The following is a 144,179-nucleotide window of genomic DNA, read 5'->3' on the forward strand; positions in this document are numbered from 1 at the left end:
AGGAAAACACTCAAATGGTTCTCTCTGAAATGAAGGGAAACATTGGCCAGAGCTGAAGGGAATGCCTTCCAATGTTTTTGGACTTCAGACGGCTTGAATCTCATCCTTCATAAATGAGAAAGAAAGGCGGAAAGTGAGGAAGCAACAAGGGAAATGAATGAAAGTTGCTCTGATATGAATGATGTCACAAACAGGAGCAACTCTCTATCCCAAGAAGAGCTTCCTGGCCAGGCTGGCTCTTGGTTTGAGGAGACTCTTGGCCCTAGACCCACCCCCCAAATGGGCCTTTTCAGTGGTAGCTCCTCACAGAATCTCATCCCCAGGAAAGATCACCAGGCACCATTGTTACATACCTGCAGGTGTCAGGCAAACACTTTCTTTCTTAATCAGACCTTAGGATTTTAACTATTGATGGCCTTTTAATAGGTTGTTGTATTTTAGTGTTCTGTTGGAAGCCGCCTAGAGTGGCTGGGGAAACCCAGCCAGATGGGCAGGGTAAAAATATTATTATTATTATTATTATTATTATTATTATTATTATTATTAGGTGTGTGGGATGTTATAATGCAGGTTTTTGGCTTTGGAGAGGGGAGTTGCTGGTTTTAATGTATGTACAGTCAAACCTTGGTTCCCAAACGACTTAGTAGCTGAACAAATCAGCTCCTGAACACCACAAACCTTGAAGTAAGTGTTCTGGTTTGCGAACGTTTTTCAGAAGCTGAACATCCAATGCAGCTTCTGCTTGAGTGCAGGAAGCTCCTGCAGCCAATCAGAAGCTGAGCCTTGGTTTTTGAACAGTTTCAGGAGTCGAAAGGACCCCCAGAATGGATTCAGTTCGAGAACCAAAGTACCACTGTATGTGTTTGTGCTTTGCTTAAAATATGGTAAGTTGCTTTAAGTTGCCATGGCAAAACAGCGGCTACGAAATTAGAATGGTGGTGGTGGTGGTGGTGTCAGGGCTTGGCTACAATCATCCGTTTGAGGTACTTTTTATCACCTTTGGTGGACATGCCCGAAGATTAAGGCTTTCTGGGAAATGATATATAATGAAATGAAAAAGGTACTTAAATGTACTTTCCCTAAGAAACCAGAGGCCTTTCTCTTGGGCATTGTCGGCCAATTGGTGTTAAAGAAAGACAGAACTTTTTTTATGTATGCCACAACAGCAGCAAGAATACTCATCGCAAAGTATTGGAAGACACAAGATCTACCCACTCTGGAAGAATGGCAGACGAAGGTGATAGACTATATGGGACTGGCTGAAATGACCGGCAGAATCCGTGACCAGGGGAAAGAGACGGCGGATGAAGACTGGAAGAAATTTAAAATATATCTTAAGAAACATTGTAAAATTAATGAATGTTAAAATGTTGAAGTTTTTTGGGGGGAAAGGGGATTACAGCTGCAAAAGATTAAGTAAAGGGAAAGAATAAGGGAAAATTGGATAAAATTAAGGGAGAGGATTTGCTGAAACGAATTTAGAAATTGGGATGCAGAAAGGGGAGGTATGGGGAAGTCGGTGAAGTAAGGTTTAAGAAATAAGGATTTGAAATTATACATGTTTGTTTATGTGTTTGTTTGTTTTTATTGTGTTATGTTTATGTTATGAAAATTGTGAAAAACTAATAAAAAATTTATTTTTTTTAAAAAAATACAATCATCCGTTTGAGGTGAGTTATGACCCCAGAGTTCAGCAGCAGTCAGGACTCGGAGTGAGAAGCTAAAAAGCCAGCCCAGGTGAAGAGCAGTTGGGAGCTAGGAAACAACAGAGCCAGAACAACATGAGCCCTCAGAAGGAACTCCCATATTTGCAGGGCCAGAGCCTAGACCCTCAGAGACACCTTCACCTGAGGAACAATGCCTTCCCCAAAAACACAGCAGTCCAATGATGCAGAAGGGACACCAGGGAGGAGGCTATGGAAGGGCTCTTTTGAAAACTATAATTACAACTCTCCCCACTGCTGTGATTTCCAGCAACAGTTATTCAGAAGCATTTCTGCTTCCAGCCACAGAGGCAGAGCATAGCCATCATGGCTAACAGTCCTTGATGGTCTTCTCCATGACGTTGTCCAATCCTCTTTTAGAGCCATCCAGGTTGGTGGCTATCGCTGCCTCCTGCAGGAGCGAGTTCCACAGGTTAACGATGTGCTGTGTGAAAAAGGGCTTTCTTTTCTCTGTCTTGGAACTTCCTGCATTCAGCTTCATTGAACATCCATGATGTAACGATTACAACCGCAGTGGAGGCCAAGGGTGTTGAGCAGCCCAAAGTGTTGCATGCATGCCAAATGTGAATTTGAAGTAGGAATTGGGTGGGGCGCATGTAGCACATGATTGAGCATCTGTGTTGCATGCAGAAGGTCCCAGCTTCAATCCCCAGTATGTTCAAGCACAGCTGAGAAGAGATTCCTGGCTGAAACACTGGAGAGCTGCTACCTGTCAAGTAACGAGCTAGATCAAAGTTTCCCAAATTTGGATCTCCAGCTGCTTTTGGACTACAACTCTCATCATCCCTACCTTGCAGGACCCATGATCAGGGCTGATGGGAATTGTAGTCCAAACAATGCTGGAGACCCAAGTTTGGGAAACTCAGTGTTCTGATTGATAAAGCAGTCTCCTATTATCAGTGGGGGGGTTTTCCTAAAAAAATGTTTAGGGGTACTCTCATTTTGACTCAAGAGAATCACCATTTTATAGTTCAAATTGGGGAAAATAAATGGACAAAAGTACAAAAGTTCACAAAATGTTTAGGGGTATGCGTCCCCCTGGAAAAAAGCACTGCCAATTGTATTCCTCTGTCCTTAAGTTGCAGAGAGCCAAGGTATGTTTGCTCTTATGTAAGTCTTCCTTCATTATATGATCATAGCTCAGTGGCAAAGCATTTGCTCTGCATGCAGAAGGTCCAGGAGTTCAATCCCTGGCATCTCCAGATAGGGCTGTCTAAAATCCTGGAGAGCTTCTGCCAATCAACGTAAATACTGAGCTAGATGGAAGCAATGGCCTGATTCTGTAAAAGGAAGTCTCCTGTGATTGGGGAATCGCTGTAGCTCCATAACAGAGCATCTTCTTTGCTTGGAGAAGGTTCCAAATTCAATCCCCGGCATCTCTGAGAAGGGATGGGAACATCCCCTGCCTGAAATGCTGAAGAGCTGCTGCCAGTCAGTGTAGACAGTGTTGTTGTTGTTTAGTCGTTTAGTCGTGTCCGACTATTCGTGACCCCCTGGACCAGAGCACGCCAGGCACTCCTGTCTTCCACTGCCTCCCGCAGTTTGGTCAAACTCATGCTGGTAGCTTCGAGAACACTGTCCAACCATCTTGTCCTCTGTCGTCCCCTTCTCCTTGTGCCCTCCATCTTTCCCAACATCAGGGTCTTTTCCAGAGAGTCTTCTCTTCTCGTGAGGTGACCAAAGTATTGGAGTCTCAGCTTCAGGGTCTGTCCTTCCAGTGAGCACTCAGGGCTGATTTCCTTCAGAATGGACATGTTTGATCTTCTTGCAGTCCATGGGACTCTCAAGAGTCTCCTCCAGCACCAGAATTCAAAAGCATAAATTCTTCAGCGATCAGCCTTCTTTATGGTCCAGCTCTCACTTCCATACATCACTACTGGGAAAACCATAGCTTTAACTATACGGACCTTTGTTGGCAAGATGATGTCTCTGCTTTTTGAGATGCTGTCTAGGTTTGTCATTGCTTTAGTGTAGACAGTACTGATCTACAATACAAACTTGACTCAGTGTAATGCTTCTTCCTAATCTGTTTCCACTTGTTACAAGGACCTGCTAGAGCAAGAATCCACCTGTGAAAACCATTGATATTTTTTAAACAGCATTTGGGGACTGACAAATCCAGCTTTGGTCGGTTTCCTCTACCTGTCTCCCGCCATCCTCCCTGCCACCCACTATCTCTTCTCGCGGTAAATTTAAAAAACGTCTGGTGCTCTCTTGGCTTATATGCATATCTCTCCTATATCCTAATAGCAGCCTCAGTGATCTCCTTGGCAGACTCTTGCCATTATATGGCTCTTGCGGGGGCTCTTCCTTTTCAATTGCTTATGCTGTGTTCGCCTGGTTTTAGAGGCTCCCTTTGTCCTCCCTTTGCAGAGCCAGGGTGAGTCATTTATCTCATTTAAGGTTGCAGTCAATGATTCCCCCCCCCCCTTTTAATATAGAAAACTTCTGGTTAAGTTACTTTTTGAAACTGGAATGATTCCGGATGCCTCCTCTTCTCGGACAGAATATACTTCTTGCAACCGCAAGTGAATGCAGCTATTATTTTAATGTGGTTTAAAGTCCTGGCTCATGCAGAGAGGCAGGTAACGGTATCCCATTTCTTGGTTTCCCTGGGTAGAAGCAAACTCTGATATCCCCAGGTCTTTCTTTCTTTTAGATTCCCTTTGATTACAGGCAGAGATAAATCGGAAGGCCTTTGTGATTTATGGGATGCCCCCATCTCTCTCTCTCTCTCTCTCTCTCTCCTTTTCCTGTTGCATTTGACTTAAAGATACTGACTTGGAGCAGCCAGGAAGAATAGCTGCTCTATCGACTAAATCATATGGAACTCAGATGTAGAGGACTCACCAGCTTCTTTGCGCTTGCCTGTGATACATAAAATGTTTCTTGCCCAGACATGCATCACTTTACAGTCATACCTCAGGTTGCAGATGCTTCAGGTTGTGTTTTTTTGGGTTACGGACCGCCAAAACCCGAAAGTACCAGAATGGGTTACTTCGGGCTTTGGCGGTCGCGTATATGCAGAAGTGCTAAATTGTGCTTTGCGCATGCGCAGAAACGCCGAATCACAACCCGCGCATGCGCAGATGCACCGCTGCAGGTTGCGAATGTGCATCCTGCATGGATCACGTTCGCAACCCGAGGGCAGCTTCAAACAGAATATAAAAAAACACACAATGAAACATCAGACATTTATTTTTATTTTTTTATTTTATATATATATTTTTCCTTACAGGAGTTATTCTAAACTGGTCAAAAAAATTAATTCTCCATAATGGTCTTTCAAATATTGTTTGAATATATTCCAATCAAAACAACAACAACAACAACAAAAATAGTAAAATATAAAGGAACTAGGTTACTGAATAAATGGCCGTGTTAGAAGTCGAAGTCAATTAAGTAAAACTGAGGACCCAAGTAAGAAGGTGAAGGAAGTCAAATACAAATGGATTACAAATGGATCAAATAAACAAGCATGTATTTTTGTTTTTGTTTTTTTCTTTTATTAGGTTTTAAAAATATATGTTTAATTACAGGAAAATTAAGTTGTTACAATGTAATATGATGAATGTATGTCTAAATAAACCAGAAACCAATAAAAATGAACTGGAGCGGGGGGAGGGGGGACATCAGACATTAAAAACTTTCCAATACAGGGCTACCTGCCTACAGAAAGCTATGAGTTATAATTGGTCAGTCACCACCAAATCAGACCCCATGAGTGTATATGTGAAAAGATACATAGCTGCTGAATGAGGGAAGATTCAGGAGAGATGAAAGGAAGCCTTTCTTCACAAAGCACAGAGTTAAAGTATGGAACTCGCTCCCACAGGAGGCAGAGATGGCTATTGAAGGCTACTAGCCATCATGGCTATGCTCTGTAGCTGGAGGAAGAAGTGATTCTGAATACCAATTGCTGGAAAGGACAGGAAGTCAAATGAATGTGTCAGGGTCTCGTAGGAAGACTTATATTCTTTTGTCGAATTTGAGTTGGGCATGTTTAGCCTGGAGAAGAGGAGGTTAAGGGGTGATATGATAGCCATGTTCAAATATATAAAAGGATGTCACATAGAGGAGGGAGAAAGGTTGTTTTCTGCTGCTCCAGAGAAGCGGACACGGAGCAATGGATCCAAACTACAAGAAAGAAGATTCCACCTAAACATTAGGAAGAACTTCCTGACTGTAAGAGCTGTTCGACAGTGGAATTTGCTGCCAAGGACTGTGGTGGAGTCTCCTTCTTTGGAGGTCTTTAAGCAGAGGCTTGACAACCATATGTCAGGAGTGCTCTGATGGTGTTTCCTGCTTGGCAGGGGGTTGGACTCGATGGCCCTTGTGGTCTCTTCAAACTCTATGATTCTATGATTCTATGATTCTATGAGTTTTTTGGGGAAAATTGATTTATGTAGAATAAGGAAGATTTGTCTTTAATATATGGATGGATGCATGTATGGATAATAAAGCATAAATAAAAAATAGAAAATTGCTGGAAACCATGAGAGGGGAGAGGGCTCTTGTGCTTGAATCTTGCCTGCTGGCTTCACCCAGGCATTTGGCTGCCCAATGTGAGAGCAAGATGATGGATTAGATGGGCCACTGGCTTGATCCAGTGGGCTCTTCTAATGTTCTTATGCCCCAATGTGCATCACTTTAATATATATAGAGGGGGGGGGTACCTCGGGTTAAGAACTTAATTCGTTCCCGGGGTCCGTTCTTTTTTTTAAAAAAATAATATTTTATTAGGTTTTATCAATAAAAAAGTTTAGAAAAGACAAACAGCAAATGCAAAACAGATACAAAACACAAAAGCACAAAAATACAAAATACAAAAATACAAACATTAAGCACAAAAACCAGAAAAACGAAAAAACACATATAAAAGAAAAACAAAATTTCTCTCTTTCTTAATCTCTCCACTTTAATTAACTTATTTTCCTGACTTCCTCACTTCTCCCATTTTTGTATCCCTTTTAGATTTAGTTCAGCAAATTCATAATCTGTTAGTTTATCTATTATTAATCCCCTCATACTTTTTACCTTGTTGCTAGAGCCCCTTCAATTCATTTCAGTGTCATCAGCATTCAAAAATTTTACAATGTTTCTGCAAATAAATTTTAAATTTCCTCCAATCTTCTTCCACCGACTCTTCTCCCTGGTCTCGGATTCTGCCAGTCATTTCTGCCATCTCCATGTAGTCTCCGTTCTTAACCTGTAACTGTTCTTGACTTGAAGCACCATTTTAGTTAATGGGGCCTCCCGCTGCCACCGCACCGCTGGAGCACGATTTCTGTTCTCATCCTGAAGCAAAGTTCTTAACCTGACGCACTGTTCCTGGGTTAGCGGAGTCTGTAACCTGAAGTGTCTGTAACCCGAGGTACCACTGTATATATCTTTATTGATTTAAAATAAATACATATATGAAAAACAGACGTAAACAAACATACAAACAAACAAATAAATAACAGAAAAAGCAAACAAACCACCACACTATTATAAGAAGATTAATATAATTATAATCATATATACTCCTGGTATTGAACACAAGTAAAGGAAAATAAATCTCACGGGTATAGGACCTCCTATTGGAATGGGAGGTAAAGGAAGAACAAGTGAAGGCTGTAATGGTGAGATGGGCGCAAGATTTGGGTTATAATATTTACATGGAACAATGGGAAAAATTACGGCGGGAAGACATAAAATTCATGGCCTGCTACAATCTCAGGGAAAACACAATGAAGATGATGTATAGATGGCACCAAACTCCAGAAAAAATTGCTAAAATTTACTCTTGTTTACATAGGATTGTATTTGCCATTTTACTGCCCACGTATGAGCAGAAGTGAGTAGGCTATGACCCATAACATGGAAATTGGTCTGGAGTTTGTTCCAGCTGGGGTAGCTCAGTTGGTAGAGCATGCGTCTCTTAATCGCAGGGACGTGGGTTCTAGTCCCACGTTGGGCAAAAGATTCCTGCATTGCAGTGAGTTAGACTAGATGATCCTTGTGGTCCCTTCCAACTCTAAGATTCTAGAACTGAATTCTAGGGAAGTGGCTTCAGCTGGCCTGCAACTCTTCACTTTGTTCCGTCATAAACGGCAACCTGAAATCTCCTGGCACCATCTCGAGTCAATCCCATTGAAGTGAGCAGGGCTTTCCCTGATGGAGAGCTTTGCGGATGGCAAATCAAGAGCAATAATTTTTTATCATGGAACCATATCAAGTGATTTTTCTTGACAAACTGGTAACTCAAGAAGAACCCTGGGCTTTTCCCCCTCCAGAGTTGCTGCAGCAATATTTCCAAAGAACTCCTACTTAAGCAAGGCTTACTCCTCATAAATCATCTCCTTCCACCGACCACGTCTTGATCAATCTTTTCCAGGTGTTCCTACCAGAAACCCACTGAGGCCTTCCTTGTGGGCTGGGATTTTGATTAGTTTCTAATTATCTGATGTACTAAAAAAAAAATACTCTCTGTGATTTTAACATGGTAGTAGTCCAAGCAATCCTCAAAAATGACCCATACAACTGGAATTTGATTGGATTGCATTAATGATAGCTGGGGTGTTTTCAGAGGCACCCAGTGCATTGTGGTGCTTGTAGTTCTTATGATTTATCTTTCCCAAGGTGCATTGCAACTACAGATGGTGGAGAAATTAGATTCATTTCACATTTAAAGAAAAATTTACCCATTTTGCATTTCTGGAAACAATACATGAACCAAAATGCAGCCATTCTTCAACAATCTCACCTCTCTGAATTTTACCCTGCAGCTCACCAAGTTATGTTGTTCAAATACACATGCATAGAGTGATGTGTGCATATAAATTGAACATATTAATGAAAATAACAAAGTGTATTATATTAGGAGAAATTGCATCTAGGAATGTGCGTATCAGGAGAACTTTGCACTCAAATGTTGTTTTCAGAATTCACACAGGTAGGCTTGTCAACTTTGCAGGTTTTTACTTTTTGAAATATGGCAACCCTACACCCAGGCAGCTTGGTTGACTGCTGTGAAAATAGGATGCTATTGGCTTGATCCAGCAGAGATCTTGTGTTCTTATGGTGAATTTTCATTTTCATTTCTCCCCCTTGCTGCACCCTGCCTTCTCTCTCTTGAACCATAACAGCAATACAATAATCTCTAATTCCTTCTGTGGCTCATAGTTCAAATCCTGCTCACAAATCGATCCTACTATAGTATTTCTTTAAATAATTTGAAAAAGGCTTCCATTCTTCCACAAAACAATCATCATTGGGTCACCTTAGTTTAGCTGTTAACTTCGCCGATTCCACATTCTTTCTATCTATCTATCTATCGATCTATCTATCTTATTATTATTATTATTATTATTATTATTATTATTATTATTATTATTATTATACCAGCAGCAACCTGCATCCCTAATTGTAAGAGACGCCCCCGTAGTAAGTTACCAGCCATTGTCCGCATTCACCTTGAGCCAGGAAATAGTAGCAATTGCACAGAGAAGAGTCTGTTCTTCATGGCTTGGGCCCAAAGACGAAAAAAACACTCGTTTGGGGAGCTCAGATGCAAACCCACCGTGCTCTGTTATGTATGTATGCCATCGGCCAAGAAAAAGCTATAAAGCACACATTTTGTATAAGAAGAAGGGAGATTTATGGGGCTTTTGCAAATCTGAGTCATATCTTACCGAATCCCCTGGGCCGAGATATTCTAATCATTAACATACCCCATGCATGGACACACAGTGGCCACAGAATTGCTTCCTTCTGGCTCCGGCTCCTGCTAAAGACACGTTAAGGATTGCGCTACCCCTGCCTGACAGTTGGGTAAATGGATGGCCAATTCGTTCTGAGCTCGGAGGGGGGTTTCTTTAGCCATTTTTATTTATTTTGGGGGGTTTAAAAAAAAGAAAGAAAGAAATGGGGGCTTTTTATACACTTCTTTGATCAGCCAGAAATCTTGACAAATTATTTTCCATGGAATTTCTTGAGCCTTAATACTGTGAGGAAGAAAAATGGATTTATTCTCAAGCAGGAGCTTTTATAGGGTGGAAATTGTGGCCTTGAAAAGATCCTTCCCCTCCTCATCCTGCGTAGGCCCTTTGCTCACTTTTAAGAAACAGAATAGCCCATGGAAAGACCTTGCTGTTATATCACTGAAAATGAAGGGGACAGGGATATGATCGTTGTTGTTGTTGCTATTACTATTATTACTATCCTTTAGCCCTTCACCCTAAGGTCCCAGGGTGGGTTCCAACAATGAAAATACACTATTAAAAACAGTTTAGATCAACTCAGAATCTAATAATAATAATAATAATAATAATAATAATAATAATAATAATAATAATAATTTATTATTTGTACCCCACCCATCTCCATCTGCCCGGGTTTCCCCAGCCACTCTGGAGGGCTTCCACAGAGACCAAAAATACACTAAAATGTCACACATTAAAAACTTCCCTGAACAGGGCTGCCTTAAGATGTCTTCTGAATGTCAGGTAGTTGTTTATCGCTTTGACATCTGATGGGAGGGTGTTCCACAGGGCGGGCGCCACTACCGAGAAGGCCCTCTTCCTGGTTCCCTGTAGCTTTGCTTCTCGCCATGAGGGAACCGTCAGAAGGCCCTCGGCGCTGGATCTCAGCGTCCGGGCAGAACGATGGGGGTGGAGATGCTCCTTCAGGTATACATAAGCATAAGGTGGGTCCTAAAATATACACCTTAAGTGTATATTCAGCATTTCCTGGAAGTTGTACCATAAAAATGCCAGATGCATGTTTGTGGGGAGGAGTTACAGAATCATAAAACTGCAGTTGGAAGCATCCTGCAACAGCCATCTAGTTCAACCCTCTGCAATGCAGGAATCACAACTGACCAATTCCGGACATTTGGCTATCCAACCTCTGTTCAAAAACCTCCAATGAAGGAGAGTCCAGGTAGTCCCTTCCACTATCTCAAACAGCTCTTACCGATAGAAAGTTCTTCTCAATCTTTCATCAGAACTTCCTTCGTTGTCATTTGAATCCATTGGTTCGGGTCCTCTTCCCTGGAGCAGCAGAAAACAAGCTTGCTCTGTCGTCCATACAACAGCTCTTTAGATATGTGAAGATGGGTATCATGTCACTTCTCCACCTTCACTTCTCCATGCTAAATACAGTGGTACCTCGGGTTACAGATGCTTCAGGTTACAGACGCTTCCGGTTACAGACTCCACTAACCCAGAAATAGTACCTTGGGTTAAGAATTTTGCTTCAGGATGAGAACAGAAATCGTGCAGCAGCAGTTCGGCGGCAGCAGGAGGCTCCATTAGCTAAAGTGGTGCTTCAGGTTAAGAACAGTTTCAGGTTAAGAACGGACCTCCAGAACGAATTAAGTTCTTAACCCAAGGTACCACTGTATACCCAAACTCCAGAATTCCACAGCTTAAGGGCAGCCACAAAGAATGACCTCTCATGGGCCACCTCCCCGGGCTTCTGAGGGGGGGGGGTGGAACAGCCAAGAGGGTCCACCTCAGCTGATCTTAATGCCCAAGAGGGTATTTAGGGATTTAAACACTAACATGAGCACCTTGAACGGGGTTGAATAATACACTTGGTTTTCAAATATAAAGTATGTACTTCTACCTCCTGAAAAGCGAAGTGCTGCAAGTCCACTGCTGTGACCCACATATATATCCCCACCTCCAAAGCTGTGAGGTAAGACCCTTTTTCAAGTTGTGCATCTGCTTTAGTCCAGTGAGCTGAGGGAGTATGTTGTGTGTAAGTGTGTGATGTTGAGAGAGAACAGCTGGTGGTAAACTATCAGAAAACGAAAGTGTGGTGGAGTCTCCTACTTTGGAGGTCTTTAAGCAGAGGCTTGACAACCATATGTCAGGAGTGCTCTGATGGTGTTTCCTGCTTGGCAGGGGGTTGGACTCGATGGCCCTTGTGGTCTCTTCCAACTCTATGATTCTATGATTCTATGAAAGTCATAGTTTTCTCAAGGAAACATAGATCACATAGCTGGAGCATGGACAATCACCCAATTGAGCAGGTTAAAGCCTTTAAATACCTGGGCATAGTCTTCCAGTCATCGGGGTCATGGGATGTACACCAAAAATGTGTTAAAGAAAAAGCAGCCCAAAGTGCTAAGATGCTGTCCCATTTTTTCCATCCGAAGGGCGGCAAATACATCCCAGCAGCCCTAGAAGTTTTTCAAGCCAAATCTTTGGCACAGATACTTTACGGGGCCCAAATTTGGACGGGTAATCATTGTAGCATTCTTGAAACTGTCCAATCCAAATTTTTAAGGCAGATTTTTTTTCTGTATCACCCTGTATCTCAAATGCAGCATTATGACTGGAGGCAAGTCTTCCCTCTGTAGAAGCTCGGTGCTTGTGTGATGTTGCCACACGCACACCCAGTGCATAGCTAGACGAGGGAATCTGCTCCCACCAAGAGTTAGTGGTGGCCACCAACCTGGATGACATGGAATTAGACAAATTCATGGAGATAAGGACTGTTGGTGTCTACCAGCCACAATGGTTGTGTCCACTTTTGGAGACAGTATGCCTCTGAATACCTGAGAATCACAAATGAGAAGAGAGTGCTCTTGTGTTCAGATTCTAGTTGTGGGCTTCCCGTGGGTATCTGCTTCACCACTGTGAGAACAGGAGGCTGGACTAGATGGGCCTTTGAGCTGATCCAGCAGGGCTGGTCTTATGCGCTGAGGTTAACAAGCATGTTTCTGTTTCAGTTGAAATAAGTGAAAGATTCTCTCATCCCCTCTGACATTGACACTAACCAACATAGATGTAATTCTTAAAGAAATCAGATGTGGGAAGGCTTCAAAGGTCAAAGGGGAGGCAGGGTCATTCCCCTCCTGGAAACACAGTCAAACAGCTATCCACCACCTAGTGTTTGATAGGGCATCCAATTCTGCATCACGGTTCTCTAGCAATCTGGAGTCTCCTGCTTCCTCTCCCAGGCAGATGATGCTAATGTTTGAATCTAAAGACCAGCAGTTCCTGCTTTCTGCAACAACTCCATTCCTCTCCACAATCCCTTAATGTGTGTTCTTGGTGTTACAGGTAGTGGTGGCATCCAAGTAGACTTTGGAGTGGCCCTTATCTGGAAACCAAGCCTTATGAGGAACGGTTGAGGGAGTTGGGTATGTTTAGCCTGGCTAGGAGGAGAATGAGAGGAGACACAACAGCCGTCTCCAAATATCTAAAGGGCTGTCGCAGGGGAAATGGAGAAGGCTTGTTTTCTCCTGCTCTAGAGGAGCAAGCTACAAGAAAGATTTCAACTAAACATCAGGAAGAACCTTCTGGCAAGAAGAGCTGTTTCACAGTGGAATGGACTCCCTCCGGAGGTTGTGAATTTTCATTCATTGGAGGTTTTAAAGCAGAGGTTGGATGGCCATCTGTCATGGATGCTTTAGTTGAAATTCCTGCATTTGCAGGAGATTGAATTAGATGAGCCTCAGGGTCCATTCCAACCCTGAGGTTCTATTATTCTATGTAGCAGGGTTGGCTTGTCGCATAGTTTTTGCTTGGGAACTATTTTCTTTGCCTGTTGATTAATTGATTAGTAAGGTAAAGGTAAAGGACCCCGGACAGTTAAGTCCAGTTGTGAATGACTCTGGGGTTGTGACAATTTTTCCAGGTCATGTGGCCAGCATGACTAGCCGCTTCTGGCGCAACAGAACACAGAAACCAGAGCAGTCCATGGAAATGCCGTTTACCTTCCTGCTGGAGCAGTACCTATTTATCCACTTGCACTTTGGGGCGTGCTTTCAAACTGCTAGGTTGACAGGAGCTGGGACCGAGCAACAGGAGCTCACCCTGTCGAGGGGATTCGAACCGCCGACCTTCTGATCGGCAAGCCCAAGAGGCTCAGTGGTTTAGACCACAGCACCACCTGCATCCCTAATTGACTAGTAAAGGTAAAGGGACCCCTGACTTGCACTTTGACATGCTTTTGAACTGCTAGGTTGGCAGGAGCAGGGACTGAGCAACAGGAGCTCATCCCGTCGCGGGGATTCAAACCGCCAACCTTCTGATCGACAAGCCCTAGGCTCTGTGGTTTAGACGACAACGCCACCCGCGTCCCAGGTAGAACAACCCAAAACCCCTTTGTGCAGGGCTGGGAGGGCCTTATACCAGCTGCTATCTGTGGAATGATGCCAGCATGCAAGACGTCATGCTTGTGAGGAATGGCCAACAGTAGCCTTCAGTCTCTGGAGCAGTGTCCCATTTGCGCTAATGGACCAGCCTCAGCTGCTCACCTCTTGTTTATGGGCTAATAGCCGTAAATAAAATTAAGTGTAAGTGCTCACTTCTTGAATGGGAATGAAACTACTCCAGCCCTGAAACCACTGTAGTTATTTTCTATCCCATTAGCTCCAACATTTCTTTTTAAAAAGGAACCAGTGAGGAATGAGGGTGAAGGTAAAAGGTTGCCATACAACTTTCTTCCCATCAGGGTTTTCGAAGGACCCATTCCTCTACCAGAGACACAGGTATCCATCACAGACACAGGGGAAAACAGGTATTCAGATACCTTGTACTTCAGAGCACCTGGTATTTATTAGACATAAATTGTCACACAAAAATATGGAAAGATTAGATAGGTAAAGGTTCTTCCCACCCCTTTAGAAACAGACACACAAACGTATTTGTGACCTCAGTCTCCCATGCATGTGGACAGTCATTCATTTTCTTTCCCGTGCATACATATTTATTCCATTTTCATAATTAGGGTCATTTGTATTTTTTTTTTAAAGTACAGTTTGGAAAGGAAGAGAGGAAAAGGAATTCAAGCTTGCCAATGAAGTATCAACAAAATAAAATTTAAAAGTTTCTGACCAGCTGTGTGGCTGATTTTATTACTGTACCTGTTATGCCTTAGCAGAATACCTATTTATCAATAAATAGTACTAATAAAATAATTACATCCAAAGAACCCTGCGATTAGATTTTGTTTTACCTACACACAACTGCCCAACCTTTCTCAGCACTTTCTAAACACAGATTTTGTTTAACGTCCCATGTTAACATAAGCAGATATGTCAAAAAAAGGGGAAAAAAGAAAAATTATACAGGAAGACAAATAGAGTGATCATTTTTTACAAATTTGGTTTTTCGGTTGTTACTAAACGCACAGAATCCTCCCCCCCCCCCCACATCAAACTTAGTTTCAGGTATTTTTCTGGGTGGATTCAAAATACTGGATTTCATTAAAATGGTCCTAGGGAGGGCCAACATTACTTTAGAGGGACAACTTTAAAAAAGAAGTTGTAAAAGTCATTAATGGGTTAAAAATGGACATGCACTGAAGGAAAGAAACCAAACAGCGCACAACTGTGCATTGTGGTTTTCCTCATTGCTGACAAATTTTTGAGTGGCAATGCTTCTTTCTATTGCCCTCACTAGTTTTTACTCTCCATTGCCCTCAATGACATTCTGAAGTGTTCAGGTCATGTGAATTTACTTATCGGTGTTCAAGAATATAAGATGTGGTATCCAGTATGACTGGATGGGATCAACCTCATTTTTGCCTAATTTAAAAAGGAGGCGAAACCAGGAAGTAGAGGAAATTATGATACTGGACAATTCAAGGGAAAGGTGGGGCAAGACCAGACATGATCTGGTCCAAGAAGTGTATGTGGCAAGATGCTGAGGGACTGTTGAAAATGTCAGGATTAAGTGAATTCTATGCACAGCAAAGGACCCAAGAAAATAATGCTGTGAAGGGTTTTGATGGCAAAAAAAATCAACCCTTACAAATTTGATATATTCAATGTCCCCCAAATCCAAACTGCCAGATCTTTGACACCATCATTAGTACAGACTAATTTATATTGTCCCCCTGTAGTAACTGCATCCAAATCAAGCCATATTTAACCTGGAGGAACTTGCTTTGCTGATAAGGCTCCTGTTATTAAACTGCGTGTAATTTTCATTGTATTCAGAGCAAACCCATTGCAGCTAAGGGTCATAACTAACAGGTACATTAATCTCAATGAGTTTTATTTGAGTAGAATTTGGTTGGATACAACCCCATTGTTCCACCATAGACTTACATTTCAGCAGAGCTGGTGACAGAAGGACAACCTCACGTGATGTGTCATTCCAGACAGTGATTTGGTTCCATAGGAAACATTTTTTTAATGGACCTCTACATAACCACTTGCTCATGGGCATTAAGGAAATGGATAAGAAACAGGTGTCATATTTGCACAGCAGCCATGAACTTCTTATACCTCTTCCCAGAATACTTTGGGGGTTGTAGCAGAGGACCAGGATGGACAAGAAGTCAAGGACCCGCCAAGTCCCATCATCCCAAGTTGGAGTCCAAGTCCCATCATCGCTGATCACTTATCATCCTAGTTGGGGCTGATGGACTTGGACTCCAACAACATCTGGGGGGATTCCTAACCTGATTGTCATTTGAGAACATGGACCTCAGTTGTGCTAATTCCAAAAATAAAAATAGTTTGAGTTTCTTTCATGGTAAGCTGGTGCCCATAATCTAATGGAGGCTAGAGAACCTACCTGTAACTTCATCAAAACACCTAAAAATTCAATTGATGTGGTGGCCACATTTTTGTTGTTGTCCTGGGACAAAGAAGTGATGCTGACAAAAGTGCCCTTGAGCTGGATTTTCTGCTCCGCAGCATCTCAGTCTCAATCTTAATTAAATGATGGGGAACGTGCCACCCTCTGGATGTTGCTGGACTGCAACTGGCAATGCTGGCTGGGCCTGGAGGGATCTGGAGTCTGACAACATCTGGAGGGCCACAGCTTGACTACTCCTGCCCTAAATAGAAGGACCTCTGTCACCAGGGATGAGCAAGCTCAAAGTGCAAAGGCAATTAGTAAATCTGCTGGGGGAGGTGGAAGATGGAGAGGTCCTTTTTTCAAGACAAGACATAGATTAGAGGCATGAGAACATCATGATTTGCTGGATGATGTGCTTGCTATGCAAAAACACAGCACCATCAATCTCTCCCAATAGTGACAGGGTTGGGGGACGTGCGGTTGGACTCCATCTCCTATCAGCCTCAGCCACCATGATCAATGAACAGAGGTGACAGAAGCTGGAGTCTAGCAACATCTTGAGGGCCACAGGTTCCCCACCGCGTGCTAGAAAATGGTGTGAGTGCTGATCTTCTTTTGAATTCTACCAAAAAGGGCAGCCAATATACTATTCTTCTCCCTCACTGTATATAAGACCCAGCAGTACTTCCCCATGTCCTGTTTTCATGCTTTCTCACCGCCTCTATTCATGACTGCTAATGGTTTGATGTAGAGAAAACATTATTATGTTGAATCATGGATACGTTTTAGCAGACACTGCAGTAGAGATGGGAAAACCTCAGTTGTTGTTAGACTCCATCACCCCCAGCCATCATGGCCAATGTTCAGGGATGATGAGAGCTGGTCCGGCAACATCTGGAGGGCAATGGCCCACCATTCTTACTTTAGCAGGAGCAGAGCACCAGATGCGTGGCTGCCATTAGCATAACTTCTAATTTGGCTTGAAGAATCTGATGAAGTAGACTGTTTAGTCCAGGGATGGGGAAATGGTGGCTTTCCAGATGTTGTCAGACTGCACCTCCCATCAGCCCCACACAGGATGGCCAATGCTCAGGGATGAGGGAACTATAGTCCAATGACATCAGGAAGGAAACAGGTTTCCTGTCTGTCTTACTGCACAAAATCTTATGCTACAACAAACCTGTTTGTGATTTAAAACAGAATATCTGTGCCATACAAAATCAACTCTCTTATAACTAGGGGTGGGTGAACCTGTCAATATTGGTTTCTCTGCATTTCTCAGTTTTCTAACTTTAAGTTCAGTTCTCCACATTTCCAGATCTGTTTAGTGTGATTTTCTAATATACACATTTTTGTATGTGATTTTGTCTAATATACTCTTCTTCTTCCTCTTTGCAAAACTGTTTTCTGTAATGCCATGCATTGTTGTGCAATGTTTTCCTTAATATGTGCATTTTTATGCACACATGACCCTACCATATGCATTTCTGTGCACATGAATTGGCTGGAGAACTGCACTGCAAAATTAGTAAACATGAAGATTTTGAAGGATGAGGGCATTTCACTTCATATGCTATTTTCAAAAGTGTGAATGGAATGGAATTTCTCCCCCATCCCTAGTTATAACAGAGGTAGACAAAGAGAAGGCAAAACGATCAAGTTGAGTGCGGATGCTCATTTGCTGTGAGCTATCTTGGTCCATTTTTAGACGGCGGCACATTACAAAATGGACCAAGCATGAAAATGGAGCGAAATCAGGCCAGAAACTTTTCAAAGTTGAAGTGCCTGTCAGAGGTAGGTACCAAAGTGTTTTACCTGTGAATTACTTCCACCCCTTTAAAAAGAAACCTTCAACCTCGAATCCCCTCCCCACCCTTTTTAAGTCTCTGTGAAAAGGGACAGGTTCTTTTCGTGAGACTCCAAGGAATATATAGATAGATGTAGATAGATAGATATATATTATCATTTATTATATAACAATGTCAATATCAACACCAAAAAAAGAAAGAGAGAAAGAGAGAGAGAGAGAGAGAGAGAGAGAGAGGAGAGAAAAGAAAACACGACATATTCTGATCGTCTTGTATGAGCACTCTCCGCGTGTCAAGAAAGGTAGCAAAACTCCCGTGTTTCACCTGAAAACAAAACCAAACTATAATGTTGTGCAAGGGCACAAGTTGGTGTGGAAGCAATGCAAACTCAGTGTGGCTATGTCTGGGCATGGGGGGGGGCTGTATGGCGTGGGGCAGGGCGGAACAGCATGGATCAGTTTGTCATTGGTCGCAAGAAAGGAAAGCCAGGAGATACAATACCATGGTCTGCCCAGAGGATAGGACGCTGTCCATCTCTCGAGTGCTTAGATATTAACATTCAGTTAAAACGAGTCTTGAAAACAAACAAACAAACACCACTCTTAGTTTGCAGTGAAATCTCTCCAGCAATCCTCTCCCTTGATTGCCTTGTTAGCTGTTCTCGCTCCATTCTGGCACCATGCCCACCCCATGCACGGAATGGTACTGGTGGGGGGAGAGGGTTCGGGGTACCCCATGAGAATACAGGAACTCTGCTGGCTGTAGGCTGCTGGGAGGCGACTGTATGCTTGTCTGAGGTCCACATTGCCGGACAATTGGCTGGTGAGGGACGGAGGTCTGGTGCTGGAACATGGCATGCGTTTCCCCGATCTGCGATGAGGTATGGTTGGCGACTGTGGCAAGCCGGGGCATGAGGGGGCCAGAAGTGAAATGGGCAGAGAAGTGCTGGTAAGGCAGCCTGTCCATAGGCTGCATGGCAGTCACTGTGCAGCTGCTGTAGGACGGCACAGCAGACCACGTGTTACAGCTGATGTCTTCTAGGCTGGGCACCGGTTCCGTAGGGGGCGCAGAGCTGGCGTACATGCAGGCTTGGCGCTGAGCAGACTCAGTCCTGTATGCACTGGTATTGAGTCCCTGCTGCTGGGAGTAGGTGGAGCGATAGAAAGGGTCTTCTTCTGGAGGAGACGTCTCCATGTAGGGCTTTTTGTAAGGATGTTCTGTGGTGGAACATTCTTCATCTGATGAAGAGACACACACAAAAAATACACAATGAATGAGGAACACGGTGAGACATCTATGATGTCCTGCTGGATCAGACCAAAGGCCCATATCAGGAACTGAACCTATGCTGGATCCTTATCTCTTCCCCACCCCGACCAATGTTCAAAAATAACCAGGCACCAGGTGCATTTTGCACCTGGCTTTCGGCCACTTGCAACCAAGTGAAGATACCTGGGCATCAGGTATCTCAACCATCTGAAGGCGCATGCCTGGGCATCATTGGATCTGGGCTGTTTTCACACACTAATGCCCCACCGTGTAGAATTCCATCAGTTCTATTTTTTCTGCACAATCAAAATGAATTTCTGGAAGCAAAACGCTTTTTCTGTGGAGCCTGAGGAGAAGCAGTCACCATTTAGAAAAAGAGGTCGGAATAGGCTAATAAGTATGTGGACTGTCCCTGGGTCAAGTGACTTTTCTTCTTTAAGTTCTGAAAATTCTTAACCTAGCTCAAGGTTGTCATCTGAACTAACCAGATGTTTAAATGAGAATCAAACACAATCAGTCCATCCTTTGGAAAATAAGGCTTCAGAGCTGTTTTGACTCCAAAATGGCAACTAGATATTCCGTTTGGGCGACTGTAACCTTGATTTTAGGAGCCATTTGGTCCTGTATACCTGAAGGAGCGTCTCCACCCCCGTCATTCAGCCCGGACACTGAGATCCAGCGCCAAGGGCCTTCTGGCGATTCCCTCATTGCAAGAAGTGAGGTTACAGGGAACCTGACAGAGGGCTTTCTCGGTAGTGGCGCCCACCCTGTGGAACACCCTCCCATCAGATTTCAAGGAAATAAACAACTATTTGACTTTTAGAAGACATCTGAAGGCAGCCCTGTTAAGGGAAGGTTTTAATATTTAATTCTGTATTGTTTTTAACACTCGATTGGGAAACGCCCAGAGTGGCTGGGGAAACTCAGCCAGATGGGCGGGGTAGAAATAATAATTTTATTATTATTATTATTATTATTATTATTATTATTATTATTATTATTATTATTATTATAATATATGAGTTTCTAACACTGCCCCCAACATACACACAGGTCATGTTGGCAGGTGGGTGGAGCCACCCACCTGTCAGTCACCTGATCTCACAATGACAAGTGCAGAAATCCCTGCAGTTATACTCAAGTCCTGCTTCTGGGCTTTCCATTTTGGTGTCTGGTTAGCCAATCTAAGAGCATGATGTTGGGCTTTGTGGTCCTTTACCCTAATCCAGCAGCCAAGCTCTTCTTACATTCAGTGATGGGGAATTGAGGATGATCAAGGAATTCTTTCAGTCCCTATTTTGTAGGGAATGAAGCCAGAGCTGCACCTTCTGGTGGGGTGGGGGAGATGGCTTCCCACATGGGGGGGCACACATGGAAACTGCTCATGAAGGAGAAACAACCAGCACCACACAGGATTGAAATCCTTCTGCTTACCAGCTGGGAATCACAAATGAGAAGAGCACCGCTGTTGTGCTCAGATTCTCCTTTCTGCCTTCCCGTCGGGAGGTCTGCTTGCCCACTCTGAGAACAGCATGCTGGGCTATATGGGACCCCTTTGGCGTGATCCTGCAAAACGCCTCTTAGATGCAGAAGATGTGAGCTGAGCAGAAATGTAAATGCTCCGCAGGAATAGCAACATATTGTCTGACGCACGGTATGTGTGTGAGAGAGTGTACGATCCAGTTTTTTAATGCCCTCCATTAAATTGCACCCCTGCTGAGACCTCGACGCAAAATAAGTGTCTGACTGCTGGAAGGGGCAGTGGAAACAACAGCAGCAAGATTAGAGAGAGGAGCGTATCTCCTTTCACCCAGCTCTTTGGATGGAAGTCAGGCAGGCTCCCGCATCGGAGACGCCCCAGTCTAGCTTGCGGTCTATAATGGTGATGATAATAGATGCTGTCATAATACACAAATAACAACACAGTATAGGGCAGGCATTGTCTGCAGAGCAAAAGGGAAGCCTGTGAAGGAACTGTGTGCATGTGGGAGGGGATGAACATTGGGAACTGTGCAGAACAGACAAAGGAGAAGAAGGAACTGGAGGAGGAGGATGGATTTCTCTTTTGGTGGGCAAGAGGATAAAGCTGTAGCTCAGCAGCAGAGAATCTGCTTTGCACGCGGAAGGTCCCCAGCACCTGCAGGTTCAAGCCTGAAGAGCTGCTGCCAGTCAGTGCAGATAATACTGAGCTCAATGGACCGAAGGGTTTAACTCAGTATAAGGCAGCATCCCATGTTAATATATAACATAAGACAAGCCTCTTGGAACAGGCCAATGGCACATCTATTCCAGCATCCTGTCCTCAACAGTGACCAACCTGATACCTCAATGGGAAGCCTGCAAGCTGGACCGGAGCACAAGAGCCCTCTCCCCTCCTGTTGTTACCAGCAACTGGTATCCAGAAACAGGACTGCGTCAGAGAGTGAAGTCAGAACACAGCTATCATGGCTAGTTGCTCTCAAAAGCCATCCACTATGGTGGCTATCAGGGATGCGGGTGGCACTGTGGGTTAAACCACAGAGCCTAGGACTTGCCGATCAGAAGGTCAGTGGTTCGAATCCCCGCGACGGGGTGAGCTCCCATTGCTCAGTCCCATCTCCTGCCAACCTAGCAGTTTGAAAGCACATCAAAGTGCAAGTAGATAAATAGGTACCACTGCGGCAGGAAGGTAAACGGCATTTCCGTGCGCTGCTCTGGTTTGCCAGAAGTGATTTAGTCATGTTGGCCACATGACCCGGAAGCTGTTTGCTGGCTCCCTCGGCCAATAAAGCAAGATGAGCACCGCAAACCCAGAGTCCGCCACGACTGGACCTAATGGTTAGGGGTCCCTTTACCTTTACGGTGGCTATCACTGCTTCCTTTGGCAGTGAGTTCCATAGTTTAACTATTCACTGCATGGAAACCATGTTACGGTCACAAGACGGCGCTAACTGGATCCATGTTGAATTGGGGCTACCTTGCTGCAGATTTTTTTTTTCTTCTGGATACTGGCTACAGTGGTACCTCGGGTTACAGATGCTTCAGGTTACAGACTCCACTAACCCAGAAATAGTACCTCGGGTTATGAATTTTGCTTCAGGATGAGAACAGAAATCGTGCGGTGGTGGCGTGGCGGCAGCGGGAGGGCCATTAGCTAAAGTGATACCTCAGGTTAAGAACAGTTTCAGGTTAAGAATGGACCTCCAGAACGAATTAAGTTCTTAACCCGAGGTACCACTGTACATACATCCCTGTGTGAACATATATGATCATAGCTGATCCCTCTCATTACAGTGGTACCTTGGTTTACAACCATAATCCGTTCCAGTTGTGAACCAAAACAGGTTGTAACCCAAGGCATGCTTTCGCCAATGGAGCCTCCCCCCCAAAAAATTGGTTGTAATTAAAAAATATATAATGGATTGTGATCCCAAAAAAAGGGACACACACTTCCGGGTTTGATGTGGCTGTAATCCAAAACGGTTGTAATCCAAAGCAGTTCCAAACCAAGGTACCACTATACAGTGGTACCTTGGGTTACATAAGCTTCAGGTTACATACACTTCAGGTTACACACTCCACTAAGCCAGAAATAGTGCTTCAGGTTAAGAACTTTGCTTCAGGGTAAGAACAGAAATCGGGCTCTGGCGGCGCGGCAGCAGCAGGAGGCCCCATTAGCTAAAGTGGTGTTTCAGGTTAAGAACAGTTTCAGGTTAAGAACGGACCTCTGGAACGAATTAAGTACTTAACCCGAGGTACCACTGTACTGCTTTCTTTGACTTATAGCACGCCTTTCCCAATGTGGCTACCTGAGATCCTTTAACTTTAAAAAAAGGAACTGAGCCTCCAGACCTTGCTATGCAAAGGCGCAAGCCCTTTTTACATAGGGATGGTTATGATATGCTGCAGTGTTGTTCAGTGGTTAGGGCAACTGCTCTGTACACATAAGGTCTTCCAGATTCAGTCTCCAGGTAGGGATGGGAGAGACCCCCTGCTTAAAATCCTGGAGGGCTGCTGCTAGTCTGTGTAGAACCTCAGTGGCAGAGCAAGCTGATCAGGCGCCTGGGGCAGCATGCGTGCCCTGCGCCCGGGGGCAGGGCCAGCCACCCAAGGGGTCACTGAGGGGCCTCTGAGGAGTCTGCCTGCTTCCTCCCACTCAGCCGCCCTACAGCTCAGGGGGAGGCAACAGGCGGACTGTTTGGGGCAGCACGGAGCCTCTGGGTGCTCAAGCCACTCCTAGGAGAGACGCGTAGCTTGGGCATACTGCAGACCCTGCAGTGAGTGCAGCCCACCATTTTGAGACCCACCTCAGTGGGGACACCTGGGTCAGGCCGCACCTATTGCACCTCTCTTGCTACGCCCCTGAATGTAGCCCCTCCAGGTCTTTGCCTGGCCCTTGGGGGGTCTCCGCAGGCCACACACCCCTCACCACCTTTCCTTCATACACTCCCTGAGCGCTTTCCCCCTGGTTGGAATACATCCTTGAACTCTGATAATGCATCTTCCTTCCCTAGATAGGGTGTTTATCCCAGACTGGCCAAAGGTAAATTTGGCCTGCATTGCTCCACTTACTTTTGCCTCTGGCCCCACCCACCCTGCACATGTGGCCCCCAGAAGGTTGCCCAGAAGGGGATGTGGCCCTTGGGCCAAAAAAGGTTCCCTGCCCTTCGTACAGACAATACTGAGCTGCACAGACCAGTGGCCTGGTTCAGTAAAATTTCCTTGGTGCGGGTATGACATTGACATTCAGAAGACATCTGAAGGCAGCCCTGTTCAGGGAAGTTTTTAATATGTGACATTTTAGTGTATTTTTCATCTTTGTTGGAAGCCGCCCAGAGTGGCTGGGGAAACCCAGCCAGATGGGCGGGGTACAAATAATAATTTTTTATTATTATTATTATTATTATTATTATTATTATTATTATTATTATTAAGAACATGTTCTATTTCAAGCAATGTATTTTGCACCCTGTATTTAATTTTTGTGATTGTAAGTTTAAATTGTTTTCAGCACTGGGTTTTAAATGTGGCAACTCACCCTGGGGCTTTACAGTGGAGGGCAGGTAGTAAACAACAGCAACAACAACAACAACAACATAAGAATAATAAATAAATATAAATATCATCATCAGCTTCCTATGTGCCTATGTACTTTTTGCTAGTTCCATAAATCCTGCCTTTTCCTCCCACTGCCACCCACTTGCCAATGTAGTGGATTGCTTTTGATCTAGCAAAGCCGAAAATTTCAGCCAGGAGAAGCCAGCTCACGCCCTGGAGATGCCCCATCCCGATTTACAGACTGTGCTGGAAGGTCTCTTGTCAGCGATCAAAGCATGTGGCAGCTTTGATAAATGAGCCCTCCTCTGCCCATCAAGCTTGAGCTATTGGGGAGATAGGAAGGAGACAAGGCTCTCCCCTGCACACACACACCCCTCCCTCGGTCATCTCACTGAGCTGGGCATGCTGAAAGAGGCTTGGGGGGGGCAGGGAGAGAGAACACCATGGGAGAGATAGTCCTCCTGCCTGTGACAATATGAGGAAATTAGATAAAGCGGGAGAGGGGAGAGGAAGGGAGCCACCAAGAGCCACCCACTCAGTGGGAATCCCAACCCTGGAAGGAAAACTTTGTTGATTCTTTATCACGCTGCCATGTTGGGAGACAGATGATGGATTGCCTCCCTGTGACCAGGGCCGTAATCAGAGTTTGGGCCATCCTCTTTGCTGTTACGGCTCGGTTTGGGATGCTTTTGGGGGGAAGGGCAGCAGACAGTGGATAAGGCAGGGTTGCGTTGCATATCTATATGGAGACCGTCAAGTGGGACCGTTTCAGTGGATTAGGTTTGCCACAGCATGATATTCTGTAGACGATGGCTGGGTGGGTGCACACTCCACACAGTTAAAGCACATGGCTTCTCCCCAGGGACTGTAGTTTGTTGAGGGAGCACAATTCAAAGTCCTAAACGGCCTCGGCCCTGTATAGTTGAAGGAGTGTTTCCACCCCATCGTTCAGTCCAGACACCGAGATTCAGCTCAGAGGGCTTTCTGGCATGGGAAGTGAAGTTACAGGGAACCAGGCAGAGGGCCTTCTTGGTAGTGACACCCGCCCTGTGGAACGCCCTCCCGTCAGATGTCAAGGAGATGAGTAACTATATAACCTTTAGAAGACATCTGAAGGCAGCCCTGTATAGGGAAGCTTTTTAATGTGTAATGTTGAATGTTTTTATATACGTTGGAAGCTGCCCAGAGTGGCTGAAGCAACACAGTCACATGGGCAGGGTAATAATAATAATAATAATAATAAGTAGTAGTAGTAGTAGTAGTTCAGGAAAGAGCCAGCTACAGTTCTTTGGGAGAAGTCACAACCATTACAGAGATAGCGTGTATGCAGGCCCATGCTTCTTGGGTGTGGAGCACTCAATGAAAGGGCAGGCCTCAACTGCCCCAAACTGTCCTTTGCCAACCTGCCACCCTCCATTTGTTTCTGACTCCAATGTCCATCCGTCCCAGCACCCCATTCATACTCATAAGAACATGAGAAGAGCCTCCTGGATCAGCCCAATGGCCCATCTCACCCAGCATTCAATTCTCACAGTGGACAACCAGATGTCTGTGGGATGCCTGCAAGCAGAATCTGAATTCACCCCCCTCCCTGCATGGTTTCTAGAAACTGGTATTCAGAAGCATCCTGTGGAAGCAAAGCAGAGTCATCATGCCTTGGAGCCATGGATAGCCTTCTCATGGAACTGCCTTCCCCAGGAGGCAGCAATGGCCGCCAACTTGGATGCCTTGAAAAGAGGATTGAAAAAATTCATGGAAGATATAAATTGCTGGTAGCCATGATAGCTCTGCTCTGCCTTCACAGTTGGAGGCAGCAATGCTTCTGAATGCCCATTGCTGGAAACCACAGGGGGGATGCTCTTGTGCTTGGGTCCTGCTTGTAGGTCTCCTATAGTCATCTGGTTGTCTATAGGAAGCTGGACTGGATGGGCCATTGGCCTGATCCAGCAGGGTCTTCTTCTGTTCTTATGCTGTTGCTGCAAAAATTTGTGGGTTTTCGAAAACAGCAATTGACATCAGGCAGGTGCCCTCACTGTTTCAGATGCCTGCTGAAAACCGTTTTTTATTTCAGCAAGCCTACCCAGACTTGCCATCAATATTGTCATTTTAAAAGGTTCACTGATTTAAATCCTGTTTTTTCATGATAATTATTTTATGCCAATTTTCTTTTGAATAGCGATGTGGATTTTAGCTGTGTTTAATTACTGTGTACAATGCTTAGAAAGTTATTTGGTCAACTAACGTATAAATCTATTTTAAAATACAAATATATAAAAAGGAACAGTTAAATTGAATATATGCTTATGTTGTAATTGTACCTATATTATCTGCTCAGAAGGAGGTCTAGATCTATTCCTAGCTTATTAAGGGTGTATGGGATTGCTGGAGCTTTGTTTCTTTGAACTGATTGTCTGTAACACTGGATATTAATGTTTTTATTATTTTAATAATAATAAATCTACTTCATTTAAAAAAAAACGAATACTGGGAACTTTCAAGTTGTTAAAGAAAATAAATGAATGGCCCAATGTCAAAACATTGCTCTCGAATCCCATGTGAGTTAGTGGTCAAAAGAGCCTGTGTAGTCTCTTGAAATAGCAGTAAATTTCACCCCTCGGAATAACCTTGCATCAGCTATTTAAGCGTTTGTATTAATCCCGAATCCTTTTCAGAGGCCTCCTGGCCTGATAAGCTATCTTTATCCCAGGCACCAGCTATCTCCCTGGATGTGGATTCAGCTTCTATAGAACTATGCGGCCATCTCTCTGGGTTTCATCTATGCTGCTCTTCAATAATGAAGACTGAAATTGCCGGAATAGCGGCCAATGGGAAAAGCAGCCCAAGAAATGGAAAGAGTGGGGGAGAAGGGGAAAGTGGAGGCCAGTAGCTCCACGGTTAAGCGTCTGCTTGCAGGCAGAAGGTCCTGGGTCCAGTCTCCGACATCGCCAGATAGGGTGGGGAGAGGCTCCCTTGCCTGAAACTCTGCAGAGCCGCTGCCAGTCAGTGTCAACCACACTGAGCTAGATGGACCAGTGGTCTGACTCAGGCAGCTTCCTATGCTTCTCTGGTTGGATGAATTACTGATGTTCTGCATTTCCCCACAACTGGGTCATGGCTGTTGCTTCTTGGTAGACCATGCTAGATGGACTCAGTAATAAGGCAGCTTCCTATGGAGATGGACTAAAGTTCAAATTGGAGAAATGAAGCACTGGTTGGCGGGAGGATGAGGGAGTCGGAATGATGTCTTGTTTCTGTTGCAAATACATGTATACTAGTGCATGCTACAGAGGGCAGGGGGTGCGGGAGGCAGTCATCACTGTGAATGGACAAGCCTGTCCATTCTGATTTCTTTCCATTTCTCTTTTTCCCCAGTCTGAAATTATGTTTACCACATTTCTGCACCAGTGTTTTTTTAAGGTCTCACAATAATCCACCAGCATTTCAGAGTGTATCTCTCCTAATACACCTTTTTGTACACAATTTGCCTACCCATCGGAAGGGCAGGTTTTTGTATGCAAAGGAACTTCCAAAGAACTGTATGCAACTGCGTGGAATTTTAGAATGACATGCAATGGGAAATTTTGGGATGGGTCGGAATTGTATGGAGTTTGGGAATTGTATGGAATTTTGTATGCAATTATTGTTTTGCTATGCAATCGGCCTGCAACTTTTCCCTAACGAAAACATTTTGACAAGCGAGATAGCCTCTAACAAAATGCATTTTTGTACATTATCTTCCCTGATACGTGTGCACTTGTACGTACACTTTTCCCTAAAACACACATTTTTTGCACACAATACAGTGGTACCTCGGTTTATGAACTTAACCTGTTGTGGAAGTCCATTCTTAAACCAAAACTGTTCTTAAACCGAGGCACGCTTTCCCTAATGAGGCCTCCTGCCGCCGGTGCCCTTCCACCGTTCGGCTTCCGTTCTTAGACCAAGGTAAAGTTCACAAACTGGGACACTACTTCCGGTTTTGCAGAGTTCGTAAACCAAATCGTTCTTAAAGAGGACTGTTCTTAAACTGAGGTACCACTGCTTGGGAAATGGCACTGCAAAATTCAGAGGAGTGTGAATTTTCAGTTTGCATACTGTTCCAAGAAGCACAAATTAGATAGGTTCACTTCAAAGGACAAACCAAACCAAATTTCTCCTCCTGTTTTTAGCCATCATGAGCCATCCCTGTAGTCATTAAACAGGGAGAAGAGATCCGTAACATGGACTCAAGAAATAAATAAATGCCAAGGACTCTCTGCCATCCAAAGAAGGAGGGATCTACCCATTTCAGTCTTTATTGGTTTCTCATTTTTTTCCTAATATTGGATTTTCTCTACATTCCTGCATTAATTTGCAACTTGTTTACTATATTTAAGAAATCCTCATGGAAATTCACCCTTTTAGCGAAAAGTTCTCCTAATAAACACATTTTTGTGTTTTTCTCTGTTTTTCTTCACGCTGGTTTTGATGTCGGTATGTTGCATATTTCTTGTTGTGAGTCACTTTGAATTACTTTTGTAAAAAAAAAGAGCTACTAATAAGATTAACAAATAATAAAATAATACAGTAGATAATTTAATTTTGGCATGTATCTTTGAGTAACGTACACGTTTTCGCAAGCACTTTCCCCTAATGTAATGCCTTTTTGTATGTTATTTTCCATAAAATATTCCTTGTTTTGAGTACTTTCCCCTAACCCAGGCATCTTTGTGAACACTGTTTCCTTGGGGAATCTGTGCGCCAAAATTCAGAGAAGTACGGCTCTGAAAGGGCAACTGCGATTTGATTCCTGTATTGTTTGGGGGAGTGCCAATTGGATAGATTTGCCTCTAAAGGGAAAGCGAACCTAATTTCTCTTGCTCAAAGGGCCTGACCTTTTCTCTTGGTGCAGTGGTAAATCTGGCTGTGGTCCTGCGACACGGGGTACGAGTTGGCAGCTGGTAGCAGGTCCTGCGAAGTGCTGGAAACGCCGTTCTCACACTGGAACTGAGACCCGAGGTTGGAAGAGGCAGGCAGCGCCCGGTTCTCACCGCTGAAAGGGCTGTGGTTGGAAGCCACCTTCTGCCGGACGGTGCTTCTGGGAACCACTGGGTACTCCTTGCTGAAAACACAGGCAATGTTTTCATCAGTTACTTATGCTCTATCTGCACTCAGTATACCCTGCTACTTCTGGATTGGCTTATAGTAAGCTTACAGTGCCGGATTTACGTATAAGCTAAACAAGCTATAGCTTGGGGCCCCACTCTCTTGGGAACCCCCAAAAAAATTAAAGGGAAAACAACTGGATGTACATTTCCAAAATAGAAGATAAAAAACAAATGAAATAAAACCTACACACAGCAACAGTGTTTTGTGTTGTGTAGGCTCCTATGATGTAAGTAATGGGCCCCACCTGCTAGCCTGCTCCCTAAAATATCACTGGTTTGCTCATTTCTATATAAAGTGGTACCTTGGTTCTCAAACTTAATCCGTTCCGGAAATCTGTTCCAAAACCAAAGCCTTCCAAAACCAAGGCGTGCTTTTCCAAAGAAAGTAATACAAAATGGATTCCATAGAAAGTAATGCAAAAAGTAATGCAAAATCCGTTCCAGACTTTTAAAAACAACCCCTAAAACAGCATTAGGTCTGTAAATTACCATATAGCATATATTCAACACAAAAAAGCAGCGATAATTTGTTGTTGACAAAGGACAGCTGGACATATAAAGGGCCCCATTACCTTCAGTGGCTTAGGGCCTCATCAAACCTAAATCCAGCCCTGTCTGCACTATACCTTTAAAGCACTATGATTCCACTTTAAATGGTCATGGCTTCCTTCAAAGGATCCTGGGAATGATATAGCTTGTTAAGGGTGCTGAGAGTTATCATTTTAATTCATTTATAGATGGCATTTAACTCCAAGTAGATTTGCAAAAATGTATAAGTCTGAATCAGGTAAGTGCTGGAGATGTAATGAGGTTGAGGGTACATTTTACCATATGTGGTGGACTTGTAAAAGGGTAAAAGTGTATTGGGAAATGATATATAATGAATTGGGGGGGAGAATGTTTAAAAGTACCTTTCCAAAAAAAAAAAAACAGAGTCTTTTTTGTTGGGGATAATTCAGAGCGAAATTCCCAGGTATCAAAAAAGATTATTTATGTATGCTACTACTGCGGCCCATGTTCTGCTAGCCAAAAAAATGGAAAATGAGTGAGGTCCCAACCAAAGAAGAATGGCAACATAAATGGATGGAATATACACAGCCTGCAGATTTAACATAGAATAAGAGAACAAGAAGAACATACGTTTAAAGAAGACTGGAAAATGTTTTACTGAATATATGGGTGAAAATTGTGTTTATTTAAAAACGCTGGTAAGATTAAGATAAACTCAACAGTGTAAATAAGTTTTGAAGGATGTAGCAATGGATTACTGAATGGTATAGTTCATTTAAAATATGCAGGGGTGTATGGTATGCAAAATGAACCACCAGAAGAGAAGAAGGGAAGAAGGGAAGTCATTGATTTAAGGTTGTCTAAATAAATATTTTGAAATGTAAATTAGAAAAAAATAATTAAAATTATATATTTTTAAAAGGGTGCTGAGAGTTATTTGGGGGATGCCTGTTCCCCTCCCAGAGCTATAATTCCCAGAGCTCCCTGGGAAAAGGGATTGAATATTAAACCACTGTGAACATAATTCAGGAAAAGCCAGGGTTGTTTAAAGTGGCTTGATACACATTGTGCAAAAGATTCCTTCTAGTCCCTTCCAACTCAATGTTTCTATGATATATTAGTAGTAGTAGTAGCAGTAGTAGTAGCAGCAGCAGTAGTAGTAGTAATACAGTGTTTCAATCAGTAGCAGGCAGCTGCATCTGGAAGCCACCACTGAAATGTCCCATAAATGGCCAGCTCTACCATTAGGTAGTGTGAGGCAACTGCTTCTGGTGGCAGGGGCGGTAGGCGGTGGCCTCTTGGTTGTATCATTCCCTATGAGGTCAGAGCTATGTGTGCCTGTCCTACAATGCCATCTTCAGATGAGGTGGGGGACAAAACCCCATTGTGCATATAGCAACAAGATTCATCTGCCAGTCTGCTCAGGTTCTGTACATGGGATGGTCATGGTGCCATCTTGTCCTTCACCTCAGGAAGATAAATGGCTTGAGGGGATTGTGGGAAATTGAAATGGTGGTTCCCAACCACTCAATAGTGTTACTATCCCCAGGCCCACTGCTTACCCTCAGGAAAGCCTGCTAGGGCTCCCCCACATTGGACGGGGGTGCTATATTTGAGTAAGCAGTCCCATATGGACAGTGGGCCTGCCCGCCTGCCAATACTAGGTTCCATCTGAGATCCACATGGCTCAGTGCATAGTGGCACTTCTCTTGCCAAGAGGCAGGGAAGGGCTGTGGCTCAGTGGCAGGGCACCTGCTTTGCATGCAGGAGATCCCAGGTTCAATCCCCAGCATCTCCAGGTACGGTGGGGGGAAATTCCTCACCTGAAACACTGCGCGGCCACTGCCAGTCAGTGTTGGAAGTACTGAACTAAATGGGCTTGAATCTGTGTGAGTTAGCTTCCTAAGTTCCTTTTTCCAATTTTACTTTGGTTTTTATTTTGGGAATAGCTCCAGCTCAGTGACAGAACATCCACTTTGCATGCAGAAGGTTGAAGCTTCAATCTCCATCAGCTGAAGGCAGGGCTGGGAATGAAACCCTGCCTGAAATCCCAGATAGCTGCTGCCAGTCAGTGTCAAGAATACTGAGCTAAACGTACTAATGGGACTGAGTCAGTAATATGCAAGGGTACCATCTAGGGTGGGACCAAGGACCCCCAATTTTTTTCCAGGAGGGGGCAGGGCCCTCAGTAATCTGCAGTGATATGTGCATATGTCACTTGTGCAAGCAGCACGACGTGTGTGACCCGTTGTACATCGTGTGGTGCCAGCCCCCTCAACTGCTGGGGCAAGAGGGCATGCCTGGTAATACGGCAGCTTTCTGGAAGCAAAGGCCATGCCCCAGTTGTGGGAGAAGCTGCCAGAGTCAGGCCTTCCAGCTCAGGACTGTCGACACCGAATGGCAGCAGCTCTCCAGAGAACGCACATGGTCGTGCCTGGAGATGCTGTGGCATGAACTGGGGACCTGCTGAATGTAAAGTAGGTGTTCTACTCATTACAGTGGTACCTCGGGTTACAGATGCTTCGGGTTACAGACGCTTCAGGTTATACACTCTGCTGACCCAGAAATAGTACCTCGGGTTAAGAACTTTGCTTCAGGAAGAGAAAAGAAATCGTGTGGCAGCGGTGCAGCGGCAGTGGGAGGCCCCCATTAGCTAAACTGGTACCTCAGGTTAAGAACAGTTTCAGGTTAAGAATGGACCTCCGGAACGAATTAAGTTCTTAACCCAAGGTACGACTGTACACTATCGCCTCCTTCCCCAAAAATGAATGTCAGATTCTAGTACACATTGTTTTGAGTAAAGGACTGAAATAAATAGGCAGCTGCCCTGTGCTGAGTCAGACTATTGGCCTATCTAGCTGCGTACTGTCCACACCAGGGTTTCCCAAACTTGGGTCTCCAGCTGTTTTTGGACTGCTGCCCCCATCATCCCTGACCACTGGTCCTGCTAGCTAGTGATGCTGAGAGTTGTAGGAAACCCTGGTCTACAATGACAGGCCGAGGCTTCCCAGAATTTCAGACAGGAAGACTTTCCAAGCCCTACCCGGAAATGCCAAGGATTGAACCTGCAACCTTCCGCATGCAAGGCAGATTCTCTACTGCTGAGCTATGGCCCTTCCCCATGACTGCGCTCAAGGCATATTTAGCAGAATTAGTCGGTGAGGGGAAAGGAGGTTCTCCTCATACGTTTCCCAGCTGTGCTGACAAAGTCCTGAGCATGGCTATCATCTCACAAAAACATCCCTCTCAGAAAAGGGAAATGATCAGGACCTATAAATATATATACAAGGGAAGACAGAGCATTTACGCCGATTAGAAACATGTGCTCTTCTCTGTCTGAGAAAAAGAGGCACAGTCTGAGAGCCAAGACTCCTGGCTGCCTTTGCATGTCGCATCCAGAATCTCATTGTTACATTTATGTCGGCAGCAAGTTGAAGTTGGAGATGACCACCTGTTCATAATTTTTTAAAAAACTGTTCATATTTTAGGAGCCTTATCCATTACATACATACACAGAGAGAGAGAGAAAGAGAAAGAGAGAGAGATTTGTAAAGGCAGAATTGTGTGTCCAATTAAGTCACAATGAATTCTGTCTCCAATTTATGAAGAAAATGAAACTTAGTTGACTATGGAAGGGATATTCTTCCAAATGATCAAGGGGATCTAGTGGCACCCTTTGAAGAAAGCCCACGGCATTGGAGACTTTTCAGTTTAGAGAGAAGGCAAGAAAGAGGCAACATGATTGAATTGTGCATGGCATGGAGAAAGCAGATAGAGGGAAGTTTTTTTCTCCCTCTCTCATACCATGAGAACACAGACATTCAAATGAAGCTGCATGTTGAAAGAATCAGGACAGATACAGTGGTACCTCAGGTTACAGACGCTTCAGGTTACAGACTCCACTAACCCAGAAATACTACCTCGGGTTAAGAACTTTGCTTCAGGATGAGAACAGAAATTGTGCTCTGGCGGTACGGCGGCAGCGGGAGGCCCCATTAGCTAAAGTGGTCTTCAGGTTAAGAACAGTTTCAGGCTAAGAACGGACCTCCAGGACGAATTAAATTCTTATCCCAAGGTACCACTGTACAACAGAGGACTTCTCCATTGCAGTGCATAGTCGAACTATAGAACTCACTGCCACCTTGGATGTCTTTGAAAGAGAAAGAAACAACCTCATGGAAGATCAGGCTGTCAATGGCTACTGGCTGTGAGAAGAGGATGCTGGGTCAGGTGGGCCACTGGCCTGATCCAGCAGGCTCTTTTCAGCAAATGTGTTTGTCTGGCTGGGATGCATCCTTCCACTCCAACAATGCCTCTTGCTTTCCTAGATGCAGGATATAGCACCTGTAGAAGCTAAGGGCTTGTCCAGACTTCCTGTTGTCCCTCTGCTTTCACCCAGTGGAAACAGCTCTTTAGCGGTCAATCAGAACAAAGGGCAACTTGGGTTCGCACCAATTTAGCACTAAAGAGGGGTTTTCCAGACCAGTGCTTTCTAGGCATGGGACAAGCGGAAGTGTGGGTGGACCCTAACCCAGTGCTTTTTTTCTGGGGGGACACAGCGGTACGCATACCCCTAAACATTTTGTGAATCTAAGTTTGGCCTCATTGCGGGGCAGCATTTCAATATGAGTAGGAAAATGAGAGTACCCTTAAACATATTTTTTTTAGAAAAGAAGCACTGCCCTAACCTATTGGCTCCACCCCTTTTCCCTCTGGCCCAACCCACCACAGGCATGTGACCCTCAGAAGCTGGCTCAGGGAGCAATGTGACCTCAGGCTGACTAGGGTTCCCAGCTCATTATACACTGTGAAAATGTTTACCTTTGCATCCTCGACATTCTATGAAGCTCCATATCATCGCTGCCTCGAAATCCTTTCGCAAAGGGGTTGTTTTCGATCTTGAGCTGGGTGATCTGAAAAGAGAAAGCAGAAAGAGGATAGTCGGGGGGTGGGGCTTTCTTCATTCTTGGACTACTGCAATGCGCTCTACGTGGGGCTACCTTTGAAGGTGACCCAGAAACTACAACTAATCCAGAATGCCGCAGCTAGACTAGTGACTGGGAGCGGTCACCAAGACCATATAACACCGGTCTTGAAAGACCTACGTTGGCTCCCAGTACATTTCCGAGCACAATTCAAAGTGTTGGTGCTGACCTTTAAAGCCCTAAACGGCCTTGGCCCAGTATATCTGAAGGAGCATCTCCACCCCCATTGTTCTGCCCAGACACTGAGGTCCAGTGCCTTCTGGCAGTTCCCTCACAATGAGAAGCAAAGCTACAGGGAATCAGGCAGAGGGCCTTCTCGGTAGTGGCACCCGCCCTGTGGAATACCCTCTCATCAGATGTCAAAGAGATAAACTACTACCTGAGATTTAGAAAACATCTGAAGGCAGCCCTCTTCAGGGAAGTTTTTAATGTGTGACATTTTAATGTATTTTTAATCTTTGTTGGAAGCCACCCAGAGTGCCTGGGGAGGCCCGGCCAGATGGGCGGGGTACAAATAATAAAAAATGATGATGATGATGATGACAATCCATCACCTGGGCCAAAGAGATTGTCCTAAAAACAAAATGGAAGCCTTCTTAAAACAAAAACAATCATGCATTGCAGCATCACATATCGTGAGAATGTGCAATCATGGGCATTCGCTGAAGGCAGAAAAAATTATGAAGGGCAAGGATACTGATGGCCATGATGGTTATGCTCTGCTCCACAGATGGAGAAAGTAATGCTTCTGAATAGCAGTTGCTGGAAGTCACAGCAAGGAAGCATGCTCTTGGGCTTGAGTCCTGCTTGGGCTTCCCATTGGGGTATCTGGTTGGCCATCATGAGGATGCTGGACTCTGGCTCAGCCATGTTCCAATTTCCAAGAAGATATTTCCAAAGGCACCATCATTTACCTTGTGATTCTGGTAGGACGTCACAGCGATAAAGGCCGTCTCTGGAAAGACGTGGGTGCAGAAGGCTGTGTTTTTGGAGCCAAACCCATTGTTCTCATCCGCCTTGACGATATGGAGTCTGGGCTGGTATTTGTGCATGGAGTTGAGGATGATCTAGAAGGGGAGGAGGAGGAGACATTGTAAGAACATAAGAAGAACCTGCTGGGTGAGGCTAATAATAATAATAATAATAATAATAATAATAATAATAATAATAATTTATTATTTATACCCCGCCCATCTGGCTGGGCCTCCCCAGCCACTCTGGGCGGCTTCCATAAAAACCAAAAATACAATAAAATATCACACGTTAAAAACTTCTCTGAACAGGGCTGCCTTAAGATGTCTCCTGAATGTCAGGTAGTTGTTTATCGCTTTGACATCTGATGGGAGGGCGTTCCACAGGGCGGGCGCCACTACCGAGAAGGCCCTCTGCCTGGTTCCCTGTAGCTTTGCTTCTCGCAATGAGGGAACCGCCAGAAGGCCCTCAGCACTGGACCTCAGCGTCCGGGCAGAACGATGGGGGTGGAGACGCTCCTTCAGGTATACTGGACCGAGGCCGTTTAGGGCTTTAAAGGTCAGCACCAACACTTTGAATTGTGCTCGGAAACGTACTGGGAGCCAATGCAGGTCTTTCAAGACCGGTGTTATATGGCCCATATAGCCCAGCATCCTGTTGCCATAGAGGCCAACCACATGCCTGTGGGAAACCAGTAAGCAAGATAGCTCAGCTGGTTAGAGAATGGTCCTGGTAACGCAAGGGTTGGAGGTTCGATCCCCATACAGGACAGCTGCATATTCCTGCATTGCAGGGGGTTGGACTAGATGAACCTCAGGGTCCCTTCCAACTCTACAATTCTATTATTTCCCCCCTTCCACAGTTTCCAGCAACTGGTATTGTGGAGGCAGAGCATAGCCATGCCTAGTAATAATAATAATAAATTTTTACTTATACCCCGCCCTTCCCGGTTCAAAAACCGGGCTCAGGGCAGCTAACAACAAATTTAAAACACTTAATTGTAGAAGCAGCATAAAATACAGTATAAAAACATAAATAACAATAAAATTCAAAGTTCAGAAATCAATTTAGGGGAAATCCATCTAATAAGCATTAGATAATCACCAGGGCCAGCTGGCTGAATTAGTAGTCATCAATAGTCTTCTCTTCTGGCATCAGACAGAGCACAACAAATACCCTAATTGGGGATACATTGGGGAATTGGAAATGCAGCAAATTCTGGGCCGGGGGGGGGGGTTGCAAAACAAGTTACCCTGTGAAGAAACTCCATGCAGAAAGCCACCATTAATGGCATTATTTGATAAACCAGGGTTTTCCAAACTGTGGTCCACAGACCACCAACTATCATTCAGAGGGTCTGCCTGGATTCATAGCAGAAAATGGGAGACAGCATGTCTTCCCAGTTAAAAAAATAATCACAGTGGTTTTTAATTGCATTTTGATTGGCTCTTTTCTTTCCTGTATTGTGTTACAGTTGCAGTTCTGTGGGATTCCTAGTGTAGTAAAATCAAAATATAATTTATAAGAAACAACTAAGATGAAATTAAATGCCATACAGCATCTAGCACAATTGCTAGAACAGGCAGAAAAATCATCAAGCAGTCTGCTAAGACCCTAGGAAATCTTCAAGTGGTTTGTGGGGGGCGGTGAGATTTGGGAACCACTGTTATGGTGTTCATGAGTTGCTCTGGGCCATTTGTATGAGTAAAGAAACAAATAAATAATAGTAAATACTTGCCTAAGTAATAACTAGTTAGCAACTCCCATTGACATCATCAGGCAATGGAGTCTGAAATCACTCCTGTTTACCCAGGATTGTATTCAACTAAGTCCTATTCCGAGTAAATCCATCGAAATTAATGAGCCTAAACCAGTCATGTCCACTAACCTGAATGAGTCTACTCTGAGTAAGATTGGCACTGAATACCACCTACAGGCATTTACTTTAAGGGGATTCCTAAAGCCTTGCTTTCATTTCTTTCTTGGTACATTGTTGCATCAAAGTGTTTGCTTGTGAATATGTCTGAGTAATACATAAATATATGTCCTAAAGGCTTCTGTTTATCTTTGTCTCCTGGTATGTAACTGGATCAGAATACATGCTTGTGGTTGCTTGTATTATTATTCTTCTACACTGTGTTGTATTCAGTTTAAGCTCTACTCAGCTGGAGCCACAGGAATTAATAAACCTAAGTTAGTCATTCATTCTGTTAATTTCAGAGCAGGACCAACATTAGATATAACCTATTATTATTATTATTATTATTATTATTATTATTATTAAAAAATTGTATTCCACCCTTCATCCTCAGATCTCAAGGTGGTTCACAGCATAAAAATACAAGATAAAAACACAAAACATATAATAAAAACCAGAACAAAAGTATTATTATTATTATCATCATTATCATCAGTATTACTATTTATTGCCTAAGGTCCTAGGGTGGGTTGCAACAATTAAAATGCAGCATTAATATTGAAACACAATATTTAAAAATTCGAAAACAACAACAATTTGCTAAAGGCTTCTGTTTTCATTTCTTTCTTCCTAGGTAGTTGCTTTACAATTTTTTGCTTCCGTGTTAAAATAATAGTAACAACAACAACTCTCTCACACACATACAAAACAGAACAGGGGGAAATTGACCAAAGGAGAGCGAAGGCCAGAACGCAGGATGGGCATTTGGCATGGGGTTAACGAATGCGCCAGGGCGCCTGACCCCATCTCTTCCTCCCATCCTTCCCCTCCATCTCCCCATTGTCCTTTGAAAGGAATGCCGAAGGCGGGGGGGGGTGCCCGTCGGAAGGACCTCCCGAGCGCCTCTCCCCACCCGGCCCCAGCCTTCCAAGCCGACCCAAGTCCCGCAGATCTCCGGCGCTCCCCAAAGCCTAATCTCCAGGGGCGAGGAGGAGGAGATGGGGAGCGTATCGGTCCCGCCCGCCCGTCCCTTCTCCTCCTCCCTCCTGACAATGATTGCCGTCGATTCTGGCGACAGGGAGACGCAGGCTGCCCCGCGGGGCCTGCGCCAGCCAGGGGCCTCGGGACGTCAGGGCTGCTCGCAAAGCCCCTCTCATCCGGGGGGTTTAGCCAAATCGGCTCTGACATCCCGGAGAGCCGCAGACATCAACGGTGAACGATCTAATGGTTTTTAATTTCATTACGGCTCTCCTAATTGAGGGGGCCGCCCGCGCGCCTCCCCGCTTCCCATTGTTGTGGAGCGCGGGCTCCGCTTGGCAGGGAGGGAGACGGTTGGGCCCAGTGGGAAGGGGCGTCCCAGTCGGAGCGCCCATTGCCCTTTGCGCGTCCCCCACCCCAAGCCAGGAGCCTCTCTCTCTCTTGTGTGTGTGTGTGTGTGTGTGTGAGAGAGAGAGAGAGAGAGCAGAGTTGGGAGGGGGAGAAAGACTAATAGATTCCTAGAGTAGGAAGGGACCCTGAGGATCATCTGTTCCAGCCCCCTGCCATGAAGGAATATGCTGCCGTCCCGTATGGGGATCGAACCTGCAACCTCGGCATTATCAGCACCATGCTTTAACAAGCTGAGCTATCCATGCCCATATAAAATTCTTCAAGAAACAGCCTTTTGCACATCCCCACCACAGCCTAAGCTAGGAGTTGAGGGGGAGAGAGAGAAAAATGATCATAGAGTTGGAAGGGACCCTCAGGGGTCATATAGTCCAACCCCCTGCGATGCAGGAATCACGGCTAATGTGATTCCAGAAAGGGAAACCAAAGATTATCAAAGTCTTCAACCCTGCACGCCTCTTCCTCCACCAGTGAGTACCAATTTCTTAACCTTTCACCATACATTTGCAGGGTGGTAGCACTCCTGCTGTGACCCACCTTGAATCAGGCCACAGCCCACCAGTTGAAGAGACTGCATGCCAAGGAATTGCTAGATGTGTGAGCTATGGCCCTTCTTCAAATATGCTTCACACCCTAGTGAAGATCATATGAAATTGCCTTATACTGAGTCAGACGATTGGCCCATCTAGCTTAATATTAACTACATCAGTGATCTTCAGCTGATGGACTCCCAGCATCCCTTAGCCAACTTAGCCAACTATCAGTCTCATTGCACAAAGAAAACTGCCACATCCAGGAAGAAAGTCCCTCACCAGGACATGCTAGCATTCTATGTGCAGGGAAGAAGAAGAGTTTGGATTTGATATCCCGCTTTATCACTACCCGAAGGAGTCTCAAAGCAGCTAACATTCTCCTTTCCCTTATTCCCCCACAACAAACACTCTGTGAGGTGAGTGGGGCTGAGAGACTTCTTTGAAGTATGACTAGCCCAAGGTCACCCAGCAGCTGCAGGTAGAGGAGCGGGGAAGCAAACCTGGTTCACCAGATTACGAGTCCACTGCTCTTAACCACTACACCACACTGGAAGGTTGTTTTGTTCTTGTCTCCAGGAGATGAAAGCACTGAACATGTCAAACCTCTCTCCTACAACATGAAGTGGTGTCCTCAGGAAGAGTTGGGGGATATAGGTATTGTCGAGCTACAACTCTATGCTGCCTGGGGCTGGTGGGATTTGTTCTCTAACGGCATCCAGAACACCACAGGCAGTGATGGCTGGTGCTCATTGGGACTGGTAGGGCAGAAGACAAGGAGCCCACCTGTAGGTGGCGCCACAGCCAGTAACAGGCAGAGCCAACTAAGTCCATTTTTGACCCCATCCTCTTCCCTGCTCAGTTCTGCAAAGGCAACACTGAGACTTAAGGTGGAAGATGAAGCTGACAGGCATGCCCTGGGCCTGATCTGGGTATAACCAGCAAGGAAAGCAGATGGAGAGTGGCTGAGGGCAGAATGGGGCTGTGGGGGGGGGGCAGTTCTTCATGTGTCCTAATGGACTGGCTTCCACTGGTCACAGGTTCCCCACACCTCGTATAGAGAAATATATTTGCAGTGGCTATCAAGTCAAACCTCAAGCAATTTAAGTATTTCTGTTCTTTCTATCATGAATCTACAGCTTGTTTCTAGTTTGTGTTTTTGTCTGGTTGATATAGTTGTAAAGGTTTGCTGTCTGCCCTGGAATCTATTCTGACTGACAGCGATATCTAAATATTTTAAAAGAAGGATCACGCTTCCTTAACTGTAGTCTTTCACACGCAAACATGCCATTTAGCTATTAAATGTTTAAGGCTAAGGTTGTAACTGTTTCCAGAGGGCTAGCTGCCTTAGGACTCAGCTATACAGCTGCAAATAAAACATTTTAAGTGTGTTGTAAAGTGCAATATGCAAACGTGACACTTGATGGCGACAGTGAGCTATGGGAAATTCAATATATTTTTCATTTTTTATAAAAAAAACCAACATTTTCACAATATTTTTAATATGTGTGTAGATTTCACCCTCGTCTATTGCAGCAAAGCCAATGAAAGGTTTTGTCGCATGTTTACGGCTAACAAATTATTATTATTATTATTATTATTATTATTATTATTATTATTATTATACTATAATACATTTTTCTTAAAGGTGCCACAAGATTCTTCAATGTTTCGGGTTTGTTTCTTTATTTCATAAGATTTATACACTGCTTGATTGTTAGGGGAAAACTTCAAAAACCTCAAAGCATTTTAAAAAAAGGTTGCAATCCTATACACATTTGCTTGCTTGCACGTAAGTCCCTGGGTCAGGCAGTAGGTCAGACTTCTGAAAGGACATTATAGGATTGCACTGCTCAAGGTTATAACAAGAGAAGGCACAGCATACAACTAACTAGAAAATGCCGCCTTTAGTCGAAGATAATTTAGAATTGCACAGAAACAATTCCCATTGTGTACAATAGACCTTAATCCTTTCATAAATAAGTTTAGGATTGCAACCCTTAAAAAAGAAGAGGAGGAGGAGCAGAGGAGGCATTCTGTACATGCTCTGATTCCTCCTTAAGGACTAACACCAAAAATAGGTTCTGAAGCTAAGTCCAAGACATGCACCGCTAAAATTAATCCCAGACTAGAATACTCTGTGTGTGTGTATTTGTGTGTGTGATGTCAGTCCAGCGAGGCATGAGGATTAATTCAAACTGTAACCTGGGCTGGGCGGCTGCACTTCAATCTAGGTTACTAGATCAGTTAGCACATTGTACAGATCCTTGTTTACAAGGCGCTGCTGTCTCCCATTTCATCTCACATCTCCCCTCCACGTGTCTGCAGGCACCACTTGTGCAGCCTGAGCTCAATTAGAGCCAACTGTTGACAGGGCGCGGCTGCCACCAAGATGCATCAAGCACACTTCCATCAAATTAAGACCAACTTTATTCACTGTTAAACACCTTCCTGGCTCAGGCTTCCCAGCCGCCCATCCCTTGGCATTTCAGCTGTCAGCCTCAGCTTAGTGGAAAGAATTTGAGCATTAATGCTCTCTCTCTGCTGCTGCTGCTCTGGCAGTCAGTCTACAGTAGGCAGCAAAAGCATGTAGACCTCAATTGAAAAATGCCCTCCGTTACGCTAGAGCAGGCTTCCTCAACCTCGGCCCTCCAGATGTTTTGGGACTACAACTCCCATCATCCCTAGCTATCAGGACCAGTGGTCAGGGATGATGGGAACTGTAGTCCCAAAACATCTGGAGGGACGAGATTGAGGAAGCCTGCTCTAGAGGGAGAGACTAGAACTGCAGGGGATTTCAGCTGAGCATCAGCAGAAGCCTCCTAGCAGGAAGAGTGGTTCCACAGCAGAACAGACCTCCTCAGGAGACAGTGGGCTCTCCTTCGCTGAGGATATTTCAGAAGATGCTGGACCACCAGCTGTCAGAGCTGCTGCAGCTGTATCTTGAATAACAGGTCCTGTACTTAATCAGGGCACCAGACTGGAGTACAGTGGTACCTCAGGTTAAGAACTCAATTCGTTCTGGAGGTCCATTCTTAACCTGAAACTGCTCTTAACCTGAGGTACCACTTTAGCTAATGGGGCCTCCTGCTGCTGCCACGTGATTTCTGTTCTCATCCTGAAGCAAAGTTCTTAACCCGAGGTAATATTTCTGGGTTAGCGGAGTCTGTAACCCGAAGTGTCTGTAACCCGAGGTACCACTGTACTAGTTTGGAGGCCCCCTTCCAATTCTGTTATTTTGTGATTCCACAGGCCACAACTCCACAGCCAGTGGTGTCGCAAGGGGGGTGCGGTTCGCCCTGGGTGTCATGCCTAGGGGGGGTGACAAACTCCCCACGCCCGGCGGGCGGATTTTCGCGATTGGCGCGACCATCACGAAAATACAGCCGCTGTTCATGCAAATATCGCCAGCGATCAGCCTTCTTCCTCCCCCCCCCACCCCGGCGGGTGGCATTCACACATCCCCAGCAGATGGTTTTATGCGATAGGCAGTTGGATTTTCACAATCGGTGGGCGGCACTGGCACCCACGCTGTATCTGTTTCATGGCCAACCCTCCCTAAAAAATGGTCAGCAACTCTGGGCAGCGTTCCCAAAAATTGACCAAAAAAAAATTGCACCGGGTACCACCTGACCTTGCTACGCCTCTGTCCACAGCAACCTGTTTTCAGTGCTGGGAAAGGACAGTAATCAATATATGGTTGGATGATAAGAATGCAGTACAGGCTGTCTCTGATCATACACAGAGGAGCTTTCTCTCATTGTTGAAAAATATCACAGTCTCCCTCTGCCTTCACCCATCTGAGATTAGAAGAGACCTGTGTTTTAGGTAGGGAGTGGGTGAATCTGTCAATTTCAGTTTCTCTGTTTGTCTCTCTCCTTTTTTTAATTTAAATTCAGTTCTCCACATCACTTTGAGATTTTTTTTAATGTCAGAAAATGTATCAGCATTTTTGTGTGAATTTATCCTAATGTACATGTTTGTATGCAATTTTGGTTAAAAGACACACTTTTGCAAAACAGCATTCCCAAATGCAATGCATTGCTGCATGTTATTTTTCACTAACATGATGCATTCTTCCATACACCTTACCCAAATATATGCTAGATATGCAAATATTGGCTAGAACATCTCAACGTTCAGAAAAGTGCAAATTTTGGAGGATGGCTGTGTCTCATGTCAGAAAGGGTGAATTAAGTCCGTTCCCCTTTAAATGAGAGTGCAGTTCAATTTCTCTCCCTTTCCCCACCCCCATCCCTAGGTTGAGGCTTGAGCATAAGAATAATTCCCAGGGCATCTGGAGGCTTAGAACATGCTTCTGGGATAGCTCAGTTGGTAAAGCATGAGACTCTTAATCTCATGGTTGTGGGTCTGAACCCCACACTGGGCAAAAGATTCAAACATTGCAGGGGGTTGGACTAGATGACCCTCATGGTCCCTTCCAGCTCTACAATTCTATGATTCTATTATTCCCCTTTGAGAAATCAGACTTCAGGCAATATGTGTAGAGGTGTACATGAAAGAGAATAACAGAGCAGTGGAAGCACAGATAAATCAAGATACTTTCTTACCAAGTGAACATATAAAACAATAATTTTCTACATTATTTCTACTTCATTATTTTATAAACTCCAAATCCCATAAATAATACAATATGCATAATGTCAGCTTTATAAGATACGACATCTTGTTAGCATATGTTGTCTTATGCTTCCCTTTTTTGCAAACAGAGAACTCCTTGACCCATATCCCCCTCACCAGCAAAAATATTAGTTGCAATTCTGAAATAAAGGTAGTTTAAAAAACCCTCTTTCCTCATTTTCCTTCGCAAGCGCTGCATATACACTCTAGCTTCAAAGTATGTTTTACCCCTCAAAGAATTCTGGGCACCATGGTTTATGAAAGGTTGCTAGTAATTGTAACTCTGCGAGGGGTAAACTATAGAGCCCAGAATTGTTTAAGGATGAGACTGCGCCTCAAGTGTGCTTTAAAGGTACAGGATGTACACAGTCTAAGCCACAACAGGCACATTCCCTTACACAGCACCCAAGCTACTCAACTGAGAATTCATTGGGGTTTACTCGCCATCAATTTATCTATCTTGGCAAGGAGTGGAGAGCCTGTGGACCTCCAGATGTTGTCAGACTTCAAATCCCATCAGTCCCTGCCAGGATGGTGAGAGTTTTAGACCATCAGCATCTGGAAGGTCACAGGATATCCATCCATAATCTAGGCTGCAATCTGGCACAAAGTGAAATCAAGTGAAAGTTTATATGCACCTTCTCTGTTGTTGCCATTGGATCATGGCCCAAAATGTCTACTTTCTAAAATGAGAAGAAGAGTTGTTGGGTATGCAAGGCTGCCTAGAAGTTTCTACCCCTAAACCAGGGATGGGGAAAACCTGTGACCCTCTGGGTGTCATTGGACTACAACTCCCATGGTCCCTCACCTTTCATCTTGCTACCTTGGCCTGATGGGAGTTGTAGTCTTAACAACAGCTAGGTCGCAGCTTCTCCATCTCTTCCCTGTTACTGGGAGTGGCTGCAATTCCACGGTGACAAACGAAAGGCACTCTGCAGGTGCTTAGAGTCACCATCCGTGATATCGTATAACAGGAGCTTAAGATTGCTAAATCCTATTGTGGTGTATATGTATGGATCCAATTAAGCTCTGATTGAAAAGCTGGCGTTTGTTTTGTTTTGACGAGAGCTCCAATGTCAGTCTGTATCAGCCAATATGAAATTAAATCTGCCAGGTACTTACATGGCCAAATGGGTCAAGATGGTTGTTGGTCAGCTTGAGCTTTTGGAAGGAGACCAGCTGCCTCATCCAATGGGCCCCAGTGGCTGGTGAGTCTGGGTGCACATATAATCTTCCCGGCATGGCAGGCTCAGCTTTCCCAGTCACTGACCTAACCAAAATCAACACAGTGGGTTTGGTGTTTTGTTTTATTCTCTCAACTATGTTAGAAAATCAGAAAAGGCTGCAAATCAGAGGAGGGAAGAGCAGCTTATCCACACTTATCTTTCCTCCATTCTTTCCAGGCATGGCCCATGCTTTAAAGGTATGTGTCCAAGTGCCCTTTTTTTTGCTCCAGAGATTTCCCCATGAAACCCCGCTTTTTAAAGCTTTTGCAGGGAAAGCTCCAGGGCAAAAACCAACAGCAACTGCTTGGACACAGAGCTTTTAAGCACAAATCTGTGCCAGGAAAGAGTGGGGCAAAATGTAATTGTGAATAAGCCCAGAGAAAGAGAAGAATTCTCAAATGGCTTTTCCTTCCCAGTTCTATTCCTCAAACATGCCCCATCCCTTCATTAATTTTGCAATAGCTAAAGTGGTAGAGTCTGGAGGTGGCACAATAGACTGTACCACACTGCAGATGACAATAATGATAATGAAAATGTGCAGCAGAGAGGGGTGATAGAGTCCTGAAGTCATGGAATGCAGTAGAGACTGCTGCTGATTGGGACTAGTAGGATGGAAGGCATGGAGGCCAACAGCAGAGGGAGCCAGAGAAAATGCCTGGTGGAGTTACTGATTGGTCTATGACAGGCATAGGCAAACTCGGCCCTCCAGATATTTTTGGGACTACAACTCCCATCATCCCTAGCTAACAGGACCAGTGGTCAGGGACGATGGGAATTGTAGTCCCAAAACATCTGGAGGGACAAGTTTGCCTATGCCTGGTCTATGGTAAAGGTAAAGGGACCCCTGACCATTAGGTCCAGTCGTGTCCGACTCTGGGGTTGTGGTGCTCATCTCGCTTTATTGGCCGAGGGAGCAGGCGTACAGCTTCCAGGTCATGTGGCCAGCATGACTAAGCTGCTTCTGGCGAACCAGGGCAGTGCATGGAAATGTCGTTTACCTTCCCTCCGGAGCAGTACCTATTTATCTACTTGCACTTTTATGTGCTTTCGAACTGCTAGGTTGGCAGGAGCAGGGACCGAGCAACGGAAGCTCACCCTGTAGCGTGGATTTGAACCACCGACCTTCTGATCGGCAAGTCCTAGGCTCTGTGGTTTAACCCACAGCGCCACCCGCGTCCCCCTGGTCTATGATAGGTAAAGCCAATTCATTCTGGTTTTGTCCACACCATACTCCCTGCTCAATTTTATGAGACTAAGGAGGAGGACGCTGACAGCCAGCACTACCCATGAGGCTGGTTGCAAGGAGGTGGGCAGGTGGAGGCTGGCAGAGGACAGACTTAGTTTGATGGGGCATTGCCCCTACTTGCCCTAATGGACTCACCTCCACTGACAGAACAGACTGCCCTATTACGTGCTACAGCTGAAGGAATCACATTCTTGAATGTGCAAAGTCTGGTGGATTTGAAAGATGACAAGAATGGTATTGTCCTACCTGAAGTCTGGAGTGGTACAGACCTACCCAACAGTGTCATTCAGCAGTGTGCCACCCAGTATTTAGAGCTGTCTCTACAAACAATGCAAAATGGCTGAATTTTGGACTGTTTTGCTTTGTACTGCTCTATGCTCCAGCCAGGCAAATGAGAGGCATTATGAGAGCACATCTTCCAGCCAAGGAAAACCACTCAAGGTGCAAAGCAGAGCCAGTAATGGGTGGGGTCTGTGAAGAGTTCCAAGGGCCAGATAGAGAGGCCTAAAGGGCCACCCTCAGCATGTGGTTTCCTCAACTCTGCTTTAATGTATAGACAAATGTTCTTAGTCCAAGGAGCAGGGTTTCCCACGCCACACCAAAGAGCAATTGCCCCTTTTGGCTTTGCTCTGTATAGATTTTGTTTTCAACCCTTTAATCTTGCATGGTTTTTGCCCTATCTCCAAAACAGAATTAGGCTGCATACCATTTATTATCTGCAAATTTGTATCTGTGGTCATCAGAGGGGACAATATCCATTAACAGGATGTACTTTGTTTTTGGGTTGAGTCCCGTCACTTTCACCTTGTAGCTGGGGAACATGCGCCTAAAAAGGAAAGGAAAAGACATGTAAATATTAGCAGAGAGATGCATTGATCTGAAAACGTTTGTTCTGGAACAAATTGCAATTACAGTCTTTCATAGTATAACCAAGATTGAGAACCAGAAAGTAAACATTTCATATGAGGTCCTGTTATCATTAAGGGGTATGATCCAGCAGTAAGTTCTCTTACAGCTGCAATCTTAAGCATTTACTCATAAGTAAACCCTGCTACTTCCGGGTTGGCTTACTTCAAATAAATTTGCTTAAGATTCCTATCTCTCCTTTCTGCTTCCTCCCTCTCTTTTTTTCAAAATAAGTCATCCAATATCTGAAGCCTTTAAATAATTTCTCACCCATGCATCTGTGTAATTTATAGCACTCTCTAACCAGAATTCAGCACTTCTAAATCCTGAGTAAAAGTCGCAAAGTAATTTAAACAGCCCAAAGCAAAACCAAGTGAAAACAAAATGCTATCATACAGTTTCCAAAATAGAACAAAGAGCTATCAGAGGTGGGGAGCTTGTGGCCTCCAAGATGTTAAGGTAAAGGTAAAGGGACCCCTGACCATTAGGTCCAGTCATGGCCCACTCTGGAGTTGCAGCACTCATCTCGCTTTATTGGCCGAGGGAGCCGGCGTACAGCTTCCGGGTCATGTGGCCAGCATGACTAAGCTGCTTCTGGCAAACCAGAGCTGCGCATGTAAACACCGTTTATCTTCCCACCAGAGTGGTACCTATTTATCTACTTACACTTTGACATGCTTTTGAACTGCTAGGTGGGCAGGTGGTACACAACTCCAGTTAAGCTAGCAAAGATTTACCATTTGCCCGATAATAAGTGTTGGAAATGTAAAGAATCGGAAGGTACTTTCTACCACCTTTGGTGGACGTGCCCAAAGATTAAGGCACGATATATAATGAAATGAAAAAAGTACTTAAATGTACCTTTCCCAAGAAACCAGAGGCCTTTCTCTTGGGCATTGTCGGCCAATTGGTGTCAAAGAAAGATAGAATTTTCTTTATGTATGCTACAACAGCAGCAAGAATACTTATCGCAAAGTATTGGAAGACACAAGAACTACCCACCGTGGAAGAATGGCAGATGAAAGTGATGGACTATATGACACTGGCGGAGATGACTGGCAGAATCCGTGATCAGAGGAAAGAGACGGTGGAAGAGGATTGGAAGAAATTTAAAATTTATCTTAAGAACTATTATAAAATTGATGAACGCTAAAATGCCGAGGTTTTGAGAGAAAAAGGGATTACAGTGACATAAGATTAAGTTTAAGAAAGGGTTAAGAGGACACATTTTTGAAAAAATTATTTGGAAGCTGCTGAAATAATTTTGGAAATTGGGATGCAGAAAGGGGAGGTATGGGGGAGTCCGAGAAATGAGGGTTATGAAAAAAAAGGTTATGAAATTATACATGTTTGTTTGTCTTTTTACTTGTTTGTATTGTTTAAAAAATGTTGTAAAACCAATAAAAAAAATTATAAAAAAAAAATATGAACTGCTAGGTGGGCAGGAGCAGGGACCGAGCAATGAGAGCTCACCCCGTTGCGGGGATTCGAACTGCCAACCTTCTGATCAGCAAGTCCTAGGCTCTGTGGTTTAACCCACAGTGCCACCCACTGAGCTATAAAATGACCACTGGCCATGCTGGATTGGAATTGGAGCCCTAGCTTCCCAATCCCTGGTTCAGAGTGTTCAACATAGCCATGAAGGTCTCTGGCTGGTCCTTACAAGGCAATGCAACTCACAAGGAAGGGTAGGAGGATAGGAAACTGCTTTTTACCAAGTTGGGTTGTTGGTCATCTAGCTCAGCATTATCTACACCCACTGACTGGCAGCAACTCTCAAGGGTTTCAGGCAGGTGTCCTTAAACCTACTGGAGGTACCAGGGATCAAACCTGGGACCTTCTGCACATAAAGCAGATGCTCTACCACTGAGCTATGGCCATGTCCCTAAGACATAGGAAGCTGCCTTATTATGAGTAAGACCATTGGCCCATCTAGCTCATTGTTGTCAACACACTAACTGGCAGCAATTCTCAGGGGTTTAGACAGATGTCCTCCTTAAACGTTGGGGAGCAGGAGGAGGAGGAGGACTGGAATTTTAAGAGCTACTGGTGGAACTTGTTTTTGTTTTTTTTCCTTCCTTCGTCTCTCTCCATTTTTCCTTGCATGCTGTGTCTTTCAGATTGCACACCTGTCTTACTACTGATTTCTGTAAGCTTCTCTGCAATTGTATTTGCAATTGGATTTTGTAAGTGTACTGCTGTAAAAATAACTTTAAAAAAACTATGTGGAAAGCAACAAGAAGGCTTGTTAAGCATTAAAGACTAACAGATTCACAGAAACATAGATTTGCAGAGTTGGAAGGGACCACAGGGTCATCTAGTCCAACCCCCTACAATGCATCTTTCACCCAATGTGGGACTCGAACCCACAACCCTGAGATTAACAGTTATGTTTATATTGTTTACAAAAGTTGGGTGCCTGCCCCTCTCTCTGCCAAGCAGAGGCAAGAGCCCATTGGGCTCCTTTGGAGAACTGAAAACATGACAGAGACTGTCACAGCTTTAAGAAATACTATATATTCACATATTTACTCCTTCAGTTTGCATGGAGGGAGTCCAGATCTTACAGCATGGTCATCTCAAGAGCGGTTTTCTCCCCACCGCAGTGCAGCACTCCAGTCTAAGGCACCTCTCCTCATTCTGTTGCTCCTAAACACTAAGCCTCCTTTATTCCTTTATTATTATTGTATTCAAATGGTCAGTTCTTTTGATGCTTTGAAATACTAATGATTAACCCCCTCAGGTGTCACCTAACAAAGGAGTTCTCCTGACCATCAGCACTTGTTGACTGACTACAGTTAAAGACTGGTACACACTTAGGATATTTACATAGGTTAATTACCGTAACTCTTCACATGCTAATTGCTGGTGCTCAGAAGTAGGAACACACATTCCAGTGCGTATGGATCTTGATTACATTCTCAAAGTCCAAGCACAGTCTTTACACATAAGCATGATTTAAACACCTCAACCCCCTTCCATAACTTCCTTTCTAATACACATTGAGACTGCCTTATAACATATCCCAGTTATAGCATACAAGTTCTAATTAAATCCTAACATTTACTATACTTAAACATCTTAGCACCACAGATCTATTACAATATCAATGCACACAAGCAAGAGACTTTAAAACACTTCTGTGGCATCCAAAATTATACTGAATAAAATCGCACTTCTAAAACATACTTTATAAATGCTCTTCCTTTTTAAATTTAAAAGTCTTTAAGGCTCTTGCTGCAACAGACCTATGGATATAATTATATGTTTGCATGTGTGCATGTACATTTGCATATATAAACTATCTCTATAAAATATACTTCACTGCATAACAATTATATGAATTATACATACATAACATTAAGTATATATGAGTAATTATTATTATTATTATTATTATTATTATTATTAATTGAATTTATATACTGTCCTATACCTGGAGGTCTCAGGGCTGTTCACAGAAAAAAATCAAAATGCAAAACCACAAATTACATAATCAAAATAAAAACAACAACCCAATAACCCCCATATACACACACACACAACACAACACAACTTGTCTGTAAGGTACCTCCAAAAGAACCACAGGAATAAACTTGTTTGAAACTGTATAATTGTCTCTTTTTTTCTATTTCAATTCTAGGCCAGAATCCAATTAACAATAAATCTAGAAATGGAAGGAACCAAAGGCTGCAATCCTGTACCTGGAAGTGAGTCCAACTGAACCAAATCAGATTTACTTCCAGGTAGACAGGTATAAGATTTCCTCGGACTCTGCTTCTCCTCCACAAAGGCATATACACTGCGCCACATGGTAAACATGAATAAGGGCTGTAGCTTAGTGGTACAGCATTTGCCTTGCATCCAAAAGGTCCCAGGTTCAATCCCTAGCATCTCCAGGTAGGATCTGGAATGTCCCCCACCTGACATCTTGAATTGAATCATTTCCTGCCCACGTAGAAAATACAGAGCTAGATGGACCAAGGGTTTGATTCAATGGATGACCACTTCCTATGTTCCTGAACTGCTTTTGAGATGGAAATTTAAATGGACATGCTAAGACAGTGGGAAACCAATGGTAGTCACTGTATATAAAAAGCAGGGAGGGGTGCCTGAAAATCCTGTTTCCTAAGATAAACTGTGCCACTAAGCAGTTCTTTGCATCCTCAGAACTTAGAAGTGAGTGGCAGCAGGGTCACCAAAACTGCAGTAGAACTTTGCTCTCTTCTTCCCCCTGCGGCTGATGCAATGGATGTGAACTAATCAATGCTCCATTCGCTAATGAATGCTTATACGTAAGAATGTATGAAGAATCCTAGTGGATCAGGCAACGGCCCATCTATTATTTTATTTATTTATTAAAATTTCATACTGCCCTTCATCCGAAGATCACAGGGCAGTTAAAAAATACAACCACCAGCAGCCAGAATTCTCTATGCACAAATTTGGAAGGAAAAAGTTCCTGCCCAAGAAGAATGGATAAGTAAAGTGATGGACAACATGGAATTGGCAAAGTTAACAGCTAAAATAAGTGAACCTAATGATGACTGTTTTGTGGAAGGATGGAAGCCTTTTTTGGACTATTTAAAGAAATATTATAGTATGATGAGTTTGCAAGCAGGATTTGAACAAGAGCAACAGAAGGAATTAAAGATTATTGCATTGTTGTTATGGTATAAGAGAGAGATGATAGGTTACAGCAAGGGGAAGCAATAAAAAAATGGAAAATGGGGCGGGAAGTCGACAAAACAGAAAAAAATATTATGTATTGGAATGTATATATGATTTTTTTGAAAATGTAATAAATTATAACTGGGGGGGGGGGAGCAAGACGCCCATGGGGAGCTTACATGCAGGATCTGAGCGCAACAGTACTCTCCCCGCCTATCGTTTCCAGAAACTAGTACTGTACCTGGAGCATACTGCCTCTAGCGGTGGAGGTACAACATAGCCAGGGTGGCTAGTAACCAATAGTGATTATAGTTATCCATCTTAATTATAAAGCATTCTTATAGCAGACTTAGATATATAATATAATATAATATAATATAATATAATATAATATAATATAATATAATATAATATAATATAATATAATATAATATAATATAATATAATATAATATAATATAATATAATATAATATAATATAATATAATATAATATAATATAATATAATATAATATAATATAATAATATAATATATTTATACGAGGGGGAGGGGGAGAAACAACATTGTGTTCTGAAACGGAAACAGAGAATAAACTGCAGCAAATACTAAACTCCTCAAACGCAGAATCTTCCAGTCAGACCCTGCCATTCATTTCAACAGGACTAATTTCAAAGCTGGAGTAGAAACTGAACCTTAAAGCATAACCTCCAGCGTTTGTGGTGGAGAGTGTTTTGGGAACACCATAACTGGAGGCGGGATCAAAACACAGTTTTTTCCTCAACACTGAGAGGTAGAGATAGTATAACCCTTGCGATTTATACTATGGTAAATATAGAGGCGAGGAGGCCAAATAGTTTATGAAGGACCCTGTTCAGATCTGATTGTTTTAGTGTCATTGGGTCTAGATTTGCGCATATATATATATATATATATATATATATGAAAATATGCCAAATCTCTTACTGTGCCTATACGCGCGCGCAAAACTGAGAGGCGCAATGGAACCCCGTAGTACGATCCTATGCATTTTACTCGGAAGTTCTGTGGAACTTACTCGCAAGTAATTGCGCGCAGAATCGCAGTCTAATGGTATACATAGCATTCACTGTGTTAATTTCAAGCATTCACCTGTCCCTAAACTTGATACATAAATAACTAATTAACAAAGCCAGAGCAAGCTTGAGCGAAATGTTGTTTGTGCTTTTATGACACACACAAACAAACACATTAAGAAAAGGGGAAATACTTTGGGTTGAAACACTAAGTCCTAGCCAGATGGAAATAACCTTCGTTCATTCATTTCTGTGGATCTACTCTGAGTAGGACTTACGTACTTCTGAACTGAGATGGTCAGGATTCTGCCACCGAAACTGGCGGGCCTTTAAATGGTTTCATTTTGTCTCGATTATTGCAATGGTTACCCTGCGAAAATAACTGGAAGAGTTGCTGCAGCACCTAAACTTGTTTTAAAAGGGTGGGGGGGGGGATCTCAGAAGAAACAAACCTTAAGGTCAACTCTTCGAAATATTCCTGCAAGGAAATCTATTCCGAGAGCTCCGCTGTCACTCCTGATATTGCATTTTATGCGACATCAGATCCTGCGTATTTTTCACTGGGCAGAAGTCTTCAAGGCACGTCCGGGCTACTATAACGCACCCGGAAATGCTTCTTTTAATTTCGATGGGGTTCGCAAAGGACCTCCCCCTCCCTCCGAGGACACACACAGCCCTGCAAATGCATCATGTTTCTTCGTCTTTTAGGGAAGCAGGCCGAAATTTCATTTATTTATTTCTCTACAGAGCCATTAACTTACCTAAAAAATATCCATACCCCGCCTTTTGACCAAAAGAAAAACCCTCGAGGCGGCTTACAACATTGTGGTAAGACTACAATACGCAACCTCGGTGGAAAACCACAAAGGCAAGAGGATATAGAGAATAAATTTAAAATACACACCATGGGCGTCAAGTTAATAAATAAAAATACTTAATTAACTGACCAACTGCATCGCAGATAACTCGCTTCTACCACCCCACCCCCATTATAAAGTCTGCCCCCCCCAAAAAAAAATTGGCTACGCACATGACACACCCACACATCTAGTGATAATGAGTCTTCCCCCACCAGCTCCATCACCCACATTCTGATCCCCCAAAAAGAGAAATATCTGGATTCTTACCTTCCAGCTTTGGTTATAATCATTTCGGTCCCCACGTCATGAAATTTGAGCCATAATTCTCGCTCGTGTAAGAACACTTTGATTCCCTCCATGCCCTGGAAAGGAGAGCAAATGGCAACAGGCAAATCATTATGCAGCAGGGGCAGGTGAGAACACGGGAAGGCGCCTTAGACTGAATCAGACCAGCAGTCCATCTATCTCAGTGTTGTCTACCCTGACTAGAAGCAGATATCTAGGTTTCCAGGCAGGAGACATCCCAGTCCCTATCTGGAGAGGCTGAGAATCGAACCCGGGATCTTCAGCATGCAATGTGACGTACCCGTTCCCCAAATCACGGGGATATCAAGGGTGTTTATTCCCACGCCCATCAATAGCTGATGGCATGTCTTTTTCACGCCACACCTTTTCAAGTGTATATCCCCCACCGCTTTACTGATGATGATGATGATAAACTTCGATTGATTTGGGGGCAAATCCCACTGGTTTCAAGGTGGCTTGTTCCCTAGTATACGCATAGGCTCGGGTTACACGGGTGTTCCTAAAATGCCAACAGTGAACGTGGAAACGGGGGAGAGACGCGTGCTTCTTCCAGGCACACGCGGCCAGGAGACGGGGTTGGCTGTGGCTCCTGCTGAGAGTACCTCCTCGGTGGCAAACCCGAGTTTCTGACTGTGTAATGTGTGAAACGACCTCCAGAGCGAGAGAGAGAAAAAGAGAGAGTGCTAGCGGACTTGGCTGCACTCCACGACGGTTGTTATCCCTTCTCAGTGAATAGAGGCTTGCCTAAACTAGGCTTGTGGTTTTTATCTCCCGAAATGGCGAGGCGGGAGGGGGGGAGGGAGGGAGGGTATGAGCGAGAGACGGGACAGTCCGGCTCATGTTCAAAGACGCTTCGCCGCTCCAGGCCGGAGATCTGCCCAGCGCCAGCGGCCATGAGAGCCGCTTGGAACTTTTCTGATAGGAGCCTGCCTGATAGGCTCCGAGCCAAGAGCATCAAAATAGCAGGCGCTATAATAGGATCGGAGGCGAGGAAGGTTTTCCTGAGAAAAAAGGCAGCGGGGTGGGATGGGGGAAGAGAGAGCAGAGAAAAAAGGAGGGGTGAGGAGGAGGAGGAGGATGAAAAGCTGACCCCTGGGAAGGAGGTTATCTCTGCCTTGCAGTCACTTACGGGCCCATCCCTACGTCCTTCCAGAGTTTCCTTTATTGGTTGCATTTATATTCCCCCTCACCACCACCCCACCCCAGCTCAGTGCGGCCTGCGTGATTTCCGCCCCCCTCCACATTTTATCCCCACAGCAACCCTGTGAGGTACGTCGGGCTGCTGCGCCCAAGGTCACCCAAGTGAGCATCACAGGGCTGAGCGGGGGATTTGAACTCGCGTCTCCCAGGTCCTGGTCCAACGCTCTAACCGCTACCCCACACTGGCTCTGAGATTACATGGCACAAAGGCGCGGTTCCCATCCTACTGCGTTTCTGGTTCAGGTTCTGGGAAACGAGGCCAACTCGGCGGAGGTCAAGTTGAAAGTGCATTGGGTTGAGACGTCCAAATGCGCAAATACGCACTCGCCTCCGCGGCTTTCTTATGTACGTACACGCCTGTTGTCATAATCATCCACGCTATTTTATTATTTCCATTACCCAGATACAGCTTCATCTACATATCTGCATCTCTACCCCAAAAATAAGGACAATTATAATAATATGTCCGAGTCATTAAGGGCAGTGTTCAACCAGTTTGTCTGTCTTTCCTTACCCGCCCTTCACCAGACGGTTCCAAGGCAGTTTAATTGAAAACACCATTAAACTACAATCCTGTGCACATATCCGTGGGAATAAGTCCCATTAAATTCAATGGGGTTTTCCTTCTGAGTAGTCACATTTAGGATTGCCTTGCTGAAAAATTGTGATCCTGTTGAAAGCTGAGCACGCCTAAGCCCGCGGAAAGCAACAGAGAGGAGAATCCCACCCAGTGCCTAGGACCGCAGCCCTGTTTACTCGGGAGAAACTTTCTTTGTTCAACTGTACTTACTCCCTAGTAAGTGTGCAAAAGGACTGCGCCGCTCCTGGGTTCCTCATTTCCGAGGGGTACAGTGGAAATGCATTTGGGGATTACCGAAGGTGGGGGTTAAATGTTACATTTAGGAAGCAAAAGTTCAACTCGAAAACTGCAATCCTATGAGGCCCATTGGAATCAATGGGATTTACTTCTGAGCGTGCCTGCATGCATTGCCCTGCAAGAGTGTCTTCCGCGCCCCCTGGCCCATCAGCCTTGTTTCCCTGGCACACTGGACCTCCCAAAAAAGAGAGAAGGGGATAGGGTTCCCCTTAGCTCTCAAGCCCACCGTTCAAAATTTGACCCGGCCGATTAATAGCAGATTAATCAACCTACACTTTAGTTGATTAATCGATTGGACCGTTGCAGCCGTGCTGCGCATCAGCTTCGTGCTGATGGATCGTTTCGACAAATGGAACGTTGGCTTATTCCCTATCACAAGCCGGGAGAGCTCGACAATGCGATCCTACGCATATTTATTCAGAAGTAAGTCCAAACTAGTTCGAGGAGGCGAACGCTTGAGAAAGGCTGCAATCCTACACCCACTTGATCTCGAGTAAGCCCCACCGAACTCCTGGTAGGATCGCTCCTTAAAAGTACCTAGAACCTCGACCGGGGTCATTTCTTTATTTGGAATATGTTTATACAGTGCTATACAGAACTTTTCCAACAGCAAAAGTTCTCAATTCCCTTTACACAGAAATCTGTCCAGTCTCCTTCCCTCCCATAATTTTTGTGTTTAAAAACTGGCCAGTAACTTGTAAACACGGGGACTCCGCATACGCGCATTTACCTACGAGTAAGCCCTACTGAACACGGTAGGAATGGGGTGGGCGCCATCCATGGTACTTAACGAGGCTTGCTTTGACCTAAGAGATTAGGCCACTGTACATTTAAAGCACACTCCCCTCCAAAGGATCCTGGGAGCTGTAGTTTGTTGTGGGTTCTGAGACCTGTAGGTCTGCGAGTGAGTGAACTACAATTCCCTTTGGGAGCGGAGGGACATGCTTTAAAATGTATAACGTGGAAGGGAGGGAGAGAATGAGAATGAGGCAGCCATGCTGATTTCCCAGTTTTGTGATGCCTAAAAGAGAAATCGTTTTTTAAAAAACAAAACAACCTAAATATAAATAAAAGAGCACACCCCATTTCGCGGGGGTCGCTTCTGCGTCGTGATCCGGATGCGTGTTTTTTTTTTTAAGATCCTAAACCAAAGACTCGCTCCCCTCACAAACGGCAGCGAAGCAACTCGCTAGAAGCAGCCGTAGCAAGGGTAGATTTCAAGTCCTCCTGGCCAAGCCAAGAGCATACTGCACATATATAAGCAGTAATGGGCTGGAGGGAGAGGGAGGATCGGTTTCGAGAAACCAGATGTTGGGACGACGAGAGAAAGACCCAGCCCGAAGGATCAAGGCTGGAAACCTCGCAGTCGTAAATGTATTGCACGCTCAGGCACTCCCTACACACGCGAACTTTTAATTTTTTTTTATTTTCTAAACATCTCTCCTTCCAACCTCTGGTGTTTGGGTGCAAATAAATGTACTTAATTCTTTATTTGCGTGCGGCTCTCGCCGGTGCGAGCGCCACACACGTATATCTCGGGGAGTGTCCTCACGATCATTTAAACCGGGTTCATTCCCAGTTCCCTTTCGACTTCCTTTTCTGCGACCTTTACGCCGCCCTCGCAGTGAGGAAAGAGTGGGACGCGGCGCTCCTGCGTATGTATTTGCATTTTACTGCCGGCGCAATCTATCCAAAGCGACCTTAGTTATTGTGGTTGTGAGCAAGAATCTGGCGATGGCAGTTTATTCCGGGATCGATTGACGCGGACTGCGCGGCTGGCTTACATAACCAGGTCTGCTACAAACTGTATTTGAGGCGGGAGCCAGGAAATGAATCCGAATGGGTATTACAAATACGAGTATTTTCCCTGTCCTTTAACGGTACCCCAAAATTTTCCTGCTTGCGAAGGACGGTCTCCCTCAGTCAATAGCCGTGCCCGCCTTTCTGCATAGCAGAATCAGCGCATTCCAGACTCCATCTCTCCAAATATATATATATATATTTCATTGCACGTGATTTTTGGGGTGGAGGTGTTTATATTTGTCTTATTCCATTGTATTCTCTTTCTCCAACTGTAACCTTACAGGTAGGATTTACAGTGAAGAATAAATAAATGAAATGAAACTACCTTTCAGCGCAGTTTTAACCACGTCTACTCAGAAGTAACTCATTTGAATTAAATGGGGCCTACTCCCAGGTAAGTGGGGTTACGACTGCAACCTAACGTGTTATTATCATTCAGCAAACCTTAGCCCTACTCAAAGAAGACCTAATGAAGTGACCCCCCCCCCGGTCATATTTACTGATTTTAATGGGCTTACTCGGAGTAGGACTGTCCTTGGATTATGAATTATGAATTAATTAATATTATGAATTAAAAGAACAGAGGAGGCGTAATGGGATTGTCTCTCATTAGTTCCCACTTTCACCTAGCATTCCCACCCCCTGTCTCCCCCCATTTCGGCCCAGTGCGGCGGCTTACCTGTTGGGTGAAGGCGGCCTGGGGCGAGGAAGGTTGTTTGCTGCTGGCGCCCAGCTGACTCTCCGGCTTCCCGTCGCTCGCTAGCTCCTTCGTGTCTGAGTCGACCGGCGTGGCTGGGAGCCCGAAGCCTTCTTCGGCATCCGCCATGTTCTAGACTGCTGAGCCCCCCCGCCCCACTCCTGTACAACGGCGAGAGAGAGAGAGAGAGAGAGAGAGAGAGAGAGAGAGAGAGAGAGAGAGGAGAGTGGTGAGTCTTGGCGATGGTGGAGAGAAGGTGAAGAGACTCACGGTCGCGTCCCCTCTTTGCCACTGCAACAGTGCTGGATTTATAAGCTAAACTATAGCTTAGGGCCCCACTCTCTTGGGGGCCCCCAAAAATTTAAAGGGCAAAAACCTGGATGCACTTCGATAAAATACATATTTTGTTATGTGCGAATGGCTTTAGATACCTATTAGGTCCATAAATTACCATATAGCATATATTCAACACCAAAAAACGGCGACAATTTGTTGTTGACAAAGGACAGCTGGACATATAAAGGGCCCTATTGCCTTCAGTAGCTTAGGGCCTCATCAAACCTAAATCCGGCCCTGCCCTGGAGCGAGGGAGACCGAATGATGGGCGGATAGGCCGAAAGAGCCACGGCTGCCAATTCAAGGCGGGTTATACCCGCGTTCCTCAAAGGCCGACGCCTGCCCCCGCTTCAAAGACCAGGCCGCAGAAGAGAGGCTTGTTTGGGGATCCCTGCTGTCTCCCTTCTTTTCACATCGACAGGTTCCCAGTCTTACAGACAGACAGAAATGTGTCTGTGCTGTGCGTAAATCTCCCGTGCATGGGCCATCCCAACACACAAACACTTTAAAAACTTATATGATACGAGGTAAAATGCCCCATCGCTAATGGTAGAAAAAAGCAACCTGTGCCGTTAATACAGCACATTGGTGACAAATGTTCACACAGTTGTTCAAAAATAATTTTACACCATTTATCAAATATGTGGGAAAGAGACAATTACTTACAAAGTGCCATGAAAACTTACAAACTACCTGAAATAAAGTGAACTTGCAATATCAGATTTAACTAGGTTCTTACAAATTCTTGACTCAGTTTTTCGTTTTTAAAATAAGCTCCAGAAGATTCAAGAAAAGGGTAAGTTCAGCGTTGTTCCCCGTAGCTGTGAGGTGCCGGGAACAATGTTGTACATACGCTAATGGAGCTGTGAATCATCACAACCGCAATCGCATTCTGTGCCTATGTGTACAAGCCCTTGTGTATATTGGGTGTGCATATTGGATCAATGAAGCTTTCTTACAGCTTTCCTTGGTTGCAATAACCCCGTGGACACTTACTGGGGAGTGAGACCCCTTCCAGTGTATGTGATTTATTTCTGAATAAATTTGCACAGGTTCAGGCTGCTGGGTTGCTAGACCCGGGAAGTCTGTGGGGCTTAAGACATGTAAGGATGTCCAAGACTGCAACACATTCTTGCTCTACTTGTTTAGTTGGGTCAGTGCGTCTGCTAACCTCCTCTTCACACATGTGTCATATGTGCAGAAGCACATATGTGTGCACGTGTGTTAATTAGCACACAAATACATATTCTTTACGTACACAAAATATGCATGCACACACGCAAGCATAAGTGTACTGACACGTACACATATTCTATATGTACACCAATATATGCACACAGAGAGGCATACATATACATACATACATCTGGGTACACACACAGATTCTACAGTAACCAAAATATTACACATGTACACGTGCAAGCATGGATATGCACGCATATGCATCTTCCGTGTATACACATGTATATTCTGCATGTACTCATAAAGCAAGAATATGTATATATACCCGTGCGTAAAACAAAGAGAAAGATTCGTGCGCACACATCTATGTACACACAGAGACAGCGAGGTCAACAGAAAAAGTGGTATTGACCTTAGACGTCGAGTCGCGGAGGAAGCGTAGCAATGGAAGGCGTTTGTCAATTTCATACAGAAAAGGCCCAGAAATATTTCATGTCGAAAAGGCCCAGGCAAGATTTCCTTGCTAAAATAGCCCCCCTCCAGCACCGCCAAAGTGGGAATCACTTTTCCAGCAGAGGCCAATTACCGATCCATACCCCCCCCCAATGATTTTTCATTTCTGCGTCCAAACAAAGCAGTACGTATCTACAACTGAATATGCTGGTATATTGGGGGGAGGGGGAGAGATCCCTCGTGAAAACCCGACATACTTCGCAGGTTTAAAAAGAGCCGAAGACTGGACCCATGTGAACAGAATAATGTGGACTTTCTTTTTTGCCCCCAAAGAAAAGGGGTATATTTCCTCTGATAAAATGAGAAAATTAGAGGCTGTACAATTTGCTCTATAGCAAGCTACGAAGAAAATGGCCATTACTTGATGATGATGATGATGATGATGATGACGACGACGACGACGACAAGGCCTTGTCTTTACTTTTAGGAGAAATTATATAATTTTCATATATGTTCTCGTTTATTAAATGCGCCTCCGGCTTTGGTCTTGAGGAATGTTCGTGTTTTTGTTTTGTTGTTTTTAAAAAGGCCATCTCCTAAAGTTCAGTAAGAAATAACGAAGGAAGGAAATTCCAGCAAATCAAAAATCAGTTTCTCATACCAACACCCTAATATATGTATTTTACTTGGAAGATATTTCCTTGGCGCTTCCTTCCAGGTAACCGGGAATGAAATGGAAGACTCTCGGTGCAAGCTGGTCTCTACAAAAATCTCTACTCCAAAGCAAGCCCCACGAAATTCAATAGAACTTACTCCCAGCTAAGCATGTATCTAGAATTGCAGTCCGGATCCCACTTACTTACTTAGAAGTATACCTAACTCAAACACAAAGCGACTTGTCTTCTAATGAATCAGTGATTAGAACCTATAGGCCCCTAACTTTTCATTGCTGCTTTTCCCTCCTCAGTTAAATCTTTAGTACATTTTTCTAAGAAATGTCCACCGAAATCAAAAGGGTTTGCTGCCTTTTAAAAATACAGCCGCTTGAAGAAGAAAAATAATTGAAATGTACGGGAAATATTTCCTGTTAGTTCAAGTTGGGATGCTAGCACAACTCAAGGGAGCAGAGCATTCTAGTTTTAAAGAAATAAAGGGAAAAAAATATCATATTTTAAATCTAGTTTCCAGAATATTACAGCATAGACTGGCTATTTAAAATAATTCAACTGCCCTGTTTCCCCGCGCCTACATCTTTAACAAAACAAAGCCCGCCAATTGTAGAGAAACCAGAACGAGCGTTTTGTGTTCGTTTTTAATTAATAAAAATAATTAATATATCAGCTCCTTTCACCAGCATTTAAGAAAATTTATTTAAAGGAGAATTTAGCCCCAGTGTGAAAATAGCTTTAAATTCGCGGGGGATTTATAGGAAAAACAACAACACCATCCAGTTTCAAACCGCTGAAGCTAGGCAGGCTGTTTTGTGAGTTAAAGTCATGGAAGTCTATGGGGTTTACTTCCGAATAAACAACGGTAAAATTGGGCTGCAGGAATCATTACAAGGGACGTGCTCGCGCCCCAGCTCTAGAGAAACAGAGGCGCTGCTCTACCTCACCTTGGAAACGCTAAAGTTCCAAGTGGGGTTAGCGGGAGGCAAGTGATTCAGAGGTAGAAAGCAAGGTCAGGCTGAATTCACTGAACTGCTGGCCTGAGGCTAGATTAGAGGAAGGGTCCTCAGAGATTTCTAAACTCAGAGAGGAGGGTGCCAAATGACTCAAGATCACTGCCTGTTCATTTTCTGTAATTTCCTCTAAAATCCCCCCTCCAGCTCCGGGCACTGGGAGAGACAAACGTGGCAACGTATCAGGCGTGTGTGAACAAAACAAGCGCGAGAGGAACGCCTCTCCTAACCTTAAATCGCTCTCGGAATCGGCACAGAAGGTTTTCTCGTGGAAGAGTTGGGCCAAGAAGGCTGGCGGTGCGGGGGGGGGCGGGTAGAGAGAGACGGGGGGGGGAGAGAAATATGAATGAGACCCTCTTGCTTCTCCCTCCGAGAGTTGCAGAGAGGCAATCCGCCTTGACAGAACCAGGCCGCGGCTGGATGAAAAATGCAGCCAGCCAGCTCGAGCCGAGCAGGGAACCGCAACTGCTCGGCCAGGCGCTTCGGGGAAGGAATGAAATGGAAAGGGGGGGGGTGCACCGCTCCACACACACACACACACACACACACACACACACACACACACCAAGGTGCCTGCAAACTGGATCGCCACCCCCTCTGCAAGATCGAGGGACTAACTGGAAGATCTCTCCCCTCAAAGCAAAACACCATCTCCCAGCTGTCTTGCTGGGGCCTTGTTTTCTGGCTCGCTTCTCTCTCTCTCCCTCCTCCCCCTCTCTCTCTCAGTGTGTGCGTGTGTGTGTGTCACCCACACACCCAGAGGTCCGAATTTCCCCTCTGAGCCTCGGGCGCCCCCACCCCCCGCGATCGCGCATCCGGAGCGCGAGAACAGCCCTCGTTACCTTCTAGCTTTGCCCGGATCCGGGCAGTCACCGCATCTCCCTCACAAAGCCCTCAGCCTGGACGCAGCATTGCCGCCGCCGCCGCCGCCACCATTGCCATCTCCTTGCTGTATTCTCGCCGCTCCAAGTGCAATAAAAACCGAGGCTTTCCTCAAGACAGCATCAATGAAATGATGTGAAGGGCGAGAGAGGACGAAGCGGGGGGAGGAAAGGCCCCTTCCCTTACTTCTCCCCCTCCCCTCAAAGAAAGAAAACCCGTCCAGTCCCTTCTCTGCCTCCCGGACACAACTCCTGGTAGCGCGCAGAGGAGCGAGTCCCTCCAGGCGATGCCTTCAGGAATGAGAAGGGTCCTCGCCTCCTCTTCCACGCAGCTGAGAACCCCGGCCTCTCCCTGGACGCTTACAGATTCCCGGAAAGAGAGCTGGGAGGGAAAAGTTCGGGGCAGGAGCGATGGAGGAGGAAGCCCCTAAAGAGCAGGTTCGCTTCTTTAAGGCCGGGAAAGAGCGAGCTCGGCTGAGGAAGACCGAGCCCTGCGCGTCTCCAACCAAGTGCGTTGAGGCGAAGGGAGCGCAGCGTCTCGAGCGAGCGCCCAGCTCGCTCTGGCCAACCAGCTGCGCTGGTGCAACGGGAGGCTGGCGCTCTCTCGCTCTCTCCCCCCCCCCCCTTCTCCTATCCTATCCTACCCTCTCCCTTCTTCCTCTCCTTTTTTCCCAGCCTGATTTTCCCTCCCAGGCCACAGGAAAAAAAAAATAATCTCACAAAGACAGTCGGAGGGATCTCTCTGGATTCCCTCCCCACTTCGCCTCCTCCTCCCCCCTCCTCCCTCTCCCCCTCCCTCCTTTCTATCCATCTTTCTTAAGCAGAAAGAAAAATTCAAAGCTTCAGAAATCCCCTTTCTCTCTTTCCTCCCCCTTTTTCTTCCTCGAAAAGAAAAGAAAAGCCGTTGGCTTTTTTTTTAAAAAAAGGAACAAAAACCCACACCTAATACAAACCATTCCCCCTCGGCTTCCAGTCTCCAAACCAGCCTGACTTCTCTCGTGCATTATATCTAAGGAGATCATTTCTTAAAATAAAAACAAAAACGCATCTGTTCAAAGGGAAGCGGTGCTGTCTTTGTAAACCAAATCACACGGCGGTAGTTTTCGGGTAGTTCTTATGGGGAGAGAAATAAGACCACTGTCATGTTGTACTGTGTGAGAGATCTCCCAGGTTATTTGAGGATCTGCTCCTCCATATGTATTTTGCCATGGGTCCTACCACCGTGTAAATAAATACATCTGATCTGATTGTCATCTCCTTGTTACTAGCAATGATTATTTTCACTGCACAGGTTTATTTTTTTTAAGGACCTCCACCTCCCTACGAATAATCTCACCCTCTTTTTCTAAAGAAATAAAGAATGTATAGGACACACACACACACACACGACAGAGAGAGAGAGAGAGAGAGAGAGAGAGAGAGAGAGAGAGACTATATACATATACAAGCTCCAAGAACCGGCTTTACTAAAAATAATCAACCCGTCAAGAGAGCTGAGGATGTGGTTTTTTGTAATCTGTCTTTCTCTTCTCTGTATCTTAACTTTCTTTTCTTTTTCTTTCAAATGTATTATTTTTGAGGGTAAAGTTGAATAGGTCAAAGCAAGGATAAATAGCCTCCCTGGCTCTTTCTGGAATCTGAAGAGTACCAGGTTGATAATAGCCACGTGTGGTCATTTTTTATTACTATTTTTTTTAAAAAAAGAGTTTGGTATAAAGGATCTTTATTTAGCACTCTTTGAGCTCTGCCTCCGCTTTCTTGCATGATTCCATGTCGTTCTCTAAAATAGAATTTGGAGGTTACCGAGAGCTTCAGCGCCTCTCCAACTCAAAGAGTGCCCCATATGCAGACCGCTGGACTTTCTCTCCCCCGATAAATTGGGGATTAGGTTGCCACGCACCTAGGAAGAAGTCAACTTCAGGGAACAAAGTGGAGCTTCCTGCCGAGTAAACATTACAGGGTTGCACGATTAGGCAAGGCGAGCGAAAGGCCCGTTGGAGTCAGTGGGGCTTACTTCTGAGGAAGCAGGCATAGGATTGCGCTGTAAGCCTCGCTGCAATTCAAACACTGATTCAACATTCGCGCTGGAAAGTTCATCTCGTCCAATAAGGCGCGATCTGCTTGGATCGCTTTTCGAGCTGGAGGTAAAAGCGGGGGCTGGGGGGGGCTGAAAGTGGAGATCAGTCAAGCCTCGAGGGGCGAGGAATTCTGTGGAGTTTGCTAGCACCCGATTGCAAATCTTTCCCATTCGTAATCCCTTGGAAAAGCAACGTGGGCTGCAGGATACTGCACCCACATAATGCCTTGCAAAATAAAAACCCTGAGCATGAGAGTAAGGCATGTAATATACACTTTGTTTTTATTCTGCGGGCACATAAACAGAGACTTTGCCATGCGTTTCTCAGCTCACTTTCTAATATGTTATACGTGAACCACATGGATTAACATTCATTATGTTGCAAAGTGTGCGTATACGTTCGTGTATCATGCATTATAGATTGGTATCGTTATAGACTAGTACCCTTGATAATAGAGTTTGTGCTCTTAATACTCACGTTTTGCGTATATATGTATACAAAAATGATTGTGTATTGATCGTATGTGTGTGTATACAATCCACAACTCCACCTTAATATTGTGTTGGTTTGTATAACACACAAGAACAGCAACAACAGCAACAACAGCTTAGATAGAGAATCCTAAACTGGTATATGTATTGCACATTTTAGAAACCGCCCGAACATTTGGCCCAACCCCAGGCAACGTTTTGTCCGAGGTAAATTCCATGGATTCTATGTAGACTGTATTTTAATTACATCCGGGTGAAAATCAGTGGGATTTTATTTCCCCGCTAGCTGCAGAATTACTCTGGAGGACTGAATTTTCGCCTATCGAGTTAGAGCTTGATGCAGAAACTAAATCAGCCTCCAACTTTCTTTCCTCTCTGTTCATGAAAAATATCAGGAGAGATATATGAATAGATAGATAGATGATAGATAGATAGATATAGATGATGATAGATGATAGATAGATAGATGATAGAGATGATCTATTGTTTCCTCAGCACATTTTCAATATACAAAATGCCTTGGATTTTTATTATGTTGGTGTGCGGGTGTGCGTTTGTATGCGCGCCTGTGTTCCAAACCTCCTTCAGTTTTGAAAGAGCAGGCTCTTTCTGAGATTTGCTTATATCTTCCAAACTTTCACCAAACCCTACAAATCTTGCAGATAGCCCCGCAGCTGGAAAAATAACTTAAACCACGGGCGATTATGTGCACGAAGTTCCACAAAGAACAGAGGCCAGAAGCTGTCGTTCAACAAGGACAACCCAAATCACAGCCCAAACAGAGAACGTGTATTATGGGTATAGAGGTGCACACGCACGCACACTGAGTAAAATATCACGAGTTGAAACGCGTAAGCAAACGGCCTGCCTTCCTGAGCTCTATTCGGCCCGGCTGAAACCTACTTCAAGTCCAAAGGCTGCTTCCAGAGACTCCAGCTATGAGCTCCTTTCTCAAAACTAGACTCTATGCAACACATCTATAAGCACGACCATCTTTAAAATCAATAAACAATATCTATATATGTATATATTTAAAATCGATAGGCAGGATCGAGGCGCTGAGAAGGATGTTTCGGGACTTCTATACCGACAGGGAGGCAAAACCACGTGCTTAAATCTCGCCCCCACTGCAATCCATGGGAATCCAGGGCGCTACAATTCGGACCGGATTCGGACCGTTCATCATTTGGCAGGGTCAGTCCCAACATCAACCACGGGACATTCTGAAAATAGTAACAATCCGACATTCTCATTCTCATTCTCTCTCTCTCTCTCACACACACACACACACACAATAAAATTCACCATTGCTGCATAGAAGAGACCGATCCCCCCAAACTCTGCTAAAAGGACCAACTCTCACCTTATGAAACCCAAACCAGCTATGCAAGGGCTCCGAAGCAGAGCTGAAGACGCCGCAGACGACCACGACGATTTCTGTCCCTGCTGCTCCAGATTCAAACAAGACCAAAAAGATTCGTGGGGAATCTCCTGCGGAGGTAGCGCCCTTCCAGGATCTTGTCAAGGAGAGAGACAGTCTTGCCCAGCCTCGCGAGCGATTTGTGGCCTCTGACAAATTAAATATTACTGTTTATTACCAGCCATACTCCAATAAAATAAAGCGGGTTCGAGGCGATCGCTCCTATCTCACCAGCGCCTGCACCTATAGGACACGGAGACGTCACCGCGCACGCAACCGGCCCCTTTGTCATGCTTGAGCGCAGCAGTAATGGAAGGTTAATTTGTGTTCTTCTGCTTTAAATCCCCATCAGTCAGTTTCCCCCTCTTCTTCGTCTTCTGGAATTTTTTTTCGTGGGGGGGTGCTAGTTGCAATTGGGAGGAATGTAGCCCTTTTCGAAGGAGGAGGGGGCGTGCTAAGCGGGCAGAAAAGGTGGGGGGAGATATGGAGGTCTGAAAACCCAGATTCTCGTGGACTAGATGGAGGGCCAACTGGCCGTATCGCTAGACCGCACTTGTGGTGGAATTAAACCGCATGATGTGTCTGCATGGCTTGTCCTGTTTCTATTATTACAGGGAGCGTAAAGAGCTGCATCTTGCAAAGGCGATCCTGGCAGATCCGATCTCAGGAGCCCCCCTCTCTCTCTCTCACACACACACACACACACACACACACACAGCGATATTTGGATAGATCTGACATCGCAGGCACTCTGATCTCTCCGGGGTGGGGAGCAAGAATACTGACCTTATAGCCTCCTTTCTTTCCTGGTCCCCAGTCCCCAAATTTACTGTCAACGGAGACTGGGGAATATTTTTGTTTCGTTTTGCTTTTTTATCATCTACATTTTTGTAACCCCTCTCTTGCAGATATTTCGCAAGCTGGCCTTGGCAATCGTTCGCCCCTTGCGAGCACAGCTTGCTAGAAATGCGATGCCTTCCCCAGCAGGAATTGAGACTGGGGGCGGGGGCGCTGGGGAGAGGCAAGAAATGGTTGCCGGGGACTAAAATAAAATACGAGATGAACCCAGGTCCACCGGGAAGACTGGAAGATTCCGCTTCAGGATCTAGCTAGGAGGTAAGAGCGGGGTAGGGTGGGAAGAAGTCTCTCCCTTAGTCCCGGACCCCAAGTCGGACCCTTGAGGGATCCCCATTTCCAGACCGGCTTTGAGGTGCTGATGTCCTCTGTTGGCCGGCTGGATTCAGTCAGAGGTTTCCGGCTGAGGATTTGAGACAAGGCCCATCAGAGGGGGCTGAGTACCAGTCTGCTGGGGGTGGGGAGTTGGGGGGGAAGCGGCAGGCGGAGGGAGCGAAGCACCTCAGAGTTGCAGATGGGCATCAGGTGAAGACCCCCCCCCCAGAAACAAAACGGCCGCAAGGAGCGACTGAGAGCAATCCGTCTCCTCTCTGCGTGTCCTCGCTTCAAAGGATGCTTGTCTTCCTATTGATAATTGACTCATAAGGATGTGGGTGTGGGTGGGTGTTTTAAAAAAAGAAATATTCCTGCGGGCCCTTTAAGAATTGGAGGCCTCCGTAACTCTCAAAACAAAGTCATCCCTGTAATTAGGGACCGGTCCCCTCCTCTTGCATATGTGATAGGCCGACCTTTATATTCTAGGCTGACGATTTGTGTGTGTTTGTGTGTTTCTTTGCTCCTTTTAATGGACCTAGATCGTGTCCAACGTTTCCCCCACCTGATTCCAAAGAGAACCCCCCAGTTTCTTATGGTTGAAAATAAAGAAAATGTTTTACTGCTTTCCATGTTGCAAAGCATTGAACGGAGAGGGTCCTCTGTGTTCATTTGGTAAAGTAGGCAGAACATCATTTGGTAAAGTAGGGGTTCTTTAATAGAAATCTAATATAAGTGAGTTTTGATTAAATTGCCATATTTGCCCAGGCAAATATCCATAGAACTATGGCTGGGATCCGTAACACAAACAGAACTAAGCCTCGATGAGCTCTGTGGGGCTTGCTTCTGAGGAATTCTCCCGAAACAAGGGAGTTTCTTATTGCAACCCTCGAAAGCATTTAAAGCAAACCTACACTAGATAATATATGTGGATGGCTGGTCTCCTAGCTAAACAGCCCAATAAGCACTCAGCTCGATCCTAAACATACTGGCTCAGAAGTCCCTTTGAGTTCAACGGGACATAAACTCTAGGATGCGCACAGCCCGAAGGGATTTAGTAAAAAAAGCAAACAAAAACGAAACAAAAACCCTGGACTTTACCTTGCGACTGGTTGTTCCTAATCAAGACAATAATTATCTTTTTAAAAAATTAAACCTAACCACACACCTGGAAGAAAGCCCTATAGGACACAACAGAATTAACTTCTGCGAAAATGTGTGTAACTTATTGCGCTGTAAGTTCGGGCTTCTCTCTCACACAATGGACCAACATAGTTTCCTGCGGTGATTGTACGTCTGTATTGTTTCCCCCACAATCGATATCTATTTGGGGCGAAGGGAGCGGGAAATTACATTTAAGAAATGCTTTTAGGGTGGCGTGTGTTTGTGAAAGAGAAATAAAACTGTATTTAAAAGGTGAGCTTTTGTCCTGATAAATGAGTTTTCATTTGGAGTGCAGGTTATTTAATTATTTCAGATAAATATATACTGGGGTTGGGGGGGAGGACAAAAATAGACAGCCCGAATCAGTTTAAAGTAATGTTAAAACAAAACACCGCTTTAAAAAGAGAAGTTACCCACAGGGCAGAGGTTAGACTTAAAACTAAAGAACTGAAACTATTGATAATAACATAAAATCCGAGGAAAGCATGCAGATTTTCTCCCCCTTGCTTCTCCAGAGGACAAATTCTGGGGCAGAAGCGACTGTCCCAAGAAACACCGAAGGAGGAATAAGCAGATGGGTCGTTTCCTCTTCCTAGTAATTTTCTGGTTTCTTTCAGTGCCCCCCGCCCGCTCTAATTCTCCTCTGCTCTCCACCGCTGCAGCAGTTGACGATCTTGCAAAGTTGCAACCCGAAGCATATCCTCTCTCCTCGAAATCAGTTGGGCTTACTTCTTCCGAGGTGGGGGGGGCACAAGGCGACATATTCGACAGCTGGAATTGCTCTCGTGAAGGGGGGAGTCCTTGGCCAGGCGAGCTGGCTCTTAAGGGGTTGCAGGATTGCTCCCGATCCTTGACACCAGGCGACTTGGATGGATTCCTTCCTATTTCGGTGGATGAATGGGCAAAAGGGCAGCTCAGGCCGACCTCAGTTCTTCGGAGCAGTCCTCATGACGACTCCAATATCAGGCTTGCTGACCCCTCTCTCCGCCTGCCCAGTGGCCTGAGTGCTGGGGAACGAAATCGGCGGAACTGAACATCTGAGAAATTGCCATGAGGACCGTATCCGTGCAACCGGGTTGAGGATCCCACCCATACCGTTTTGACTACATAAAAATGGGGGGAGTGACATCAAGACGAGGAGAGCCACATCTGTTAAAATAGGGCCATTTAACCGCAGAACCCTGGTAGTTATTTCTCAAAAGTCAGGCCCACTGGGGATTGTTCCCTAGTAAGTGTGCTCTCAGTATATCGCCGGTTTTCTTCCTTCACTTTGCATCCTAGAGCTTTGTCGCTGAACCTGAAAGATTCAGAATCTTCCAAATAAATTTTTTTAAAGGGAAAAAGAAAACACCTTATGTTTTGGCAATGAATCTTATTTTACTGCACAGGAAGCTTGGATCCAGGATCCTCATTGCTGCGAACAGTTCCATTAATTTTCACCGCAGCTGACAAATGTGGTCTTATTGTTCTCCACCCCTTCCTGCAGATTCAGGTACCTGCCTAGACTGAGAAACCCTCATCACATCGCACTATAGTAAATAGCAAAGCGGCGAAGGCTTCATTAAATCTACCGAACAGCTAGAGAAAACTCAGTTCGTAACACAGGTTCATCTCTCTTTTGTGGGGTGGGGTGTGTGTGTGAATAAATCTGCATTTGTTAAAAGTACAAAGCTGTTAAAAGGAAAGTGAATATATGGGGGAGGAGGGAGAGAAATTCCCTCTCAGCGGTTCACTTCCTCTTACTCTGCCTGGAACCCACAAAAAAGTCTGCAGCACCGCTATTTCTCAATGGGCAACATTTACAAAAACGCTTAATATATATACATACACACATCACACACAGGGAAATATTGTACTCGAAATTTAAGGGGAAATAATTATCATGAATTGCAATGTACCCCCAAAGCTCAGAAAGAATATTAATATTATCAATTAATTATTATGAACTAACCATATTTATTATTAAGAATATAATAATAATATTTACCCTTCTAGGATTCCCTGAGCTACTGAGCTGAATGAGACTTTTAAGACTGCTCAGAAACTACTGCGGACGGCACCTATTAGCGTTCCTGCAGCCTGAGTTAAGTAGTACCCAGTTAGTTCAATGGGGCTTTGCTTTCAAATGAAAAGGGCGTTGCCGTCTTGGTTGGAAATCAATTCCATCCAAACCAGCGGGATTTACTTCTTGGTCAGGGAATCAAAGGGGGGAGTCCTTCTCTTTCGTTCTGCATTTCGATTTATATTTATCGCCGTGAAGTTTTCTTTATATGCCATGCAAGCCAGAGGCGACATCTGAGAACCCGAAAGAGTTTCAGCAGGCGACTGGTGGGCCCGATCCAGCTGAAAGCAGGCCCGCCTAGAAGCGAGACCCAACACTCACTCAACAGCGAGCAAAACTCACCCAACTGCCCTGAGATATCCGCGCAAAGTAAGACGCTTCAGGGTATCCCTCCGCCGTTCTGGTGAAGGCAACGGGGCCGGACTAAGTCATCTTGTTCCATTGATATCGATGGGACGTCCGGCCTGATCCTACAGGGTCTCTTCGAGTCGAAAGCCCCGTTATTAAAGGGGCTTTTACTTCCCAGTGAATTGATTTAGACACAGGCCTGCTTTTAGCTGGATCGGGGCCATCGCTTTCCCCAGGAGTCGGTGCTGTTGGTAGGTCGGCCCTGGGTTCACATTAAAAAGTCGGGTTTGACTGCAGTCGCTATTTTATTCCCCACCCCACCCCCCACCCGCCAAACACACCACACAAATAAATAAACACAGAAACTGTTTGACGTCAGACGCTGCTTTGAAGGAAATGAGAATTTCTTCTCCTCACCTCCCTCACCTCTAACCCTAACACGCCCCCCAAAAATACCGCACCCCACTGGTTTTGAACTGGATTGCTGTGGGACTCAAGAACCGGGCAGTAGGTTTACCCGGCCTCTAATTTCTAAAGTCACAAACAGGTGGACACATTTTTTTTAAAAAAAGTTATTCATTTTTAAACAGCTAGTTCAGGTGCTTTTTTATTTTTCTTAGATGAAAACCCCATTTAATATCCACCCCCCCCCTTTCTCTTGCAGTCCATTAATCTCCCCCTCCACCTCAGGGTTGCACGAAATTGAAAGGCAAACAGCGCGGCCTTAATAGCGCCTGCTTTTAGAAAGAGCATATTGTATTTAGGTGGAGTAGAAACAACTTAGTTCTCTTTCTCTTGAAGAAGTTGCTGAGCGCCTTCTCCCCCAGGCATAAAGGCGAAAGGACGATTGCTATTTTCTGTTGTCTCTTCCCCAGCTCCTCTGCGGCGCTCGTCTAGGACGAACTGAAATGAAGCTCCCTCACTCTGCAGGTCTCCAGCGTTGCACAGCCCCTGCAAAGTTCTCCCATGGGCCGTAGTGGCAGAGCATCTAGAAGGTCGTTGGTTCGATCCCCGCCATGTCTAGACGAGGGTGGGAATATCCCTTGAAAGCCCTGCAGAGCCGCTGCCGGTCAGGGCCAATGATAGTGAACTAGATGAGCCAAGGGTGAAGAGAGGTAGCTAGTTAACTAGGGCGTCCGCTTGGCATGCGGAAGGTTGAATCCTCTGAAGAACCTCTGCCAGTCCGTGAAGATGGAGCAAGGGTCTGAGTCCGTCCAAGCCAGTTTCCTATGTTCTGCTGTTTAAAGAACAGAGCAAACTCTAATACTTTCATACTAGGAAAACAGAACAAAGAGGTTTTTTAAAAAAACAAAATCCACCTTGCAGGGGCGAGGGTTTTTTTGCGGGGGGGAGAAGCAACTTCTACTTGTAGGTAGACAGCTAGCATTTCAGGGTTCAACCTAAGCCGAATACTAATCTTCTATTTTCATGGAGTGTTTTTGGTTTGGTTTTTGACCACGACCACACAACCTCCAGTGACTCAATCCAGAGAAAAGTTGTGTCCTCAAAACGTGGGATTTTGGTCAGTTCTACCCTTTCCCAAGGGAAGAAGCAAAGCAAGCGGACGTCCCAATGGCGGTGTCAGGTGATGAACTTTCTCGAGTGTCACCGAGTTCTTCCTCGCTACCCCTTCTTGGCCTACAAAACTTGCTCTCCCCCCACACAGCGAGAAAACCTGCATCGTTACAGTGGTACCTCGGGTTAAGTACTTAATTCGTTCTGGAGGTCTGATCTTAACTTGAAACTGCTCTTAACCTGAAGCACCACCTTAGCTAATGGGGCCTCCCGCTGCCGCCGTGTGATTTCTGTTCTCATCCTGAAGCAAAGTTCTTAACCCGAGGTAATATTTCTGGGTTAGCGGAGTCTGTAACCTGAAGCGTATGTAACCTGAAGCGTATGTAAGCCGAGGTACCCCTGTATTATTTATGCTTGCTTTGATACCCTAACCTTTCCTCCAAGCCAAGGGGCTCGAGGTGGCGTACAAAGTTTCTTTCCCCCCCCCCCCACTTTATCTTCACAACACCCCTGCGATGCAAGCAAGGCTAAGAGGCAGCGTCCGTGGCCCAAGGTCACCCGGTGAGCTTCGTGGCTGAGTGGGGATTCGAACCCCGCTCTCCGGGCACTTAGGTCAGTACACCACAGCGGCATCCTTTCAGATTCAACCGGACGCCAACTGGTCTCTCATGGAGCTCAGTTGGCAAAACCATAAATGAATGAGCGAACAAATAAGCAAATAAATTTCCCACGCTAACGTCACCCTCACTTCGCGCACCTTCCTTAATCAATTACTTAATGGGCGAGAGAGCTCTCATTGACGCCAGAAGGGCCATGCTAATCTGCAATTGCCAAACATCGCGTCAATCAACGCCCGATCGCCACCTAGAGAGGGGGGTGGGGTAGACCCCCCCACCCAAGCCGAGATAAGCCCCTTCTTCGCGGACTCTGAAGAAAGGGGTGCAGGCCGGGGCTTGCCTTCCCTTTCCCTTTCAAACAAGCAATCGCTCTTCATTCATAGAGTTTCATTCACAGAACTGTAGAGTTGGAAGGGACCCTGAGGATCATGTAGACTAGCCCAACCACCTGCAATCCAGGAATATAGAGCTGTCCCATACGGGGATCGAACCTGCAACCTTGGCCTTATTACCACCACGCTCCAACCAACCGAGCTGTCCTCTTGTAATGACATTGGGTAGAGGGGTAGGTAGGGTGCCTGGGTGTGAGGCAAAAGCTCCCTCGTCGCGATTCTTTCGTTCAAAAGAGAGAGAGAGAGGGAGGGCGACAGTGTAGTGTAGTGGTTAGAGTGCTAGACCACGACCTGAGATACCGAGGTCCTAGTCCTCACACAGCCAGGAAGTTCCTTGGGTGACCTTGGCCCACAGTCAATTTCTGTCAGCCTACCCTACCTCACAGGGTTGTTGTGAGGATAAGATGGGGAGGAGGAAATGTATGTATACCGCCTCCAGTTCCTTGGAAGAAAGGCGGAATGTAATTCTCATAAGTGAACAAACTAAAGCGAGCCCTGGGATGTTAGGCCCATTCCACTACCCTTCACCAATAGATGGGGAAGAAGACGGCTGTCCTAAGCACATGTCACTGAACTGCTTCTTTGTGAGATTCGCTTGTTCTCGCCACCCCTCCTGTGGCCTTCTCCTAGGGCGAGTTTAAGACTGTAACCTCCTGGGGACACAGGCTCCTTTAAAGCAGCGGGGTGGGCGTAACTGGCCCTCCAGATGTTTGCTGGACTCTAACTTGTCCATCAGCCCCAGGTCAGTGATCAGGGAGAATGGGAGTCAGAATCCAACCACATCTGGAGGGCCACATGATCCCCAACACGGATGGCGAAATATACGTCAAAACTGATAATATTTAGGAGGAAATAAGATTCGAGGAGTGGGGGGAGGGAAAGACCAGAAATAACTTTGCCTGTCTTTCAGCCATCCAGCGCTTAGTTCACCCACGGGCACGTCCACACACACACACACACCCCGCCACGACCACAAGATCGAGTGATGGCTTCCACGTGTGAACGGGCCACCACGGAACTAACTTCACAGAGAACATGCGTGGCCTCCCCAACCTCACACGCGCTTTCTAAGAGGGTTTGGGACACCCGTTAAACTGTCCAGACTTCAGGCGTCCTGTGTTGAACATCGCTGTGGAGCGGGATCTGGCGTTATGAACTGATAGGCTAAACTCGTGTGTGTGTGTGTGTGTGTGTGTGTACAGTGAACAGCGACTGAAAACAAGTCATAAATATTATAACGGATTTCTCTTAAGAGTTCTGGTGGACAAACAAAAAAGCGGACAACTTATTTGTTCCTTTTATAGCTAGCTACGCGGCGAAATCCTGTGCAAGTTTATTAGGGAGTCAGTCCCGCTTTATTCAATGAGGTTCTCTCCTTCAACGGATGTAGTAGGAAACAGCTCTCGCCATTCTGTCCCCCTGGCGTCCCGATCCTAAAAAGTTTTCCAGTCCGCAAAAGAGAGATTTAGAAGTGCGGTGTGTCCCCTGGTGAAATAAACCTCATACAACCGTGTCCATCAACTGATCTGTCGATTGTGCACGCGCATCGTGGAAAACAGTTTTGAAAGATGCTTTCTTTCCGACGTAGGAGAAAGGGCCGGTGTCTCCTTTAAAGATGGTGATCGCTGCCTGAAGTTTTGCAAGTACTTAAGATTTTCTTGTTGCTGCTGCTGCTGTCCCAATTCCACCCCGCGTCTCTGGTCCGATTTCTAGGAGCACCCCATTAGTCGATTCGCTTTAAAACCAATTAACCCAACCGATTAATCGGCCAGTCTTTGCGGCTCTGATATCTAGAAGCAAATACCTTGATCTTCACTGAAATATACAAGCATATAAGGTTGTTAATGTTACCGTGCTAAGACCATCCCGAGTTTCTTTCCAGTCGGATTCCAGTCGGATCCTAAACAATGTAGGGCTTGATCCCTCTTGAATTTAGGCTGCTATCCTAACTCAGATTATCTGGGTGAAAGCCCCGTTTAATTCAGTAAGAGTTCTTTCTGAACAGGCATAGCTAGGATACCCGATATGCACTGAAATCTCAAGCATACCTGGAAATAAATAAATAAATAATCAATCCACAAGAGAGCGAAAAATTGCGAACATGCGGATTGCAAAGATCTGGTCTTTGGGGTCGCTCCCAGACTGTCGCTTATTTCGGGGTGAGAAGTGAGTCTATAGCTAATGTCCTTCTTTGCGAACTTCGCCTGGGTTATCTCTTTCAAAAGTAGAAAAGGGACTTTTCCAGCTTTAAATTATGTCTTTATTAACGGGGGAGAGGGTGGGGGGACGTTGTGGCAACGGCGACCGCTTCTCTCCCTTAGATATTTCCAAAATTTCCTCTGCTTCGTGGGGTAGGCGGTTAAATTGATTCTTCTATTTTATCTTCACTGGGCAGTTAAAAGCAAGGAGAGTAAACAGAGGCTTGGAGATAAGATAAAGAAAAATGTGTGTGCCCGCAATTTTGCTCCCGAAGAGCGGTCCTTAAATGTGGACGGGGTGGGGGCGGGATCTTCGCAGATCAGAAGATTAAAGAATCAGAAAAACAAAGCGAACAACTAGTCTCACCATTAGGGACAGGGTGGAATTCTGTGCAAATTTTCGTGGAAGTAAACAGGCGCGGGGCTGCGCTTGGAGATCCACGGGGCAGAATCTGCCCTGCACGCTTTCCCTTAAATCCTCAAGACATAAAAGTACAAAAGCCTATCCGCTCCCTCAAATGAAACTCCAGAACTTAAGCCGCGGTGATTTTTGGGGATCCCTGGCACCCCGAGTCAAGTCGCCGTGAAATAAGAACTCGAGGTTGATCTATTTGTTTGACCTAGTCAGGAATCTTTACTCCCCCATCTAGCCAAGATTTACATCTTTTAAAATCCCATAGATTTAAAATGACCGAATTAAACAGGCGCTTGAGACTTAAAAGCGTTGAACTTCGCTGGATCCGGCCGAATCGCTCCCTCTACCGCTGCTTAAACGCAACCCCATTTTCCAAAATGGGATTATTCTTCCCAGGAGGCTGGTTTCAAACCTACGGAGGGATTTAGCTAGCCAGCTCTCTACCAACCCCGAATCAAAGTTACCCAAACGGGTCCACTGCCCACATGAATACTTGATCTCTGCGCTGGACAGAGGTATGGCTCCCTAGTTTAGAACTGGGTTCAAGGTGGACGCTTTTACTAGATTTCCTTCGAAAGTTCCGGGGAGGGGAAGAAAGAAAGAAAGAAAGAAAGAAAGAAAGAAAGAAAGAAAGAAAGAAAGAAAGAAAGAAAGAAAGAAAGAAAGAAAGAAAGAAAGAAAGTTTATTTCCTATTTGTTTATTTTGTTGTAAACCGTCTAGGGCACGTTCTCCTGCCAAGGCCGCATATATGAATTCCTAATAAAAGCGCTCTTAAGGTCAATCATCATTTGTGAGAAGTCAATCACCAGAATTTTCACTGAAAAATAATTAAAAAAGAAAAACCAAGCCAAACAAAATAAATAAAAAAAACGGGGCGGCGTTCAATGATTTCAATTGCACGTTTCCCATCATGGGATTCCGGAGATGAGACCCGATTTTAGGTTTGTGTATTCGAAAGTAGGTCCCTTTCGGTGTAATGGGACTTAATCCCAAATGAGGCTTGAATAGGATTGGTGTCCTAGACACTTTCCTTTTTCTAAAAGGGTAAAAAGAAATGGACAAATTTGTATGTGTGACATAGAAAGCGAAGGCAAGAGAATGAGATTCTCTTCCCCCACCACGACTAACATGTGGAATTATTCTTATTTTGGGATTGAGAATATACCCGGTTACAATGAAGAAGTGTATCTGAAGAAGTGTGCTTGCACACGAAAGCTCATACCAAGAACTAACTTAGTTGGTCTTTAAGGTGCTACTGGAAGGAATTTTTTTATTTTGACTATGGCAGACCAACACGGCTACCTATCTGTAACCGGTTACAATGAGTTGTTATTATTCATGCACCATGAGTGCACGTGACGTCTCATATTTTTATTATTTCATTCGTTAAATTTGTTAGTCCTTATCTTGCCCAAGGCAACCCAAAGCTACAATAATAACCATAAGGTTATTACTTATACCTCTCTCCCTCCTACGGGGGAAGGGCGGTAGCTCTGCGGTCGAGGATCTGCTTTGAATGCAAAAGGTCCTGGGTTCAGTTCCCAATGGTAGGGCTGGGAACAGCCCCTCTGCCTGAAGCTCTCTGGGAAGCCACTGTAGACCATACCGGGCTGCAAGGACCAATGGGCTGACTCGGTGCACGTTCATAGAATTGTAGAGCTGGATGGAACCACAAACGCCAACCCTTTGCAATCTTCTCCAACCCACAGCCCTGAGATTAAGAGTCTCCCGCTCTACCAACTGGGGCTGACTAATTTAAAAGAGTCCATGTGTCCATAGGAACCACCACAGAATATATTAAGCTGTATTCCTTGGAATACAAAAGTTAGGTTTTGAATATATTCAAGATCGGGCCTTCGAACCTTGCTATGAATCTCGCCCAATTCCTCTCTTCTGAAACTTGTAATGGCGCCCCTAGTGTCCGCGAGCGAGAGGTGCGGAAACTTCAGGAGCACGACTGTGGCTCTTTTTCCCCACCAGCCTGAGTTTTGTCAACATTTCCCACTGAGTAATCGCTGCTACCCAAAGCCAAACAAGCTAACAAGCCAAACACCAAAACACTCTTTGATTCCAGTGCTTGCTTGTTTATTTTTTAATATCTCTGCCGCAGGCCAGCCAGGTTACTAGTCCTCTCGACAATATTGAGTTGCTGTTGGTTATTTTTGTCTTTTTTTGCTTTTTCTTCTTCTCCTCCTCTCTCTCCATCTTATTAAAAGCGCACTCAACAAGGGATTGTTTGGGGTCCCCCACGAGTCGCTGGTGGTTTGGGGAGGGTTTGTTTTTAATAGGCCGGGGGAACAAGACGGAACACATGTTAAGTTTAAGCAGGTTCATTGAATCACGGTAAATCAAATAAAGTTTACGACTTCAGCAGGAAATGCGGGGCAAATGAGGAGGGGGAGGAGAGAGCGTGGGGGCGGGGAGAATCCCCCCCCTTCGCAAAGTCAGAGCAAGCTGAGGGGAGGGGAGGCTGCTGAGGGGGGGTGCCAGGGGTTCTCTGTGTCCCCCCCCCTTCTCCTCCTCCCTGGAGCATTCTAGAGGATAAAAGACCCCGGACCCTCACTGGCGGCTCTCGCTTGGCGCCCGAAGGAGTGTTCTCAATCATTTGTCCATAAGTCCAGTCCACATCAGGAAAAATTTAATCACTAGAAAGCCAGACCCAGCAGCTTAAAAGGGAAATCGCCATTTCCCCCTCCCCCTCCTCTTCTGCTCTTCCCCTCCCTCCCCCACCCCACCCCTCCGGTCCTGGAATGGCCAACACTTTTGCTAGACAGGCCAAGATTTTTGGTGGGCTGAAATCTGAGGAAGAGAGCCCCCCCTGCCTCGGCGCACTTTACAAATAATATACACAAGAAATTGCAAAAAGCTTTAGTCTGCATATTGGAACAACGCTGGCCTCGATCTGCCTATATAATAAGAAGCTAATAACGTCGGCATTTGCAGATAATCGTCGTCATAAAGCTGCTCCCCCACGAACATTTAAAACAAAAAGAGTTCCCAGAAATCTCGTCCAAACTTCGAGAACTGCCTCCCCACTTCCATCGACTCGGCCTTTGCGCACCCCCAAGTCGGGGTTCAAAGACATAACCGAGGTCCTGTTTGTGTACCAAAACACACACGCACCCCCGCGCTCCCGGTCAGTCGCGGAGAAAATTTGCTGCCTGGAAATTTTCTGTGTAAATGTGGGAAATCCGTAAAAGTGTTCTTCCTTATGGTCAAAAAGCAAATGTAGTAGCCCTGTAGACGGGAATCCAAATTAGGACTATGGGTGAGTTTTCATTTTGGTTTTGCTCATGAGTTGATGCATTGGAATTAATCAGTTTCAGCGGTTCTGCTTTGATATGACGGTTGAGCTATCACGCGAGCAAAATGACTGAGTAAGCTTTCAGGGTGTCCAGTTTTCACCATCCCAAACTATGGCTTTTGGAACACAAAATGCACCTCTCTCTCTCTTGCACAAACACACAAAGTTACTAAACATCCAAATATCCCCCCCCCCCAATGTGAATAAAGCTGGTTTGAGCCCCTTCTTGTTTTTGTTTGTTTGTTTGTTTCAGAGTTTTTATAGGACGCCTTTCCTCCAGACTGGAGCACGGGGCGGCTTTCCAGACCCAGCGCAAGAGCAGCATAGCAATCAAACCAAAGAAAAATGGTGCAGGTATTACACAAATCAGCAAGCGTTAGTAACAGCGCGATCCTAACCACGTCTACTCGGAAGTTAAGTCCTCTTCAGTTCAGTGGGGCACCCCCCCCCCGTAAAGTGGGGTGAAGATCGCAGCCTAAACCTCAGTTCCAACCATTGCATCAGCATCATCGGGTTCTAGAAGCCCAGATAAATAAATACACTTCCACCTGTCCTGGAAATGTGATAATGGGGGGGGGGGCATTGTCCTATTTTAATCTCGAGGGAGATTGAGCGATTTATTAGACTCACAAATCTGTCTTCCTTTTGGAAAACGTGCAAGCGAAATCCTGCGCGTGTTTTCACAGAAGCAAATTTCACTCTGTTGGTCTAGGAACAAATTTACACTGAGTCGAAACTTCGGTGCATCTAGTTCTGACTGGCAGCAGCTCTCCAGGGTTTCAGATAGGGGGCCTCTCCCAGCCCTACCTGGAGATGCCACCGGGGGTTGAACCTGGGACCTTCTGCATGCAAGAGATGCTCTTCCATCCACCTGGAAGCAACCTCCCAAGTCCTTGTACTGCGACCTCAGGACGCCTTTCTGAGGAAAGGCTCCTGGACCGTCTCTCCGGTCAAGGCTGACAGTTTTTGGCACCCATACTTACTTGCTCGCGGGAGAAACACGTGACTCCCTCTCTTCCTAACCCTTGAACTGGAGTTTCTGTCTTCCGATTCTTAACATAAGGTCGAAGAGGCCAAAGTGAGCACTTTTATTTACGGAAAATTAGGAGGACTCGACTGAGCGGCGGGGTCTGGGGGCTGTAATGGCGAGGGGTCAATTAACTGAATCGAAGGGGTGCGCTTTCATATCGCGTCTAGGACCCAAGGGCACGATGATGGGGTGGTGAAAAAAATTCTGGATCGTTCCCTAAGAACTACACAAAGTGGGAATAGCCAGCCTGCAGAAATCTTGCAAATTTTCATTGTGCATAAAATGATCCTTTTATTTATGAAGCTATTGGGCACTGGGGGGGGGGGGAGCTGGCGTTTTCAGGCAGTATTCTTCGTTATTGCTCAGTAAGCTGCGCATTAGAGACTTTTAAACATATATCACATTGCATTTATGGTTTAGTCCGTTAAAACATTTTTAGGTATGGGGTCTCCCCCCGCGTTTTCCATGGATTTAAGATGGTATCACTGGAGTGCACACACACACCCCGCATTTGTTAATTGGGAGACGGGAATTCCTCTCTTAGTTACACAAAATAAATTGGATTTTTGTCTGCTGGGGGCAAATCGTGGGTGGTAAATTGGAATGTATCGCTGGAAACAAAATTGGATCTAGAATCCCTAGGAGCGATCTAAGGCGAACAAGCCAGCGGGGAGTTCTCCTGCGCAAGCTCTACTGAAGTGAACAGGCGGCTCCTCTCCCTTTTCCAAATAGGACTTGCGCAGCAGAACGTCTCGGGCAGATTGGGCCCAACTTATTTAGGACGGGCTTTTTATATGTCTTTCATTTGCAAAGGGGAATCGGCAGCCTCTCACGTTGTCCTGAACAGAAATCCTGAACCCACCGACATTTCGTGCTAATTTGCATTTCCCTCGTGGTGCTGTTGTTGTTCTTGCTGGTATAATTTGTGCTTCTTTTATATATTGCAAGTCCCCAGTTCGACCCAGAACTAATTTAAATAGGGAGATTGTTTCTAAGCAACGAATAAAATAATATTGCCCCCAATGCAATAAATAACGCCTGGCACTGGTGCAGCTAACATCCCCAAAGCGCTCCTTTAAAAAACCCGGTATGGCAGGCAATATTATCACCGCACACACACAAATATACACACCCCTAATGCAGATAGCGAGCAGAACCTGCCTAAGGACACCTGCCAATATGTGTGTGTAATATGCAATATTACATATGTAATAATAGTACATATGCAACAATGTGTGTAATATACATTATAATGTTATACTGAGGAGTTCAAGGCAGCGTCCATGAGTCGCTCTCTCTTTTTATCCTCATAACACTCCTGCGAGGTGGGGTAGAGGAAAGAGAGAGAGAAGGAGGGGAAGAGATCGGTCCAAGATCCCCTCACTGAGCTAAGTCGTAGCCCAGAGGAAGACTCGAACCCCTCTCTCCATTTTTCCACTGCCTCTTAGTGGGACTCTAACCGCGTTCAAGAGGTATTGTAGTTTAAGCGCAACTGAAGTCAAGGCAAATAAATGCAGAACTTAGTGGGACTTGCATCCCAGTAAGCATGGCTAGAGGCTCTGCAGTTCACAGAGCTCTGCAGCTCTAAGTGTTTCCAACACTGACTGGCAATGCCTGCCCAGGGTTTCAGGCAGGTGTCTTTTCCCGGGCCTACCGAGGATTTGAACCCAGAACTTCCGGCATGAAAAACCTCCGAGACCTTCCCCACAAGTGCGATCCAAGAATTCGATGCAGTGCGGAGATGGGAGAAAAGAACAGAACCTACGACGCTTTAGACAAACCTGTGCCTTATGGGGGTAGCCTGCCTCGCTGATCACAGCATTAGGATCGGGCGCAAAAGTGGAGCAGATGACGCTCAAACGGGAGAATGGGAACTTTGGCTACTACAAATCACACACACACACCGTCTGTTAAAAAAAACAAACCCGAGGGCGTCGCTCACACCCAAAATATAGTGCGATTCTGGCAAATTTCAAATGCTGATATTCTCTTATTCTCCCCCCTACACACAACACGTACAATGTTTCATCGACGGGACGGGAGCCTTCTGGAAAGCTTCCCCTCTCCATTCCGTCCAGGGGACAAAAATTCAAATTACAACCCAAAATTCAAGAGCAAGTCACGTCTCTCTTCCTTGTCCCCTCCTCACATCGCCCCATGCTGCCTGCCCCATTTCCCTGCTTCGAGTTAAACCGGCTCCCGGCCGCCCCGACGGGGATGCTGCGGCCTCTCCGGGTCGGTTTGCAATCATATTCCTGAAGGGAAACGCGAGTCTGGTTCTAAATGAGTTCTACATACCTATCAACAGCTGGCTTTGCCCGAGCACCGCATAAAGGCATGTGTGTGTGTGTGTGTCTTGGGAGGGTGGAAAGATCTCGCAAAGGTCATAAACCTGACTGACACGTAGCAATATTTAAGGGTCTAATTTGAACGAGCCTAATGTGGCCCGTTGATCCCAATGACGACAGTCGGGGTTCCTATTAGTTTCATAATTGCTGATCGCCGAATGTTGCTTATTTATATACGAAATAAGCAGGGAGGGGGGCAGGTCGCTGCCTGGGGTTGCTAATTTTGGAAAAGAATTTTCTAAGGCCTTCCAGGAAAGCTGGAAGGGGGTGGGGAGGACCTAGAGAGCAGGCTAGTCTAGCGGGCGAACTTGCAACGGCGTTTTAAAGCGACTCCTTTCTCACAGAGCAAGAAAGAGGCTAGGTCTCTGGGTGCAGTTCCTCAAACGGACAAAAGTTGCTAAGACACCCCGGAAGTCAAAAACTTCAGACCCTCATAGTTAGCCTGTCTCTCTCTTTCTCCACCCCAAGTCCTGAAGCCCTGGTTGGGCGAGGCTTTGCTTTATTTCATTCCTTGTTTGCAGATTTTATGGGTTGAACGCGTTTCCACCCGGAGTAAAGTGGCCGAGCGCAGTTGCCACTGAAAAGCAACGGGGGCTTAGACGAAGTCACAGCGAAACTCGTCGCCTCATCATGGGTTTTTATTAGGACCAAGGCTCAGTTCACATCGCCTGAACCCAGCCCAGGGGTCCTTATTTATACAGCGTCCTCGCTGCGCCTGGAGCTTGATAAACAGGACGAGGAGGAGGAAAGACAAGCGTCCAGGAAGGCAGGTCTTTGCCTGGAGGCGTTTACAAACTGAAACTGGCAGGGACATCGGGTTCTGGAGCTAAACTCTGGAGAGATCCAGCTCCCACCGTACCAGCATGGAGTCTAATCCACAAGATCCCCAAACCCACAAGGTGAAGGGGAAACCCACCTCCCGCAGACATCTACTGGCATATGCCAAAATACACTATGCTGGTATCCATCCATCTATCCATCCATCCATCCATCCATCTATCTGTCCTCTTTCAATCAATCAATATCCTTTATTCGACCGATAGTCAGAAATAAAACACAATAATTATAAACTATAACATCATGGGGGTACATAAATAAAGTAGGGCCACAGTACTAGACCTCTCACAGATAACCCACAATCTGTCCTCTTTAAACAGGATCCAACATAAAAGCAGTCACCTATGCAAAGTGCTCAAAGTTTTTTTTAAGGGTTTTTTTAAAATACCCCCCAGTTCAAAGTCACAAGCTGCCCATATTTGGCGCGGGGGAGAGGGGAGCCGATTTCATCCCTGTCAGATAAATAGCAATACCCGGAAATCTAAGGTTTCCGGTCAACTGCCCCGCCCCCCCCCCCCACAAGAAAAATCTTCACTATCACCCAAATTATTAGGGATCTCGGCGGTCTACAGCAAGCATAGGCAAACTCGGCCCTCCAGATGTTTTGGGACTACAACTCCTATCATCCCTAGCTAACAGGACCAGTGGTCAGGGATGATGGGAGTTATAGTCCCAAAACATCTGGAGGGCCGAGTTTGCCTATGCCTGGTCTACAGGAATAAAATGGCAGTGGCGAACGAAGGACTGGTAAAATAATTATCTAGCTCTTCAGGGTTGAACAGTAGTCCCCGATGGAAGAGTTTCTCTCGCCATGAGAGTCGTCCAAAAGCAAAATTTAAGGAAGTTTGTCGACATTTTTTCCTTCTTTCTTAAATCGATATGGGCCGTGCTTGAGGGGAAAGGGGCCACGTTAGCTGAGCCAGTGATCGTAAGAAGAATAGCTCGATTTTATTTTCCTGTCCTCAACGTGCTGTGGTTTGCACGACGGATGTCCTCAACACCATCCAAGACCACTCTGAAATGAAACGGGCGCGGGGATTAATTCTCTCATGCTTCCAGCAACTAAGAGGAAAGTCCTAGAGAGGATCGGGGTGTTAGCAGTTTGACTGCTTTTTAAAAATAGTTTCTGGTTGTGGTACTCGGTCGAAGTGGAAGGAAAGAGCATTCCAAGACTTACTGGAACAGATATTTAGAAGGGGTGAAAAACGGGTTGCCCGTCTACTGAAAATAAAAGGGAGATGAGAATAACTGCTTGCTCAAGATTTGCATTCTAACGAATCACTAATACAACAACAATATACTGTAAATGACTTTTTAAAAAATCATTTCAAGCTCCAAGACGCTTTTGCTGAGCCACAATAAGTGTGGAAACAGGGAGACACAAGACTGCGAATTGTTGTGCTCCAGTGGTCTGCATTCATACTGGTCGAGGATTCGAAGGGGGTCTGAGGGCAATTTGTTTAAACTTGGATTTTGCGGGGATTAAAATTACAGCAATTTCTAAGTGCCAAGCAGGCCAGCTGAAGTGCCTGACCAATCAGGCGTTGTATACTGATTTATTTATACACACACACTGCTTTCACACACAATATTTTATAGACACACAGTTCCCTCTCTCCTTCTCCCCCTGAAAACCGGGCCATTCCAGCCCCCCTTTGCTGGCTTTAATGCTGCTCTGTTGTTTCAAGCCATTTGATTTAAACCTGTGGGTACCTGTGCGTGGTTGGTGCAGCTTTATGTGTCGATAAAGCTTCACAACTGGATAATGGGCATATAGGAATGATATTCTCCATGCATAAATAGCCATTCATTCATTCATTCATTCATTCATTCATTCATCTGGTGAGAATCTACCTTTCCCAAAAAGACTTTGAAACCAGTTTCTGAAAAGTTTCCAACAATCACTTAAGGGGCCTAGCTGGGTCCCTGTCAACCCAACCAATATGTGCCTTACTTGGAGGAGAAAGCTCAACTCTTCTCTTTTTAGGTCGCATCTGGGCTTCCTTCTGAGTAAACATGCACAGGATGGGGCTGCAGCAGATCTCCATTATTTCCTCCACCACATACTTCCAAGGCCTTGGGATGACATTGCTATCAACCACATGGAGGCCATAGGAAAAGGTGCAGGATAAACAAGTTTGAGACAGACAGAGATGTTCTGGTTGGCTTCCTGGGCCTGGACTTTCTAAAAGCTTTTGACAAAAGACCTCAGGAAGGATTCCTGAGTAAGCTTTAGCAGTCATAGGATAAGAAGAGAAGTCAGGAATTTGGTTAGGTAACGGGAAGCTGAGAGTAGGAATAAATGGAGTTCTCCTGTGCTTTTCAACTTGATCACAAACAATTTAAGAGTTAGGTGTAACCAGTACACCACACTTCCTCTCTCTTTAAATCCATGGTGTAAATGTGGCCTCAGCATCTTAAAAAGCAGAGACATCACCTTGCCAACAAAGGTCCGTATAGTTAAAGCTATGGTTTTCCCAGTAGTGATGTATGGAAGTGAGAGCCGAACCATCAAGAAGGCTGACCGCCGAAGAATTGATGCTTTTGAATTATGGTGCTGGAGGAGACTCTTGAGAGTCCCATGGACTGCAAGAAGATCAAACCTATCCATTCTGAAGGAAATCAGCCCTGAGTGCTCACTGGAAGGACAGATCCTGAAGCTGAGACTCCAATACTTTGGCCACCTCATCAGAAGAGAAGACTCCCTGGAAAAGACCCTGATGTTGGGAAAGATGGAGGGCACAAGGAGAAGGGGACGACAGAGGACGAGATGGCTGGACAGTGTTCTCGAAGCTACCAGCATGAGCTTGACCAAACTGCGGGAGGCAGTGGAAGACAGGAGTGCCTGGCGTGCTCTGGTCCATGGGGTCACGAAGAGTCAGACACGACTAAACGACTAAACAACAACAAAAAATGTGGCCTGAGAAGGTGCATTGGCCATACTATATAGTAACCTTAGTTAGATCCCCTGACTTAAAAACCACTCCTGAACTTCCAGTCTGGCTGATGGTGAGAGGGACCTTCATCTGCTGGTCAGGTCAGACCCACCCACCAGCTTTCCTCTCCCCCCGCCCTGTAGTCTAAGCCCCAGCTTGTTGCAGCTGCGAAGGGAGAAAGCAAGAGAGAAAAGCGCTCTGCAGCTAAGTGAAAGTGGTATTTTTATAGGCTGATAAAGCCAAGCTTATCTGGGTTTCTCTTCTCTCCCCCTCCTCCTTCTTCCCAAGGGTCCCTAATTGGACATCCCTACCCCCCACCCACCCCCACAGTCTCTGAGAGGCTTTTTTGCACAATATTTCCAGACACCAAAACGCCTGCTTTGTTTCTCCCTAGCCCAGGTGGGGGAAAGTTGTAAGGATGTGTATAGAAACTAGGAGAGGATATATTTCTTAGATGTTATCCTTTCTTACGCGCACTTGTGAGTTCAGCACAGTACATCCCTTTGTCAACAAAAAAATAAGGATGCTGTTGATAAGCTAGCTTTAGCCTTTTAATTTAGGTAACCCAGGATGCTTTACTGCAGACTGCATTTCCCCCCATTTCTCCCCCTTAAAACAATAAACACGCAAAACAGTCTTCTTATAAGGAAAGATGGATTTACTCACTCAGTTTCAGAGTAGGAGTCTTGAGGCAGGCTTAAAAAGTAGTTACAGACATATATTATAGATTAGATTAGAATTGGAGTCTGAGCTGTGACTCAGACTCAGCAAATCCCTGGTCATTGATGTAGCATTGAAGAGAGTGGATAGCAGGGATATGAGAGAGAGAGAGAGAGAGAGAGAGAGAGAGAGAGAGAGAGAGAGAGAGAGAGAACAGGCCGGGGGACTGACCAGCTTATAAAGGTTGTGCCCCTTTACCTGGCTGGAGAGTAGGAGTGGCTCTCACAGGGAGGACTTCCTGTAGACCCTGTGAGATCCAACTTTCTCTCTCTATGTGTCCTCTCTAGCAATCAGAAGTACTTGGTTTTGACTGCCTTATTTTAGATATCCCACACCTGAGATGTTCAGGCTTTTAAGCACACTACTTCCAGATGCCAAACCAACCTGCTTTGTTTAATCCAAGCCCAGGTGGGGGAAATTTTCCGCACCTTTGGGGTGTGCTCCGCAGCACCCTGCCAGATAATATTACTAAAAACTGTGTCATTTCTATGGTCCCTCCGAATGTCATTTTTTTTACAAAATGAATAGGCAATTTTGACAATCGTTACAAGGCATCTACATCTGGATTTACTAGCCATAGAGGAGGGATAATATTCTAGCTTGGCTCCCAACACAGTTCATTTCATTGGAATCACAAAAGCAACCCAATTCCCTTCTCTTAATGATCTCTGTACCTGCTTTTCTGAAGTGTTATTTGCTACTTTTCTATTTAAGGAGTTTCCATCCTGCCTTTCCTCCTGGGAATTCAAAATAGCTAAGTACCAATGTTGTCGTTGTTGTTACAATTTGTATGGCACTTCCCCACAGAAATGTACCCAGGGTAGTCCACAACAACAACAACACAACAGCAAAAATCAGTTACAAGTCACAGTCTGATACTAATCTATTCCACAACATAATGGGACAACTTAAATAAATGATTCATTTTAATAATATCGTCATCAGCATATTTCACATTCATTATAAAACTATTTTCACTTGCAGTGTTGTTTATGAGTAGGATGGAGGGTTTTTTTGGGGGGGGGATGATTTTTTAAAATGTAATTTATCTAATTTTATAGTAAGATAACATATAGTAAGATAACAATGCTACAGGCTTATATCAGTCACATATAAGAAAAAATGTGAGTGAGGACACTGTCCAATTAGTGAATCATCGAATACATTGCCAAAGCTTCAACTACCCATGACACAACCTCTCCATGAGTGGCTGGAGGTCTTACATTAATGTCATATCTATTTACAGAGTTGATATATGGGGACCATACCTTATCAAAATGGTTGTGTTTTGTTTGGCCTTTAACAACTCTTGCATTAGCTGTCTGAAAAAAAAGACCCCATGTGGCTTTCAGTTCTGGCAGGAGTTATTGCAGATTACTGGATACAAAGCAAGAGATGCACTCTTGTGTACAGGACCGTGGGGGGGGACGTGTGACCCCCCCCTGATGTTGGCGGATTACAACTTTGAAGGAGCGTCTCTGTGGGAATGTTCAGGGCGGCAGGAGAGGATATATTGTTAATTAATATCCTTCCTAATTTGCCTTAGCAAGTTCCTTCACTTAGCAGAGTTTACATTCCCCTTTTACACGCACAGCAGATAGCTGGTTGCAGGCTTGTGTAAGCCTCTCACTATTGTACAATTCATTCTGTCTCAGATTGAATTGTACAGTTCCTGGTAAATTCCCTTTAATCCCTCTTAAAAGAATAAAGACACAACAATCTCATTCAAAGTCAATAAAACAAGTTTCCTCACATCAGTACACAGCAGTTGGGTTTCTGAAGGCAGACTTAGTTACAAATATGTACATGTGGATCTACCCCACATGGGGGAATAATCCAGTGCTTATGCTAGCTGGAAGCTAAAAAACTAGCTAAAAAAACTAGCTAAAAAAAGATCTCTAGTCACAGGAGATGACTAGAAAAACAGGAAAAAACAGGAAGCTTTGACTGGCTGAACCAACTGAGCTAGAGTGTGGTGCTGATAACGCCAAGTTTGCAGGTTTGATCCCAGTATGGGACGGCTGCATATTCTTGCATCACAGGGGGCTGGACTAGACGATCTTCGGTGTCCCTTCCACCTCTACAATTCTATGATTCTATGACACCTGGGGACCCAATACTGAAGAATACTCATTTGAAAGGTCTATGGCACTCTCTTGGTCTCCCTTCAAAATAAACATGCTTGTGATTTGGTTTCCATCATGGAAGAAATATGGGACATGAATGAATTAAAACAAGCCCAACATAAATATATATATATAACAACAGAAGCAGAAAAGTGGTTTGTTGACTATAAATGTAAGTATTATTAGGCCTTTGAAACAAGTTCAATTGATTTGTAGGCAGGATTTGCTCTCAAACTCCTCTTTAGGATAATAATGCTCAGTGAACACCCTATTACTTCAATACTGAAGATGCAATTCACGCTTCAGTGGCAAGACTTGGACGATCCTGTGTTGTAACCCTTGGAGAACCTTCAAAATATCCATGTTTTTAAGTACTGATGACCTAGCACAGACAGCCATCTTGAATCAATTGGTGTACACAGATAGCTGGAAGGACTTGAGTTGACATCTGATTAAATCCACATTTTAATGTGGGATGTAGGAATTAATTGTGCCCACTGCCCAGTCCATCAGTTTGTTCTTTCTGGCTCCATTTAAAACTGAAGCAAAGCTTTCGGGAGCACTCATTCAGCAATTGCTGGCTAATCGTGGTGTTTGGCTTCTGAACAGAAACAAATGGCCTTTTGAGATGGTTTGATTTCCCAAACCATCATGTAGAAAGCAGGAAATCTATTGGAACAGAGTGCGGAGAAGTCTCCTTGCTTTTCCTGACTGCTTAGAAAGCACTCTGGGAGACTTGCATAATTTTGGCCAACGGCGGAGGCCTATTTCCATAGAATGAAATGGTCCAAACTCCCATTGATGTGAAAGGGAGTGGGATTGCACTGGTCCAGTGGGGGGGCATGGCGGATGGGGCGGGGCTGATACACTTCGTTTTGGCTTCCAGCAGCTTCATTTGCATAAACAATTTCTCCTCCCTGCAACCTCCTCTGTTAAAGGCACAAGCGACGTAATGCACAAGATGAATTTGTGGCCACTCATCAAATGTCAAGTGCTGGATTTTAAAGAAATCCAATGATATACATGCAGGTGTACAGGACCGGCCCTATCACTGAGTACAGGGAGAGAGCTGCCTCAGGTAGCAGATGCTAGGTACATGTGTTGAACTTCCTTAAGGCAATGGAGTGGCCCTGCTTCCCTTTTTGTCCAGACATCTGAAGGCAGCCCTGTTTAGGGAAGCTTTTAATGTTTGATGCATTACCGTATTTTAATACAGTGGTACCTCTGGTCATAAACTTAATTTGTTCTGGAGGTCTGTTCTTAACCTGAAACCATTCTTAACCTGAGGTACCACTTTAGCTAAAGGGGTCTCCTGCTGCCACCGTGCAGCTGGTGCACGATTTCTGTTCTCATCCTGAGGTAAAGTTCTTAACGCGATGTACTACTTCCAGGTTAGCGGTCTGTAACCCAAAGTGTTTATAACCCGAGGTGTTTGTAACCCGAGGTACCACTGTATTTTGTTGGAAGCTGCCCAGAGTAGCTGGGGAAGCACAGCCAGATGGGTGGGGTATAAATAATAAATTATTATATTATTATTAATATTCCTGTTGCTAGGTCAAAGTTGAGAGAGGAACAGCCTGAAGGATCTGTTCTTTCAGCAGATGATGTCCCTGCTCTTCTTCACTCTCTTCCCTGCAGCCTCATGGAACTGGGAATAGTGGAAAGAGGGGACTGCAAAACGGAGATCCTCCTTGAAAACATTCCATTACAAAATCTCCAAAACAGCGAAATAGTACCTGAGTGTTCCCCCGATCCTCCTAATCCCTTTTAATTTCATATAGTGTCTTTTAGATGGCAAGCCTGTGGTCAAGGACTGTCTTATTGTAAGATGCTCTGTAAGATGCACACTTAACAATCTACAGCATGGGTGGGCAACCTAAGGCCCGGGGGCCGGATCCGGCCCAATCGCCTTCTCAATCTGGCCAGCGGACGGTCCAGGAATCAGCATGTTTTTACATAAGTAGAATGTGTGCTTTTATTTAAAATACATCTCTGGGATATTTGTGGGGCCTGCCTGATGTTTTTACATGAGTAGAATGTGTGCTTTTATTTAAAAGGCATCTCTGGATTATTTGTGGGGCATAGAAATTCGTTCATTTTTTAGTTTGTTTGTTTTTTGAAAATATAGTCCGGCCCCCCCACAAGGTCTGAGGGACAGTGGACCGGCCCTCTGCTGAAAAGGTTTGCTGACCCCTGATCTACAGCTCCCAGGGTTCTTTGCAGGAAGGAAGCCATGGCTTAAGAGAACTCTTAAGAGAACTCTTAAGTGGCTTAAGAGTTCTCTGCGGTGTTAGTCTCAAAATGGACGTTGCTGCGGAGGTTTCCATGAAGTTCTCCTGCCCTCTAGAATTCAATTTACCACTTTACCCACTTGGGACACACTTCTGAGGAAACGGGCTTTGAGACCATTTGAGAGGCCTCCCCTTCTCCTGGACGACCCCAACTTCAACCGCACACGAAGACCATACAGCACCGCGCCCCCCATCCCATCATCGAGGGAAACCGACGTGAGGTGTGACGTTATACCAAACAGATCAAGCTTCTAGTCCGGCTTCATTAGAAGCCCATTACAAGGCTGAGGGTTTGCAGGGGCAAAGCGGAGAAGAGGAAGGGGAGGAGGGCGCCCTGCCTGGTAGGAAGGGTCAGGCTAACCTTTCCACCCGCTCTTTGAGACTTTTTTGATTCATGCCTGCGGGCCGCGGCAGGTCAGGGGATCCATCAAACCCTCCTCTTTTCTCCAGAGGGGGAAAACGAGGAAAGAGGAAGACTGGAGTGAGGTGGGACAGAATGAGGGTCCGACCCTCGTCTAGCCAGATCGGATGTGTTAGAGGAAGTCTGGGCTCTGCCCGCAAGGCAGGTCTGCTGGTTTGTATTCCACAGCCAAAGGAGACAGAGAATGTCAAAGCTATACAGTACTTTTACAATAAAAGTAGCAAAATAAAAAATTGTGTGTGTTGTGCTCTCACAACCAAGGGAAGCGAATGAACAACAGTTTCTTATTTGTGAGTACAGTGGTACCTCGGGTTTAAGTACTTAATTCGTTCCGGAGGTCCGTTCTTAATCTGAAACTGTTCTTAACCTGAAGCACCACTTTAGCTAATGGGGCCTCCTGTTTCTGATGCGCCGCTGGAGCACAATTTCTGTTCTCATCCTGAAGCAAAGTTCTTAACCTGAAGCACTATTTCTGGGTTAGCGGAGTCTGTAACCTGAAGCGCATGTAACCTGAAGCGTATGTAACCTGAGGTACCACTGTACTTAGAATAAGGCAGAGTGTACAATAATGCAAACTTTTTATAAGATTTAACATTATCCTGAAAGTCTCTAGGTTCTATGAATTTCTCTATGCTCCATTACTAAAAGAAACAGGGGATGGCAGAGCCCATTATGACTGCAGTTATTTCAATTGCATTAGGCATTATATGCATCAACAAAAGCTGAGCTTACCTATGAATCCCTGCTTAGAGTGTCATGCCTTTCCCTGAATGCAACCACACTAAGACATTGAGGATGGAATCAAGAGAGGTAAGGAGGGGGGAATCCCCAGCCCTATCCAGAGATGCTGGGGCTTGAGCCTGGGACCCTCTGCATGCAAAGCAGATGCTCTACCCACTGAATTACAAACATGGGAAGCAGCTGCCTCATACGGAAACAGGCCATGCGTACCAACTTGAATAAAATATTGGTGGTGTTGGGGAGGGCAGGTAAGCCTCGCCCTGCATAATCGATCACGAGATCGGTTTGAATAGCAATGCCCATCAACTTTGGGGGGCATATTTTATTGAGTATGCCAAAGGGACCTCAGCTCCTAGGAGTTGGCTCCTATGAATCAGACCATTTGTGGGAACGTTGAGGAAAGTAAGAGAGGATACATTGATTAAATATTATCCTTCGTCACTCTCGCTAGTGAGCAAGTAGCAGAGCACATTTCCTTGTCTGGAAGCAAGTTGATGGATTCGCTAGAATCATATAAATTGAACAATCCAGTCTGGCTGGTCCAGATTGGATTGTTCCTGGTAAATTTCCCCTTTATTTCCCTCTTAAAAATAATAAGAACACGACAGCCTTCTTTGAAAGTAGTGGTAAAGTTTACTTACATTCAGTTCACAGTATTGGCGCCCGCCCTGTGGCACGCCCTCCCACCAGATGTCAAAGAGAACAACAACTACCAGACTTTTAGAAGACATCTGAAGGCAGCCCTGTTTAGGGAAGCTTTTAATGTTTGATGCATTATGGTATTTTAATATTTTGTTGGAAGGCACCTAGAGTGGGCGGGGTATTAATAATAATAATAATAATAATAATTGTTGTGTCCCGAAGGAAGGCTTTATCTTGTGGATTACAGTTACATTTGCAGAGAAAAGAAGTCTGAGCTAGGCCTCAGACTTTCTACCTTGTGGCTGCCATCCTCTGTAAGAATGAGCCTTGTGCTGCTGGCTAAGAGCCAGCAGAGAGGAATCCGAAAGGTGAAAATGAAAAAAAGGCAAAAAGAGGGAAAGAGCAGCAAAAGAGCCAAAGAGGAAGATGGCTGCATGACTAACCCTTTTATAGGGTCTGCTATGGTCACACCCATCTACCTGGTCACACACAGGAGGAGGATGCTCCAGAACAGGTAGGACAGGAAGTCCTCCCTCTCTGGAGCAACATTCCCCTGTGCGTCCACTCTAGGCAACAGGAAATGTTGTATTTGACTGCTACAGTGATAATACATCCAACACCATTGGCCCTCCTAGCTCCATATTGTCTACACTGGCTGGCAACGACTCTACAGGGTTCCAGACATCCAACTCTCAGCTTTGACATTGGTTTACATCAGGCATGTCCAAAGTCTGTTCTGGGGGCCTAATCCGGTCCCCTGGCCAGTTTAAAAGCTTAATAATAATAATAATAATAATAATAATAATAATAATAATAACTTATTATTTATACCCCACCCATCTGGCTGGGTTTCCCCAGCCACTCTGGGCGGCTTCCAAAATAATATGAAAATACTGTGATACATCAAACATTAAAAGCTTCCCTAAACAGGGCTGCCTTCAGATGTCTTCTAAATGTCTGGTAGTTGTTGTTCTCTTTGACATCTGGTGGGAGGGCATTCCACAGGGAGGGAACCACTACCGAGAAGGCCCCCTGCACGGTTCCCTGTAACTTGGCTTCTCGCAGCGAGGGAACCGCCAGAAGGCCCTTGGGGCTGGACCTCAGTGTCCGGGTAGAACGATGGAGGTGGAGACGCTCCTTCAGGTTCAGTCCTAAAATCGTAAAAAAAGTCAACAACTTCAACCCTAAAAAAGTCAACAACTTTGGGGAAAATCCTAAAAAAAGCTCAATAACAACTTTGGTCGGCCCTTACGCATGTTCACTTCATCAAATCTGGCCCTCTTTGAAAAAATGTTTGGGCACCCCTGGTTTACATGGACAGCCTTCAAAAGGGAGGATTGTGCTTTATGAATCAGGTGACGTGGACTGTGGTCCATGCAAGCTTAAGCCAGTCTTCCCCAGCAAGTGGCCCTCAAGATGTTTTGAACTGCAAATCCCATCATATACCTGACCATTGGTCACATTGACTGGGGCTGATGGGAGTGGGGAGCCCAACAGCACCCCCAGAATGAGGTGAACAAAGGGTGGCTTATATTGGAGGGTATTGCAGAGTTCTAAAATGTTCAGGAAAGGGCAGTGAAAATGGTAACAGAGATGGCACAATGCCCCTATGAGCCAAGGATGCAGCGTTCGCAACATTTCAGTTTAGAGAAGAGGCAAACGAGAGGTGACATGATAGATATATAAAATGATGCCAGTCATGGAGAAAGCAGACAGAGAAAAGTTTTTCTCCCTCTTGACACTAGAAATAATGGAAATTCAAATGAAGCTGAATGTTGGAATATTCAGGACAGATAAAAGAAAATGCTTCTTCATGCAACTCACAGCTAAACTGTGGAACTCACAGCCACAGGAGGCAGTGACTGCCACCAACATGGAGGGCTGGACAAATGCATGGAGGAGAAGGCCAGTGGCGTAGCGTGGGTTGTCAGCACCCGGGGCAAGGCAAGTAATTTGCGCCCCCTAACCCGTGGATTTGCGGGACAAGGAACACGCGTGGGGTGGGTGGAGAAGGATGTGGCTAATAATGCAGGAGGGGGGGTCTAAGGGGAAAAGGAGCTCGCATGGGGTGGGTGGAGAAGGAGCTTTTCGGAGAGCTGAGCGGGGAGGGGGGAGGGAAAGAGCACTGTTGCTTTAAAGGAGCCAACCGGACAGCAGCCACTTACAGCAGTGTAAGCAGCTCCTTTCCACTCCCGCTTTGCTCCTTCTCTCCCTCTTTGCTGCTTTACACAGCTAATGGTGAATCCCCTGCAACCCAAGTCCTGCTCAGCGGATCAGATGAGACGCTGGGAGAATTGTAATTTCCCCCTCTCCCTCATCCCGTGCCCTCCTGTCCCCAGCAGCCTTTTAAAAAACTTTTTTACTGGTTTTCACTGCGCTCGTGGCTCAGAGCCCTCCTGTGCCCTGCCGTCCCTCTGCAGCCTCATTGCTCCGTTTGGAGAGCGCACGGACCTTTGCTAGCTGAGGCTGCAGCAACTGTTGCTGGCTACGCAGCACTTTTTCCGGCTCGCTATGGCTCCCGTCTGTCCCTCCTCGCGTGTAAGCGGCTGCTGCCCGCTTTGCTGGCATGGCTCTCCTTCCCTCCCTCCTCCTCAGCTCCACCCCCTCCTCCTGGCTGTAAAGCAAGCATGAGTGCATTCGCTCTGTAACACGCACAGGCATTTTCCCTTCCTTTCTAGGAGCAAAAAAGTGTGTGTTTTGGAGCGAAAATTACGGTAATTCCCAGCAAGCAATTAGCAGGCTCGCTCCACCTCCTCCTCCTCCCGGCTTTGCTGCTGCTGCTGCTGCTGCGCGGCTCTTTTCCTCCACCGACGGCGCGCTGCGCCTTGGAGAGGTTCCCGCTTCCTCGAGGGGGGCTGGCCAAACGCGCCCCCCAAAATGTTGCGCCCGGTGCGGCCGGCACCCCTGGCACCCCCCACGCTACGCCACTGGAGAAGGCTAACCATGCCTGCTGCAAGCCACAACATTCTGCCTCCCTGGTTTATCCTTGCAACAACCTTGCGAGGTGAGTTGGACTAAGAGACAGTAGCTTGTCCAAGGTCACTCTTCAGTGAGTGGGAATTTGAACCCTGGTCTCCCATGTCCTAGGACATGGGTGGCGCTGTGGGCTAAACCACAGAGCCTAGGACTTGCCAATCAGAAGGTCGGCGGTTCGAATTCCCGTGAGAGGGTGAGCTCCCGTTGCTCGGTCCCTGCTCCTGCCCACCTAGCAATTCGAAAGCATGCCAAAGTGCAATTAGATAAATAGGGTCCGCTCCGGTGGGAAGGTAAACGGCGTTTCCATGCGCTGCTCTGGTTCTCCAGAAGCGGCTTAGTCATGCTGGCCGCATGACCCAGAAGCTGTATTGGCTCCCTTGGCCAATAAAATGAGATGGGCGCCGCAACCCCAAAGTCGGTCACGACTGGACCTAATGATCAGGGGTCCCTTTACCTTTACCTCCCAGGTCCCAGGACTGTTTCTCATGTTTTTATGCATGTGGGGGGGGGGTTGTTTTGTTTTACCAAGAACACAGAAAAGGTAAGATCTTGGCAGAGATAGTGAACCCAAATGGTGCAGGAGCAGAAACCAAAGGCCCAAGCTTAAGAGGAGGCCGCCCACATTAGAGAACAGATATAAACATTTCTCTTTTAATTCCTCCAGACTCCAGCCACACTCCTCCCTCCTCTCCCCTTTTTCCAAGGCAAGTGTACAAGATGTGGTTAGAAAAGACACAGCAAGAGTTTCTTGGATTTGAAGCCAAGAAACTGACACAAGGCCTATTATTTTAGGTTTCCCCCCCTTCAAATTGCAAAAGTGCTCCTTGCAACGGAGGTGAAGTTTATATGTGTGTTCAATAAAGTGGCTGTTTTTGTTTTGTTTTGTTTTTAAAGTGCCCAGGAACAGCTGGTACATTCTCTGCAAGGGGGGGGGGGATGGAGGGAGTCCTGCATACATTTATTTTTACTTCTTTTCTCTTTTGATGCTTTTGTTCCCCAGTACAAAGGAAGGCATCCATTTAGGATTCTGTTATCTGAAAGGTGATCAAAGGAACCGGAATGTGCCAGAGCCCTTCCAGACACGTGCCAAGACACTCTGTCATTAATAGGAGTCCTTGGCTCAGACAATTGTTCTTTCCCCCCACTGTGTGGGTGGACTAATTTTGCTTAAGGGGCGGGTGACATCAGTTCTGCCATTAAGGAACCTCGTTCCCCGGTGCGGTGGTGGTTTAGAGCAGGATTGGGAAAGCCACTTACAGCTTGAGGGTCATAGTTGTGGGATGTGATCCATGAGAGGCAGTCAAGTACAACATTCCTGGTAATTCTAGAGAAGACATGCAAGGGAATGTTTGGTCCAGCCAGTCGAAACTTCCTGTTCCTCCTGGCTGGAGCATCCTTCCTGTTGCATGTGATAGAAGGTGGGTGTGACCTAACCTGTCCAGGTAACAAAAGGACGAGTCACGGAGGACACCTCTCTTTTTGACTTCCTTGTTTGACCAGCTTCTAGCTAGGACTGTTCCGCTAGTGCTCAGCTAGCAGAAGCACTGGGATTATCCCCCCATATGGGGTAGATCCACATGTACATATTTGTAACTAAGTCTGCCTTCAGGGATCCAACTGTGAACTGATGTGAGTAAACTTCTTTTATTGACTTTGAATGAGATTGTGGCTTATTTATTCTTTTAAGAGGGATTCAAGGGAATTTACCAAGAATGTACAATTCAATCTGAGGCAGATTGAATTGTATAATACTGAGAGGCTTACACAAGCCTGCAACCAGCTATCTGCTGTGCATGTAAAAAGGGGAATGTAAGCTCTGCTAAGTAAAGGAACTTGCTAGCGCAAGTTAGGAAGGATATTAATAAACAATATATCCTCTCCTGCCACCCTGAACATTCCCACAACAGTTCCTTCTATGCAACTTCACGGGGGCCACATGGGATTCGTGGGCGGGGCCAGAGCAAAAGTGGATGGAGATCTTATGCATATAGATCTTACCTTGTTATAAGTCGGTTAATTTTGACATACCCTCAGACAACCCTCTCTATCCTCCATCCATCCAGGCAATCTAGAAGCACCATCAGGGTTCAAGGACACATTCCAGCCAAGCAAAAAGCATTCAGGAGTGTGGGGTTTGCAGCCAAATCACAAATGCATGCTTTGCTAGTACAGTACAAGGGGAGTTCTTAAACTTACTAGAAAGGACTCTCTGTGCGCGGCCACTTCCTTTGCCTCCTCTGGGCAGGAATGATAGTGCTTTAAATAGCCATGGCTTCCTCCAAAGAATCCTGGGAGTTGTAGTTTGCTATGGGTGCTGAGTATGGGCATAACCAGGATTTATGGGGGGGAGGCTTTATGGTAGGGGGGCAGAACCTCAGTTAGTTAAGAATTTTTGTTGATTTACAGTGGTACCTCGGGTTAAGAACTTAATTCGTTCTGGAGGTCTGTTCTTAACCTGAAACTGTTCTTAACCTGAAGCACCACTTTAGCTAATGGGGCCTCCTGCTGCTGCTGCGCCGCCGGAGCACGATTTCTGTTCTCATCCTGAAACAAAGTTCTTAACCCAAGGTACTATTTCTGGGTTAGCGGAGTCTGTAACCTGAAGCGTCTGTAACCTGAAGCACCTGTAACCCGAGGTACCACTATACTTGATTTAGGGGGGCAACTGCCCCTCTACCCCACCCCCCTGGCTACGCCCATGGTGCTGAGAGACTCCTATTCCCCCTCACAGAGTTATAATTCTCAGAGTGGTTTAATAATCTATCCCTCTTCCCAGAAGTGCCAACCTGAATAAAATATGGCGGGGGGGGGGGAGTAAGCCCTGCCCCACATAATCGATCACATGAGATGGTACACGCACACCATTTGAATGGCAATGCCCATCAACTTTGGAGGGGTCCATTCCCCTCAAATATTTTAAAGGGGGGGGGCGAAGAACTATCAGCCCCTAGGAGTTGACACCTGTGCCTCTTACCATGGGATTCTGGGAATTGTCGTTCTGTGAGGGGGATTAAGGGCCTGCAGGCAACTCCCACCACCCTTAATAAACTACAGCTCCCAGAATTCTTTGAGGGGGAAGCACGACTGTTTAAAGTGCTGTCATAGGGCTAACATGAATATGGCCTTAGGGGTCTTGGAGCATTCAGTAATAAAATTTTATTTCTCCTTGCGGGGAGGGAAGTAGCACCCCGCCCCGCCCCCCACAGCACACACACGCTGCGTACTGCTTTCAGATAACGCCCCAGCTGGTGAGGAAGGCGGGTTGGAAGGGAATAATTAATCTCCAGCGAAATCATCGCGAGGAAAAACATTACCTAAGTGATAGTGACAGGCTGGGGGGGGGGCGAGAGAAAGAACAACCCCCCCCGCCGCCGCCGCCTCCATCCAAACGAGCAGCTTTGGATGATGTCAAACACAAGCGGGGCTTTCTTTCATCGCGGGATGCAAAGAGAGACTTTCACAAGAGAATTAAGAAGGGGGCACCACCAAACTCCCACCCCCCATCCTCCGCTGCCGCTCTTTGAAGCCTATCCAAAGAGAATATTAATAGTGATATGAAGGTGCAAGAGTAACGATAATACACCGAGGGGTATTTTTGTGGGGGGGGGGGGAGATTACTCTCACAAAAGAGGCCCACCATCTCGGTTATGATTTTCCCAGCGTAGTCCGAGCACAATTCAAAGTGTTGGTGCTGACCTTTAAAGCCCGAAACGGCCTTGGTCCAGTATATCTGAAGGAGCGTCTCCACCCCCATCGTTCTGCCCGGACACTGAGGTCCAGCACCGAGGGCCTTCTGGCGGTTCCCTCACTGCGAGAAGCCAAGTTACAGGGAACCAGGCAGAGGGCCTTCTCGGTAGTGGCGCCTTCCCTGTGGAACACCCTCCCACCAGATGTCAAAGAGAACAACAACTACCAGACGTTTAGAAGACATCTGAAGGCAGCCCGGTTTAGGGAAGCTTTTAATGTTTGATGCATTACTGTATTTTAATATTCTTTTGGAAGCCGCCCAGAGTGGCTGGGGAAGCCCAGCCAGATGGGCGGGGTATAAATTATTATTATTATTATTATTATTATTATTATTATTATTATTATCATCATCATCATCATCATCATCATCACCTAAAATAATGCTACTAATACCACTATTATTAATACTACACGTAAAATACTGCTACTAATAAGAAAAGAATAGGCTGCTGGATCAGGCCGATGGCCCATTTAGAGCAGCATCCTGTTCTCACAGTTTCCAACCAGACGACCTCAGGCAAGACCCAAACACAAAAGCACTCTTCCCCTCCTGTGGTTTCCAACAACTGGTTTTCAGAAGCATTACTTCCTCTGGCTCCGAAAGCAGATCATAGCCCTTATGGCTGGTCATCACCGATGGACTTCTCCATGAATTTGCCCAATTCTCTTTTAAAGCCATACAAGTTGGTGGCCACCACTGCCTCCTGTGGCAGAGAGTTCCACAGGCTGTGCGAAGAAGGCGTTTCTTTTATCTGCCCTTAATCTACCTTACACTGTATAAATACTACCTTATTTTTGTACCTTTGAATTGTTTTAAGCTGTTATCCTTATCGCGTAAAGACACTGGGTTTAAATATTCACGTTGTGTTTTTAATTGTTGTAACCCACCGTAGGGGACCCGAGTGTAAAGGGCTGGTAATAAATTGGGGGGGGGGGGAGAGAATACGAAGAAGCAGAACAACAGGGGCATTATTCTATGGCATGAACGAATGGACTTGCATAGGTTTGGTTTGGGAGTCGATGCGCGCCCCTGCAAGCAGGAACGCGGGGCGGAAAGCGCAATCCATTCATTAAAAGAGCCGGGACTTTCCCCCGAGCCTTCATTGAAATAGGGCGTGCGGAGGAGAACTTCTCGGAGAACTGAGCCCGGTCAGGGAGGTGGGGGCGGGTTGGGGAGGGGGAAGAGGACGCTTGCCCGGATCAAGTTGCAATTTAATAGCCTACACAGGATAACCTTTTTTTACGCCAGCCCCCCTTTCCCACTACAAAACCAGCCACTGCCCCACATTTCCCTCCACACACGTAATCCCGAAGTTCTGGTCGTGTACGAGGGCATTCAAGTATTTATGGCTTCATAAAATCATACAACAATCCCCCCAGGCCGTATTATTTTTCTTTCAAAACCAAAAAAAAAAAATATCCATAGAACAAGTTCTGCTTTCAATCTGGGTACAAAAAAAGAGAAAGGTTTTGTCCGTCTAATATTTTGTGCGCTCGCGCTCAAGAATGCAGGGGTCAGCGAGGAGGTTATAGGGAATTTGGGGGATACTTTCCCCTCCATACATGCACTGGGAATTTTTGACATAAATAATGTAGCTATTCTTCCTCGCCAGCCGCCCCCTTCTAAGGGAAAAGAAAAGAAAAATCTTACGCGGGTGAATGTCCTTCTGCTAGACATGAATGGGCTGTGCGTATTATCAATCAATCAATCAATCAATTAATAGAACTCGTTATCCTATATAGGTTCTATAGGGAAGGGTAGCCGTTTTGGAGGATGTTCCGCAAAATATGCTGTCTAAAGATGTCCTACACATCCTTCGGCTCTTCAGCACTGTCCTCTAACAACAAAAGAAAGTCACAATCCACGCTCACTAATGCACTTTTAACTCTGTGGCTTAAATGTCCCCTTACCCAGGCCGGAGCACCACTGAAGGACTTGTTATTTTCCAGGAGAAAGACGGTGATTCCAGTCTGCGGCGGTCACATTCATGTTTGCTTGACATTTCCACTAGATTGCCTCTTAAGAATGTTTCACTTTAGCTATGGGCAGATCCACGCCAATCATTTAAAGCATGTCCAATGCACTTTTAAAACGCATTCCCCCAAAAAACCATTCTGGGAACTGTAGTTCCCCCAAAGAGCTACAATACCCAAAGTCCCAGGATTCTTGGGGGGAAGCTACTTCTGAGTCTTAACTGTGTGCCTGATCGATAAGGATTGGAAGTTTCTCGCGACCAGGAGGAACTATAGACGCCGACGGTGTTGAATGATAATGTTAATAGTAATAATGGGCAATGATAGAACGAGCCGCTGAAATAAAGCTGGATGAATGGAGCACGCATAATGAGCGAGATAAACATGTATTGGAGGAAATCCCTGGGCCAGGTATGGTCGTGTTTTTCCCCCCATGTGCCTTTCTCAGCTGAAAGGGAGTTTAATTTCTAGGGACTCAAAAACCCGTTCGCCTTAACGGACAAAAGTGGTCATTTCAAGCAGAAAATTAAGGTTTTATCACTACAGATGATACATACGAGATACACACACAGGTACGCGCAGGAGGCTGCTACAGGGGTGATTTATGTGCAAGAGGTGCTTACATGAAAGGACAGGGAGAATGGGGGTGCAGGTGAAAACAGGGGAGCAAAGCAGGGCTGCAGACCACAAGAGAGTAGTAGTTTCAGGAACAGTGTCGGGAAGGTGAAAAGCGAGCTTAGTAGTTGCATGGGGTGGGAGGGGGGAAATCTAGGGGGTTAATGTGGGGGAGTGGCAGGGGGTTGGGGAGCAGAATAGCAAGGGTGCAACCGCTACTAGTGCGCGCGCGCACACACACACACACACACACGGAAACTTGCAGAATTTGCAAAGGTCAAACCGAAGCAATGGTAAATAGAATATTTTTCTGCCCTGCACATTAATGGCACGCAGGACATCCTGGCACACACAGTTCGATTGTCAGAGTTCTTCAGCTCAGCTGGGTTTACTGAACAGCACCACCCAACTAATTCAGAGCTCTCTCCCCACTACCCTTTGCAAATTTAGTCTTGCATCTGAGTCATACGCATAAAGCTAACAGGACCATTAAAAAAAAAGACTCGACATAATTCTGATGACAATTCCCCCGCCTCCCAAAAACGCAGCCCTTAACTAGGTAAGCTACAATAATGGGCATTCCTCCCCCAATACCTATCGCAGATAATATGGGGGGGAGACTTAAAAAAACAACTAAATCAATAAATCTACTAAATCAATACGCGCTACAAAAGTTGGCCTCCACATCTGGAAACTCGGGACGATTTATATGATCTCTGTCTTTTAATATCAGCAACAGGAATTGTTCCAAAATGCGCTTAAGCAAATCGCAGAGGGGATGGAAAAATGGATTGCACGAATCTGTCGTCGTCATTTTGCACAGCGCCTAAAAGTCAGGGTGGATAGAACGTTCCTACTTTCGGGACGCAAAATCCTGCGCACGTTTACTCGAAGGAAAGCCCATTGCGTCCCTTGGAGCGCACTCTCATAGGATCACAGGCTCAGCAATGTTTGGACGCTGTACACCTGGTCTACGTGACTGGATTGTTATAGAATGGGTAATTAGGAATTTTTAGCTCTCCCTAGCCTTTTAGGACGCACCCCTGATTTCAGGAAAGGGGTGCTAAGAAAGCAGCCTTTGAAATGAACCGCAGGGAAACGAAATCTGAAAATCTGAAATAAGTAATGAATGACAAAATAGAGAGGAGGTGAAACAGCAACGCAATTCTACGCACATTTACTCGGGAGCAAGTTCCTCTGAGTTCAGAAACACAAGTTTGTAAGCTGGTGGCTTTCTTTCCTTCTAAGTACAGGAAAAATAATAATTATTATCATTATATACTACTATTTTCATTATTACCCGCCGTTCATCAGCATGTCCCAAGAGAGGATACGACAATTTAAAAAAAATCAATTAAAAACGGTTAAAATATGACATTCACAAGAATAGGAGTAGGTCCTGCAAACTAATATCTCAGGTACCAAAGACCAGGGTAAAAATGCCAGTCTCATCTGAGCAGTTCCACTGGGTTCCATGTGGGACTCATATTCAAGTAATGGTGCTTAGAAGGGTCGAAACCCTGGAATGCCCCAGCCCCCAAATTATGCTTTAACCAGACGAATTATCTGTATAACCCGGTGACATTCTTTGCTGACCCGACGTTCAACGTCCAGAAAAATCCCTCCCGGCGAGCAGCCCTTGGGCATAGCTGTCAACTTTTCCCTTTTCTTGCGAGGAATCCTATTCGGAATACAGTAAGGGGATTTCCCTTTAAAAAAGGAAAACGTTGACAGCTATGCGCCTTGGGAGAATGTCCTTGGAGAGGTTTCAGCCGGGCGGTCTTGTTCTTCTGTTTCTCAAATTTGTAAAATTAACGCAAATGGAGGCTGTTGAGTGAAAGGGGAAGAACGAAGCCGGCTCTTCTCCCGGATCTCACCCGTAGCCAATTGCTAAGCAAACAAGCCCCCATCCTAAAGTAAAAAAAAGTCGCCATCCTAAGCACGCTTGGAAATAAGCCTGGCTCCATTCAGCGACGCTTCCTCCCAAGTAAGCCTCTATAATATTGTAGAGTTGGAACTTGGGGAAATTTCAGAGAAGGGCTACCAACATGGTCAAGGGAATGGAGCGACTTCCCTATGGGGAAAGGTTGAAGCGTTTGGGACTTGTTAGTTTAGAGCAGTGTTTTCCAAACTTGGGGCTCCAGCTGTTTTTTGGGGACTACAACTCCCATCATCCGTAGCTAGCAGGAGCAGTGGTGAGGGATGATGGGAATTGTAGTTGGAGACCCAAGTTTGGGTAACACTGGCTTAGAGCAAAGGCAAGCAAGAGGCGACAAGTTCATACAGTGATGCACGGCATGGAGAAAGTGGATAGAGAAAAAGTTCTTCTCCCTCTGTCATAACACTAGAATCGTGGGCATCCGCTGCAGTTGAATGTTGGAAGATTCAAGACAGAGAAAAGAAAGGACTTCTTCACGTAGTGAAATAATGGGACTCGTTCCCACCGGAGGTAGTGATGGCCACCAACTTGGATGTCCTTAAAAGATGATTAGATAAATCCATGGAGGAGAGGGCTTCCCATGGCTATGAGCCACAATACTATGCTGTGTCTCCAACCAATTGCTTCTGAGTGCCAATTGCTGGAAATCACCTGCTGGAGAATGCTCCTGTGCTCAGGTCCTGCTTGCAGGTTTCCCATAGACATTTAGGTAGACATTGCAAGAGGATGCTGGACTAGTTGGCCATTGGCCTGATCCAGCAGGCTCATATTATGTTTTTGTGTTCATAATTAGCACTTTAATAGAGACCAGAAGTCCATTCTGCCCATTCCTCCAAAATATGTTGGGAATGTAAAGACAATGAAGGTGCTTTTTTCACATGTGGTGGACTTGTAAAAAAGCAAAAGACTTCTGGGAAACGATATATAATGAATTAAAAACAATGTTTAAGATAACGTTTCATAAAAAACCAGAAGCCTTTTTTGCTTGGAATAATGGGGGAAGAAATACCAAAGAATGTAAAGAGACTATTTATGTACGCGGCCATGGCTGCTAGAACGTTATTTGCCCCAAAGTGGAAAGAAGATGGTGTACCAACGAAGGAAGAATGGACAAACAAGATGATAGACTATGCCGAAATGGCAAAAATCACCGTGAAGATCAGGCATCAAGACAGGAAGAAATTCAAGCAAGATTGGATAAAATGTATAGATTATGTTTAGCAGGATTGGTGTACCATTTATGAGGTAACTGGATATCTTAGAGAAAAAATAAGAACTGAAAATTAATTGGAAAATCAATTATATGCAAGGGGAAGAAACGTAAAAAAAATTGGAAAACGGGGGGTGGGGGTGGGGTCAGACAAGATGAATTTGGTGTTAAGATGAATGGGAAAATGCTGTTAATTTAAAAATCTTGAAAATATAAGAGGGAGAGGGAGAGGGAGAGGGAGAGGGAGAGGGAGAGGGAGAGGGAGAGGGAGAGGGAGAGGGAGAGAGAGAGAGAGAGGAGAGAGAGAGAGAGAGAGAGAGAGAAGTCCATTCTGCTCAAATCAAGGTGTTGGAGGGATAAATGCTCAGGTCCTAGAAACAGATGGAATGCCTTTGGATGACAGCAGTCCCACTGAGTTCATCCTTCCCCCAAAGAATCCTGGGAACTGTGATCCCCCCCTCTCACTGTGCTACAATTCCCAGCCTTAACAAACTACAGTTCCCAGGATATTTTTGGGAGGGGGAAGTCATGTGCTTTAAATCTGCATTGGATGTGCTTTAAATGGATGGTGTGGCTAGGACTGCACCTTCAAGGCATGTGTGCATTGATGTCACCACTCCTCCTGCCACTGCGGCTTCTACATGTCTCTAGTCCACAGTAAGAACATGAGAAGAGTTTGCTGTATCAGGCCAATGACCAATCTGTTACAGAATCCTGTCATCACCGTGGCCAACTAGAAGTCATCACCGTGGCCAACTAGATGCCTGTAGGGATCCTGCAAGTAGGACATCATTGTAATAGCAACCAGTTGCAATTCCCGGCAACTGGTATTCAGAAGCATAATGTCTCCAATAATGGAGGTAAAATATGGCCAGCTTGGCTAGCAGCTGTTGATATGCCTTGTCTCCACGTTCCCTGCACTACCAAAAGAGAAACCCTCCAGATGTCCTTTCCATTGTGCATTCATGATTATTTGAGCTCATGTACATTTCTGAGCACAATTCAAAGTGTTGACGCTGACCTTTAAAGCCCTAAATGGCCTCGACCCAGTATACCTGAAGGAGTGTCTCCACCCCCATCATTCTGCCCAGATGCTGAGGTCCAGAGCAGAGGGCCTTCTGGAGGTTCCCTCACGGCAAAAAGCAAATCTACAGGGAACCAGGCAGAGGGCCTTCTCGGTAGTGGCACCCACCCTCCCATCAGATGTCAAAGAGATAAACAACTACCTGACATTTAGAAGACATCAGAAGGCAGCCCTGTTCAGGGACATTTTTAATGTGACATTTTAATATATTTTTAATCTTTGTTGGAAGCCATCCAGAGTGGCTGGGAAGGCCCAGCCAGATGGGTGGGGTACAAATAATAAATGATGATGATGATGATATTAGGGTGGTTAAATGCAACCTCTCTGTGAAGCCTGTGGCTGCAAAGGTTTTGGGGCTGATATCCCTGTAGCTTCCTGCTGAAATCCTGTAACCGTCCCTTCATATAGCAAATGTACCAGTTTAAATTTCAGTCTTGCTTCTGCTGCATCATCATCATCATCATCATCATTATTATTATTATTAAATATTGTATACCTCCCTATATCCACAGGTCTCAGGGCAGTTACAACATAAAAACACAATATAAAAACACAAAATACACAATAAGAATAAAAACAAACCAACAAACTCCCCTCCCCAACACATTCTAAAAGGGCACTGGGTGTCAAACAGCCAAAGGCCTGATTAAAGAGGAAGATTTTTGCCTGGTGTGTCTCCACCCCCATCGTACTGCCCGGACACTGAGGTCCAATGACGAGGGCCTTCTGGCAGTTCCCTCACTGCAAGAACCAAAGCTACAGGGAACCAGGCAGAGGGCCTTCTCGGTAGTGGCACCCGCCCTGTGGAACGCCCTCCCAATCAGATGTGAAAGAGAACAACAACTACCAGACTTTTAGAAGACATCTGAAGGCAGCCCTGTTTAGGGAAGTTTTTAATGTGTGACATTTTAATGTATTTTTAAACTTTGTTGGAAGCCGCCCAGGATGGCTGGGGAGACCTGCCAGATGGGTGGGGTACAAATAATAAATGATGATGATGATGATGATGATGCCTAAAGGTGCATAACGAAGGCAAGGGTGCCCCTTCCAGGTGGCAATACAGCAGTAACACTGGGGAAGCATCACAGAACAACTAACAAAGCAGAGAATTGCATAGATGGCCCATCACTAATGCACTATCAGTGATGGATTGATGCTGGACATCCTTCAGGATACACAATGAGAACCAGTGTGGCATAGTGGTTAAAGTGTCATGCTAGGAGACCTGGGAAACCAGGGTTCAAATCCCCAATCAGCCACAAAGCTCACTGGGTGACCTTGGCCCAAGTCACTGCTTCTCAGCCTGACCTACCTCACAGTGTTGTTGTGGGGATTAAATGAAGAGCGAGGGAACCATGGACACTGCCTTTGAGCTCTTGGTAGAAAAAGGTGGGATGTAAATGCAGCAAATGAATGAATAAATAAAACTTGCACACACACATATGCCAAATCACAGCAACCTGGGGGGGGGGGCACAGATGCTGTTGAAACACCTCTACTGCTTTCTGGTGGCAGCTGCTGCTTATATAGGAAGTTGCAGGGGCACCAACTTGCATATTGTGGGGGCTCAGGTAAGCCCTATCTCGCATAATTGTTGGTTGTTTTATGTTAATGCTGTGTATTCTAGAATAGCAGTGCTCTTCATGTGTACACAGAGTGCCGGATTTACATATAAGCTAAACAAGTTGCAGTGGTGTCCAAACTTTTTTCAAGGAGGGCCAGATCTGATGAAGTGAAGGGCCGTGGGACAGATTGAATTGTATAATAGTGAGAGGCTTACACGAGCCTGCAACCAGCTATCTGCTGTGCATATATAAAGGGGAATGTAACTCTGCTACATAAAGGAATTTGCTAGTGCAAGTAAAGAAGGATATTAATAAACAATATATCCTCTCCTGCCACCTTGAACATTCCCACAGGTTTGGTGGGAAAAAACACAATTATTATCTCATGCTTCCTGGTGTATCTTCCCATCACGAAAAATCCATGTGGGGGGCAGGAAGAATGAGCTTGTTGTACTCGACTCCAGGGCACCAAATCCACTTTGATTGTACAACCTGATCACTGTTCTTATTTTGTATGCACAGAAACATCAAACAGATCTCTGACTCTTTGTAGCCTTTTGTCCTTAATGCTTGCAATCCTGGCCCACACTCCAACCTGCACTTGTGTGTCTCTGTGTGGTATTAGCCAACTGAAGGTAACATTTCATTTGACAACACACGCACCATTTGATTGGTGGCACATTACCATTTGAATGGCAATGCCCAACAACCTTGGGGCGTACAGCCCCCTCAAATATTTTATTGGGGGGGGGGAGACAAAGGGACCTTGGCCCCTAGGAGTTGGCTCCTATGGGAAGCTGCCTTACAGTGGCGTAGCGTGGGGGGGTGCAGGGGGGGCCGGCCGCACCGGGCGCAACATCTGGGGGTTAGGGTTAGGGGGCGCAAATCCACGGGTTAGGGGGCGCAAATTACTTGCCTTGCCCCGGGTGCTGACAACCCACGCTACGCCACTGCTGCCTTATACCAAGTCAGACCACCAGTCCATCTAACTCAGTATAGTGGTACCTTGGTTTGCAACCATAACCCGTTCCAGAGGTCCAGTTGTAAACCAAAACAGGTTGTAACCCAAGGCGCGCTTTCACCAATGGGGACTCTCCCCCACCCCCCAAAAATGGGTTGTAATCCAAAAAAATGGGTTGTAATAAAAAAAAGGGGGCACGCGCTTCCGGGTTTGACGTGGTTGTAATCCAAAGTGGTTGTAATCCAAAACGGTTGCAAACCAAGGTACCACTGTATTGCCTACACTGACTGGCAGCTGCTATCCAGGGTCTCCGGGAAGGGCACCTTTCCCAGCCCTACCTGGAGGCATTCTGCAAGCAGAGCAGATGCTCTACCCCTGAGCAATGGCCCTTTCCCAGAAGCTCCTTCATCAGGGCATGCTGCCGCACACTGAGCCCTCCTTCTCGCACCGCTGGAATCTGAGACAGCTACCCTTCTGGATCTTGATAGAAAAACCACATTGCTCTGCATACGTCTTGCACACACACCATTCATGCCTGAGAATCACAAGCCTCCCATTAATATCCTGGCGCTTCTGGAATTCCAATTGAAGATATTTTATACGCCACAGGTTTCAGGGGAGGCTTTTATCTCTTCTCATTGTTGGGGCGGGAGGAGGAATGAAAGGAAAATGAAAATGAAATAAGAAACAGCCCTCTTCTCAGAATGCCCCTGGACACCTTCACGGGCTCCCCACCAACAAGGCCCACTTGTGTGGAAAAAAATCTGACTGTGTTTCCCAACCCGTTTCCCCCACCCAGCCCCGGCCTACAAAACTTAGGATGACTTATTGGGTAGGAAGGGGAAGCTGAGCTGTCCTCAATGAAAGGGTTGCACAGGCAAGGCCATTCATAATATCCTTGCTCTCCATTTGGGGAGGGTGTGGAAGGGGGAAGTCTCCAAATGAGACATTTGCCTCTCTCCAAATAGGAACACCTGCTATAGATTACCTGCCCCACCACATCACAACGAAAGCATTTTTTAATGCAAATATGAGAAAATATATATGTCTTTCCCCCTTTTGGAAGGCCATATTTATTGTTGTTGTTGTTGTTGTTGTTGTTGTTGTTTTGTAGGGACTTGGGTGGTGCTGTGGTCTAAACCACAGGGCCTCTTGGGCTTGCCGATCAGAAGGTCGGCGGTTCGGATCCCCACAACGGAGTGAGCTCCCGTTGCTCTGTCCCAGCTCCTGCCAACCTAGCATATTGAAAGCATGCCAGTGCAAGTAGATAAATAGGTACCGCCGTGGCAGGAAGGTAAACAGTGTTTCTGTGCACTCTGGTTTCTGTCACGGTGTCCCGTTGCTCCAGAAGCAGTTTAGTCATGCTGGCGGCATGACCCAGACAGCTGTCTGTGGACAAATACTGGCTCCCTCGGCCTAAAAGCAAGATGAGCGCTGCAACCCCATAGTCGCCTTTGACTGGACTTAACCATCCAGGGGTACTTTACCTTTACCTTTTTACCTATTATTATTATTATTATTATTAGCCTGTTGTTCACCCTAAGGTCCCAGAACACGTTACAGCACATTAAAACACAATATTAAAAGCATGTTAAAGAAACTTGGAAACGTAAAAATAAGGTTGCTCCCAAAAACATGCACCTCAAGTGTCAAAAGCCAAGGTAAAGAGGTGTGTCTTCAGCCTCCTCCGGAAGCTCTATAATGAATGTACCAGATGCACCTCTGTAGATAGTTCCACAGCTTAGGGGCCACCACAGAGAAGGCCCTTTCCTGGGCTGCACCCCCCCTCCCCTGAGGAACTGCCAAGGGAGACTGTTGTTGCATTTATATCTCACCTTTCCCCCCAGGTGCACAAGGGACATGGTTTTCTGTCTCCTCATTTTATCCTCAAAACAACCGTGTGAGGTATGGTAAGATGAGAGGTGGAACGCACAATGAAAGCCAGTGTGGTACAATGGTTAGAGCATTGGACAAGGACCTGGGAGACCAGGGTTCAAATCCCCATTCCGTGATGAAGCTCACTTGGTGACCTCAGGCCAGTCACACACTCTCAGCCTAAGTTGCCTTGCAGGGTTGTTGTGAGGGTAAAATGGACTGGAATGGACTCCCTCAGGGGGTTGTGGACTCTCCTTCATTTGATGTTTTTAGGTAGAGGCTGGATGGCCATCTGTCAGGGATGCTTTAGCTGAGATGCCTGCATTGCAGGGGGGTGGACTAGATGACCCTCAGTGTCCCTTCCAACTCTACCACTCTACGATTCTAGGAGGGGAACTATGTTCACCACCTTGAGTTCCTTGGAGGAAAGGTGGGATTTAAATCTGATAAATAATAAAAATTTATTCAAGGTGTCGCAAGCCTCTTTCATTGCTTTATAATTATGTATGATATGTATGATATATAAACGCATTTTTATACAAAGCTATTGTGGCTGATCATCGTCATAGCATGATTCTGTAGATAACCAGATGAACCCAGGCAGGTTGGTTGGATGCCCCGAGGAGGCTACAGATCCCTTTAAAAAATATTTTTAAACAGTGGCGTAGCGTGGGGGGTGCAGGGGGTGCCGGCCGCACTGGGCGCAACATCTGGGGGTTAGGGTTAGGGGGCGCAAATCCACGGGTTAGGGGGCGCAAATTACTTGCCTTGCCCCGGGTGCTGACAACCCACGCTACGCCACTGTTTTTAAAATACCCAGTGCGATGCTCTTGAAAGAAGAGAGAGATCTCTTACAGAAAAATACAGATTGAGAGGTGATGGGGAATAAAATAAGGCAGCAAGTTTAGGATCACAGTAGGGCAAAAAAACACTTCGCTCACCTCCCAAACATCGGGATTTCACGCATTACCTAAGTTAATATTTGCTGGATGGTGAGCGTGGAGCCTTGCTGAGTTTCTACGCCAACACAAGCAGCAATCTGAGCATCAACATAATAGCAAATGGGAACACACGCATCTTATTGTTGCAGAAGATCAGCCCTGGAACAATTTTACTGGCAAAGTCTCGCCAGCCAGCCTTCCAGCTGCCCTCGGGATAGGCGTGTGTGTTTGTGTGTCTGCGGGCGCACATCTCAGCTGGTGGGCGGTGCACTCTTTTCAATGTAGCGAGTCCTTTATATGCATTCATTTTCTATATTTCAATGTACATCCCGCCTCTCAGCAAATTCATTTGACTGATCTCCAGCCGGGTAAGCAAACAGAAGTTGACTGAAGCAACAGGATCACGAATTAGCACCACGGATTTAAATGCAACAAGAATGCAAACGAAGCGCTTATGTTTTCTGTGATAGACACCGCCACACCCTCACGACTCCAACTCAGCAAAATGGACTGGAATGGACTCCCTCGGGGGGTTGTGGACTCCCTTTCATTGGATGGATGGCCATCTGTCATGGATGCTTTAGCAACAAGCAAACTACACCAGTGCCATGGGCGTACAGGGGGCCATCTGCTCCCCTAAATCAAGTACAGTGGTACCTCGGGTTAAGAACTTAATTAGTTCCGGAGGTCCGTTCTTAACCTGAAACTGTTCTTAACCTGAGGTACCACTTTAGCTAATGGGGCCTCCCGCTGCCACTGCGCTGCCTGAGCGTGATTTCTGTTCTCATCCTGAAGCAAAGTTCTTAACCCTAGGTACTATTTCTGAGTTAGCGGAGTCTGTAGCCTGAAGCGTCTGTAACCTGAAGCGTCTGTAACCCGAGGTATCACTGTAAATAAATAAAAATATTTAACCAACTGACCAATTGTGTCGCAGTCTCGCGGGTAACTCGGTTCTGCCTCACCCCCCATAAAGCCTGCCGCTGCAATAAATCCTGGCTACGCCCGTGACCAGCACCCTTAAACGCATGCCGAATCCGACGACAGGGCCAGAGGAAACTGCCTTCTCCCGACTCAGATCACAGGTCCACCTAGCGCAGTTTTGCCTACACTGACTGGCAGCAGCTCGCCAGGGTTTCAGGCAGGAGGCAGCCCAGATGGCAGCGGCGCACAGACCCCCAGCGGACTAGGGGCTTGCAAGGAATGCTCCCCCTTCCTCCGCCCCTCCACTGCCCTCCCCACCAAGCACGCTGCCTGTCAAAGCCTAGACTGGAACCGTCTCCAGGGTCTTCTTTCTGCCAACAAGCCATCACTCCTCAGCCGCGACTCGGGTGTCCAGACCCGCCTCGCCTGCGACCCAACGCCCTCTTTCCAAGACGGAGAGAGCTTTACCTCCGGGACAGGAAAGCACCGCGGACCCGCGACGCCGAGGTGAAGGAGGACTCACCGCTTCCCCTCCTGACAGCCTCTCCGGCTCGCTCCTTCCTTCGGCCCCTCTTCCGGCTGTAACGACCAGGGACCCTGCCCGAGGAGGTCTTGGCTGATAAGGGGGTCTCCCAGCCCCTCTCTCAGCCTAGCGACCTGCAGCGACCGCGCAGCTCCACCACGGGACCACTGAGCCGCCGCTCCAGGACAGCGGGACGGAGACGTCGAGGCGCTTCTGGTAACAATCACTTCACACGAGCGCCCGCATTCCAGCTTCGTTGCGCTGGACGCCCCACCGCCGAGCTCCAAGTCACACCTTCTGAGGGGTTGCTGAGCTCTGGGCGGCGGGGAGGGGCTGCTGGTTGGGAAGCGATTTCTGCCAACCAGGCCAATAATTCTATGTGAACAGGAATCCTCTTTCTTTCTTTCTTTCTTTCTTTCTTTCTTTCTTTCTTTCTTTCTTTCTTTCTTTCCTTCCTTCCTTCCTTCCTTCCTTCCTTCCTTCCTTCCTTCCTTCTTTCCTTCTTTCCTTTCTCTTCTCCTTCCTCCTCTTCTTCCTCCTCCTCTATCCCCCCTCTCCTTCCCCTCCTCATCCTCCTTCCTCTTCTTCTTCCCCTTCTTCTCTCTCTCCTCCCCTCCTCCCCTCCTTCCTCCCCTTCCTTCCTTCCTTCCCTCCTTCCTCTTCTCCTTCCTCCTCTTCTTTCTCCTCTATCCCCCTCTCCTTCCTCCAGTCCTTCCCCTCCTCATCCTCCTTCCGCTTCTTCTTCCCCTTCTCTCTCTCCTTCCCTCCTTCCTCTCCCTCCCTCCACCATTCCACCCCTTCCTTCCTTCCTTCCTTCCTTCCTTCCTTCCTTCCTTCCTTCCTTCCTTCTCCCCTATCACTTGAAGAACTATAGTGACAATACAGACAAAAGGCTTGAAAGTCTTCTATTTTTCTCCTTAGAAGTTTGGTTGGACCAGCGTCATATAGATTAATCTGGGAATCGCTTTTTTTGCTGGGAGATGGGGACGACGACGACTTTAATAAGTTGTAGTTTAAAATAAATCAATAGATGGCAAAAGAGGCTGAAGTTTCTAGATAGGCAGTAAGGAAGGAATGAGAAAAGGAACATAAATACACATTTGCACATTTACAGTATACATAGGGAGGGAAAGAATTGATTAAAAAGAAACATAATCACAATACGAGAACCAGTGTGGTGTGGTGGTTAGTGTTGGACTAGGACCTGGGAGACCAGGGTTCAAATCCTTACTCAGCCATGAAACTCCTTGGGTGAGCTTGGGCCAGCCGCTGTCTCTCTGTCTCACCTACCTCACAAGGTTGCTGTGGGCATTAAGAAGGCGTGGGCAGAACCATTCACACCACCCTGAGCTCATTGGAGAAATAGATGGGATGCAAATGCAACAGATAGATAGAAACTCACAATAATCTGCCTGCTATTGTAACTGCAATGAAAGAAGTGCTGCAAAATATTAATTCACATGCTGTAATTACCTATAAAAAGCCCGTGATTCTGATGTAATTACAATGGTCACAGTCCAAGGATATATTCCAGAAGCCAGGCAAAACCATTTGACTACTAAGGTATGGGGAGCAGGATCAGTGAAGACCATGACCTGGGAAGAGTCCTGAGGACCAGGCCTGAGGTTCTACACCCCTGGTCCATGCTGGAGTCCGCTCTTCTAGGAGCAAGATGGAGATCTGGCACCCGGTTACATTCCTCTGCTTATGTACATTGTTCATTATGAATAGTTCTGAAGAATTCAGAACCAAAAATTTGTTTACACTGACGTTTTCTTGGAAACTGTTTGTAGCGTTTTTGCCAAATTTTTGCTTTTCAGTCCATTAAAAGTTTGTTTTATTGTACTGTAATTTTAAAGTTTGTTTTATTGTACTGTAATTAACATTAAAAAAATAACAAATAACCATCATCTTTATATAACAGTGTGTCCCAACGTAGTGAATGATATGCTAATCATTTGCTAAAGCAAGCATCTGGTAGGCACGCCCCTGCCAACACATGTTTTGAATAAGAATAATAAAAAAGAGCTTTTAAATTTGAATTTTGCTAACTTTCTATGCCGTCAGGGGTTTCCCTCCCTGCAACTTGCTCTTACAGTGGCCAACCAAACACCAGTGGGAAACCAGAAAACAGGACCAGGGCACAAGGGCAGTATCCACACACCTGTGATTCCCAGCACTTGGCATATTGCCTCCATCCCCAATTCCACTCTTTCCACTCATCATCATCATTTACTGTGTGATTTATTGGGCCACACTTTTAAGCCATTAAAATGTTTTAATTAATTGCAGTGGTACCTTGGTTTTAGAACAGTTTAGTTTATGAACAACTTGGAAACAGAACGCTGCAAACCCGGAAGTAGGTGTTTTGGTTTGTGAACTTTGCCTTGGAAGCAGAACATGTTCCGCTTCCTGTTGAGTGTGTTCCATTTGTAAATCAAGACTTCCGCTGTTAATCAGAGGCTTCCTGTTGAGTCTGTTGGCTGTTGAGTCCTGAGCACCCGCGCAAGACAGAGGTGATATTTGGAGCTTTCATTTTTGCTATTTTTTTGCGTTTTTGTTTGTGTGGCGTTTTCGGTTTTTTTGACAGTGACTTGTTCTTTGCTTTATGGGACTGACTTGTGACTGTGGCTTGTGACTTCGTTTTTGTGATTTGTTTTTTTGACTGTGGAACTCAGTTCAGCTACTGATTGATTGATTGATTGATTGATTGTGTGACTGCAGAAATGGAGAAAAGCCCCCCATCCAAACAATGACTAGCATCAGTGCATGTAAGAAAAAATAATAATTTTAATTTTTATCATCTACAATACTGTCTTATTTGTTTTATACTGTAGTACATTGATTATTAGGGATGCAGGTGGCGCTGTGGGTTAAACCACAGGGCCTAGGACTTGCTGATCAGAAGGTCAGCGGCTCAAATCCCTGTGATGGGGTGAGCTCCCGTTGCTTGGTCCCTGCTCCTGCCAACCTAGCAGTTCGAAAGCACATCAAAGTGCAAGTAGATAAATAGGTACCGCTCCAGCAGGAAGGTAAACAGCGTTTCTGTATGCTGCTCTGGTTTGCCAGAAGCAGCTTAGTCATGCTGGCCACATGACCTGGAAGATGTACACCGGCTCCCTCAGCCAATAAAGCGAGATGAGAGCCGCAACCCCAGAGTCAGTCACGACTGGACCTAATGGTCAGGGGTCCCTTTACCTTTACCTTTACATTGATTATTGCTTTCATTTCATGGCTCAGTGGTCTCATGAGATAGTACAATTAATGTTAAATTGCTGTTTTAGGGGTTTTTTTTAAAAAAGCCTGGAACATATTAATCCATTTTGCATTACTTTCTATGGGAAAGCATACCTTGGTTTTAGAACGCTTTGGTTTTGGAACAGACTTCCGGAACGGATTAAGTTTGGGAACCAAGGTACCACTGTATTGCTTATTCTATTTATTTATTTATTTATTTATTTATTTAACAGTAATTATTTACTGCTTAATGGTAGTATACCATGAAACAGTTTTACTTAAAACAATATAAAAATATTCATAAGAAAATTTTAAAAAATTGAAATAAAATGTCTATAATGGGTTGTATTTCATGTTCTGGTCACCACATCAAAAAGGATATTGTAGAGTTGGAGAAGGTTTCAGAAAAGAGCAATGAACACTTATTATTATTATTATTATTATTATTATTATTATTATTATTAATTATATACTGCCCTATACCCGGAGGTCTCACAGAAAAAATCAACATAAAAACCACAATATATATAATCAAAATACAATCAACAACTCAATAACAACCCCTCCCCCCCAAAAAAGGAGACACATTTTAAAAGGGCATAGGATTTCAATCAGATTAACCAAAGCCCTGGTTAAAAAGGAACGTTTTTGCCTAGCGCCTAAAGGTGTATAATGAAGGCGCCAGGCGAACTTCCATGGGGAGAGCATTCCATAGACGGGGAGCCACTGAAGAGAAGGCCCCTTCTCGTGTTGCCACCCTCCGGACCTCTAGACATGAACAAGGAGATGGAGTGACTCCCCTCTGAGGAAATATTGCAACATTGGGGAAATTTTATTTTATTTTTTAGTTTAGTTTTATTTTATTTATAGTTTATTTAGTTTAGTTTTATTTTATTTATAGTTTATTTTATTTTTTAGTTTAGTTTTATTTTTTTTAGTTTAGGGTTTCCCAAAATTTGGACTCCAGCTTTTTTTTTTAATTGCAGTTCCCATCATCCCTGACCACTGGTCCTGCTAGCAGAGCAGTCCTAGCTAAAAGCTGGTCAAACAACGAAGGAAATGAAAAAGAGAGAGGTGTGCTACGTGACTTGTCCTTTTGCTACCTGGACAGGTTAGGTCATGCCTACCTTCTATCACATGCAAAAGGAAGGATGCTCCAGCCAGGAGGAACAGGAAGTTTCGACTGGCTGGACCAAACATTCCCTCGCATGTCTTCTCTAGCATTACAAGGAATGCTGTACTTGACTGCTCCCAGGGGATTACAGATTTGCCCTAAGAGAACAAGGGAGGTGTTCATGGTGAGTTCCGGCACCACTTTTTCTAGAAAACAGCAGTGGTCCTATCCATGGTAGACCCACTGAAATGGTTGGGAATGACTAACTTAGGTCCAGTACTTAGGTCAGTAGGTTTTTCCTGAGAAAAACTTGATTGGATATAACCCAACACAATTTATCAAACTATGTTGTTGTTGTTTAGTCTTTTAGTCGTGTCCGACTCTTCGTGACCCCATGGACCAAAGCACGCCAGGCACTCCTGTCTTCCACTGCCTCCCACAGTTTGGTCAAACTCATGTTAGTAGCTTCGGAGAACACTATCCAACCATCTCATCCTCTGTCGTCCCCTTCTCCTTGTGCCCTCCATCTTTCCCAACATCAGGGTCTTTTCCACGGAGTCTTCTCTTCTCATGAGGTGGCCAAAGTATTGGAGCCTCAGCTTCAGGATCTGTCCTTCCAGTGAGCACTCAGGGCTGATTTCAAACTATAACAAACTATAGATGAAATCAAACTTTAAAAAAGTAGTAGACATCATGAAATTTACACTAAGCATTGGGATACTTCGTAGCCATAAATGTGCACAAGGGAATGCTGGAAAAGAAGGATTCCCTTCTCTGACTGGCTCCCACACAGTTAGCAGGAGGTTGTGATCACATGAGCAGCGAGGAAAGCAGCAGGGGAACAAGTGATTCAAGTTTATAAACATCCATCTCTAGTAATGAGCCCTCTAGGAAGAAATGAAAAATAGCCAAAGTCTGGTAAAGTCAATTAAGCTGATTTTAAATAAGAGGTTACTCCGAGAGGCCAAAAGTTAACATGTAAAAGGCTTATTGCAAGAGCTGTAAAAGAAAAAAAGAAGAAGAAATAATAATAAAAATGGCACTGGAGTATTTGAAGACATTTGGTTGCTATTATAGACAAATGGAGCTAATAGGGCAGGCTTGCTGGAAGGAGCTGGGCATCTTAGATGGATGCCTTGAAACCAGAGCCTGCCAGATTCTGGGATTAAATAATTCCAAATGGCCCATTATGAAGCGACCAACACACCGCAATTGTGGTTGGCCGTAATGAAAATATTTGAGCGGAGCAATCATTAGCCCCGAATGCCACAAAATGGGGGGGGTATCACTCCACCCCCTGTTCTCTTTCCAACTTGCTTGATAATTCACAAGGAAGCTTTATGATAGGAATCCTTGTGATGTCTTTAGGGGAATAGGCAATTATCACCAATAGACTCCATTTTGCAAATTAGTGGGCGGAAGCGATGGGTATAGAAGAACGCTAGAGTAAAGTAATTGGGAACTTAGGCTGGGTATCTGAGACACTGAGGCCAGGATCTGGCCCCAAAAGAACAGAAGAAGAGCCTGCTGGATCTGGCCAACCAGATACCTATGGGAAGCCCACAAACAGAAGCTGGTCACAAGATCACACTCCCTTCCTGTGGTTTCCAGCGACTGGTATTCAGAAGAATTGCTGCCTCCAATTGTGGAGGCAGGGCAAAACCATCATGGCTCATAGCCATCAATAGCCCTCTCCTGCATGAATTTGTCCAATCCTCTTTCGAAGCCATCCAAGTTGGTGGATCTTAGTGCCTCCTGCAGGAGCAAGTTCCAGGGGCGGAGCAAGGTGGGGGTGGTGGGGGCGGTTCGCCCCAGGTGTCACCTCTGAGGGGGGTGACAAAATGTGAGAGACACTTTGGCTTTGGTGCATGTGGTATTCCTGCTGCCAAAACAGTCCATCTGCTGGCTCCCCCTCAGCTGTAGGGTGGAGTCCTTGTCGCTCAACAGCTTTGGCTCCCCCCAAAAAACTCAACAACTTTGGCTCTGCACAAAAAAAGCTCAACAACTCTAGTCAATCCAATGGGTAGATCATTGCCAGTTTTTTAAATAGTGGGAGTAGATTGCAGTCTCTTGGGACATGCCTGCTATAAATAAAATAACACAAGCCAAAACACAATCCAACCTGTAGATTTAAGTATCTATCCACAGTCGCCTACTTGTTACCAGAGGCCCAGAATCCACACTCCTTTGTAAGAAAATATGAAATAAAGTCAAACCAAGTGACAAGAAATTTTCCACACCGGGTACCACCTGACCTTGCTACGCCACTGGCAAGTTCCTTTGTTTAACTATGTGCTGCATGACAAAAAAAGTGATTTATTTTATCTGTCCTGAATCTTCCAATCTTCCGTTTCATTGAGTGACCATAAGTTCTTGTGGTAAGAGAGAGGGAGAAAACCTTTACTCTATCCACTTTTTCCATGCCATGCATCGCTTGACAAATTTCTATCATGTCACTTCTTCCTTACCCTTCTCCTAAAAAATAAATAAAAATGAATTGCAATGCCTACCTGCTTTTTTAAAGCAGGGAAGCACTGCTCTCTTCCATCTAAATGGAAAAGCAGCTAAGAGTCACTGAACACTTTCTCAGACATTATCTCCCCACTTGTTGACCCTGGAGAACCAGTGTAATGCCATGATCAGAGTTTAGAGAAAGAGACGTAGGTTCAAATCCCTGCTCAGCCACGAGCATAAACCCTACATTCAGAAAAATCCTTAGTGTATGATATCTTCAGACAGGGAAAGACTCATGTCTGAAATCCTCCATTCCTGAGTCACACAGAATAAGGTCTTCTCTGTGGTGGAGTCATGCTTATGGAATTGCTTCCCAAGGAAAACCCAACAAGGAGAGGATATTTGTGCTTGCTTCAGTCCTTGTTGGGACGCGGGTGGTGTTGTGGGTTAAACCACAGAGCCTAGGGCTTGCCAATCGGAAGATCGGCAGTTCAAATCCCTGCAACGGGTTGAGCTCCCGTTGCTCAGTCCCTGCTCCTGCCAACCTAGCAGTTCGAAAGCACGTCAAAGTGCAAGTAGATAAATAGGTACCGCTCTGGCAGGAAGGTAAACAGCATTTCCGTGTGCTGCTCTGGTTCGCCAGAAGCGGCTTAGTCATGCTGGCCACATGACCCGGAGGTTTACGCCGGCTCCCTCAGCCAATAAAGCGAGATGAGCGCCACAACCCCAGAGTCGGTCACGACTGGACCTAATGGTCAGGGGTCCCTTTACCTTTTACAGTCCTTGTTACTGTGCCACCATAATGCCTTCTCAACCTGTGTATTTGTAAGCACATATAATTACAAAGGGTATTGCTTCATCTTATCCACATTGAAGTAAATCCAGTAAGTCCAACTGAGTCCAACAGAACTTAATCCTACGTAAATATGAATAGGGTTGCTAGCTTGCAACTTTAGTCTGCTATAGCTCAAGCATCAAAGAGTCTTGGGGCACCTTAAAGACTAAGGTGCCCAGATTTATTGTGGCTTGAGGTGTGCACGAGGTGTAATCTTACTCTGCAAAACCATCTGTACAGAATCCTTTGATGTGCACTTGAAATGTATTTAGAATTTTTCGAAACAGCCCTTTTGTTCTAAGTAGGAACAAAATGGTGCAAGGGCTGTTCTTTGCTCCGCCTACTTGGTTTTTGGGGACGGAAAAAAAATCATTTCAGTTGAACACATAATTAACCAGATGAAGAATATTTTCCATTTTCTCTTTCTTGAGAAACTTCTCTGCTTCTCAGTGCATTTTGTTTCACAGAGTTGCATTTGATGAAAAATAAAATGGGAAACCATAATCTAGAGAAGATGGACACAACCAGCAATAGTAATAACTACTGTACAGTTTCTGCTGCTAATAACAGCACTATTACTGCTAAGAATAATAACAGTGCTATTGCTATTGCTATTACTAATAATAATAATAACAATAACAACAGCATTATTACTACTACTAACAGTACTGTTACCACTACTTTGGTAATATCACTAACAATTAATAATAGTTTTATATTGATAATATCATTAGAAACAAGCAGTTGGTGAAGAATACAATTGAGCTACTAACAGCAAAACAATTGCCTGTATAAATACACATAACATGCTTGTAGGTAGTGGTGCTGTCAGGTAAAACTGGGCAGTGCCGGATTTATGTATAAGCTAAACAAGCTATAGCTTAGGGCCCCACTCTCTAGGGGCCCCCAAAAAAATTAAAGGAAAAAAACACCTGGATGTACATTTCCAAAATATAAGACAAAAACCAAATAAAATAAAACCCGTGTTTGCATTATTAAGGTTGTTATGAATAAAAAATATATTTTAAGTTAGAGCTTAATAATGATTTCTCTATTAATATACTTCTTCTTAATTGTATTTGAGTTCAACAATTCCTTTGATAAAATATATATTTTGTTATGTGCAAATGGCTTTAGATACCTATTAGGTCCATAAATTACCATAGAGCATATATTCAACACACAAAAAACAGCGACAATTTGTTGTTGACAAAGGACAGCTGGACATATAAAGGGCCCCATTACCTTCAGTAGTTTAGGGCCTCGTCAAACCTAAATCTGGCCCTCGAACTGGGTGATATATCTATATATCGTCCCAAACAGGTTTGAAGTCCATATTCTGATACCGGTTTCATAATTTTTGACCTGGCAATATATTGTGAATCATGATGTGCGTTAGGGCTGATGTCTGGCTTTCAACATTGTGATATATATCACCAGCTAAACATTGTGATACACCACTCTATCATGATGTCCGAAATAAGGATGTAACTATGGAGAGGTGAAAAGGGTAATGCCCTGGAAACTGCTACTGCTTAGGGGCCTAAAACTGATACCTTTAACATATCGTTACAACTGTTATTTTCTAGTACAGAGCAACAGGGACGGAAGGAACCATGTGTGAAGCGATTGTTGGCTTCACGGTTTCCCCCACATCACAATTCCCTCCCCCCCACCCCAGATAGCACTTGCACACATCATGGTTCACAATACAGTGGTACCTCGGGTTACAGGTGCTTCAGGTTACAGACGCTTCAGGTTACAGACTCCGCTAACCCAGAAATAGTACCTTGGGTTAAGAACTTTGCTTCAGGATGAGAACAGAAATCGTGCTATGGCGGTGTGGCGGCAGCAGGAGGCCCCATTAGCTAAAGTGGTGCTTCAGGTTAAGAACAGTTTCAGGTTAAGAACGGACCTCCGGAATGAATTAAGTACTTAACCTGAGGTACCACTGTATATTGCCATGTTGAATATTCTGAAATTGTTACTAATTTTTGACAATGTGTTGTTACTAATTTTTGACAACGTATCAATATCTGGCCCAGCCCTTTTGTGTGTGTGATGCAAAAATCATGATGCGTGGGGAAATGTGAAGCCAATCAAAGCCTTTACATAGTTCCATCCTTATTTCAGACATTGTGATATATCGATATATAACAATGTTTAGCTGGTGCTATATCATGATGCTGAAAAGCATATATTGCCCAGCTCTACTGTCAGGACAGGACTTGGGGGGAGGGGGAAGTTCAGAAGAATGAGCAGGAGGCTTCGCAGTTGCAGGAGGGCAGTGCGTCCCCCCAGACCCTTTTGAGTATCTTGTCTAGATAACACAAATTCTTCGACTCTCCAAAATCAATGATATTACTTCCCCCTTCGCCCTGTTGCAAAGCCCCCCTTAGGAAATGTATTCATTAAAAAAAGAGAGCTCTCTTTCCACCACATCTGGGCCTCAAAGCAGCTTACAAACAATAAACACATGCTATTTTGATGGAGGAGGGTCAAGCATATACCATAAATTTAGGCTAGCACAATTCACCATTAAAAAGTGGCCCGTTGTATTAGTGCAACAAACCCACTTTAAAAAAAAGACTTTATGCTGTTAGGAAAGTGATGCAGCAAAAAGTTGGGGAGGAACAAATGATCCAAAAGCATATAAACACCCTGGAAGCAAATCGTGATGGTTTCAGGATGAACACTCACTGCTGTATAACCTCCCCACAAGCAAATCATAAAGCAGAATAAAGATCAGACATAGTCTAACCTCTGCACAAACTTTGTGGAAGCAAAACAGGATGCATGCACAATAAACATGTCACCTAAAAGAGCCCTTTCTTCCTGGATTTGATAGCAAAATAGTTATGGCTTCAATCAATCAATCAATCAGTCAATCAGTCAGTCAGTCAGTCAGTCCGTCCGTCAGTCATTTATGACACAGTCACAGACCTGTAAAAAGTTGTGCCTGTCATCAGGGGTAAATTCCTGATAGAAAAATGAACATTTCAAAGTAGGGGTTGTCTCTCTAGATCAGATAATTTTTGACTTTGGGTTCTGCCAGCACATTCTCACTCAGATTGGTCCTGTCCACACACCAGCACCATGTCAGCTGTTTGCTCAAATTGAGGCCTGGGGCAGGTAAGGCACCCACTGTCAAGGGAGACAGCTTTGGTTGTGAAGGCAAAGCCACCAGCTGCTCCACAAGGTCAACACATAGAGAGATCTGTTGACGTGCTGAATGCCAGGCACATCTCAGCAAAGCTACTGAAAGCCCATTTCATCCACACAGATGTCCTTTTTGTAAAAAATGGTGTGTCTGTCCCTTGCCGGAGCGGCTGCTGGTGAGCCTAGATTAGCTGTCACAAGTGGACAAGGATGAAGGATTTCCACCCACACTCTTCCATGTCTCTCTTTATAGACCTGGTGGTCAGAGTCCTACAAGGACACGATATCTGTCATTGTGGGGAACCAATCAGCAAAAGTTGCAGCATTTGGGACTTTTTAGTTTTGACAATGTGGGAATGTTGTAGATACTGGGAGAAGATATATTGATAAAATATTATCTTTCCCAATTCACGCTAGTGAGTCATACAGCAGAGTTCATTCGCCCAATATATAGCAGGAAGCTAGTTGCTAGATTCATTTGAATCTCTATACTTAAGCAATCCAATGGCTTTGCTCAGATTGGATTTTGTTCCTGGTAAGACCCCTTTTCTCCCTCCTAAAAAGAATAAAGACACAAGAAGCTTCTTTTAAAAGTAACAAGAAGTTTACTCACATTCAGTTCACAGTTGGATCCATGAAGGCAGGCTTTAGCATGTAGTTACAAATACAGTGGTACCTCAGGTTACATACGCTTCAGGTTACAGACTCCGCTAACCCAGAAATAGTACCTCGGGTTAAGAACTTTGCTTCAGGATGAGAACAGAAATTGTGCGGCGGCGGCGGGAGGCCCCATTAGCTAAAGTGGTGCTTCAGGTTAAGAACAGTTTCAGGTTAAGAACGGACCTCCGGAACGAATTAAGTTCTTAACCTGAGGTACAACTGTACAGTGTGGCTTACATCCTTGTAAGGATGCTGCTGACAGAGAGCCAACAGTGCAGTCCAAGAGAAGAAAAGGCATCAAGAGAGAGGAAGGTGGCTGCATGACTGGACCTTTTGTGGGGTCTGCAAGGGTCACGCCCACCTACCTGGTCACACGCAAAGGGGAGGATGCTCAAGCCCAGGTGTAACAGGAATTTCAACTGGCTGGATCATCATCCCCTTGTCTGTGTCCACTCTAGGCAAACAAGAAATGTTGTATTTTGACTGCTCCAATGGATTACATTCCACAGACAAAAATGGAACTAAGAGGTGACGTGATGGAAGTTTATCAAATGATGCCCGACACAGAGAAAGTGGAAAGAGAAAGCTTTTTTCTTCCTCCCACATAATTCTAGAACTCATGGACATCCAATGAAGCTGAATGTTGGACGATTTGTTGTTGTTGTTTAGTTGTTTAGTCGTGTCCGACTCTTCGTGACCCCATGGACCAGAGCACGCCAGGCACTCCTGTCTTCCACTGCCTCCCACAGTTTGATCAAACTCATGCTAGTAGCTTCGAGAACACTGTCCAGCCATCTCGTCCTCTGTCGTCCCCTTCTCCTTGTGCCCTCCATCTTTCCCAACATCAGGGTCTTTTCCAGGGAGTCTTCTCTTCTCATGGAAGATTTAGGACAGATCAAATCAAGCACTTTTTCATGTGGTGCATCATTGAACACTAGAACTCACTCCCACAGAAGGTGGTGATGGCCACCAACTGTGGGAATGTTCAGGGCGACAGGAGAGGATATATTGTTTATTGATATCTTTCCTAACTTGCATTAGCAAGTTTCTTTACTTAGCAGAGTTTACATTCCCCTTTTACATGCACAGCAGATAGCTGGTTGCAGGCTTGTGTAAGCCTCTGACTATACGCAATTTGATCAGGCTTGTCCAGATTGAAATGTGTTCTAATATTTTCCTTGAATCCCTCCTAAAAAAATAAAGACACCACAGTCTTATTCATAAGTAAATAAAAGAGTAAGTAATCAGGCAGAGCACAGTGTGATCCCTGAGGACTGACTTAGTTACAAATATGTACATGTGGATCTACCCCATATGGGGAGTTAATCTCAGTGACTCCAGACTGGCAGTTACAGCAGTTCACATGGCAAAAGGAAGATGGAAAAGAGAGAGTGTGGCAGCATGCCTTGTCCTTGTTACCTGGACAGGTAAGGTCACACCCACCTCTAGTCACATGCAAAAAGGAAGAATGTTCTAGCCCAGGAGGAAACAAGAACTTTCGACTGGCTGGACCAAACATTCCCTTGCGTGTCCATTCTAGGAAAACAAGGAATGTTGTACTTTACTGCTCCCAGTGGATTACATCCCACAGCAACATGGACAGCAACAAAAGAGAATTAGACATATTCATGGAGGAGAGGGCTGTTGATGGCTACTAGGTGGAGACAGGGACCTTGCTGCAGAAATAGAAATGGGTATTTGAACACTCCACAACCTTCGACCAGCACACCACTGTACCTGTGCAAGGCCCTCTCTAGCAGAATACAATGATAACTTGGGTACATAAGGGGTGAGATGACATCATAGGTATCCTGGTCCTGAGCTGTATAAGGTTTTATACACTAGTGCCAACGCCTTGAACTTGGCCTCGCAGCTAATTGGCAGCCAGTGCGATTCTTTCAGCTGTGGCTTAACATGTTGGTAGTATTCTCTCTTAGAAAGCGGTCTAACCACTGCATGTTTCTTATGGGTCTTAACTGATTAAGGCCATTTATCTAAGAGTAAAGCCCGTTGAACTCAGTTCTGAATGCACATGTATAGATTGTGCTGTGTCAGTCTGCAGTCCCAAACACGCTTTCTAGGGAGCGAGTCTTATTGAACACAATGGGAATTACTTCCTAGTAACTGTGCATAAATTTGCATCTGCAAAAATAGATATCTATATTTCTAATGAATGAAAACTACACTTTATCTGGGGGTGGGGGGTAGCCAACTAACAGGATGCTCCTCAGCATGTCGACTAAGAAGTGGTGTGGTGTAGCAGTCAAAGTGTCATACCAGGACCTGGGAGACCCGGGTTCAAACCCCCACTCAGCCATGAATGAAACTCACTGAGTGAACAGGCCAGTCACTGTCCGTCAGCCTAACCTGCTCTGCAGGTTTGTTGTGGGGATTAAATGAGGAGCCCAGAAGGACCATGTATGCCTCCTTGCAGTGGCATAGCATGGGTTGCCGGTGCCTAGGGCAGAGCAAGTGTTATGTCCCGCTGGTAGACTGGATGGCTGGAGTGGAGATGGTGGTGGGGACTCAGAGCCCACATGGAGGAAAGGGTGAGCCAACCCAGGGGCACAAGTGTCCTTTCACTGGCCACATGGAGAAGGAGACACCGTCCCAGCCCTGAAGGCCTGGACCAAGCGCAGCTTGCCTCCCTGCAGCTCTAGAAAGTGATAGGAGCTCAGCCACATTGAGGGAGCATGTTACGGGGGCACCTGGTTATGTCCCTCTCAGGTGTTGCCTCTCTGCCCCCACCACACTATGTCACTGCCTTCTTGAGCTCCTTTGAAAAAAGGTGGAATATAAATTTGACAAGCAAGCAAGCAAGCAAACAAGGTTCTCTAACTCTGTTTTAAATAAAGAAATGCATGACACACAATGATCTGCTATTGTCAGCAAAAGAAAAAGTAAAGTCTCCTTATAGGAGGGAATAAATGTGTACTAAATTGATATATTTTTTTTTTAAAAAAATAGTCTGCTCAGAGAGCATTTCAGTCTCTCAGGAACCCCTGAAGCTGGCCTCAAAGCAGCAATATTGCCAACAAAAACACTTCAAAGAAAAGCTGCTGTCTGAAATTGCTGAACCACAAGGTATATCAGCAAATGAGAGCCCCCCCCCCTAAAAATCGAGTTTAATCACAAAAGCGGGTTTCTTTTATATCGTAGGAGCGGAACGAGCAGCATGTATCTAGAAAGGGAGTATTATCACCAAAAAATTATTAGCTGCTTTTTTGGGGGGGGGGGGGACAACCTTCCTCGAATCAGGGTGTTTTGAAAGTCTCATTGCATGGTGGAGCCGGACAGAAGTTGGATGAAAGTTAGGTGATGCTTTGAACTTACCTGACCCGGGCGACCCTAAAAAAAACCCAGCAGTCCAAACGTTTGGTACACAGACGCTCATGGATATGTCTAGTTGGGTCTCTGTCAAAACGCCCCTGATTTCAGTAAATCGGATTAGAATAAAAGGAGACGGGTTGCTCAGGGTTATCTCTTCTTAACATCTTCCTAACTACTTACTAGAGCGAACGGTTGAATAATTGTTGGTATGCACAGCGCCGAGAGATAAACGGCAGCACTGCATCCATCAATGAGATCCTTCCTCCCTCTCCCCCACCCCCAAAGCCCACAACCCAATTAAAGGAATGTTTGGGGTGGTATCTTTATTAATAGCTATGATTGTTTCTTTTAATACATACAAAAATATGTAATGTTAAGATCATTTCCGCCCACCCTTAAGAGGTATCCCATTCTAAATCAACGTAGTGTGTAATAACCCACACAAATTATCCTGATGTCTAGCATCAAACAACAACAAAAAGGTTGTTCTATCCATCATGAACAGGCATTCCCAGTGAAAAGAATATAGTTCAAGCCATTCTGTTCAGGATAGTCAAATCTGCAAAGCTGCTCTGGAGAATGTGTTTTTAAGAGTAGTTTCATTTCTAGGAACCACATTGCATCAGCTACAGTATATCCAGTTTTTTCTGTTCCTTTTATCACTTTTAAGTTATGAATTATGTCAGGCATCCCCAACCTTCGGCCCTCCAGATGTTCTGGACTACAATTCCCATCATCCCTGACCACTGGTCCTGTTAGCTAAGGATCATGAGAGTTGTAGGCCAAAACATCTGGAGGGCCACAGGTTGGGGATGCCTGAATTACGATATGTTCTGAGTGATAGCCAATCACCATACATTTTTTCTACCAGAGATAGCCTATTCTAGGTTTGAGTTATAGAAATATTCAAGAACATAAGAATAAGAATCTGCTGATGGATCAGGTTAATGGCCCACCTAGTCCAGCATCCTGTTCCCACGGTGACCAACAAGATGCCTGTGGGAAACCTGCAAGCAGGACCTGCACATTGTGGGGATGTTCAGCGATGCAGGAGAGGATATATTGTTTGATTAAAGCCTTTCCAACTTGTGTAAACAAGTTCACAGTTTAGCAGAGTAACATTCCCCCTTTTAAGCTTGCAGCGGATGCGTTTGCTCAGGCTCGCTAAAGCCACTATAATAACTGTTCTGGTATTTCCTTCTTATTCCCTCATAAAAGATAAGACATGACACAGTCTCCTATAAAAGTATAAAAAGAGTTTACTCACATTCTGTTCACAATCGGATCCCAGAAGGCAGACTTAGATTAGAATAGTAACATACACTTGGAAACTATCTCATAATTAGACAGTCCCTTTGTCCTCCCTTGGCTGGAAGCCAAGAGAGCATCTTTGGCTAAGCAGATGTCGCTTCTTTGATGCGTGTAGTCAAAGAGAGAGAGATGGCTGCCCTGCCCTGTGCTTTTGTTGTTACCTGCACAGGTGAGGCCACGCCCACCTCTAGTCACATGCAGAGGAAGTCTGCCCCAGCCCAGAAGGAAACAGGAAGTTTACCTGCTGGCTGGACAAACATTCCTCCCCATGTGTAAACATGTTCACTCTAGGAATGTTGTACTTGACTGCTCTTGTGTTTGACATCCCCCACACACAAGAGCCCTCTCCCCTCCACTGAGGTTTCCAGCAACTGTTATTCAGAAGCGTTGCTGCCTCTAACCATGGAGGCAGAGTATGGGCATCCTGGCTAGTAGCCATTGGTGGCCTTCTCCTCTCCATGAATTTGTCCAATCCTCTTTTGAAGCCATCCAAATTGATGGATCACTGCCTCCTACAGAAGCAAGCTCCATAATTTAACTATGCACTGCATAAATGGGTCCTTTCTTTTCTCTGTCCTGAAATCTTCCCAACATTCAGCTTCAATGGATGTCCCCAAGTTCTAGCAAGGTGAGGGAGAAAAAGCTCTCCCTATCTGCTTTCTGCACGCCATGCATTAGTTTAAAAAACACCTATCATGTCACCTCTTGCTTACCTTTTCTCTAAATCTAAGAGCCCCACAGGCCACAACATCCCCCCCCCTTTTATCCTGGCTTTATACTTCCAACCTCTGATTTAGGAAAGCGTCATTGGTAAGAACATGGGTGGAAACAGACCTTCATCCTTCCCAGCTCGAGCACCGGCAAGGAGGAAGTCTGCAATGTATAAACAGCCTGGTATATGGGCTAGATAAAAGGCAGGCAGGCTGGTGGATAGGCACAGGTCTGCCCTTAGGGGGCTGGGGAACATTTTAATGACCTTGGCAGACTCTCAGAGCCCGAGGCAGGCAGACCTTTGCGGATGAGCGACATGGGCTCCATATGGCCATCATGAGCTCTACACAAAGACTCTGCAGTCTGCCAGGAGAGCGAAAATTGTGCCTGTGGCAGAGCTCTGCATTGCATGCTTTGGCTTTAATACTCCCTTTCAAGAAAGGAGCACAGGAAGTTTCTACTTGCTTACAAACCACAAATTGTGAAGTTGCCTTGCTTCAAGAAACAGTATAGGTTAACTACAGTTCAGGTTTGCACTTGAGCCACCCAAAGCATTGTTTCAATAAGCTGAAGTTAAGACTGACCACAGTTCAGGGTGCAGGCATGGGCCACAATGTCTTTTTTTCAAAGCATTGCTTCAACAAGCTGTAGTTTAGCGTGTGAGCAAGGGTCATTTTGTCTTTCCACAAAGCATTTTAACAGCCCACAGGCATAATTTCAGCATTCCTGTTTTAATGTTCTGCTTAATGTTTTATGGGATTCTTACTGTGTTTTGACATTACATATTAAAATGAAATGAATGAATAATAGATCTAGGAGACCTCTCCCAACCTGAACCCCTGCAAATATTGTTGGACTCTGACTCTCATCAACCACAGCCTCCATGGAAAATGGGCAGACATGATGGGAGTTACAGTCCAACAACAGCAACAGGAAGACTATCCCTAGTCTATAACGTTGTATCAAAGCTGACTTGTAGCCAATTAAGGTTTTTGTGTGTGTGTGTGTTTGAGGTTTATAAATTGTGTGTCTTTGTTTCTCAATTTTATCCTTCTACATGGTTTTGTATTGTGGTATCTTATGCATAGCGACTTGCAGTTATTTTTATTGATCATGGTTTAGGAATTATTTACTGTAATTTTAAAGTGAATTTCTGTTTAATTGTTATACGCTGGTGTTTTGAGAGTTAATTTTATTGTGCACTATTATATTCTAATCTATTATTGAATATTACTTTATTTAGAAGTCATTCCATTTTAAAGTTATGTTTTATTGTGACTTTTTGTATTGGATCAGATTATCACAAGGTGTGTGTTCTCTGTTGTATATTTTGTTACTGCAGAGTAATATAGAAAGGCAGGATACAAATTAAAAGTGAAATGAAATGAAGTTATACAGAGAGTAGACCCATGGAATGTAATGGACCTACTCATATGTACATGGTATTGCATTCATTTTACTTGATTCAACAGAACTCTTGTTTGGTTCTTATCCAGAGTCTAAAGTCGCTGAACTGCACCACCTGCCTAGTCATTAATCCTGAGGGGAATATCCATACAGGTGGGTCATTTGCAGGATAAAGTCCTGAAAAACCAACCACATGCCAGGGAGTGTAGCTGCCGCCAGGTCCAATCTCTTGTCTGCTCCCTTTGAAACAAGTGTCTCACCCCTTTCACACGTCCCCTCCAACCTTCCAATGCGCATAATAATAATAATACTTTATTATTTATACCCCGCTTCCAACCGAATATAAAAAACAATACAGCATCAGTCATTAAAAACTTCCCTAAACAGGGCTGCCTTCAGTTGTCTTTTAAAAGTAAAATAGTTGTTTATTGCCTTGACATCTGCTGGAGGGTGTTCCACAGGGCAGGCACCACTACCGAGAAGGCCCTTTGCCTGGTTCCCTGTAACCTTACTACTAGCAGTGAGGAAACCACCAGAAGGCCCTCAGGACAGGACCTCAGTGTCCAGGCTGAACAATGGGGGTGGAGATGCTCCTTCAGGTATACTGGGCCGAGGCCATTTAGGGCTTTAAAGGTCAGCACCAACACTTCGAATTGTGCTCGGAAACGTACTGGGAGCCAATGTAGATCCTTTAGGACCGGTGTTATATGGTACCAGCGGTCACTCCCAGTCACCAGTCTAGCCGCCGCACCCTGGATTAGTTGTAGTTTCAGAGTCCCTTCCAAAGGTAGCCCCATGTAGAGCGTTAAAAGGGAATCTGAAGGGAATCAGTGTAACTGAAGAAGTGTGCATGCACAGGAAAGCTTCTACCAGAACAAACTTAGTTGGTCTATAAGGTGCTACTAGACAATTTTTTTTTTTTTGATTGCGTCAGAACAACACAGCTACCTACCTGAATCTAGGAAAGGGAATCTGGTTGAGATGAAAAGGTTTATTGCATTATTTTAGCCACGATGGCTAAACACAACCCTAATCTTCAGAAGTTCTATACCATTTTCCTGGCGTTGGGCTAACTACCTAGCAAACAGCACTCTGTATGTGACCACGAACCAGCTGCCTTTACAGAGACGCAGGAAGTGGCTTTCTGTAAAGGCAGAAGGCCATTGGTCCACCCAGCTCCCGGGCAGCCAATGAGGTGCCTTCCCTATGTGAAGTCCCTTCTCTATGTCGATCGTTCCATCAGCTCCACAGCCAGCCACAGCCCCACGCTCCTGACTATAGGAGCCAATGCCATGGCTGGCTGGGGGTGATGATGGAGAGCCTCAAAGTGGCTAATCCTGATCAAGCTCAATACTACGGCCACTCTGGCAGCAGCTCTTCAAACAGGGGGTGTCGGGGCCCGATCTTGGGGCTTTCTGCGCGCGAAGCAGATGCGTTGCCCCTGAGCTAATGGCTTTCCCCAGTGAAGCGCGCTGCACCGTCTTATGAGCCACGTGTTTATGGAACAACTTTGCAATATGAACACCATAATTCTCCTAATAATTTGAAGCCCTTTCGGGGATGGGGCGGGGGGAGAGACAACCCTCCCTGTAGCGTTTGCTCCACTGGAAACGATCCAGAGACACAAGTGTTGTTTCTCGGTGCTGGCTCCTTGTCAACCCTCACTCTATATTTTGTTACTGTTCGGCTGCCATAAAACCAAAGCCTCTTTTTTAATAATTCCCCTCCCACCAACAAACTACAAGAGTCGTCCCCGTTCCCCTGCGATGCTGAGGTTCTGCGTTCCCCTCTCTTGGCTGGAGGAGAGCCCCTCTTCAGCTTTGGCAAACTCCGAGTAGACGGCTGGGTTACATTTTATGGAGTTCTGAAATTATGTCGGAACGTAACTGTTCTCAGCCCAGATAATTTGTACAGCCAGAAAGGAATGGTGGTTGGGGGTTTTTTTTAGGTAAACCTCATGCGTGGGGCGTCACAGCGTCGATTTATTCCCACTATTCCTTTGGGAATACTAATACTAATAATATATTTTATTACGAACAGTGCTTAGAGAGCGATTAGGCTGTTTATAAACATCTCTAAATAATATTAATAATATTATTAATAATAATTGATTATTCTGTTAGGTACCCTACTTTGAGAGTTCTACGATTAGGCGGTTTATAAACATCTCTATATAATAATATTAATTGCAATTGATTATTCTATTACACACGCTGCTTAGAAAGTTCTAAGATTGGGCCGTTTATAAACATTTCTAAAAATAATAATAAAGAACAGCCTAATTGTAGAACTCGCTAAGCCGCGTAAAATAATCTAAGAATTGTTGCTGTTGTTAGGCACACCGCTTAAAGAGTTTTATGATTAAGCAATTTCCAGCTCTTTTTAAATAAACACTGACAACAACGATCCCAACTTAAGTTAGAGAGTCGACAGTGCATTCCTTTCCATAGGAATTCAGAAACAAAACCCGCTGAATATCCCTGGGTTGACTCCCGGGTAAGCGTGCACGGAGGGAATGGGGTGTAGCAGTGTTAAAATCCCGTCGGTTCTAAAGGGAGACTTACAATCCCGTTTTATGCACGTCTGCTAAAAAGTCCCCAAGGCATCGAATTCCACGGGGGATTATCTCCGAGCATCTACCTGAGGCTGTCACTATTGTATTGTATTGTATTGTATTGTATTGTATTGTATTGTATTGTATTGTATTGTATTGTATTGTATTGTATTGTATTGTATTGTATTGTATTGTATTGTAGTTGTGCTTCTAACCGTATTTAGAGTAAACCCCACTGAATTCAGATAAGACATGCTTCTGAGTCGACCTGGTTCGCTTTAAGGGATAGTTTACAGCCTTTTCAGAGAGTGTCATCTTAGGCCCATTTACTAGGAAGAAGGAATGGGCCCGATCCAACCACGAGTGAGCTTCTAGAAGAGGGTGCAACCATATTGTGCCCATTTCCTCGGAAGCAAAAAATGACTAATGAGAGACACGTCCCAAGACAGAGCTGTTAAAAAGGGCCCGTCTTCTCGGATGTCAGCCCATCAAACCCAGAGGGAATTTACCTCTATGCAAACGTGCTCCGGATCGTCCTGCAAGACTTCCCCAGCGCCCGGGAGAGCTTGGAGGGGGTGTGGGGTGGGTCTGCGTTATTTTCCCACGTAGAGGGGAGAGAAAAGGACCTGTGGGGTACGAAAGCGCCCAGGAAGAAGGAGAATTCCGTTTGTTAACAAGAAAATCAAGATGCCAGGCGCTTTCTCTCCCCCCCCCCCCATCCAGAATATTAGCTTTTTTGACACTAGGGGAAATAAGATTAGCCGAAAACCGGCATGACAGCAGTTGGGAGTGCGACGAGAAATCTTTTTTTCGCTTTAAAGTTTATATAAAACCCCGACGTCTGTGGCTAGATTTGGAAGGGCGAGATGCGAGCTTGTAACAGACAGACAAGAATAAATGCTTATATATGTACGCATACATAAGTATACATACTTACACACACATATGCAGAACGCACACACGTATGTATATTACAAACACATATTATGTATAGAGACATATATACGTCTGTATTACACATAAGTTTTATACATACCTACAAAGAATATTTCACACAAGTATATATTACACAATCTATATATAATACATATAATATTGCACACATATTATTATGCACATATATGCCACAGGCAAATTACATCTATATCGCACACATGTATTGCATGTAAATACATGCATATCTATATTACACATATGTATTATAGATATAACGCACATATATTACATATACGTTTAACATTACACACATTATTATGTGCATATTATTATACACATATTACGCATATGTATCACACACATAATATTTCTATAACATACAATATTATATACAATATTTATATATAATATTGCACGCACGCACCACTCAGAAAGAAGCGCTCCCTGTCTGCCCCGCTCTCTTTGCTCTAGCAAACTTTATTTTACCTTTACCGACCAAATAAAAGACTCCGCGACCGCAGCCAGGTGCGTTTGGATCTATAAACCGAAGCGGGACAGAAACCGGCACCCTGGAGCCGTCCCCTCGAGTTTCATAGAGTCAAGGGAGTGAATGGGCTTTGGATTCCAGCCAAAGGCCCCGAGACCCGCACACGTTTCCTTGGAAGGGCCTCCGCTAAAATAAACACTTCTCCCTAAGCGTGTTAAAAAAAAAAGTGGGTGTTTAGTCTGTTGACTTCAGTGTTGACTCAAGTATTTGGGTAAACCGGGCTGTGGCGCGCGGGGGGGGGGGGCGCGCGAAATGCGCGCGCGCACATTACTGGTGATGGCATGGCAAAACCTCTTCTTGAAATCGGTTTCTAAAATCACCCTAGTGACTTAGGACCGCTTTCCAAGTCCTCGACGGCCTGAAACGCGTTTCTTTGGACGTCAAAATAAGATTTCGCTGAGATTGTTTGCTGCGCCCGATCCAGCCCAATTTACGCCCTTATTGTTGCAAAGAGGAAAATTTAAAACACGGCCCCCACAATCCAGAAGTTGACACTTTACTTTTTGCCAAATGGTATATTTTGCTAAATTAAAGGCCATTTTGGCTTCTGATCGAGGTGAAGGGAGAGTCCTATGGAAAACAACAGAAATGCCTTCTTTTATTGGCTGAGCACAAAGCTATATTTCCTCAGCATCCGCAGCTGCAACCTTTAATCCATTTATTTAGACCTTACTTAGATCGACGCAAAACCGTCCTAGGACTGCTAAGCACCCAGGTGGATGAGCAATATTTAACTATGTTTAAGGGAGCTGAAACTGTCAAGCGCATACCCGTAATATCTAAATTCTCCTTGTTTTTAAAATAGCTTGCATTCTCCCCGCGTTAAAATCCCCATCAGTTTTGGAACCGGGCAATTTTTTTAAATATTTTTTTTTTTGCCAAACAGGAATGCGATCCTTAAAAGGGGCTTCAATTTACATTTAAACACCCCCGCCGCCACCAAGCTCACTCACTCTCAACGGCCCTTTTTCCGAAAGTGACGAACGCAGGCCGCGAAAGAACACCCGACCCGGGAGGAAACAGCCACTTAACACTGACTCGCGGCCTGTTTTCAAGGGCGCGCGGCTGGTCCCCCTGCCTGGCCTTATCTGGGTCCGCAGCCCTGGCGGAAGATCAGCTGGATGAGGCCCTCTTGCAACCGAGAGGAAAAATGCAAGCCTGAACAGCTCAGACTAACCGGAAGATCTGCAGCTCTTAGCACCACCAAATACTCTTTATGAGGATAAGGGTTTGTTTGGTTTGTTTGAAACCTTGCTAAAGGTGATTATTTTTTAGAGCCAAGTTGAATCTTGACAGATTAAAGGTTATCATCATTATCAACAACAACAAAAATAATATTAATAATAAATTTATATGCTTCCCATCTGACTGGGTTGCCCCAGCCACTCTGGGTGGCTCCCAACAAAAAAAACCAAGACAACCATAGCTGTCAACGTTTCTCTGGCAGCAGCTCTCCGGGAGATTTCTCCCAACCTTACCTGGAGATGTCATTGGGGATCGAACCTGGGACATTCTGCATGCAAAGCACGTGCTCTGCCCCTGAGCTATGGGCCCCTTCCCAGTCAAAGTCCTGGGACCTGTTGCCAGCTTCAAGGCTAGGTCCTGCTGCGTTCCACAAAATCACAGTGAAGACAGGCAACTCTCTGAGCATGCACAGAGTGGCTTTGGCTTAGTAAAGGGACCCCTGACCATTAGGTCCAGTCGTGGCCAACTCTGGGGTTGCAGCGCTCATCTCGCTTTATTGGCCGAGGGAGCCGGTGTACAGCTTCCGGGTCATGTGGCCAGCATGACTAAGCAGCTTCTGGTGAACCAGAGCAGTGCATGGAAACGCCGTTTACCTTCCTGCCAGAGTGGTACCTATTTATCTACTTGCACTTTGACGTGCTTTCGAACTGCTAGGTTGGCAGGAGCAGGGACCAAGCAACGGGAGCTCACCCCATCGCTGGGATTCGAAACCGCCAACCTTCTGATCAGCAAGTCCTAGGCACTGTGGTTTAACCCACAGCGCCACCCGCGTCGGCTTTGGGTTAGTCAGAGACTAAACATGGACAGCCCCTATAGATCAGGAATTGTAGGCACCTCTCTTTCTCTGTAAGGGACGCGGGTGGCGCTGTGGGTAAAAGCCTCAGCCCCTAGGACTTGCCGATCGAAAGGTCGGCGGTTCAAATCCCCGTGGCGGGGTGCGCTCCCGTCGCTCGGTCCCAGCGCCTGCCAACCTAGCAGTTCGAAAGCACCCCCGGGTGCAAGTAGATAAATAGGGACCGCTTACTAGTGGGAAGGTAAACAGCATTCCGTGTGCTGCGCTGGCTCGCCAGATGCAGCTTGTCACGCTAGCCACGTGACCCGGAAGTGTCTGCGGACAGCGCTGGCTCCCGGCCTCCAGAGTGAGATGAGTGCACAACCCTAGAGTCTGTCAAGACTGGCCCGTACGGGCAGGGGTACCTTTACCTTTACCTTTACCTCTTTCTCTGTAAAATGGGAACATGGGTAACTAGCCTATAATGAGCCACAACATGAAGTTAAACCATCTAGCTCAGTGGTGTCTACACTGATAGGCAGTAGCGCTTCAGGGCTTTGAGCAGGGAGTCTCTTCCATCTCTCACCTGGAGATAGGACCTGGGAGCTTCTGCATCCAATGCAAACACTTTAATACTCCCAATTATTGTACATTGAGGTTCCATCTAACTAAATCAGCACATCTAGTCTTCATTAACACAGCCTCTGCTTTTAAACCCATCTAACTAATGGTCATCGCCACATCTCAAGACGGACTAAAATTTCCTCCTGTTTAATCAGCAGCCTGCAATTTCTAGTCCTCCCAAAGGAATCTCTTTATGAAACAAGCCTTCGTGACCTCCCCAAACTGGATGGGAGAGACCAAGGTTTAAATCCCCTCTCACCTGGAGAACTCTCAAGGGTGGCTTTGAGACAGTCACTGTCTCTCAGCCTTACCTACCTCAGAGGGTTGTTGCTGTCCTCAGGCTAAATGGAGATGGGTACTATTGCATGCTGCTTTTGTCAGTTAAAAACAGCAGTTTAAAACATTCAAAAAGTAATTAAAATCAGCCATAAGCTAAAAACCAAATTAAAACACATATCTGGGTAGGTTTGCCTGAACAGAGATGTTTTTTGAAGGCTTCAAAAAGAGGACGACCACCTGCCTAGTGTCAAGTGGCAGGGAGTTCCAATGGTTGGGTGTTGCTGTGGAGTAGCTACTCTTAAGAAGTCAAGATTCCGTCCAACTGCTTCCTAATATTTTAACTCTTTTATTTCTTCTTCAGAGGAAGGGGTGGGATTTCGGTGGGAAAGGGGTTAATTCATAAAACAGGAGGCAGAGACAACGAACCATTTGGATAGCAGGGGACAAAAAACCTGGAGGCAACCCCCTTGCTCTTAGGAAGTATTTCAAAGTCCTGGGTGAGCTTGGCCTCCCAAATATGGCATTCCCGCAGCCATAGCCAATATTTAAATAGTGAATATATTTAAATATATTTAAGTATAGGAATGGAAACCATAAAAACCGGCCCTACAAATATTTCATATGTCTACGATGTCCAGACACATTTTTATTTCTGTTTTGCTAAAAAAAATTGACTTCCAGCTATGCCGGAGTTAATCGGAACTTGCTGGAAAATAATGACTCTTATAAAACACTGGTCATTGGCCGTTCCTTAATTTTTTCGTTTCTTTTTTTAAAAAACAAACCTTCCAGACATCATTAATTCTGCTCAGGGCCTGCAAAATCCCAAACTACCTCAGAGTTTTGACTGGAGTGCATGATTCCACTTTCCTTACAAACCTTCCCATTTCCATCTGCTAATGTTCAGCCGCTGCTTCTCCCCCGTCCTCCCCAAAAAAGACACACAGCCTCCCATTTCAGGTTCCACCAGAAGCATTTGAAGCAGATGCTCTAACCTCTGAGCTTTGGCGCTTCCCCAATCAAGTGGCAATGAGTTCCATGGGGGTTTCCTGCCTAGGATTGCCATAGGGGACTAGGGGTCACTGAGCAAGGTGGTCAACCCTCTCACGCAGGAAAAGGTCCTTCTTCTAGGGCTTGGAATAGAACTTTTAATTGGTATTTATTTTTGTCCTAACCATCCAGGGCTGGATTTAGGTTTGATAAGGCCCTAAGCTACTGAAGGTAATGGGCCCCTTTATATGTCCAGCTGTCCTTTGTCAACACCAAATTGTCACTGGTTTTTGTGTGTGTTGAATATATGCTATGTGGTAATTTATGGACCTAATAGGTATCTAAAGCCGTTTGCGCATGTTGCCATGCAACCAGTCCATGCAGAATGTAGGCACCCTATATATAGAAATGAACAAACCAGTGATATTTTAGGGAGCAGGCTAGCAGGTGGGGCCCATTATCATAGGCACCTACACAACACAAAACACTGTTGCTGTATGTAGGTTTTATTTTATTTGTTTTTTATCTTATATTATGGAAAGATACATCCAGGTTTTTTTTCCTTTAATTTTTTTGGGGGCCCCCAACAGAGTGGGGCCCTAAGCTATTGCTTGTTTAGCTTATATGTAAATCCAGCACTGTAACCAACCCAAGGACCGTAGGTAAGCTTCAGGATCAAAATTGCACATCTCTACATAATACATTCACGGGACGTGGGTGGCGCTGTGGGTAAATCCTCAGTGCCTAGGACTTGCTGATCGCATGGTCGGCGGTTTGAATCCCCACGGCGGGGTGAGCTCCCGTCATTCGGTCCCAGCTCCTGCCCACCTAGCAGTTCGAAAGCACCCTTAAGTGCAAGTAGATAAATAGGTACCGCTTTATAGCGGGAAGGTAAACGGCGTTTCCGTGTGCTGTGCTGGTGCTGGCTCGCCAGAGCAGCTTCGTCACGCTGGCCACGTGACCCGGAAGTGTCTTCATATAGCGCTGGCTCCCGGCCTCTAGAGTGAGATGAGCGCACAACCCTAGAGTCGGACACAACTGGCCCGTACGGGCAGGGGTACCTTTACCTTTACATAATACATAATTTTGTTTGTATGCTGCCCTTCCACAGCTCAAACCATGCACAGGGCAGCTTACAACATCAAAATAAATAAATAACTGCAACATAACAAAAGTAGCCATAAGCAAGAAATAAAACATCAAAAAATGCACAACCAAATCAAACAATTTCCACATAAATCACAAGATCTAAAAATATGCATTCGAAAAAACCAACAGCAACAATTCCCAAGTCAGAATGGTTCTATTTGTAGTCCGAGACACCTTCCTTATGAGAAAAGCTCGAAAACAGAACACTCATTGTGGTGCCTTTCATCCAGAACGGAGTCTAGTGAATCAGTCCTCTGGTGGGAAGTAAGAGAAACTGTATTTGAGTACACGCCTTCTGGATTTGATCTGCACTAGACAATTATTAGGAAATAAATTATACCTTTTCCGAGGAAACAATCCTGATGCCCATTTGATGGAAAATCCAGATAGTCTACCTGCAACTAATGATTACTGCTTGACCAAATGCACTTTGATCCATGGATGAACAAGCAATAACTTTATTTTTGGTTGTTTCTTTTAGGTTCTGAAATTTTAAAATTGCATCTGAACCCTCTTTCCCTAAAGTCGTATGTTCAAAAGCAGAATCTCCTTCTTAACCATGTTGCAGCTGTCGAAATGCACACCTGTGTGGTGTGATAAGTCAACACACTCAAGGGCACAGTCCAGAATTTAGGACTGCAATATTAACTCTGCAATCTTATGCATGTCTGCATGGAAGTAAGCGCCACTCACTGAGATTCATGGGAATATAGTCCCTGGTAAGTGTGCTGCTCAGTCATTTAGGCTAAGGTTGCAATCCTGTATGTTCCTACGTGGGAGTAAGTCCCATTGAACGCAGTGGGCCTTAAAGGTAAAGGTAAAGGGACCCCTGACCATTAGGTCCAGTTGTGGCCGACTCTGGGGTTGCGGCGCTCATCTCGCTTTATTGACTGAGGGATCCGGTGTACAGCTTCCGGGTCATGTGGCCAGCATGACTAAGCCACTTCTGGCGAACCAGAGCAGTGCACAGAAACACCGTTTACCTTCCCGCTGGAGCGGTACCTATTTATCTACTTGCACTTTGATGTGCTTTTGAACTGCTAGGTTGGCAGGAGCAGGGACCAAGCAACGGGAGCTCACCCCGTCGCGGGGATTCGAACCGCCGACCTTCTGATCGGCAAGTCCTAGGCTCTGTGGTTTAACTCATATTGCATGGGAAATGGTTAAAATGTCTTGATTCACGAAATAGCAGATTGAATACTCATGGAAAGTGTAGATTGTAAACACCATAGACTGTGTGTGTATCAAACTGGGGCAGCGGAGATGTCCTTAAAGAAAAATATATGCATAGAATTAATTTATCTGCTTTGCGATTTTGTTCTTTTCTTCATAAACCAAGTATGTGCTTCCCAGGACTTTAAACTTCTCTTACATTTAAAATGTGGTCCTCTCTTTTGAGAATCTTCAAAAATTCCCTCCTTCAAAAGCACACATT

At 45.2% G+C, this 144,179-nt stretch overlaps 1 protein-coding gene and 1 long non-coding RNA gene across 4 annotated transcripts; both read right to left on the bottom strand.

Annotated features, from left to right (window-relative positions):
• Nucleotides 1-18,200: 18,200 nt before the first annotated feature.
• On the bottom strand, nucleotides 18,201-115,586 carry TBX5 (T-box transcription factor 5). 3 transcript variants are annotated; one of them, XM_083478711.1, is made up of 9 exons: nucleotides 115,376-115,586; nucleotides 59,285-59,463; nucleotides 54,687-54,781; nucleotides 47,637-47,756; nucleotides 45,581-45,728; nucleotides 35,926-36,078; nucleotides 34,848-34,939; nucleotides 29,244-29,470; nucleotides 18,201-19,301 (listed from the first exon to the last, which is right to left on the bottom strand). In XM_083478711.1, exons 2-9 carry the CDS (start codon nucleotides 59,429-59,431, stop codon nucleotides 18,715-18,717), a joined length of 1,569 nt encoding a protein of 522 aa, XP_083334837.1. In that variant the 5' UTR covers nucleotides 59,432-59,463; nucleotides 115,376-115,586; the 3' UTR covers nucleotides 18,201-18,714. The 3 variants fall into 3 exon arrangements, with proteins under 3 accessions (XP_083334837.1, XP_083334836.1, XP_083334835.1); XM_083478710.1 differs by lacking the exon at nucleotides 115,376-115,586 and adding an exon at nucleotides 67,768-67,960; XM_083478709.1 differs by lacking the exon at nucleotides 115,376-115,586 and adding an exon at nucleotides 63,797-64,407.
• A 26,503-nt stretch (nucleotides 115,587-142,089) lies between these two features.
• Nucleotides 142,090-142,768, bottom strand: LOC310693906. The gene is made up of 2 exons (XR_014519415.1): nucleotides 142,663-142,768; nucleotides 142,090-142,284 (listed from the first exon to the last, which is right to left on the bottom strand). It is a non-coding gene; the product is annotated as an uncharacterized lncRNA (long non-coding RNA).
• Nucleotides 142,769-144,179: the final 1,411 nt, after the last annotated feature.

This window comes from Podarcis liolepis (assembly GCF_965112155.1).
Source record: "Podarcis liolepis genome assembly, chromosome: 15".
NCBI lineage: Eukaryota > Metazoa > Chordata > Lepidosauria > Squamata > Lacertidae > Podarcis > Podarcis liolepis.

Coding starts and splice junctions, on each gene's coding strand:
- TBX5 (XM_083478711.1), bottom strand. CDS start 59,431: ATGGCGGATGCCGAAGAAGGCTTCGGGCTCCCAGCCACGCCGGTCGAC. Junction 47,757..54,686: donor ATTATAACCAAAGCTGGAAG/GTAAGAATCCAG, acceptor TTTCCTTTTTAG/GCGCATGTTCCCCAGCTACA. Junction 19,302..29,243: donor CCACTGCACCAAGAGAAAAG/GTCAGGCCCTTT, acceptor TCTCTTCATCAG/ATGAAGAATGTTCCACCACA.